General features: G+C 39.8%; 1 protein-coding gene and 1 long non-coding RNA gene across 3 annotated transcripts; one reads left to right on the forward strand and one right to left on the reverse strand.

The window, feature by feature from the left end:
- Nucleotides 1-6,837: 6,837 nt before the first annotated feature.
- LOC130853202 (uncharacterized) lies at nt 6,838-40,274 on the reverse strand. The gene is made up of 5 exons (XR_009053695.1): nt 40,063-40,274; nt 11,150-11,208; nt 10,704-10,762; nt 9,283-9,374; nt 6,838-7,057 (listed from the first exon to the last, which is right to left on the reverse strand). It is a non-coding gene; the product is annotated as an uncharacterized LOC130853202 (long non-coding RNA).
- MAL2 (mal, T cell differentiation protein 2) lies at nt 39,595-66,517 on the forward strand. Of its 2 annotated transcripts, XR_009053694.1 has the most exons (5): nt 39,595-39,862; nt 53,905-54,075; nt 61,797-61,952; nt 63,844-63,973; nt 64,238-66,517. XR_009053694.1 is itself a non-coding variant. In XM_057734675.1 (4 exons), the coding sequence occupies exons 1-4, from the start codon at nt 39,731-39,733 to the stop codon at nt 64,307-64,309; spliced, it is 531 nt and encodes a 176-aa protein (XP_057590658.1). In that variant the 5' UTR covers nt 39,598-39,730; the 3' UTR covers nt 64,310-66,517. The 2 variants fall into 2 exon arrangements, 1 of the variants encoding a protein (XP_057590658.1); XM_057734675.1 differs by lacking the exon at nt 63,844-63,973 and having other exon boundaries at nt 39,598-39,862.
- Nucleotides 66,518-144,179: the final 77,662 nt, after the last annotated feature.

Consider the following 144,179-nt stretch of genomic DNA (forward strand, 5'->3'; position numbering starts at 1 on the left):
AATATATAAGCCTCTAAAAATGTAATAAAATGTCTTTAAAATGTAATAAGATATCCAAATATTTAAATACAAATTAAATTGTTAAACATTCTTCTTCAACCTATTTATACAAAATTAACAACCAAAAGATCTACTCTACTTTAGTAACTTCAGATGGTTGTAAAATAAATATATTTTGCTAAATCAATTTAACACAGACTAATAGTAGTAGTTAATTTACCTGTTAGAAACTGGGGCATATCTGTCAGTTATCTGACAGCAGAATCGGATCCAAGAAAGTTTGGTGCCAGATAATAGAGAAACTGCCTGAATGAGTTTTGGCCTTTGAGTTCTGAACAATTTTCAACAAATTCAGTCCTGGGCCAATTATTCAGTATCATGCTTGGAAAACAGGAAACTGCCTTAAGAGGAAGTTGTTACCGTCATTTATAAGATATCTCAGACAGTTCATTCAAGAACAGATAAGGTATTTTGCTGTGAAGCAGCTGTATTGTATTGGAAAGCATAATAGTCACAAGAAACAAAACAAATGAACAAACAAAACAAAATGAAAACAGACTCAAATACAGAAAACAAACAGGAGGGATTTCAATGTTTGAGGGAAATAAGTAAAGGGTATCAAGAGGTACAAACTTTCAGTATAAAATAAGTCATGGGATGTAATATACATTAGCAAGAATGTGGTGGATAATACTGTAACAACTTTGTATGGGGACGGATAATTACCAGACTTATCATGGCATCATTTTATAATGTATTTAAATGTCAAATCACTATGAAACTAGCATAATATTGCATGTTAACTATACTTTAAAAAACAAAAAAGAAGAAAGGATGTGGATCCTGGCTCTTCCACGTACTACTTCCATGTGTAATCTTGGGCAAGTCTAGTCTCAATTCTATCATCCTTAAAGAAGCTATGGGGACTTCCCTGATGGTCCAGTGGTTAAAAATCCACCATCTAATGCAGAGAACACGTGTTCAATCTCTGACTGGAGAACTAAAGATCCCACATGCCGTGGAGCAGCTAAGCCTGCGTGCCACGACTACTGAGCTCATGTGTGGCAAACTACTGAGCCCACACACTCTGGAACCCACACACCACAACTAGAGAGAAGCCTGTGTGCTACAACAAAAGATCCTACATGCCACAACTAAGACCTGACACCGCGAAAAATAATTAACTAAATAAATGAATAAACATTTTTTAAAAAAAGGCTATGATACCCGCTTCAAAGGATTGCAATGAGGCTCATGTAAGATTATAAATGGAAAATGGTTTCTATTATGAAGGATACTCATCTAAGAATAGTGGTTATTATTTTCCATATAATAGTCCTTGCCATTGTATTAATGAATCTACAACTTTGGATGTTGCGTTCTAAAGACACATCTAAAGATGTTACAACCTTTTCCTCTTGATTGTAGGTGTGAGTGAATCTGAGAACTGCTCAAATAGTAAAGTGTATTTCTCTCATCTGCAATGAGATGAGTTTATGTCCAACCACTGACCTCTCATGTATCATCTACAGCAGGCTAGACCTTGCAAGATTAAATACATTGGACAATTTGTTGTGTTTATAGGTTTGTCTTTCTTCTTGTAAGTGATGTATCCTGAAATGTTACATACAAATCAACTCATATTTAACTATATTGGAAAAAGATTTTTATTTAGATTAAAGAAATGCTGTGGTCAATCCTTTGCAGAGTAAAGAATCCCTTCGGTATAGAAAAATGATGGTCTTGTAAATTTACATTTTTACATGCCTAATATTCTGAAAGTGGGAACTTCACTAGGATTTTTGTCTTCACTTGAGAGTCTCACTTATGATCTACAAGGACCTACAAGGACCTATATCGAGCCAAGAGACAATACAAATGAAGAATTAGGACTCTGTCATTTGAATATTGTCTTATTGAAATTATCTTAGGTGGAATAACATTCTGTCCATATCCAGATCATCCACTTAACTGCAAGCACTCTTTCCCTCACAAGTGGAGTCACAGTCACCCTTTGATTAGAGTACTGGCCTACTGGCCTCTTTGTATCAGTACCTGAATGTCAGTATAGCAGATATTGCCTCTCAATTACCCATCTCAAATCTCCATTTAATTATGTCCAGTCACAGACTCTGGCTTTTGACTCTTTTTGTTTGTTATGTATGCTTGTTATTTTTCTTGTTTACTCTGTGACTCAGCTTATAGAGTTAGAAGATCCATTTGGATGATCTCTTAGTTCTCAATTTCTCCTTTGCCCTTATCTTGAATCCCTTGCAATTTAGTTCTGCATAGAGCCAGCCAAGAGAAACACCTACTCCTCAATCAGCCCCAACCTCACAATCTCCTGTCTGGACAAATTCTCAGACCTCCTATTGGTCCTGGAGTGAAGTTTTATGTAGTCTTGACTTTTTTAAAAAGAATTTTCTAAGTGAGGTTTATTTCTGGTTGAAAGTGACACCAAGCCAACAAGAAACTAGTTGAGCCAAAAGATGGAAATTTATTGGAAGACTTGTAACCACTAAAAGAGCAAATATGGCTCAGGGGCCAATTGGGAACAGAAACTCCAACATCTCCAGAACTTACTGCATGTCATTTATTCACATGTTGGCTTCATTTTCTTAGGAAAGTTTTCCCCACCAGCAGGAAACATGGAACATGGCAGCAACTCTGCCTTCAACCTTCCATTATCATCACCAGAAAATGGTGACTCCTGCTGTTTCTTTGCCCAAATCAAAAGACCAGGGAGAAGACCTCTAGTTTGTCCAGTTTGAGTGACAGCTTCATTCCCAGACCAATCAGCTAAGGTCAGGCAGAGAGTGATGTCACTTACGATTTATTGATTCCCCTCAATCATTCTGTGTGGCTGGAAGTGGCAGTTCCCATTCAAACTAGATGGCTAAAATGAGATAAATACTATTTCCCAGGGGGGTAATAAAGAAGGAGAAACAATTTCCAGGAGGAAGGAAGAATAACTGGACAGACAAGGCAATGACTGTTCATTGGGTAGATACCCATTTGGTGTATTATCTTGAGATCTTTTGGTTTTGCTATATTCCCCATTAACCCTTGCCTTTTGTTTGTATCAAAATTTTCTTAAGGCCGAGGTTACTATAGGAAAAGGAAATTAATTTGAAAAAGTTTCATAGGAGAATTATCACTTTTTGAGTGCCAGCTAAGCTCCAAAAATGTCTTCTATAATCTTTTATTCCTCCCTCAAACAACCCTAAAGTGAGATATCTCCATTCCCAGATAAAAAAATTAATACTCAGGAATAATATAACTGCTTCAAGATGACAAAACTAGTAAGGACTAAGCTGGAATTGAAGACCCGTATATATTCAATGGGAAAAGGGAAAATGCAGAGGGGCTTGCGCAGATACAATTCATGATGATATTTGCGAGGAAGTAGCATTTGGTGTTCCAGGCTCATCTTTACACTTTCATCCCACAAAAAGATTTGTTGCTTTACAGGGATCAAGTCCAAGAACAACTCAGGCCATATTACTGGATCATTAGTACAAGAAGTATAAACAAATAATTTCTCTCCTTTCTTTTCTTTGGGATCTGTTTTAGCCATTGTCACACCATTAAGATGGAAAGTTGAGAGTAGGGTGTAGACCTAGAGAAAGGAGGCCAAGGAGACCAGCTGTCCTGCTGACCATAGCCCATGCTAAAGTCTTTCTCACGGCATTGTATGATAAGAAGACTCCATTGGGATTTGGTGGAAAGTCTTTAAAAAATAAACAATGATTTTTTTCCTAAAATATCCCTTTGGCACAATACTTTCTTGAATCTATGGGAAGTGTTGGCTAGCTCCTGGAGGATTCCTGGATCTTGGGTTCTTGTCAAATGCCATTGAATCCCAAATAATAATTGATAAGAGATGTCTATACAGAGCATGAAAGATGATAGGTTATTCACTCTGTATCCACAGAACATGGTTTAAAGTCTATTTTTTCATCTGATTACATTTAACACTCATCATGTTATATAGGTCTTGTGCTTGGCACCAGACATGCAAAGATAGAGCCCTTCCCTCAAATGCACAGTATTGTGGATGCACTTTGACATATATCTGAGCTCAAAACTTGAAATTAATTATCAAGATAATTTTGTGATGTGAATACCAAGTGTGGTTGGTACTTGGCATAGATCACAAGCTACTCAGACAACAGATTAATAAAGTAGCTAACATTACTCCCATGCTGTAGATGAAGAAAGCATCTAAAAACCTGAAAGATACATGCCATGAATAACTGATCAAGGCAGGATTTGAGTCTATCCTCCTGGCTGTGGAGCTCCAATATGTATCCCATTCCTCCATGCTCCTATGCCAAAACTGTAAGCCGAAGATGAAGTCTTATCTTTTTCTTTGCCCTCTTCTAACCCTTACACATTTGGCAGAGAACTGGGAAATAAATCTGGGAATGTGTTCCCTGATCTGAGCACCGACACCCATTAGAATTAACTTGCTCTTGACACTGCACTCCATGTTTGTTCAAGGGTGTATTTAATTTATGATAAAATTGTAAAAAGGCATGGTCTGGAAAACTAAGATGAAATTAGAAAGTTTTTCCCTACCTAATTTCCAAGCCTAGAATTCCAACCAAATCTAAAGAGTCAATTTGGTTATTAAAAGAACACTTAGATGGAAAAATATTGCTCAATTAAATAGTAATATGCAAAGAAATGGCTCTGATCTAAGAACAATTTCCTAATTTTATTCTTGAACTTGAGTACACTCTATTTTAACAAAGAACTTCTCAAATTACAATGACTAAGTTTTCATTTTACCTTCCAATGTTTTTTATTACATATTTCCCATCTCTGACAATCATTTAGTCAGACAAAATGCCATCTACAAACAATATCATTTTAGTTATAGTCTAAATCCACAGGAAGACCCTAATGAAAATAATGTTTACCTAACTAACATATAAGGAGTGTATAGACATCCAGGGAAACTCTTTGATTTTATGCTTAAATTATTAACTTAATCCTAACTAAGACCGTTTTGGTGGGTGATACTATTATCACTATTATACAAAGGAGGGAATTAAGTGGCTGAACCATCTGGTCAAGCAAGACAACCTTCTAAATGGTGGGGCAGAGATGTGAGCTGAGAAGGCTTGTCTTGGCTTTCCCAGGCTTCATTGATTTTATTGTCACTCATCCTTGGTCCATTGTAAATTTGAAGTAGTTTCTTCCTCAGCCTCTGTGCAATATTTTTAACAGTTCATTGATCTCTTGGACATTCATTTAATATTCAGTAATTATTACTTAACACCTATTTTATGAAAGGCTCTAAGCCAGGCATTGTTGGGGCCAGAGATCAACAAGACCCAAGCTCTGCCCTTGTGGAGTTTAAACTCTAGTCTGGGAACAGATACAAATATCCCAATATGCAGAATTCCAGGAAATAGATTATTTTTAAGATGCCACATGATCGGCATGTTTCAAATGCCATGGGTTTTAACAGAAAAGGAAGGTCACACCTAGGGGGTAGTGAGATGACATCTCGGAGAACTGGCGTCTGGGCAGCTTTTCAAGCCCTCAAGGATGGGGAGGACCTCAGCAGGAAGGAGTGGGAATGCCAGAAGAGGATGTTACAAGATCAAGAGCATAAAAGTGGAAAGGTACTGGAGCATTTAGGAAACTGCGAGGTGCCCAGTTCTATTTGGAATGTATAAGAAGGTTGTGAAAGGCAAAATCCAAAGACTGAATTAGAAGCCAGATGATAAGGGGCTGGAATTTCAGTCTAAAAAACCCACCATTGGGTCCATATATGTTCCATGTTAACTAAATTAATTTCATTCTTTGTGAGCATTATCGTGCACAGACAACGTTACTGAATTTAGAACAATCTATTGGATAAAAAACATAAAAATAAAAAGGAAATCAGTATAAGGAGCTGCTCCTACATCGACACTTTTTATGAAGTAATCTCAGAATTTCTTATCTAAAGATGATCTAGGTCTTTTGTTGAAATCAGACTAATCTTTAATTATTTTTCTACCCAAGAGATAAGGACAGTGTACTCTTGGAAGAAATTTCTTTTTGTATTACCAGTCTCCTCAGATATAATCACACTTTGAAATAAAACACATAGTTTTTAATATATGGTACTAAGGGGAAAAAGTGTATGTGAACAGACAGAATAAGCTCAAAAAACTCTGTGGGGGGCGGGATGAATTGGGAGATTGAGATTGACATAAACGAGGATGAGTCAAAAATTATCCACACTCTGGTTACATTAAAACTTCTGTTGGCTGCACTGTCTTATCAGGGCTTTCCATTCAAGGCTACTGTCTCCCCAGTCGCTGCTGTGTAGGTGTGAATGTGTTACATCAGTTCATTTGTGACTGCAGCGCCAGCAAAAATGGATGTCCCACTTGTGACTTGCACACAAGAAGAGCAGCTTGCAGTGATTTGTTTTTTTGTGGTCTGAGGGCATACATGTCCACACACTTCTGCCCACACTGTTGACACTCTGCAAAAACTTTGTTTTGAGGTGTTAAAGTATCCTCCCTATAGTCCTGATCTTGCTCCATCAGACTTTCACCTGCTTGGTCCCCTGAAAGCAGCCCTACGAGGACAAAGATACACTTCTGATGAAGAAGTGAAGACAGCAGTGCATTCGTGGCTCACAGCTCAGCCTAAAACATTTTTTAATGAGGGATTATAAAAGCTTGTTGACAGATGGACAAAGTGTATTGAAAAGCAAGGAGATTATGTCGAAAAATGATGATTTGTCTTTTCTAAAAGTTAATTAAAATAAATTCTTCAGCCAGAGTGCAGATAATTTTTGACTCACACTCATATATACTACTATGTATAAAACAGATAACTAGTAAGAACCTGCTGTATAACACAGGCTATACAGTAGAAACTAACACAATATTGTAAAACAACTATACCTCAATTAAAAAACAAACAAAAAAAAAAACTTGTGACTGTTTGCTTTAGATATTGGGATTTATTTAGTGTTTTAATCTTCAGTCTTTTGGTCTGAAGGATTCATCTCCTAGGCAGTCCTGTTAGTAGCTTCGATGAGATCCTTAACGGAAAAACAGAATTCAGTGAGGGCTAGATCAGAAAAAATCTGTGTCAATGGCAGAAGTTACCTACAGAATAGCCTTATTGGGAACAAATAATTTAAAAGATGAGAATATGGCCTTGATTCATTAAAATTTTTTTGATACATTGTTAATTAGCATAATTTATCTCAAATAATCCAACTGTCTAGAAAAGAACAAAAGGTCACAGAGTATGAATTACTTAAAAAAGAATAAACATAGATTCAGATTATTAGAAAAAAACTTAGAATGTGTATGGAACTCTGGCAAATCAACAAGATGATAGGCATGGAACCAAGCAGGAGGGGAAAAAAAAAAGGCAAAAATAGAAAAAAAGCAATACTCATGGAATTCCCTGGTGGCATGGTGGTTAAGAATCCACCTGTCAATGCAGGGGACATGGGTCGAGCCCTGGTCTGGCAAAATCCCACATGTCTCGGAGCAACTAACCCCTTGCGCCACAACTACTAAGCCTGCTCTCTAGAGCCCTCAAGCCACAACTACTGAGCACAGGTGCCGCAACTACTGAAGCCCGAACACCTGGAGCCCATGCTCTGCAACAAGAGAAGCCACTGCAATTAGAAGCCCGCACACTGCACTGAAGCATAGCCCCCATTCACCACAACTAGAGAAAGCCCGCATGCAGCAACCAAGACCCAATGCAGCCAAAAATAAATGAATAAATAAAATAATAAATAAATCATTTAAAAAAAAAAAGAGGAATAAGCAATATTCAGAAGAGGATCCCCAAATGGACGACAAGCATATGAAGAGATGCTTCAGTCCACTAGTAGTATGAGTAATGCAGCTTAAAGTAATAATGGGAACTACTTTATATCCTCTGGGTTGGTGAAAATGAAACAGTTGGATAATTCCAAATAAAGCTATAGACCTGGAGAAAAGAAACCGGACTCTCAGGCACTATTTGTTGGAGTGCATTATAGTACAGTTTCTTTAAAGAGAAATCTGACAACACAGTGGAATTAAATTTGCAATCTCATTTGTGGGTACCCTCCCCAGAGACAAAAGTCATCCACAGTTCCATAAGGGAACATGACAAGGCTATTAATTGTAGCAGGGAGTTGAGGGCAACCTGGGTACACATCACCAGATGCAAGGGTACGCTGCGCAACAGTTAAAAAGCAATGCCCTGGAGACATCCAGCAACACGAAAATATGTTAAAAGCATAATGTTGAGTGAAAAATAGAGAAAAAGATGGATCTCACCAAACTACACTAGGCATTTTTATAGACACAAATATATCTGAAACATAAGCCAATGTATTTGAAAAGGTGCTAAACAGGGCGAGGAGAAAACAGCAGTGGAGATCAGAAAGAATGGGAAAAGGTAAAAACAATATTTTTAAAAAGTAAGATCTTCCATAGACCAATAATGAGAGGGTACCATGAATTGTGCAAGAAATCCAAGGAGGAGGGAAGGAGGGAAGGAAGGAAGGAAGGAAGGAAGGAAGGAAGGAAGGAAGGAGGAAAAGAAGAGCAGGAGGGAGGGAAAGCTCAGGTATATTTATAAAGAAGTGATACTTTCGTTTCATTCAGCTAGTTTGTATTGAATGCTTACCAAGTATCAGGTCCTATACAGTACCACTTATCCAATAAACAGGGTAGAAACTGAACATTCAAAAGATTGTTTTTCTTTAATCACCTTGGGAAACTATGTGCTCATTTTTTCAAGCTGCATTGCTCAGAATATTTGTGAAATTGATATACTTTGAAATCTGATGATTTCTAAGCACATTTCAGTGTCGTTAAGAAAAAGGAAAAAAGTTATCTCATTGCTTTGTAATCACACCTTGTTCATGTATATATGTGTTACACATATATAGTGTATATATGTATAAGTATATACATATATACACATATAAAATGCATACAAATATATGTATTATACTGCCTACTTTGATCATTCACCTTACATATAAACGTGACCCTGTATGACATTTACCAGTTTCAGAAAAATTAAATCCTTTCCCAAAGGACTAAGATTTGGCACTCTAAGAGAATTTGTGGCTGACTCTAAAAGGGGTATACACACGGCAGTAGCATTGTTGAAATGTGTTTGCCTACTACTCACACTGACCCCAAGGTGATTACTTTAAGGGAAAACACACTTTACCTGGCTACATTCTTGTGTATTTACTTAAAAATAAAAGCATTCAGAAATACAAAGAAAGTTATTCAAACTTACTTTTGTCCGTATTCTTATTCTTTTAGTCCTGAATTTGCTCATTCATTAAATAAATGTTTATGGAGTCTTTGTGTCAGGGTCTGAGCTATGTGCTGGAAACAAAAAATAAATAATAGCTCATGCCAAAGGTGATTCAAAGCCTGACGGTTTTACTTTAATAGTTTGTGGATTTGTGTAAATATCCATGTGGATTAAAATGACTTAAGCCAAATTTCTGGCAAAAGTTTAACTCCTCTCTTTGAATTAAAATACTTTATATTCTAGTGAGCTTCAACTCTCCACTGAAGGAAAACAATAGAAAAGGAAGACAAGCAATGTTTCCCCCACACTTTTGTCTTCATATTTGCGAGAATGTCAGGGCCACAGCCCACAGAAACCCCCTGAGGGGGGTCAAAAGAAGAAATATCTAAAGGTGTAGCACCTAACTGTACCCAGCTCTTCAAAGAGCTATTGAAGGGGACATCTTGTTGCAAATTCTTTTTTCAGCCGCCATGTATGTCAAATTCCAATTACCCTTCAAGCGTGTAGCCTATTTACACACTTCATTCCCTTCCAAAATGCATTCCTTTATTTTAGAGAAAGCCACACCGTTTGGGATGGTCTTTTCTAATCCTGTAGATTTGGATGATATTTAGGACCTTCACACACTGCTTCAGCCCTGTTAGTGGCTGTATGAAGCACAGGGATGCCTCCAAACTGCAGAGGCTTTACCCAACAACAGTTTATTGGAGGTCAGCAGAGACTGTACAATCTGGGTGTCAGCGACATACGGGGGGACATTTGAGAACAGATGAAGAAAGGAAACATTTATGAGACATCGGTAGGGTAAGGGAAACCACAAAAATACTGAACGATTTATTTCGGGGCTTGAGAAAATAACCACTGCTAAACACCGACTTGACCAAGGCTCTGCTGTCTGGTATCTGCCCCTTTGTTGACTTCATTTTGTCGTCACCTCTTTGTTGCTCTTGCTGTCAATGTGCATTCTATGAAGCAGACTCTATCACTGCATATTGAATCCCCTACACTCAACAGTGCCTGGAATATGACAGGAGTTCTATAAATACACATGGCATACTCACTGAATTAATTATTTGGCACTTGTGTTTTGAGATAGGCACAGAATAGTTACACAATAAATATTTACCAAACTCATTCATTCGAGTGAATTCCTGAGCATGGACTCAGGTGCAGAGAAGCACACCTCTGACTAAGCCCCATTCCCCATCCCAGCCTCCAGGTATAAGTGCACACAGCCAGTCCTTTCTGGTTTTGATGTGCTCCAGGAGAAGAGGTTGAGTAATAGCAATGGAGCAGCAGCTCCAGCTATTTGCAGTGACTCTCAAGGCGTTTTGTAAACAGCTGGCTTTCAACAGATACCACCTTTGACAAAACTGAACCAAAAGTTCCATTTAACTCACACGGTGTTATGCATACAGTAAACGTGGGTCCTGAGTGCCCCTCACCGTCTGTTTCATTTCTGGAATGATAAAGATGGAAATTGCAAGTGTGCATTGCAATCAGAGTCTGAACATCAGTGCTTCCCTCAATAATCAAAAGGATATTACTCCGTGGTAAAGCACACTGCATGAGATGAAACTCAGCAGTTTCCCTTACATACGGCGTCATTCATTTGCCTTGTGAAGTTGGTCTCTTCGTGGTTAGGCACTCAACTAAATACGCCAGAATGAAGTATCTTAGGCATTTATATCTTCAAATGTTTACGATGAGAAATGTACCAGTGCCACATTTTTAGCCTCACGAGACTAGATCAACAGGCTTATAACAAAAGCCCTGAGTTCTCAGTTAGCACATTCAGGTTGCAAGTAAAATGATACATCTACCATTGTGGTTATTCAAAACCCACCAATCATATTTTTGCTGGACTCCGTTCGATTTTGCAAGTGATAGAGCTCAGGGAATTATCTGCAATATAAAAATATGAAAATTTACTTATCATAAGTCAAACAAAGAAAGATAAATGGTATACAGTATCACTTATTTGTGGACTCTAAAAAGTCAAAGTCGTAGAAGCAGGCTAGAATGATTGATAGTTGCTGGAAGCTGAGGGTGGAGGAAATGGAAAGATGTTTGGTAGAGGATACAAACTTCCAATTATAAGATGAACAAGCTCTCAGGATCTAATGTATAACATGGTACCTAGAGTTAATAATGCTGTACTTACTATACACTTGAAATTTGCTAAGAGACTAGATCTTAAATGTTCTCACCACAAAAATAAAAAAGGTAATTCTGTGAAGAGATGGATGTGTTACTTAATTTGATTGTGGTAATCACTTCACAATTACACATATATCAAATCATCATATTGCACACCTTAACTATGTGCAATTTTATTTGTCGATTATACCTTAATAAGTCTGGGGGAAATAAACATATCAAGGAAAATCTTCTTAAAAAAAATCATGATGTTGGCACATTAATAGTTTACATTTCTTAGTCTTACCCTAATAATATATTAGTACTCCAAGAAGCTTTGTATCCAATTATTTTATTTTCAAAGAGACCCATTCTCTTTTCCTTTTGTTTCCTGTGACCTTTCTGAACTGTTTAAACTTACAGGTCTTATAAAATGTCAGTTTTATGGCAATAAATATTAGCTCCTATGCTTGCAGAAAATGTTAACTTACTACTTTGCAGGAGAAAGAGTTACCAGCAGAACTATGTCTTTTTCACAAATAACGGGCTCACTGTGCTCAGGTGTACTAGGTAATCCTTTCTTGAACTTTAAGACTTTAACCACCCCTAGCATGCTGTGACCCAGAGTCACCCACCCAAGCGAGGACAGGCAGACACACACGTTTCTCATGTGTTACCTGGTGCTGCTAATGTCTCTACTGCAGTTGGTGCTTCTCAAAGTCAATGGAGGGTGGGGTTTGGAGTCACACTGAGCTTGAATCCCTGCACTGCCACTCGCAAGAAACACGACCCTGGGCAAGCTACTTAAAAAACTCTGTCTCAATTTCCTTATCTGTACAGTGAGAATAAAATAGCATCTACTTATAGGGTTGTTGCCAGAATTAATGAGCTAATTCCTGCAAAACACTTTATAGGATGAGATCTAGACTCCTGGTCTTTGTCTTATGGATTTGCTCACATTCAGTTATTGGTTGTAGCTTTTATATTTACAGAGCAAGGACTTACAGGAAAAGTGACTTCTAGCAGTGGGACTCCCTCACCCATGTGATCTTTCTGGCTCCCTTGATTAGGGACCTGCAAAAGGTGGCAATGGGGCTCAGGATCAGCCCCTGAAACTTAAAAAAAGTCTTCCTTAGATGTGTGTATTCAACACATCTTTATTAAGAACCTATTAGGTTGAATCACATGAAATTGTCAGTGGCCTAACATGGGTAATTTTATACAACTTGATGTAATATCATGCCCCAAGCAAAGGGTTACAGATGCCAAGATCAGTGAGACAAACGTGAGTCCTGTCCTCATGAAGCTATTGATTCTGGTAGTGAGGCAGACAAACAAGGGGCTAAGAGGAGCAGGAGAGCGAAGAGTGTAGGGTAGAAGAGAGCATCTAGTCATGAGCCAAACTCAAAGAGATTAGCGTACATCAAGAGGCCAGGAGTCTTCAAGAGAATTCTGTCCCCGTGGAGACCAAAGGAGTGGACCATAAATGGTTTGGGATGTGTTTTAGTTCCTTATGGCTACTGTCACAAATTACCACAAACTTAATGGATTAAAACCACACATATTTAGCCTCCTTACACTTTAAATATATGCAGTTTATTGTATGTCAATTATGTCTCAATAAAAGTTGACATAGTTTACAATGATGTGTTAATTTGTGCTGTATAAAAAGTGACAGACATATATATATATTTTTTTCTTTTTAATTCTTTTCCATCATGGTTTATCCCACGGCATTGAATATAGCTCCCTGTGCTATACAGTAGGACCTTGTCCATCCATTCTATATGTAATACTTTGCATCTACTAACCCCAAGTCCATCTTTCCCACAACACCCTCCGCACTGGCAACCACAAGTCTGTCCTCTATGTCTGTGAGTCTGTTTCTGCTTCATAGATAGGTTCATTTGTGTCATATTTTAGATTCCACATATAAGTGATATCATATGGCACTTGTCTTTCTGATTTATTCACTTAGTATGATAATCTCTAGGTCCATCCATGTTGCTGCAAATGGCATTATTTCATTCTTTTTTTATGGCTGAGTAGTATCCTATTGTATATATGTACCACATCTTCTTTATCCATTCATCTGTTGATGGACATTCAAGTTGTTTCCATGTCTTGGCTATTATAAATAGTGTTGCTATGGACATAAGGGTGCATGTATCTTTCTGAATTACAGTTTTGTCTGGATATACACCCAGGAGTGAGATTGCTAGATCATGTGGTATTTCTATTTTTAGTTTTCTGAGGAACCTCAATACTGCTTTCCATAATGGCTGCACCCACTTACATTCCCACCAACAGTGTAGGAGGGTTCACTTTGCTCCACACCCTCTCCAGCATTTGTTATTTGTAAACTTTTTGATGATGGCCATTCTGACTGATGTGAGGTGATACCTCATTGTAGTTTTGATTTGCATTTCTCTAATAATTAGTGATGTTGAACATCTTTTCATGTGCCTATTGGCTAATGCACAACTTTAAATTAGTTTTATTCAAGAGTCACTGATATCCCAGTATGTGCTTTACTATAACCAAAATTGTTTTGGGTTATTTTTGTTGTTGTTGGGAAATTTTTTGTTCAAGCTCAGTTAATTCTTTTATTTATGTAACAAATGTTTATTAAATATCTACTATCTTTCAGGTGCTCATGGTATGGGGTTGACCAAACAGTTCTCATCCTTTAAACAGTTTTGTGAAAGAGAAAGATTAGTATTTACGTAATTACTGCACAGTGTGATTTTTTTTTCTGCAATAGGAATAAGCACTGGGTACTATAGATACACATGGTGAAGAGACAGTGGCCTAGTCTTTGGAGGTTCTTGGGGAGGCTTCTTGGAAGAAGTGACTTCCAGACTAGGTTGTAAAGCACAAGTATGAGTTTAAAGATAAACAGAGTGGAAGGAGAAAAATACTACATGGTAGCATGAATACCATTTATAAAGATGCAGAGAGAACATGGGATACTATTGGAAGCTTAAATAGTTCAGTTTGGCTTTAGGCTAGTGGGCGAGGGGTGGAGAAGTGACCAAGGGGGCCACACAGAATGATAAGGATAGATCACAAAGGTTTATCCATCATATTAGAAGTTTGGATTTTATCCTTGGGGCACCAGTGTGGGGAGGAGGGGATATGGGATCACTGAGAGTTATAATCAAGGGAATAACATTATCAGAATTTAATTTTAGAACAACTTTTTGTAGTGGAAATTTATCTTCTTCAACCCCCACGCCCTTGAAAATCCACCGTCAATAACACATTAAGTAAAGACAGTAGACTTGCTTTGCAAACATATCTTCAATACGATTCCTCCATCTCTCCATCCCGGCCATTCCAGACTGTCATTTCCTCCTAGAAGAAACTTCACTGACAGTCAAAACAAAGTCAAGGGACCACAAACAGAAATGGACCAGGAATTTTAAATGCAAGAAGTTACTTTAGTTCAAAAATAGAAAATATCCCACAATCCTGTCCTAACAGGAATTTCCAGCTGGAAATTGCTTCTAAAAGTTACCAACAATTTAATTACACCACATGCACCGGTGAATCCCCAGCCTTGTGTCAGTATGTCTCTCCTGCTTCCCCCTTTTCTTTCAAGCTGCATGTACCACTGGCCTTTACCTATTCTTATCATCCCTTGTCACCTGCTCCTGCTGAAAGGAAATATGGAAGATCATTATTGAAAAGAAGAAAGAGGAAGTGGCATTTATGGATCACCTGTTCAAGGCATATTAGGTATTTCCTGATACCTTCACTACATTCATTTTATTCTTATAGCAGCCCTGTGAGGCAGGTAAAATCCCTACTCTGCACGTAAGAAATAGGGCCTCAAGGTGATTCATTTCTCCTTTCACTGTTGCAGGCACCAGGGCACTGGGCTAGAAGTTCAGGGTCACAGGGCATGGGTCAGGGAGGGATCTGAGGTCAGAGTCTTCCGGCTCATGCCTTTCCGACTACGTCATAAACAGGGCTTGGCCTGTGTTATCGAGGTCTTCGGTTACTGGTGCCGGTGCTCACACTGCTTTGCCAAGTTTCTGGTTCCCTGGTTTTCCTTCCCTGTGGCATTCTCAGGTCATGACTACCTGCCCACTCAGCCTTTGGAGTCATATTACTTTGCCCTTGGGTGTCTGTAGCCTCCTGACTCCAGACTGCTCTCCTAGGTATACCCTATTTCCTCTTCAGATTCTGCCCAGCTCTGGGATACAGCTGCCAAGCACCTGTAGGGCTCTCCAATCCAAGGCCTGCCAGTCCTTTTTATCATACCCTTAACATGAGACACCTTTAGAAATTGCTCTGTGTCCTCCAGCTCTTACTATCGAGCATGTAAAAAAAAACATTGCCCTATTTCTCCAAATTAAGGCGTAAAGAGCTTCATGATGTGATACTAATGCCCTCTGTTTTGATTAAGGACTTAGGATCTGATTAGACCCAGTTACTTCTTACAAACTGAATACACAAACAGTAAAATCTGGTTTATGAGTAGATATGGTGCAAAAATATAATTACAGAATCACAACGCTATGAGATTTCCGAAGGCTATTTAGTCTGCTTTTTATCTTCAGGTAGGAACACGGCTGCGGTTTACAGAGGATGGGGGGGGTGGTGAGGGAGGGAGAGAGGGAGAGAGAGAATGTGAATCACATTTTTACGAAAAAAACTTCAGGGGATCATCTATTTAGGATATCCTTCAACTCAGGCCATTCATCCTGGAGATTTAAAAAAACCAGATTTAAGAAGGAGAGTCTTAGCTACAAAGAAAACAGGGTTTGAATAACTTTTATAAAGGGAGAGTCTTTCCAGTGGTAGTTACCCAACATGTAAAATTCAGCATGTCATGGCCAAAACTACAGGGCATAGTTCTGATTTGCTATCTTTTTAAAGATGGATAATTTTTAACTAGTAATAATGAGTTTTCTGATCCAAGGTAAGATATTAATGATCAAATCTCATGCATCAGTCTACAGAATAATTACTGCAGAGAACAGAGTTCTCTTGCCTGTGTTTAAACAAGACAGAGAGAGAGAGAGAGAGCGCGCCACAATGCACTTTGTGTAAACCCATCTTCCCACCCTGGAACCCGCACTGAGCCCCTCCAATTTCCCAACAATGGTGCCCTGACTTTGAAACAGTGGTGGTATAGCTTTAGCCACAGTATACAAAGTTCCTATCTTTGCCAGTCCTTTCAAAGTCTTTATTTACCAAGATTAACCTCCTCCCTCTACTTGAAACAAAAGCATTGTTTTGCTAGTTAATATAGAGAAAGTAACACAATAGCTGTGTTAGTACATGACTTTTTTAGGTAAAGGAAGTCTGGTACAAAGGCCCTTGTTTAAAATTGGTTGTAATGAACTCACAGCAGTGCAGGTACTCTGTCAGGTGGCATTCCTTGGAACACACGTTTAACTTAGATTTGTTATATTAATCATGGTAATCCAACACATAGTAAGTTCATTTCAGTTTTTTGTTCTCCTTAATATTGCACTGAAACCAAAATACTAAAGCGAAACAACAAACACTGTAGTATCGGGATTTTAACTGGACAAACCTGGACTTAGGTAAAGGCTTTTTTAGGTAAAGGCTCTGCCAGTTATTAGCTGGATGGCATCAAACAAGTAATTTAATCTGTTTCTGTTAGAGAGATTGAAATATGAAATATAAAAAAGTAAAAATAATGATATTGACCTCCTAGTGTTAGTGTCGGGATTTAAAGAAATAGGCATATAAAAACTTTTTTCAGCAAATGACACTTTATCCTTTTTACTAGTTCTATGTATTTCTCATACTTGCACTTGGATTTAGGAATTAAAAGAAATACCTACAGTATATCCACCTAAAATACAGATTTTTGTGGGTAGTATATCCAGTAAGGCTCCTATTTGTAACCTCAATATAGAATTCCAGAATTGGTCTGCTAACTATTATGCAGTTACTTAAAAAGGAAGCATTCTAATGCCATTAAAATTGGACTCCTTTGCTGAAAATAAGGTTTCTAAGCCTTTGCTATTCTAACTGAGGTCGGAGGATCAGTAACAATAAAAGTACATGGGAACTTGTTAAAAATTTAGAATCTCAGATATTATCCAGACTACCGAATCAGAAAATGCATTGAGAAGGATTAATATAGTACAATGATTTTCAGACATTAGCATGTATCCAAGCACCTGTTAAAATGCAGATAGCTGGGCCTTAATCCTGCAGTTTCTGATTCAGAAGTTCTTGAGTGGACCTAAGATTTTGCATTACTAATAAGATGATGCCCGTGTTGCTGGTCCAAGGGACCACACTATGATAATGACTAGGGCATTCAGTAGAGACTCCAGAAGGGTCATATTTGAGTTGTAAGATTAAAGTAGAACTAAAGGTTACTCTAGACTCACTCACGATAGCAAGACTTAAGAATAAGCCTGGAAAATGTCAAATGCATCCATAAGTAACAGAACTACCTGCCACAAAAAAAAAGCCAAACACTGCTTAAAGGGAAAAATCAAAACATAGCTGATGATATAACATTTAAAATGTCCACCACACAGTCAAAAATTACTGGCCATGCTGAGAAACAGGAAAAATGTAACTCACAGGCAGGTGTCTATCAGCTGAAACAAACATAGAAATAAAAAATATGATGAAATTAGCAGATAAGAGTATTACAATGGCCATTGTAGATATGTTCAATATGCTCAAGGGTTTAAGAAAAAACATGAACATAAAAGAAGAAAATGGGAAATATATTAAAGAACTAAATGGAATTTCTAGAGATGAAAGATACAAATGAAAAATTGACTGAAACCCAAGAAAATTTTAAAAATATACATCCACACAAAAACCTGTACAAAAATGTTCATAGGAACATTATTCTTAATAGACAGAAAGTGGAAACAACTCAAATGTTTATCACCTGATGAATAAATACACAATATGTGGTATATTTCCATACAATGGAACAGTATCCAGTCATTTAAACAAAGTACTGGTAATATTTGCTACTACATGATTGAATCTTGACAATGTTATGTTTAATTAAAGAAACCCTTTTGAAAGCCCATATTGATGATTCCATTTTTATGCAATGTCCAGAATAGGTAAATATATAGAGACAAGAAAATAGATTAGTGGTTGTCTGGGGCTGGGCAGGGAGGTTTGGGAGATGTCGGGGATGAAAGCTTATGAGTATGACATTTCTTTTTGAGACAATGAAAATGGTCTAAAAGTGATTGTGGTGATGACTGAATAACTTTGAATACACTAAGAACCATTGCACTGTATACTTTAAGTAGATGAAATGTGTGATATATGATTTATATCTTTAAAAAGCTGTTATATTAAAAATATAAAAAAGTTAGTATTAGATTTCACACCTAGGAGGTAATTAGTGACCTTGGCTTGAACAACTTTAATCTGAGTTGGGAAAGAGTCAAAAAAAAGGAAAGTGGTGATGTGTAAACAATGAGTATAGATCACGCTCTTAAAAAAAATCCAGCTGTAAAGAGAATAAAACCTACAATATAACTTAGAGGCGTTTGTGCTAAAGGGAATGAGATAAGAGGAGGTGAAAGAAAGAGAAAGATACAAAAGAGCAGGTGTGGGAAAAAATTGACCAAATAAGGTATGAGAGGAGATGGAATCTAGAGAAATAAAAGGGATTATCTTTCCATGTGAGATCACCACTTTTCAACTGGTATAGGAAGGAAAAAATAAAAAAACAAATTCTCACAACCTAGGGGCAAGAGTTGGGCTGTCTGGCTGAGAAGACATTGCTCAGAGACCCCTACACCTCTACCAGCATTGCAGCACTATCCATCCTGATACATGGTGTAGTGGTGTGGTGTGTGTGTGTGTGTGTGTGTGTGTGTGTGTGTGTGTGGTGGGGAAGTGCACCCTTCTCAATGATGTTCTACTGAGGAGAAAGTGACAATTCCCACAAGGAAATCTTCAATCTGTTTTGAAGGTAGAGCTTCCATGCGGGATGCTCAAACCAAATCTAGAGATTCTAAAACAAGGGTGCAGACTCAGCTGTCTACACGACCAGGAGGTTAATAATGACACCCAATGTTTATTAAGCACCTATTATGTGCAGGCACCAGTCTAAACACGTTACAAAAAATGTGACCTCAGTGTTCCCAGATCATAAGACTTTGTTTTGAAGGGGAAGCTGAGATCTGAACTTGTAAATAAAATCTCACAATTTTTAAGAGTTGGTGATTTACTTTTAAAAGTTTATATATTGGGGGCTTCCCTGGTGGCACACTGGTTAGGGAGCCGCCTGCCAATGCAGGCGACACAGGTTTGATCCCTGGGCCGGGAGGATCCCACATGCTGCAGAGCGGTTAAGCCCATGAGCCACAACTACGGAGCCTGTGCTCTAGAGCCTGCAAGCCACAACTACTGAGCCCAAGTGCCGCAACTACTGAAGCCCGTGTGCCTAGAGCCTGTACTCCACAACAAGGGAAGCCACCTCAATGAGAAGCCTATGTACCACAACGAAGAGTAGCCCCCCTGACCTCAACTAGAGAAAGCCCACGTGCAGCAATGAAGACCCAACACAGCCAAAATAAATACATAAATAATAAAATAAATCTTAAAAAAAAGACAAAATATAAGTGTCTGGGTTAAACCAGTAATGCTCACATTGAAAAATTCCGTATATGGCTGGCAGTGAAATTTGAAATGAAAAAAAAAAAGTTTATACATTTGGCAAACATGTCTATGGGCCAGTTATGGCTCATGATGAGCTAGTATGTGACCTGTGCTTTAAAGAGACCTATAGACTTCTAAGGTATCCAATACATGTCTTCTTTAGCTTCATACAAAATATGAAGCTTGATAAGATCAGAAGCTCAGTATGTCTACAAGTGGATTTTTTAAATGTACAGTGTAAAAGAGAAACATACACACATTGAGAAATAAGCAGTCAATCAAATACGCATGAAGAAGAAAATCAAGTAATACCAGCCAAAATGCAAAGAAGAGAAGAAGACATTTTGTAATAACAAACAACAGCAACAAAAACTCTGGGCTACTGTCATTTTCAAGGACGTTGGGATGAGACATCATTCTCCAGCAAAGATAAATGTGACCTGGAAGAATAAATCTCTTGCTGTAAAAATCCTGTCCCACTTATATCAGGCATACTGTAGTCAGTGAGATATTAACAAGTAAGTGGCAAATCCATCACTACATCTCAAGGTCATTGGAAGAAGAAAAGATAAAAAGCAGATATGTGTGGGCTGGATGCACCTGATATAAATAGATGCAACCCTAAATACATCCCTTCTTGAGCTTAAATAATCACTTAAAAACTGTATCAGACTTTCTCTTAAGCAGATAAAGCCATGAAATGTAAATGTTTCTAAAAAATCTTGACCTCAAAATAATTTAAAAAATACTGTAATTTTAATCTTTGTTACTAACAAGCGTGAATATTTTTCGCCTGTTTTTTAGACCTTTTTGTCCATATTTGATGACTCATCTCTTCTTACCCTTTGCCATTCTTCTATTTAAAATACCATTTTGACTATCAAGCAATTTTTTAACATGGCATCATGTAATACTAGTTAGCATGCAGTGAAACTGGCATTCTCATCCAAGATTGGTGAGAATGTGTAATATTTTGGGAAGCAATCTGATTTATGTATCAAGACAGTTTCATATGTTTTCACTTAATAATATCACTTTTAGGAATATATGCTAAAAAATTCACCTGAAGCACATAAAGTATTTTATGAACAAAGATGTCAAAATATGAGCTATTTACAATAATGCAATACTGAAAATAGCCTTCAAAGCCACAATAGGCAAAGTGACCTCCAATGAGTTTTCTAAATGCTACGAGAAATGCTTATATTTTATAAAAGAAGAAAGAAGTTCTTTCAATGCTATTATCACCACTGTGCAAATAAGTATAGAAAAGTGACTGGAAAGAAAAAATTCAAGCATTAGTTGATAGGATTATGGGTGATGTTTTTTCCACTCTAATGTGTTTTCCATATTGCCTCCAAATGAATGTGTATCATTTTTAATCAAACACGTTTTCTATCATGAAACCTGAGATGCCATCATTAGAATTGCATTTCTTTAGATCTTGAAGTATTTGATAACCAAGGCCCATATAAAGATAGCTTAATGATGGATGGATGGATGCCGGAGTAATATCAATGGTAAGTGGAAAGTGGTAGATGGTAGGTTGGTTGTAGATGTTTTGTGTTAGAGGATGTATCAATTAAGGATCTATGCGCAACTGAGAGAAACACACTTTGACTATTTTAAACATAAAATGGTTTTCTCGAAGAATACTGAGTAGCTCACTGAATCTCCAGGAGAGCCCAAGAATAAAGGTGGGGAGCAATGCACCCAAAAACAACACTGAAAATCATTCTACATCCCTGATGAAGACATCTCTGCTACTTCCTCTGGGCTACTTCACTTCCCTTTGCTTCACAGATAATGAAAGCTATCACTGCAGCCACTGCAAGTTCGGTATTTGTGCTACAGAGATGGCCACTCTCATCGGGATAGATTCTGTGTGGTCTCAGCTTCACTTTAACACTAGTTCTGTGTCAAAGTTGGAAATGAGTGCAAGTAGTAGGTGGATCCTATGTAACGTGCTCAGCTACAATGGAGATTAGAAAGTATCTATGTACCACATCTTTATCCAATCATCTGTGGATGGACATTTAGGTTGCTTCCAAGTCTTGGCTATTGTAAGTGGTGCTGCAATGAACACTGAGGTGCATGTGTCTTTTTGAATTATGGTTTTCTCAGAGTATATGTCCAATAGTGAGATTGCTGAGTTATATGGTAGTTCTATTTTTAGTTTTTTAAGGAACCTCCATACTGTTCTCCATAGTGGTTTGTGGAAACCTGCTGTAGAGCACAGGGAACTCAGCTCGGTGCTCTGTGGTGACCTAGATGGGTGCGATGTGGGGTGGGGGGGAGGGTAGGAAGGAGGTCCGAGAGGAAGGGATGTACATATACATATAGCTGATTCACTTCGTTGTACAGCAGAAACTAACACAACATTGTAAAGCAACTATACCCCAACTTTAAAAAATAAACAAGGCTTCCCTGGTAGTGCAGTGGTTAATAATGCAGGGGACACAGGTTCAATCCCTGCTCCAGGAAGATCCCACATGCTGTGGAGCAACTAAGCCTGTGAGCCACAACTACTGAGCCAGAGCTGTACAGCCCAGGAGTCACAACTATTGAGCCCATGTGCCACAACTACTGAAGCCTGCACACCTAGAACCTGTGCTCCACAATAAGAGAAGCCACTGCAATGAAAAGCCTGCCTACCGTATGAAGAGTAGCCCCTGCTCACTGCAACTAGAGAAAGCCCACAAACAGCAATGAAGACCCAACATAGCCAATAAATAAATAAATAAATAATTACATTAATTAATTAAAAAAGAAAGAAGGAAAGTTAAGAAAGAAAGTGAAAAAGAGAAAGAGAAAGAAAGAAAGAAAGAACGAGAAAGAAAGAAAGAAAAAAAAGAATCTAGCATTTTTAGCTTATGCAATGGAAGGTGGGCTCTTTCTCAATGAAGGACGAAGTCCTGAAACTTAGGAAGGAGATGACTATACTGTTGACAAAAATAAGAACAAATGTCCATAGCAGAAGATGTATCACTTAGGACTTAGGAGGGAACAGCTCCATCATGGTGCCCTGGAGACCTAGCATGCATCCATAGAGGCAAAGACTTGAGCCACAGCTTATCTGAGTCTTGGCAGAAAAGCCTATGATTCCCCAGGTACACAAGGGGATGAAAGATCTCTAAGACACAGCTACGAGATCATGGACCACTTGCCTACCTATCTCCCTCCTTGCCTCCTGGGTTTCTAATGAAGTGTAGGACTTTTGCTCCATCCTCCTCAGAACTGAGATACAGAATAGAAAACTCATTAGCTGCCATCTAGAACTGGCTCTTCAGCAACCGTATATTTCACAACTTAGGTTTCATTCCTCTGCTCCTTTTGTTTTGATGTCATTCTTTTTACCATGTGGAACAAAGACCTGGGCAGCTGACACCTTCGGCTTACTCTTCTGATTGCTCTCTGTGTAAGTAATAAACTAATTCTAAAAGTGATTCATTGTATCTTTACGGTCAAATCAGTTAGGCACCAGCCTTGGCTTTGCCTAGTTTTATATGTGTGCCCAACGCAAACCTACTCAAAGAAGAGGAAATGAATTGACCCTTATAACTGCAAGAGCTCAAAGTAAATTGCGACACATTCTCTCTCCTCATTACAGACTGTTTACCTCTATGTTTGACACTGCTTTCATACTAGCTAGCTCCACAAGATGGTCTCAGGAACAGCCAGGTTTGCAAAATCTTTAGAGGTAATAATCCAGTGGAAACAGAATTTCTCTTTCCCATACATTCCAATAGGAGCCACGAGGTTGAATCTCACGGGACTGATTTGAATTATGAATGGAAGATGTAAATTGGCTAAGCTTCTGCCATGTTCTTATCCTTGAAGGCAAGAATGGTATTATCTCCACCCAAGCTACATGGTCTGAGATTAGGGAAGTATAGCTCTTTAAAGGAAATGTAATCACCTATTACCAGAAGGGGGAAAGGATGCTAAACAGTCAAAAGTACTGCTGTTCCAGGAATCCCTGGCAGTCCAGCAGTTAGGACTCCATGCTTCCGTTGCAGGGGGCACAGGTTCGATCCCTGGTTGGGTAACTAAGAACCTGAAAGCTACGCAGCTGAAAAAAAAAAAAAGTACTGCTGTTCACCTCAGAGGATAACTCCCAAAGTTGTTGTTGCGAGCTCACATCATGTTCAGGGGTAGTTGAAAGAGAGATTGCAGTGAACCTTACAGGCATAAGATGTGATATATAATGGGAGAAAGCACTGGAAGGAAAGAGAAGGCCAGAAAGCACTGACTTTGTGAAGACCTCAATATTCACGGAGGCCTCTCACATAATGGAGGCAAGGTACCACTCACTCCATGAGCCACATATAAGAGCCTACCCTACTGTAGTTAAATAGGTAGACACTTGAAGGCCAAAAATAAAACATATGTACCAGGCAAACATTCATGAGAGATGCATTGTTACCTATGCCTAGAGATGATCATACTAAGTGAAGTAAGTCAGAAAGAGAAAGACAAATGCCATATGGTATGTTATATGTGGAATCTAAAATACAAGACAAATCAGCATATCTATGAAACAAAAACAGACTCACAGTTATAGAGAACAGATTTGTGGTTGCCAAGGGGAATGGTGGGGAGGGGAGGGAAGGAATGGGAGTTTGGGATTAGCAGAGGCAAACTCTTATATACAGGATGGATAAACAACAAGGTCATGCTGTATAGCACAGGGAAGTATACTTAATATCCTGTGACAAACAATAATGGAAAAGAATATATATGTATATATGTATAACTAAGTCACTTTGCTGTACAGAAGAAATTAACACAACATTGTAAATCAACTATACTTGGATAAAATTTTTTAAAAAAGGATCTAGGTGGCAGAAAATTATGATGGTCTGGTCTTAGCTTCGCCAATAGTGGAAATCAAATCCTGCCTTTTGTTGTTGCTGGGTTTGGTCTCTATGCCAGGGAGCACATATCTGACTGGGCAGTCTTAGATCACATGGTCCCTTCTTGGCCAGGGAACATTAACCTTTGTATCAGTGGGAGAAAGGCAGTTCCTTAAAAGCAAAATTAGGCTGCTGGTACCAGGAAGAGACAACAAATGCTGAATGGTCCTGCAGAGATGTAGGTAGTAAGGTGCTCAGGTAGAATCTGTCTCTGCCATAGCTGCCAGGGATCCCCATACCTAGGGTGATGTAAGTAAAACATTGCTGCACAACCTCTTCACAGCCTATTTTCAAACACTTCTTTTTGCATTGAAAGGATTAAAAGGTACAAACCGAGGTTAAATTGTCCAGCAATCATTACAACGCAACCACTGCCACAGGACCAAAGGTACCACACTCTTCCCTGGCTTGGCCTTCAGGTCCCAGCCCCCATCTGGGAGAAGCTCTTTACTTCCCCGAGAAAGTGCCCTTCTATCCTCACAAGGTGAAGTTGTTTCTTGTCCTAGTAAAGAAACTTTTCGTGAGTTTAATGCTATGCTTCACGTCCTCCCTCTGACTCACAACTCTTCATCAAATCCCATGACCCTCTCAGCCCAAGGTTCCATCTGACAGAATTGCTAAGACAACAGCAACATTAAAGAATGATTCCTTGTATTCTTTGTGTGTATTATGTGTAGGTGCTGCTCTAAGACTTCACGTATCTCATTTACTGCACTACATGGGATTTTGTGCTGGTCGATTTTATTTATTTATTTATTTGTTTGTTTGTTTATTTATTTATTTACTTATTTAAGCTCTTTATTGGAATACAATTGCTTTACACTGCTGTGCCAGTTTTTTCTGTACACCAAAGTGAATCAACTGTATTTATACATATATCTCTCCCTCCCATGATTCCTTCCCACCTTCCCTATCTCAGCCCTCTAAGTCATCACCCATCACGGAGTTGATCTCCCTGTGTTATGCAGCAACTTCCCACTAGCTATCTATTTTACATTTGGTAGGAGTCAACGCTACTCTCTGACTTTGTCCCAGCTTCCCTTTTGCCCCCCCACCCATCCCGTGTCCTCAAGTTTGTTCTCTACATCTGCATCTTTATTCTTGCCCTGTCACTGGCCTCATCAGTACCATTTTTTTTTAGATTCCATATGTATGAGTTGTGCCAGTCGATTTTAGCTAAGCTGGAACTTCATTTCCTAGAGTCCCTTACTAATATAGTTCCAGGTCAAGATTGGCCACAAGGAAGATTTGAGTGAGATTTGGTGAGGTCCAAGTGAAGTGGCAGCCATGGTGCTCTGTCATCGTTGGTTAGAGGTGATGAGGGGCAGAGGCAGAGGTGCTGGTAGATTCCAGTCTATTCTTAATTTTCCCTCTTTCATGCCAGCCCCCCATCCCAACTGCTGGCCTTGTTGACCAAAAGTGGCCACAGGTTGGGGTTGCCAGATTTAGCAAGTAAAAATACAGGGACATGGAGCTAAATTTGGATTTCATATAAGAAGCAATTTTTTAAAGGTGTACGTAGGTCCCATGCAATATTTGAGACACACTTGTACCAAAAAAAAAAGGTGTTGTTTATCTGAAATTCAAATTTAACTGGGCATCCTGCATTTTGTCTGGTAACCTATGATAGGCCTACCTCCAGGGTCTTTCCTGAGAACTCACAGAGGCAACAGCCACAAAGAGCCAACAACCTCCCATAGACTTCTACCAGCTGGAGGTACCTAACTTCTGGAAAACTCCTATTCACTCACCCAGGCTGAGGAAGCTGGTTAACTTTTTTTCTGATCTTTTCTGACCTTTATTGTCCTGATTCTTCCCACGGTGTGTAAGTTTGAGTTCCTACAATGCAGTCTTTATTCCACAACTCTCACCGGTTTCTACTCCCTGATTAAATGCTGACACTCATTCTGACATTAAAAGGAACGTGCTATTATTATTCCCTTTCAACAGGAAGAGAAACTGCGACACAAAGAAGTAAAGGTACCTGCCCAAAGTCACACACCTGATAAGCAGTAGACCTGGGACTTAAACTCAGCCATTTTGATTGAATAACTGCCTTAACTACCATAATTTATTGTCATAGCAGAATATTTATATGTAGAGAGGTATTATATAATTTCCATAAAGGTATATATAAAGAGATGTTATATATATTATGTACATTTAGTATACATCATATACACATATAAAATATAGAATATATAGCCTGCATAGGTAGCATGCATTTCAAATATTATATTTCACATGTATACAAACTACGTAACTAATTAGATACGGATATAGCTATTCACCTTATATACAGAATTTAGCTCCAAAACTTCATAGAAATGGATTTTTCAACTCTTTTCACTGGTGGATATCAAAAGGCCACCTGTGTGTAATTGAAAACATACATATACATGTACTATTCTCAACTGTATACATTTGGTATTTTTACATCCATTAGTAACAACAATTGAAAAACCAGTTTCTATAAAATTGCAGACCTAAATTATCATTTAAACAAAAAGGAATGAGTGAAACTGCCTTTTGGGTAATACTGATGGCTACTGGTGACTCTAAAAAAGAAAAGAAAAAGACTGAGCTCATTAATGTTCAAATGAGGGTGCATTGGAATTGAGGTTACTAAGTACTTGGTGTGGGAGGATCCCTGAGACAGTTTAAGGCTGTGAAACAAATTCAATGTTTAGAAGAAAATGATAGATAATTCTACTTAATGAGTACACAGTAGACTAGTGTAGTGAAATATGTTTAATTAAAAAGAAGTCTGCTTGCTAATGATGATACTGACTATAAACCAGTTTGAAAAACCACAAGGACTGATAAAGACAATACACACAAAGGCTGGAAGGAAAGTTTACACAAGGAGGGTAAATATGTGTGTTTATGACTGTGGTTTAAAGTTAGCATTCTATACAGCACTCTTAGGTTCTTTTAACATAATATTCCCAGATTCTTTAAGGCAATGCTCAGTTGAACAGAGAAAAGTGTACTTGGAAATAAAAGAAAGTTGTAGAAAAATCATTTGAATGCATTTTAATATGAATTTGGAGAAAATACATTTTCATAAAAATTTGCAGAAAAATGTGAAATTCCAAGTCTCATTCAGGATATTGGCACTAAAATCCATTTATGGAATCAAAAGATCAACCAAGCCCTTACAGCTCCAATGTGCAGTGGGACTTGGGAATAAGGTATAAAGCACATTTTCATGCCTGCTTCAGGGCAAGCACCACTGATGCTCAGTGGACAGAGAGTACTTACTGAAAGCAGCTGGAGGAGCATAGAGCTGGGAGTTTCAATCCAGGGCTACGAGCACGTGACCCCTTCCGCCTCTGATATTTATAAGTCTATAATAGTGTGCATGTGAGTGTTGGAGTATAGATAGTGTTATCAGACATAGCTTCAAGAAAATTTCAGTCTGGGGGGTAATCCATCATGATTCATTTCTTGGGCATTTTCTGCCCTTTGAACCACCCACTTCTCTTGCCTCTTCCTGAATGGTAGGATAGAAGTAGTAGTGTTCTAAAAGCAGTGGTGTGCTCGGGCCAGCCCATTCCTGCTCATGAGAGCTGATCATCAAACTTTTAGGAAACTTGCAGTCTGCTTATTACACACAGCCATAATTTTAACTTATATAAACTTACAAGTAGATAAATTATACTAGGAATACAGACAACAAATATTCAATAATTCCTAATTATTTTGCTGTTTTTTACTATATGTGCTCTTATCTCCACCTACCATATCTGTACGATAGATATATGATCTACTGCTGCACACTTGTTTATAACTCCACTTTCAGTGATTTCACATTTGTAATTTGAAATTGACCACAGCGAAATATTTGCACCATGGAAATCAGCATGTGCTACAAATCAGAGCTCCCCTCTGCCTTGAATGGTTGTTAAACCCTTACCAGCACACCACTGCTAGAGGTCATTCTGGGAACTGAGTCATGCTGGAAAAAAGCCTACGTTTGGAGGGTGGCACTTGAGCTCTGGCTGCCGTGTGGAGCAGAGGAAAAGTGATAACAGGTAAGTCTGCGGAAGAAACCAGATGTGATCTAAATAGGTTGTCATACTGCAGAAGCTAGGCAGAGAGAAATCAGGATCCTGGCTAGGAGCTGTTGAGATGAGAACTTAGAAAAGCAAACAAAAGCAAGAAGGTCTAAAGAATTGGGTGAGTGGTAAAACCACAGAAAAAGGATTGAACTAAGTAGATTAGCATGTTTTAAAAGGTGGCTCCTAGGCACGGACAGGGAAGAAGCATTGAAAGGCAGGAAACTGATCTCCACATTTACCCTACATCACTTCAAACAAAACCCTGTTTTTCTGAAATTCCCTCCTCTTTATCTATTCAAAGCTCTTTTTTAAAAAAATGAATTTATTTATTTATTTATTGGCTGCATTGGGTCTTGCTTGCTGCACGCCGGCTTTCTCTAGTTGTGTAGTGAGGGCTCAGCAGTAAGGCTCATGGGCTCTAGAGCGCAGGCTCAGTAGTTGTGGTGCACGGGCTTAGTTGCTCCACAGCATGTGGGATCTTCCTGGGCCAAGGATCAAACCCATGTCCCCTGCATTGGCAGATGGATTCCAAACCACCACGCCACCAGGGAAGTCCCTGAAGCTCTTAAACCTGCAATGTTTGATCTCACATTAAAAAAGAAAGAAGCCAGATTAAAACAATTTACATGAAGGTATAATTAACATTCTTTAATACTAGAGCAGATGTTACACTCACACACTCATGCACACACACCTCTGTTCTCACACACACCCCACATACAGTTCAGCCAGAAAGCATTCACTGGGGAAAACCTATTTAGAATTAGTAGCAAATATATAGGTTCCCAGTTGTTTATTCATTGCAACAAGCCCAGCTATGATTCAAACAACCCTAAACCTTGAGCCATTAACTTGTAAGCTGCATGAATAGCACTGGCTTTTATACATTTTTAAGTTTTAAGCCCTGGTTCTTCCCTGGTAGCATTCCCCGCTGTAATGTGGCAGAAACTTAGCTTCAACTGTATCTTGCCCATTTCGTATTCATGAGGGGTAGGAAAGAGTCTCTGCCCTGGGTGCTGGGGTCCAGAGCTTACAGTTCCAGTTATATGGTACACCAAACTAGCAGCAGGAGTTTCAACATCAGGTTTCTGCCTGGAAAAGCATCAGTCCTTCAACCAAAGGCTGAAGCCCAAGCCTTGAATTTGACTAGGATTGCTCACCCTAAGAACTGAGCCATTGCCAGCTACCAGGGAGTTTGCAGAGGGCCAGCTCCTTTCCTGGGAGCTACTCTCCAGGGCTCTGTTCTTGGACTCATTTATCCTTATTTCTCATTGACATATAGCTGGAATGTAAGAGATTCTGGGAATGTAAAAGATGAGTTCATCAACACATTAATTAGTCTCTATTAGATGGAAATACAGGGATTTTTTTAAGAAGAACGGTCTTCTGCTGCCTATTTCCTAGTCATTCTAAAACATCTCATCTTCCTACCAGAATGATTATTAGCAAATTAGTACCCTTTTATAAACATCTAGAACAAGAATAAAGGATTTCTTTTTTTTCCCCAAGTGCCAACTGCTCTGAGAGAAAGAGTGCTGATTTATCACTGATGTCTGTCATGGGTACTGGGCCAAATGTTTATCATGTTATGTAACTTTTCTGTCAATTTTTTTCTTCAGAAAATGCATTTTTGTAGGCATCTGTTTGTCTCCTTAAAAACCGCAAGCTACTGATTGCTACTAAGATCTTTCAAAGGGCTATGCCTTCCTATGTGCAATAATGAGAGGAAAATCAGCTTAATAGACTATATCTATCCTCAGATAATTTTTTAGTAAGGTCAGATCTGATTATGTCTAAGGTTTAAAGAACTTTGATGGCACAGATTCCCTGGGGGAAAGATTTCTTTGCCAATTCCAGTATGATGAGGTCCTCAGTGCAAAATTGGCTATCCAAAATGGTTTTATTGGTTTTTTCCTGTAAAATATTGGCAACACTGCTCTCTCTTATCTTTGTAAACACCAACCCATTTCTCTACTTTATGGATTGTAAAGTCATTTTCTATTGGATAAATGTAAACAATTACCAAAATAAAGAACAAACACTATATATATAGGAATAATTTCTGTGATGCATGCATTGTTACTAATGATGTTTATTGTACTTATTAGGTGCTTACTATGTGTTAGGTACTACAAGAAATGCTCTACATATATCAGTCAATCTGCAGAATAATACTGCCTCCCTACAGAAGTGTCGTTAAAAATAGAGATCAGGCACTAGTGATAACAAATGACATTCTGTAAAATGTAAAATTAGAATATTTTCCCGTAAGTTTAATAAATTTGTATACCCTCCACCACACTTAGCAAAATAATTGAGCCCTCACTAAATATTTAGAATTAGAATATCATATTTGTGAGCATTCTACAATTCGAAATCATATCTTCTATTTCTTTATACCTCACCATAACCTCGAAGGTGGATAAATACAGGAAAATAACCCACATTTTATGGTTGAGGAATGAGCCTCAGGAAAGTTCATTGATTTGTTCAATACAAGCAAGTCTTTTCTCTCCGAAGTTTCTAATTTTACTGCCTCACCCCACTGCTTTCCCATTCATTGTTGGGTGGTTTCAACGTTTGAGTGTCGATTCTTCATCTAGATCCCTGAGTTACCTTTTTAAAGCTTGAGCTTATTAAGTTTAGTCCTGTGCTCTAACCTTGCACTGTCCTTATAGAGTTATTAGGATAAAGTTCATAGACTTAAGTATGACCTAGAAGGCCCTGGAAAGAAACCAAACCTTTATCTAACTCCCTGGCTTCATCTCAGAGTCCATGGATTTCACTCAGTTTCTGAACACCAAGCTCCTTCTTGAATGAGGGTCTTCACATGTACTCTTTCCTTTGTTTACAACAAGCTTTTCCTCCTCCACTCTTCTGTTGGGCCGGCTTTTATTCACCTTTCAGGTTAATGATTAAGTCACTTACTCATCAAAAGTTTCCCCAGCTTTCCACATTAGAAGACTCTCTGTTATTTACTTGCATACACTCAATATATAAAGAAGACATTTGTCAAGGTCTTTTTGGCTGTGCTGAGGATGGACCAATTCCCTATTTGGTCCATATCCCAAAATACGAGTTATAGTGAGAGAGAGAGCCCGCCTCCCATGATGGAGGGCTAAGAGTAGAGACCCATGTTCTCAGATTTCCTTTCAGCTAGAGTGCAAATGAATGGCCTAGGTTTAGCAAATTAGATACGCCTGCCTCCATGTTCAAATGAGAAGCTAGTAACTCAAAGAAGCATAAACAAAAGAGGGTTTATTCCAAAGTGGTGAGAGTGGCTGTGCTGACATCCAGTTTTGAGGGATCACAGAGGCATCAATAGCACTGGCGCTGATGGTAGAATCCTTGATCCAGTTCTGCCAAAGTAAGGAGAGTCAACTCATGGATTCCAATGATTAGTGGAGTTGCGAGTAGTGCCCGCACTAGACTAGTTCTGCAGCTTAATTTGGGGCCTGGGTTTGGCTCTGCATCCACCTTTACCCCCATCCACTGCTGAGAATGATTTCCCAAACTTCTTGCCCAATCTATAAACTATCACATGTCTCTTTGATGAATTTATTTCTAAGTCAGCCAGGTTCATTTTCTATTGCTTGCAACTTGGAAGCCTGAAAAAAACATTCTTGTTCTTTATAGCTTTATGATTTAAAGTAAATACTTATTTCAGTGATGTCTGCCTCCCCCACGGAACTACAAGTTTGAAGAACACTTGTACTCTGTCTATTGTATGTGTCACTGTATCTCTAGCGCCCAGCAAGTGTTGGTCACATAGTAAATAGAAAATAAATTTGCTGAATGAAAGAATGAATTAACATGTGCAAAGCACTGTGCCTAAATTTTAGAAAGAACAGGAGAGAACAGGGCATACAAAGGAAAAATCACAAACGTGATTTGTGAAAGATATGTTTCACAAGTATGTGAAGATATTTTTATAATTAATAAGATTATGAAAGGAAAGATATGTTTATAATTAATATGTGTGCATACACAGACATATCTCTACACATGCATGTGTACATACGTATATGTATATGAAATAATAGAATGACCGTTATATAAGATAGAACATGAAAGGTGTTGAAAAGATAGGTCAAAAGGAGAACTGGAGGCATTGTGAAAGAGGTGACTTTCAGGAAGAATCTTGAGGCATAGATTCAAAGGTTGTAGGAGGGATTATTCAAGAGACTGGACAATTGGAGGTATGAACAAAGGCACAGAGGTTGGAATATACAGAATTATAAGCAATTTGCCATTTACCTAGAATTTAACATATTCATCAATTATTGAGAGGGGGTGATGAGATAGCTGACTCTAATTGTGGATTTCTCTATTTCTCCTTGCATTCTATTATTTTTGCATCACTTATTTTTAAAACTGTTATAAAGTGCACAAATATTTAGGAGTTTTAAGTTTTCATGATAAATTGACCTTTATATCATTATGAAATAACCCTCGTTAGTTCTAACTTTTTTGTCATTGAAACCTATTTAGTCTGATATTAATACAGCCCCTCAGGATTTCTCCTGGTTACTCTTATTATGGTGTGTTATTATATTACTGAAATTCATTTTTACTGCAAACAGAATTTTAGGTTGACAGTGATTTTTCATTTTTTCTTTCCTTTTTTTTTTTTCTTTCTTGTTTTTGGCTGCACTGGATCTTCGTGGCTGCACGAGAGCTTTCTCTAGTTGCAGTGAGCTACTCTTCATTGTGTTGTACTGGCTTCTCATTGTGATGGCTTCTCTTGTTGAGGAGCTCAGGCTCTAGGCATGCAGGCTTCAGTAGCTGCAGCACACATGCTCAGTAGTTGTGTCACGTAGGTCCTGGAGCACTGAGGTTTCAGTAGTTGTGGTGCGTGAGCTCAGTAGTTTCGTGTCTTTTATGCTGGTTACTTTGAAGATTTTCTCTTTATTATTGCTTTTAAGAAATTTGATCATATTTTTCTGTAGATTTCTTTATGTTTCTAATTCCTGGTGTTCACTGTATTTATTACATCTGTGGTTATAATGCAGATAAAATTGGAAAATTTTCAGCTATGGTTTCTTCAAACTTTTTTTTCTCTCTCTCCTCCTTCTGCAACTCTAATTACAAATATATTAAAACATTTGCAAATTTCCCACTGCTCACTATGCTGTTCATTTTTTTAGCCTTTTTTTTTTCGCTCTGTGTTTCATTTTATTTTCTATTTCTATGTCATCATATTAACTGATATTTTCTTCTGTGTCTAACTTGCTGCTAATCCTCTGCAAAGTATTTTTCATCTCAGACATTGTAGCTGCCATATCTAGATGTCCTAGTTGGGTCCTTTTCACATGACATGCTCAATCTCACTCTATTTTTTAAAATATGGAATACATTTATAATAACTATCTCAATGTTCTCTCTACTAATACAATCACCTATATCATTTCTTGGTCTGTTTATAGTGGTTGATTATTATCCTCATTATGATTCATATTTCCTGCTTCTTTGCATGCCTGGTAATTTTTAATTGGATATTGTGAACCTTATCTTATTGGGTACTGTACGTTGCGTATTCCTTAATATTCTTGATTGGTCTGTGATTCCATTGAGTTAACTGGAAATGGTTTGAGCATTTTGAGGCTTTTTTTAAAGCTTCGTAAGGTAAGACCAGAGCAGCCTTCTGTCTAAGGCTGACTTTGCCCAGTACTGAGGCAATACCTTTCTGAGTACTCTCTCTAGCACTCCATTAATTAAGTGATTTTACAAGGAAGGGAGGGAATACGGGGATATGTGTATAAAAACAGTTGATTGAACCTGGTGTACCCCCCAAAAAAAAAAAAAAAGAAAAAAAAAGAAGAAGAATTAAGTGATTTTACCCTCTGGATTACGGAAACATGAACTATTCCTGTCCCTGTGTGAATTCCTGGGATTATTTCTCTGCTCCTTTGGAATGCTATTTCCCTCAACTCAGATAAGTTACTTTCATTTGCTGATAAACACTTATCTGAAGATTTAAGGGGACCCTTTGCTGACCTCCTAAGCTTTCTCTGCATGCAACTCTTTCCTCTCTAGTACTCTGTGAACTCTAGTCCCCTCTGCCCGCCTCAAATTCCCAGCTTTACCATCTCAACTCATAGAGATAGCTGCCTTTCACCAGCATCTCCCTTCCCCTTTGCTCTGGAAACTCAATAAGCTGAGAAAATTACAGGGCACCTGTCATTTCTTTCCCATCTCTGTGGGATCACACTCCTGCATGGCCTGATTGCAATATCTGAAAACCAGTGTTTCACATATTTTGTCTGGGATTTCACTGTTTCATCCAGGAAGGTAAATCCAGTCCTGCTTATTTTTTGGGGGGGGGGGGGGGGGGAGCAGAATTCAAGTGTCGCTATTTTTGATGATATGGGAAGCTTGTAAACGTTCACAGAGGGTGAAAGATCGAGCAGAAAGTGGAAGCTGAAAATTGAAGACAGTGAAGGGAAAATTAATGGATTAGTTTTCTAAAGGAAGTACAGAGGGGAAATAATGAAAAGCTGAGATGGGCCTCAACTTTGGATAGAGATAGAATATTGCTTATGAGGATTTCCCTGGTGGCGCAGTGGTTAAGAATCTGCCTGTCAGTGCAGGGGCACAGGTTCAATCCCTAGTCTGGGAAGATCCCACATGCCTCAGAGCAACTAAGCTCATGCACTGCAACTACTAAAGGCTGCATCCTAGAGCCCGTGCTCCGCAACAAGAGAAGCTACCCCACTGAGAAGCCTGTGCACCGCTGTGAAGAATAGCCCCTGCTCACTGCAACTAGAGAAAGCCCACGCAAAGCAACAAAGACCCAAAATATAAAACAAATAAAAAAGAAACACTGCTTATGAAACAGGAAGATGGGGGGAGAGCAATGGTGATGAAATAGAGAAATTTAGATGCAGAGTTCATTTGGTCAGCTGATGTTACTTAAGCTCCTGTTATGTAATGTGAATAAATCTCATCTATTTCCTGCGTTGTGGGAGAGGCAATGGAGGAGGGAGAGAGTGAAGCGTGGTTCCCAGCAGCACTCCCCCAAATCACTCTTTTTCCAAATCCTCATTCCTGAGCTTTCCATATTCTTGATAGAAGTAAGGGGTGGGTGCCTCAACACTTGGTGCCTCCACGGAACTTTTCAATTTCATATCCTGTTACACAACACTAGCTAAGGGATATGAGACAAGTGAAAATATAATATCAATTTAGTGAAGCAAGTATTCTATGTGGAGTAAGCACATCAAGTTAGGGAAACGTATTGGGTGGGAGGGGACCCTACACAATCTTCAACAGCCAGAGAAATGCTGCCATAATAGATTCCCCTTAGAACACAAAGGAATTACCCGGAAAATAGATATGGGGTGGAGGAGTGGTAAGAAGAAAGGATGTCCCATTAGACAGAAGAGAATGTGTAAAGATCTGGAGGCAAGAGAGTTATTGGAAACGTAGGTAGATTAATACGACTAGTGAAGGTCAGAGAGCTCATCAGAAGCTGCATTCCAGAAATACCTTGAATGTGTTCTGGGGTGTTGGAAATGGACCCTGAGACACTAGGGAATCCAAGAAGAGTTTTAAGTAGAGGTTGACTGCAATCAATTTTGTGTTTAGAGATCATTCTGATAGCAGTGTAGAAAATACAAGAGAGGGAAACAAGACTGTGAGAGTATTCAACGTGAGAATGAAGAGCATCCTGAGATAGAACGAAACCATGGGAATGAAGAGAAGTGACTATATCCTGGAGAATAAGATGGTAGAACTACCAGAACTTATAACTGGTTAAATATGTGACTAGCAAGAGAAACACCCAGATGTTCATCTCGGATAACTGGATTGATGGCCGTGTTTTCAATGAAATAAGTATTTCTGGTTAGATATCCTAACACTCCTTGTAAAGTAAGAGAAAGTAGAGAAGGTTGGAATGGCTTAGACATGTTTTCATACATTGTACATATTGTCTACTTGTGCCAAGCACAGAGACGGGTGCAGTGAAAGAGGCTATGGGTTAATAAGTGAGAAAAATAGTGGGAAGGGGTGGTGGAGGAAATTGATACCTCAGAATCCTTAAGTCAAGGTTCGATAACATGAATTATTAATGGAAACAAAAGTCTTGATTATGACATTCTTTCAGCACCCCTGGGCAGTGTGAGAGTAGAATCAAAGAGTAGATACAGATGATAGGTTGAACCTTTGCTGCAGAACATGGGGCAGTGTGGATAAATTTATAGTAAAGGAGAAAACAGGAGGCAATATCTGGGACTACTACAAGCATCTCCAAAATGCCTTCCCATAAGCACAGAAAGGATAGAAACCAGAAAAGCCAGAATGGAACCAATGAGAGAATCAGAAGGGAATGAAAGGCTGAAGGACAATGGATTGAGAAAGGAAGAAGAGTTCAATGGATAGAATATGTCAGCATTCAAGGGAATAGTACTGGTGAAATTCCAAGCAATAATGTGAGTTCAGATGTAATTTCAACTCACTGAAGGTAGCAAGCGGTTGTAAGGCAAATTGTTGAAAGTATCATGAATACCAACAATGACATTCCAAAAAATGGGGTCCAAAGGAATTCTGTGAGCAAGGTAAAGATCATGTTGAAGGTCAGTAAACCATGGAAACAGGATGGGGAAAGAGCAGAAAAGTGAAATCGTGAAGACCTCATGGTCAACTGTGTGGAGGAAGAGAGAGATGTGGGGTGGATACGGGATGAGTGCTATTCTTTCTTTGATTTCAGAGCTGTTGCCTTCGTTAGAAGGAAACTGGTATCATCAAGAGTAAACAGGTTTTGGTAGTGGTCATCAGAGGAGAAAATCATTCTAGAGAGGAATTCATTTTTAAACAAATAATATGTTATAATAATAGGAGAGGTCTCAATGATAATATTTTTTTTATTCCACTGGTCATTGTGGAAGCAGGTAAAAAGCAGGTATAGTCAGGGATGGTGGAGGATGAGTGTTACAGCAAGGAGAGTGCTGGAAGGGACACAGTGGAGTTTTCCCCTTGGTGGTGATTTTTTAAACAAGCACCACTGAGGTTCTTCTGTGTCACTGAGCACTTCTGGAAACTTCAAAGTCATATTATGCTTATTCATTGAAATTTGGGGGGAGGGGGGCGCATCTTCAGGATGAATAATTTGAAGAGAACTTCCTTTTGGACATACTTTAAGTGTTCATTGAGGGCTGTTTGGCAGAAAATAAAAAAAAAACACGAAAGATCATTCCCTGACAATCTAGGTCTGCTCAGAAGGGTTTACTGATGAAGCAAATAAAATTTCCTATTAAATAAATTCCACACATCAAATATCAGGAAGTGATGGCTTTAAGAGATGGGGAAGATAGGAGATTTACACAAAAGGTTTCACTCACACCCTGTTTTGTGGTTTCTACCCTGATGCTGCCACCACACCTATAAGTTTCGCTTATTAAAATAATAAAGAGGTAGAATGACTAAAATCTGATGACCAACGCATATAGCTAAACACAGCTTCTCAAAGGCTAAACCTGACAGACAAGATTAGTATTCAATTTAGAGAATGTCTGGTGAATGTCTTGCCTAATATTTTTTCCGCTGTGCTCTACATGTGTATGCTGCTGTGTGTAGTTTTGCTTATCTTCAGCTGATCTTTGAGAAAATTAATCTCATCTCCTTTATTTCACTTATAAAATATTGACATTAAGACCAAATATAAAATGGGGATAAATTGGGGCAGGGAATCCAAACCATATACAGAATCCTTTAAAAGAAAAAAAAAATCATTTTAAGTGTTTAAAAGACAACAGCAATTCACAAGTTTCAGACAGGTGAAGTCAATAAGTAAAGTTTCAATTGGAAAATATAACCTATGCAACATCATGTGTACACAACAGTGTGATACGTGCAGGTGTAAAAATTAGAAAAATTGTAGCCATCATATCAGCTACCATTTGAGGAGCGCTTGCTATGAGTTTACTCTTTTCATGTTATATCATGTAATTCGGATACCCATACGGAGTAGATAACCTCAGCCCCACTTCATAGGTGGGCACACCATTGGCGCGCACAGCAGCTGGCTACCTGCCTGGCATCCAGCGCCACTAGATGTTGGGGCGGACCCATCTGATTCCAACAGGCGACACTGCTCTAGTGATGTTTTTAAAATCCCACAAGAGTCCCATTTAAAGCTGATCTACTCCACTTTTTAGGTGTGACTGATGACCTTGATTTTACCTTCTGAATCACAGCTCCAAGACCAGTCTTGCAGTTACATTGAAGGAAATGGGGTAGGGGAGTTGGGGGTGGGGGTGGGGGGAGACAGGTGGAAGAGAACAGGTGGAAACTAAGGAGAGGGAGAAAAGGAACAAATAAAGAGCAGGGCGGTGGAGCCAGGCGTGGAGACGCTCCAGGAGCGCCGGCCGCTGGCCTGTAAAGGGGACCAAGAGAGCGGAGCAGGAAGGACCCGGCCAGGTGGCCCCTGCACCTGTGCACGTGACTCGCGCGGGCGCCGGGGCGGAGGCACGCTCACCTGGGCCCACGTGACGGGGCGGGGCCCCGCCCGGCCGAGGACAGCGCGGCCACGCCCCTCTCCCGCGCAGCGCGCCGGGACCCCGCGGACCCGAGCGGCGGCGGCGGCGGCGGCGGCTGGAGCCCGGGAGGCGGAGGCGGGCGGAGGGCGGCGGCGGCGGCGCGCAGAGACGCAGCAGCGGCAGCGGCAGCATGTCGGCCGGCGCGGCGCCAGTCCCGCCGCCCCCGAATCCCGCCGTGTCCTTCCCGGCGCCGCGGGTCACCCTGCCCGCCGGCCCCGACATCCTGCGGACCTACTCGGGCGCCTTCGTCTGCCTGGAGATTGTAAGTGGGGCAGCCGGGGCGGGGGTCTCGCTGCGAGGGGCGAGAACCGGCAGCTGCATCCCGCCCTGGGGCCGTATCCCTCTGCACGGTCCCCAGCTCCCGTCCCTCCGACGTGGCCTTCTTCTGTGCCCCTCCCGGGAGGACCAGCGCAGCCCGCACCTGGGCGGCGGCGCCACCGCCCGGGCCCTTTCGCCCGGCACCTGTTACGCTGGCACCTGCTCCTCCGCTGGCGACAGAAGTGATCCCGGGAGAGCGAGCAGGAGGCCGCGCGGGGCCGAGGATTGGGGACTTGGAGAGGAGAAGGCTGTTTGGCCCTGGGGTACCGTCGGAGACCCCCGGCTGCTTGGCCAGGGACCGCGCTGGGCTGTAGCGGGAGCCGGCGCCCTCGGCCTCGCCTGTTGCTACCTGCCATTTTGTGGGGTGGTGCAAGGTGTAGCCAACGACTGGGTGATCCGGAGGCCGGGGATGTGGAAAGCGGGGGCGGGGAGGTACCAGGAAGAGGAGGAGGAGGGCTAAAGACCTGGGCTTTTTTTTTTTTTTTTTTTTTTTTTTTTTTGCCTTTATAAGCACCCTCTGGATTGGGGAGAGGAGCGGAGCTCAGGAGGCAGAGAAGGGAAAAGGTGAAGCACGTACGGTGCCCTTGACAGTGTCCACTCAACTGCGCTGTGAATGGTAGGGGAAGGGTACAAACGTGGCTGTCAAGTTCCTCGCCGCCTTGGCGCCTTCTCCCTTCCTAGTCTACCTTTGCAACTCCAGACCTTCTCAGCGCACTTTGTTGGGCCTCGGTGACCGCGGGGTCACCTGGCCTTTGTTGCAGCCTTCTTGGGCTGCAGACTTGAACTTTTTAAAAGGCATTTTATGGCGTTAGGAGGTTTTGAAGCTCGCTGGGGACAATGTACAAATGTGAATTGGGCAACCTGGGGTTGCATCATGCCCTGAAAATGGCAAATACAGGGTGAAACGTTCGGGAGCCGGTGCTTTTCCTACAGGCTGGTTTTGTTTGCTCGGTTTGGGGTTTCCATACAGTCCCCTCACCCCCTCCTTTGAGTTTGGATAACCCGGATTTGGGTCGCTTCGGTGTCACTTTTGTGCTTGTGGGACTGGAACGCCATGTGAGCATTGGTTTTCTGCCCTATTATGCTAAGCACCCTAAGTTAAGTTTAGCTCAGATTTAAATCTGAAAAAGGAGACAAGTGAGTTACAGGCTATGACATCAGTAATCGGATCGTGACTGCGAGGCTAGAAGAGACTGGTTTGAGTCTGAGCCCAGTTCGGAAGCATCTGAATGCTTGGGATAAGGTGCGGGCGTCCATGTGGGAGAAGAGCGGAGAGAGGGGTAGCCTTGGGCGCGCTGCCCCGCTGTGCAGACAGTTATAGACGAGTGTAGGTTCTGGGCTACTTTAGTTCCGTGTTCCTCAAATTGCAGTTGTTTGCATACCTCTGTCAGAAGTTTCCGACGTATCCACCTGTTCTAGAATTTACAGATTGTGCGCTTAAATGTATTCACTTTCTGACCTTTAGTACTTTACCGTAGCCTCATCCTAAGCAATAAAAACATGAATTCTCAAATTTGATATGCTGGTTTTATTTTTCTAATATTTATTCAAATAGATCCTTATATATTTACATATGTATATATGTAAAGATTGTGACATGCATATATGTATATATATACAAAGAAGGCTTATGCATGTGCTAGCAAATCAAATGCTATCTCAAGAACCACCTGTGATCATGTGACACTTTTGGAAACTCTGCCTAATTTTGAGGGAAAAAAAGCGGCAGGTGATTTATTCTATTTCCTCCCTCCCATCTCCATATCTCTTTATTTATCTAGCCCAGTGGTTAGTTCTCAACTCCTGCTATACTTATTTGCTTGGGCAGCTTTTAAAAATAAAAATTTGGGGGGGTGGGGTGGGGGGTGAAGGGGAAGCTGAGACGAAGCGAGAGAGTAGCACAGACATATATATACTACCAACTGTAAAATAGATAGCCAGTGGGAAGTTGTTGTATAACAAAGGGAGTCCAACTCGAGGATGGAAGATGCCTTAGAGGACTGGGACGGGGAGGGTGGGGGGGGACTCAAGGGAGAGTGGGGGGGGAGTTGAGGGAGGGAGGGAATACGGGGATATGTGTATAAAAACAGATGATTGAACTTGGTGTACCCCCCCAAAAATAATAAATAAAATTAAAAAAAAATACTGTCACTACCCCAGACTAATTAAATCAGACTCTCTGGGGGAGCACCCCGAGTCCATTAGGTTTTTTAAAAAGCTCCCTGGAGGTTCTAATGTACAGTCATGGCTGGGAACCACAGGGGAGGCCTTTTCAGGGCTCTGTGGACAAGACAGCTGTGTCTTGCAAATGCGAATCCTCTTTCTCTGCTAGGACTTCTGCCACTCGCTTCCCAGGGGAAATCCCAGGCTCACAGAAGTAACCAATCCCTTCCTCTTGTCCCTTCATTTCCTCTGCCTTCTTAGACCCAGGACGCTTCTAGGAGCCTTATCTGGATAGAGCAGCATCACTTCTGAAAGCCATTTCCGTTTAATTTTCACTTTTTATGGCCAAATATCTTGATAGGTTTAAATCTTAGGCCTCCATTACCTTTTACTTAATATCAACCTATCTCCTTCCCAACCCAACCCACAAAAAATAAAAGGACCAGAATATTCCAATGAAACTGGTGACCTTAGACAAACGAGACCACATTGGAGCCAAACTATAGCTCCTTCTTGACTCTCATCCTCTGTGCCACTTACAGCTATTGGATTATATGCTTTAAGAGAGCAGAAATGGAGGCCACCTTGGTCTCCTCTCTCTACCTAGTATGTCCACAATGAGGAGATGCACAAATATGAGTAAAGTAGACACTTTTGAAGCACCTTTGGTCCCTGATTTCTTAACATTCCTCTAAGTTTCTGATCCCTTGAAATTGTTCAGTCTCCTATGGCTCCTCTTCAGAAATTCCTGTCTGTAAATTAAACGTGAGAATTCACCAGAAGCAGTTCTAAATTCGAGGTGATATCCTTTTGGGGGACCCCTTATTTTAGCCTCTGCCCGTGTTTCTGAATATGCCCAAACTTCTTAACTTTGACTTTCTATCGAATCCATGTGTCCTTGCAATTTCTTTATTTTTATCGCATTGCTATTAAAACTGAACACCTGAAAACTGCATCTGACAAAGATGGGCTGGGCTATCTGTAGTTGACTAAGCTAATGAAACCATGATCCTGGAGTTCATTTCTCACACTAACCAGTAACTTTGCTCAAATAATTTTAATTCACCTTATTGTACCACATTCACAGTCACTCAAGTGGGAGGCATTTGTTGGGGAGAATATTCAAAAGATACAGATATTGCCAACCGCTGAGCACCAGGTAAAGTAGGTTCTAACACTGGCATCATAGGCGGAGCTATTGCAACCACATGCATGGTGTGGTTGTCTTGCGATAGGTATGTGGCACTCCTAGACACCTAAGTTGTCCGCCTCTGGGTTTTTTCACTCAGCTATACTTACCAATGTGTGCTTGCTATGACGAGCTTAATACTAAGTTAGTTTTGCAAAGGGAAGCCTTTTAGTTTAAGATGGAAAATGTTGCCTTCAAAAGTTATCAGTTTCAAAATCTAATGTTTCGATTCAGTATTTCCTGAATTAATGTTTTCTAAATCATCCATCAAGCGTTTCTTGAATACCTGTTGTGTGCAAGATACTATTCTGGGAACAAAGATGTTTAGACCCCGCCTCACCTGAAGGAGCTCATAACCTAGTTGGAGGATATGCCCCCAAATAACTATTACCATTCAGGGAGTAAAGACACAGCTATAGAAAGTGAACTATAGCTAAAGAACTATGTACAGACAGATCTGTCTATAAGAAAATGATATTGGAGCGTCTATACTATTGGGCTAAACAAGCTATTTCCGGTCCGTGTCCTCAGTGAGCTTTGTCTTATGTAATGCACAAGAAGGTTGGAAGTAGCAGGATGAAACAGGGAAAAGAATAAATGTCCTTATGGAATTCAGTGTGTTTCTCAGTTTCAGTGTTTAGGAAACCTCTACATTCCCCATGATATTCCTGAACATCTCTCTTTATGGGAGATGGTCTAGGACTCAAACTGCAGTGTTTGGATGCCACAATAATTTTCATGTATTCAACAAATAATTATGAACCTGCTATGCATAAGGCCTTATTTTATGCCCCTGAAAGAGGATAATTAACATAGCTTCTGCCCTTAAAAGAAATTCCTATGCAGTAAAGTATAAAGCCAAGAAAGAATTACTGTGCTGCGTTTGAAGTGACAAAATCGGTTTATGAAAGGTACTATTGAAAAACAGGGTGGAGTACATGTGGCCACTGGCAAGGCCAGGACAGGCAGCTTTAATGGGATGGTGACATCTTGAGTTTAGCCCAAAATGATGAGCAGAGGCTCTATGGAAAAAAAAAAAAAAAAAAAAAAGTGGGAAAGAGAATTCCAGGTAGAAACAAGGGCATGTGCCAACCCCAGGGACAAAAAAGACCATGGCATGAAGGTTCTGGCAATCGTTAGTGATTTTCTGTGTGTGTTTTTTTACATGACTCATGGGAAGGCGGCTGGAGGAGGAAAAAGAGCAAGTAAGGTTCAAGGTGTGGTTTGCTGAGAAATAATAGGCCAAGCCGTAGCATCTGTTCTGTCTGTGATGGGGAGCTGCTGAACGACAGGGATAAACTTGATCAGACTTGTGTTGCAGAAATCTTGGAGTGGTGAAGTTTGGTTATAAAGCAGGGAGATTGAAGGCAGGAAGATCAGCTAAGGGGCTTAGTGCAGTAGTTTGGATGAGGGGTGATGAGAGCCAGAAGTAGGACAAAGAAAAGAAGCAGAGAAGAGACACAGATTTGATATTTAAAAGGTCAACCGTTTATGTAAAGTTTTGACAGGGCCTGAAATGATCATAGACCAAACTTAAGTATAAGATGTAATGCAGAGGAATTATGCCAGAAAAACAGAACGTTAATGAAAGGATGATGTGGAGGGAGGAACTGTGGAGCAGGCATGTGCAGTCATGCAGATGAATCTATGGAAAGGATTTCAGGTATTTTCAACCCACAGCTTTGACTGAAGATGGACTAACACATAAATATTTGGCTGTATAGAGTTTTCTTTTCTCACCCAGAAAATAGATTTCGGTTGCAAGGGGACATTGTGTGTCTGCAGTGGTGAAGGTGGGCCATTCTAGGTATGTTTCCCTGATTCAAAGGGGTTTTAATTCCATGGGTAAAAATTTTCCTTTGCCCCTGGGTTAAAAATCTCCATCCATGTGAAAAGAGTCTTTAAAACGTCGAAGGAAAACAAACAAACAAACAAAATGCCCCTGCCAAAGATTATTTTCAGCAGTGGTTTGCCCTGACTGGCAGTTCCATAAGAAACAGGAAGAACTTTAAACCAAGTTGCTGAAAACCGTGACCTTGAGCTCCAAAGGAAAAGGTTAAGGAGAGGAGATTTGTCTTGTGGAGCCGGATAGAAATGTTGTACCTGGTGGTAGGAGCCACGGATGTGGCATTTCTGCATTGATATAGCTGAGTAGGAAAGACTGTGTAATGACAGGGGACAGGAACCTGGCTGGTGTACCCAGTACCATGCACGTGCAGTACTTAAGAAACGCTGCATGGTTGCTCTGTAGGACAAACTGAACAGTGTGTGAAAATATTCTAGAGAAACTGACTGGAGGAGGAATGGCAGCTAAAGAGTATGCCCTCTTACGTTTTGCCCAACTTTTTTTTCCTTCTAGCATTTTATTTTATTTTGAAATTTTTATTGAAATATAGTTGATTTACAATGTTGTGTTAGTTTCATATGTACAGCAAAGTGATTCAATTATACATATATATTCTTTTTTTCACATCCTCTTCCATTATAGGTTATTATAAAATACTGAGTATAGTTCCCTGTGCTATGTAGTAGGTCCTTGTTGGTCCTCTATTTTATATATAGTAGTATTTTAATCCGAAACTCCTAATTTATCCCCCCTCCCTCCCGCTGGTCCTTTCCCCTTTGGTAACCATAAGTTTGTTTTCTGTGTCTGTGCATCTATTTCTGTTTTTGTAAATAAGTTCATTGGTGTCATTTTTTAGATTCCACACATAAGCAACATCATAAGATATTTGTCTTTCTTTGTCTGGCTTACCTCACTCAGTATGGTAATCTCTCAGTCCATCCATGTTGCTGCAAATGGCATTATTTCTTTCTTGTTTATGGCTGAATAATATTCCATTGTGTGTATATATCACATCTTCTTTATCCATTCATCTGTCAATGGACACAGGTTTGCTTCCATGTCTTAGCTATTGTAAATAGTGCTGGTATGAACATTGGGGGTGCATGTATCTTTTTGAATTATGTATTATGTATCTTTTCTCTGGATATATGCCCAGGAGTGGGATGGCTGGATCATATGGTAGCTTTATTTTTAGTTTTTTAAGGAACCTCCATACTATTCTCCATAGTGGTTGTCCAGCATTTATTATTGCCCAGCTTTTAAAATGTCAAAATTCTTCCCCAGGAGTGTATAGTTTGACCTGAATTTTCCATGTTCTGTTTTATATGAAAAGGGCCATGCCCTTTCCTAGTCCCCGTAGATGACGTTCCTAGCTTTTGTGTGATAGCTTTCAGAAGAAGTGAGGTAAAACAGAAGAAAAGAGCAATGACTTGTACAGTCCTTGTTGATTCTGAAGCATGAGCATGCGTGAACATTTTTAACCTAGGTGACAACGAGTTACCTATAAACATGAAAAGAGGATTTTAAAAATCAAGGGAAATTACGAATAAGAATAAAAGGGAGCCAGAACATACTTCTCCCCTGTAATATGGGCCTTCCAATTTAGGGTTAGTATCCGCTATTTAAGAAACCGAAATGGAAGTTTGGGTCAGATGGGCAAGGAGAAAGTATAGTTCTTTGTAGCAACCTCAAACATATTTTTAAAGCTTTCAAATGTAAATCTAAACAGCATAACTTCATTTGCGTAAGTATATAGGCCTTTTCTATATGTGTCATTTCTCGTTGCTTCTCAGAATTTGTCTTGTTTTCCTTTCCCTGATTAAAAACAAGAGAAAACAAACACACAAACAAACAAAACACCTTGACAATGTGTGCCTCTAGTTCAGAACTGTACCAAGGCTAGTGCAGGACTAGTTTGGATGGAAGTCAGCATGGTGAGAGGCAGATGGGGATTGATGGAGGGGAGCCAGGGGAGGTGGGGCAAGCACAAGACGAGCACTACCCTGGTCCCTACTTCCAGGGGCAGTTGCAGTAGAACAGATAAACTGAACAAAATTTTGGGCCCCAACTGAAGAATTGGAAAGAAGATTGAAAGAGGTGTCATGAGCGAGATTTCCAAAGGTGCCAGCTTCCCCATAACTTTCCACCCTAGCCTCCTAAGATCTTGTACTAGGTGGTGGGCGTTGCCAGTAATAACTTGAAAATTGAGAAGTACGTGTTCCTGCTTCCCTAGTCTTCATGCTTGTTTTTGAACACCCACCATGTACCAAGGAATGAGCCAGGCTCCAGACAGCAGTGTATTCCTAGCATCTCAGGCTGCTCTTCTGGAGCATTTTCTTCTAGAACCATTCATTATACACACTGGTGAGTTTCCATTCAAGGAGAATGCACTTGAGCATCTTCTGTACAAAGTACCTGCCTGGGTTCTGAGCATACAGAGATGTTTAAGGCAGTGTTGCCGACTCTGACCTGACAATCCAGTGGGCAAAACATGCACGTGAACCTCCGATTTCAAACCAACCTACAGAGTATACATGCACCAGCAGCCATGGAAGCACCCAAAGGTGGCATCCAACCAGAGAAGTCTTTCTGGAAGACATGGTACCAGAGTTCAGTTATCCAGTGAAAATTCTGATGGCAGCATGCTAGGCAGAAGCATGGACCAATGTAATAGACTCTTTGTGTGCAGGGGATGAGGGACAGAGGCTGCAGCGCATAGGTAGGGTGGCAGGGAGAGGAGCGTTGCAGGGGAGAGGGTGAGCTTGGAGAGACAGGCAGCAGTATTCAGCAGTGCTGTAACCGCTGGACTGCAGTCACGTCGTGAGTGACTTTACACTTTTATGGGCTGCCTTATAAATACATCTATCAGTTATTGTATCTGTTGACTGAAGTATGTTCCCACTTAAAAACATTCTTTGGAATACAAGTTGTGTATAAAATGGAGTTATAGGTAACCTATTCACTAGAAGATAAATAGTCAGAACATGTTAAACGTCCTTTAATCCTATTGTTTCATTTGCAGGTACCCAATAAGTCAGCATCTATTGAAACAGGAGGGGTTATCAAGAAGATAAGGTATTCTAAACTTTTCGAGGGCCACAAACCCCTTTGTGATTCTGATGAACATGGTAGACTGCACCCTCAGAAAAGACGTATATGCCCTTGTCTACCCAGTTTTCTACGATTCTGGAGAATCCACCCTACCCTTGCCCTCAAGCCAATCCATGGCCAAAGTATAGAAACCCTGCTCTAAAATAAACACTAAACTTTGATGGGGACGAAATAACATAACGTTAAGAGGATAAGGTCTGGAAGCCCATTGCCAGGTTCAAATCCCAGGTCTAACATTTATTAACTGTATGACTTAGAGCAAGTTATTAATGGCTCTCTACCTAGATTAACTTATCTATAAAATGGGGCAAATAATAATACTTACCTCCCAGTGTTCGTGAGGATTAAATTGGTACAAAGAAAACCTTTAGAACAGTGCTTGGAACACAAGAGCTAGGTAAATGCTAACTCATATTTCTCTTACCCTCATCAGCTCCAAGCTCTTACTCAAACGAAGTCTGTAAGCCAGGCTGGGAGACATTTTTTTCCCTCTAGGCTTGCTGGTTTGTTCATTCTCACTGCCATAAAGTGATGAAATGCCCGATATGTAAATACTATAGTAGGAGGACTGGAAAAGGAGGGTTATATATTATATACAGAAAGTTCTAAGTACTGAGATGTTTTCTCCTTAGGGGCAGTCTGACCAGTCCTTTATGCCTTCAGCTTCACTTACCTTTCCCTGATCCCATTCCAAACACTGATGGAAAATAGGTCAGAGTAGGAATTGGCCTGTTTACTTAGTAAATAATAAAAGTATATGAAGATGAATGTGTCAAAGTGGTTTGAAAATTATTAGCCGAGATATCGGAGGGCATGTTTAAAAGCATGCTATTAGGAAATAAGTGACATTTGAAAGAAAAAGGGTGTTTGCAAAAGGAATCCTTTGGGGACACAGGAAGACCATCCAAATAGGAGTCAAGTTGAGAAGTCTGTAATCCACGCAGCCAAGATCGCTGCTTGCTCAAGACCGCAGTTTCCCGTGGGGTTACGTGTTCTTGCCAATCCACGGTTTCTAGTGAAAACATGTTTTAGCTCCCACTCCGAGGGTTCAGTTCGGTGTGATGTGTGGATGAATACTTCCACAGTTTTTTACAGAAAGGCTTCAGCCAAGGCACACCCTTCTGACCTGCAGGATACCGTAAGCCACGAAGGAGACCTGGGGGTTTAGGACTGGGCAGCAACTTAATCACGGCAACTCGGGATATATTTGAGCCCTTGAGGTGTGTGCCAGGTACACCTGAATTTGAGCTCAGGAGATGAGGGGTCACAGGGGAACACTGATATCTGCTTGAAGAAATAATGTCTGCCTTCGCATTACCTGGAAGTCGGGTTGTCTTTTTGTCAGAGCTTGAGATTCAAAGTCATGAGCCCTGACTTCATTCTTGAAAGAAATTTCAAAAGGTGGTGCATGTGGGAGTTTTGTGTGTAATTATCAGGCTTTTTAGGACACCAGAGAGCGGTGGAAGGCCATGATGGACAAGAGGTCAGAAAGTGAATTCGGATCCAAGACGCGCCCACGGCAGGTGAACAGGACCCCCCCCCCCCTTCTTCAGGGTGTGCGCACTCTGCAGCTGCTCCAAAACGTTATCAGCTGTTCTCCCTCGGATTTCAACCATTTTTCTGCTCTTCTTTTCTCATCTAAAAACAAGGTTCCTCCAGAGTCACCTCTACTGAGCAGGGACACTGATGAGTAACACAGCGGGTAGATACTCTGAGCTTAGCACTGCCCAGAATTACGTGATGGGAATATACTAAGCATTGGTAATGTTATTAAAAGCTCAATTTTTTAAAGTTGGAGCCAGATTGGGAAGCTCAGGAGAAAAGGTAGCTTTTGGCACAAAGGAAAGGTAACTTATCATGAAGGAGAAAAAGCTGTGTCAAGGCCGTAGGGACGCGCTCACCAATGTGACAGCCTTGCAGCGAGGAAGGTGGATCTCCAGAGTGGGCTTATTTTTGTCCTCTGACCCATCCTCTATCTTCCAAAGCTCCAGTGGTGAGCAGGACTTAAATGTGCATTTCACAGAATCTCTGATCTAGAGATGTAGTGTGTGTGTGTGTTTGTGTGTGTGTGTGTGTGTGTATTTATGTAGAGGGTTAGGCATTCATACAACTTCCTGCTTCCCCCACCGCCTTTCCAGCCACACACACACCACAAGTGAGGAGGCAAGTCTGTTCTCTTTTCATATACACACTTCATTCCCTTTACAAGCCTTTGAGGTTTGGGCAGGGCTGTAGTTTTGAGCCTGACCGGAACAGTTCATCTCTACTGTTTCACGTTAGCATCCGCTGTCACAGCCCTCGTCTGCCTTGAAAGCCTGCTTCAAAACCTGCCTCCCCTGCCTAGCTTCTGGATTCCTCCCCTTCTGTTTCTTCTCCCCTCTCCCAGTCGCTCTCGGAGCACACAGTGTTGAGCTCTTTTTATAGCACTCACCGCAATCTGCTCCTGAATCAGATTTGATGGTGTCTATTTCTCCCTTATTTAGAGCTCCTGGAGACAGAGCCTTGCCTTTTTTTTTTTTTTTTTCCTCCTTTTTTCTTACTGTCCTTCTGCAGTGCCTGGCAGCAGATTTGAGGCTGGCCAGTTGGAGGCCCAGTACAGGTTTATTACATGTTATGTTTAATTCCAAGGGATCATATAGCCTCTTCTTCAGAGGTGTCAAATTATCATAATCTCAATATCATATAATTATGCTTATCTATCTGAGTCTTCCTGTCCCTCATAAACAGTGGCCAATTGTTCTTTATTATTCTTTATACTGGTACCTAGAGTCTCAATAAATGATTCTTGAATTAATAGATATTTAATAATGATGTTTATTTCTTAAACAGTATTTAAAGTAACATAGCTTGTTTGTGGTGGGAGGGTAAGAAAAGTCTACCAAGAATTGGCTGAGAAAAAAAAGAAAAAATGGGAGATCTTATCGCCTTCAAATATTTATTAAACAGTATGAAAGAGGAGAGAATCTTTTACCAGGAACACTGTTTTTTTCATAGCTACTAATAAAGTTGTGGTTACATTTTTTTAATATGTATTAATACTAATGACTTAGATTTGCTTCATAAAAACTTTCTGGGTTGATTGTTCATATTTGATTTGAAATTAGGACTTGGGATATACCACCACTATTATCAATTTATTAGAATTGGTGCTTAAGTTATCATTGTTTGTGATAATTTATTATGCTTTCCAAAATGCTTTTCAAAGTACTAATGAATTGTATGGGCCTTTTTAAAAGAAACTTAATACTTAAATTTTTAACTTTTAGTTACTTATGCAGTTTGGGTCTTATCTAGCAAGATACACAGTTATTGGTTTTTAATGTTTGGTGCTCCAACTGTTGTTCTCATAGGGAAACTAGGAGTTTGTTCACTAAGCAGATATCTGAGAGCCTTCCATATGCCAGACGTACCTGCTTCTATAATGTCACCTATATTGTGGGGCAGGAGGAGGGGAGGTTGATTTCCACTTGCCTGTGGGTGTCTCCCCACAGGCTTATAACATAGGTTTTTGCGTTGCCAAATGTAGCACAGTGCCTGACTGAGAGTTAGGAAAGAATTATTATGTAGGTTAATAAATGACATGGGATGCAGGAACATATAAGGCCCAGTGTGCTGCCTAGAGGTCTAATAGTATAGTTGGGCTGAGAGCCAGGGGCATTCAGTTATAATGTGTCTCATCAATGTAATAAATCCACAATAGGGAGTTTGCTCAGAGGGCAGAGGAGGACCTGAGCATGGGGTGGAACTCAGCAAAAACCTGAACTGATGTGCTCTGCAGGATCAGCTATGCATGGGAGTTTCTCAAATACACATGGGGAGGGAATGACCCTCTGGGCCAACGTATGTCAGACCACTCAGATGTGAAAGAGCTTTGTCGCTGGACTGTTAATTTCTTTTGTTATAATGTCAGATGTGAGGGGTTTAGTGGCGAGAGACAAGTATGAAAAAGACAGGTTAGCTCATAAAGGACCTGGAATGCCATGCAGAGGATGTGTAGCCTTTATCTCTTTAGTGGTAGTATGGAGGAGACTGTTACTGTCAGATTCATAAAACTGTCTTCACCCCTAACCACTTCTCCGCCTGTGTTTTCTAACTCACTCCTAGCTGTGCCAGCCGGAAATCTGGGTATTCTCCTTATCTGTTCTTTTGCTGTCATGTCCCACATCTGATCAGTCACCAACCACTATTATTTACTTCAGAATTTCTCTCTGATCCACTCACTTCTGTCTGTCCTCAACTCCTTGAGTACAGACCACGCTCTGTTATCATAACAGTCCCTCTGTGGTCCCTCAGCCTTCCCTCCTTTCCCCTCCAGTCCATTGTCACACTCCAGCCAGAGAGAAACTTCTAAATACAAATCTGATCATGCTCGTTCCTGCTCACAGTGGTCTGTGGCTTCCCATTACCCTTGGGTGAAGTTTATCTCCTTGATCTGACCTTCAGGACCCTGCAGCTCATTCTCCAGCTCACACCTCTGGCCAGTCTCCATGTGGTGCCTGCTGCTCCAGCCTCACTGAACTCTGCCCCTCAGCTCTGCCAGGCTGTTTCTCAGCTTCCCAAAATCATCTCAAGGTTTACCCCCTGCCCTGGAAGGGCCTTCTCTGCCCTCTGCTCCTCTCCCTAGCCCTGTCCTTTGGGTTGTTGCTTCTAGGGAGTGTTTCCTGACTTTTCAGATCTGCATTTAGAGCTCTCATTGTGTGGACTTGCAGTGCCCAGTATTTGCCCAATTGTGACATGTGTGAAGCAGCATTTTAGTGACTTGCTTAATTTTCTCTTTCCTGTAAGAGACTGTGAATTATGAGATATCTGAGACCATTGTTTACCATTTTACTCCTAGCACCTGGCACAGTGCCTGACAGTAGGTACTTATTGAATATTAGATCTGTGAATATCTCAAGTACCTATTCTCATGCCCAGCACATAGAAGAGTGTCAATAAATGATGGAAGGTTTTAGTGTTTACTATCATGTGCAATAGCTGCTATTCTATATATAGGCAATAATCTCACCTGTACAAATAGGCTGTGATAAGGACAGAAACATGGCCATTAGAAGTGACAAGTGGGAAAGTTATGGCTGATCTTTGCTAATAGGCTCCCTGAGAAGTGGTGACAGCAGAAACCAGTGGACAGTGGTTTAAAAAGTAACAGCACGGAGAGGAGGTGGAGAGATGAATCTGTAAAAACTGCGGACTGAAAAGGGAAATCCTTAGAGCGGGCAGTAGTTAGAGAGGCAGCAGGGTCCAAGGAAAATACTTTATTTGCTTTTTAATTCTTACTTTATATTAGGGCGTAGCTGATTAACAATGTTGTGTTAGTTTCAGGTGTAAAGTGATTCGGTTATACATATACGTGTGTCTATTCTTTTTTCAAATTCTTTTAAAGGAAAATCCTCTTAGATGGTGAAAGAATGCTGGGCCTGCTCATGGGCTGAGGACAAGAGTCCAGCAGGAAGGGAGGTGCAGAAATAGGGGTAGAGTCAGCTCAGGCCCCAGAGGAGAAGCACTGGCCTGCGCCTGAGAGAAGAAGGCATCTCCAGTGATGATGGAGACAGGTCGCTGGCGGGGCTGCAGGAGCACACGCAGGGGCACGGGGAGGACCAAAGGCAGCAGTTAGCCTGACGCAAGCACGTTCAATTCTGTGGCCCAAGCCTGTTACCGTGTTTCTTTTTCCCTTTAGGTGTTCGGGGGACTCGTGTGGATCCTGGTCGCCTCCTCCAACGTCCCTCTACCTCTGCTGCAGGGATGGGTCATGTTCGTGTCGGTGACGGCTTTCGTCTGTTCCCTCCTCTTCCTGGGCGTGTTCCTCTCTGGCGTGGTGACTCAGATTAATGCCAATTGGAACTTCCTGGTAAGGGATATTTAAGTCTCTTTCAGGAACATGTGAGAAACTTACAAATATCTCATTCTGTCCCGAGATGCCAGATCCCCTGTTCTGTCTGTTGCCTCTAGTGGAAGAGAAAAGGTCAGGGCACAGGGGCTGCTGGGCCACCATGTGGCCAGCCTCGCTGGACAGCAGGGTCCCCGTTTGTACAATTCCTGTTACTTCTTTATGAGTTAGATGACCTTTCCGCAGAGACTGTTGTACTTCATACAACAAATGAATCAATCGCACTACAGTTGTGGAACAATTGAACAGATGCCTGTGGGAGATGGGTGCTGGGCTCTGTATCTTAAAATTTTCCATTGACTCCTGCTTCAGATACTAAATACATGTATTCTTTTCAAAAAAAACAAGTAGCTCTGTAGTTTACTCTCCAAATACTTAGAAAAGGAAAGCGGATGTTTCATATTTATTTTCAATGCCTGTCCTAGATTAGTAAGAATTGATACGTTTTAAGACATGAATTTGCAATCGACACCATTTTTAAGATTATGACACCATTAAATTGGGTCAACTTACTCTCCCTTTTTCTCATACGCTATAGGGAGCCTCTTTCATGCTGGTGGTTATTCATTCTCTGGGACGACCTCAAATTGGCCCCCAGTGGAGCATGAATTCCAGTCCGCAGTGGACAGCGCTTTAATGAAGTTCCTGAAGAACCAGCATTAGGTTTCCTTCACACTTGGGTGGTTAGAAACTTAAATCAGATCATTAGCTGAGCTTTACATATGTTCCTTTCCATGTGGTAGTATTTTACTCAGTAGCAAGGAAAATATTTGCTCTTGTCTTATGTATAGACCATAACGAGAACCATCATCTTAGATGTTATCAGCAGTGCATTCTAGTGGCTGTAGCTGTCCATTCAGTCAGCCCCGGGGCAGATGGCGTAGCGTAGTGTAAGCTAAGGAGGAAGTGTAGTGCGGTGGGTATAATAACGCACGGGCTTTGGGATTAGTTTGGTTTGCTTACTAACCGTGTAGCCTTGGGCAAAATATTGAGCCTCATTTCTTCCTTTGTAAAAATGGTAATAATACCAACCTCACCAGATGCTATTAAGGAATAATGGAATTCATGTGTTATAAAGTGCTCAGCTTTGTGTCTGATTTATAGTAAGTGGTCAGTAATCATCATAATTCCTAAACACGCTGCAGCGTGTAGCTTGAAACTTTGAAAGTCCTGCAATTTCTTAGGTTGCTGATACGACGTATTTCTACCTTTTTGCCTTGATTTCTCATTAATGACGAGAAAAAATTTCTAATAATTACTCAAGTGATGAAAATCAAAAATCCCTATTTAAGTTACAAATAGATGCTTCATCCCCTTTTTCTAAGTGCCTGGCTTTCCTAAAATAATGCATGAATGAATCAATCCCTAGTGTTGGTGAGTGCCCACCAGGCTCTTTTAATAGCAGGCTTGAACGCAGTGTTTGGCCAGTATGTACCAGTAGTATAACCTAACTGGTACTTTGGTACTAATTAATGCATAGCCATTTCCCCAACCTACTACCTCTTCCTAAGTGCTGTGCTCCCCATCACTGTGGCCCTTTCTTTGAGACCTTCCTGGACCTCCTAATAACCCAACAACTGAAGAGTTAATGTCTGGAAAAGTAGTGAGTCTCCAGGACCCTGCAATGCTCAGCATTCTTTCTAGCCGGTTGATGTACACACCTTACCAATGTTTAAATATTTTTCCAGTATCACTCCTGGTTTTATGAGACAAATGTCCATACCCTCTTTTTTCCTTTTGCTTATATTGAGTCTTATCTTTGGCATGGAGTACAAGCATTAGTATTAGGTTTTCTAAATTTATTAGGTTTAACTAGGTTTTCTAAATTTGTGTTTCTTGCCACATGGTGGCATTGTATCTGATGTTCAGACAATAAGATGTAAGTTTTTTGTTTGTTTGTTTTTAATTAAACCACTTTATGAAAGGGACAGTTGAAAGTGCCAGTCTGTTCCATAGGTCACCTGCAAAGTTTATCTTACGGCTTTTGAGCTGGAGTAGTCCGCTCTTACTGAGGGAGAAATGGAGACAGCGACACACAGGACACAGTACAGTGGTTGTTAGGACACAGTCTTGTCATATGGTGGGCATACTTTCAAAGAGCTGACTCTGGCCTTCAAGGAATTCGCTTATATGCTTACGTAGTATTTAGAAAGGGCACCTTTTTCCCCCTGTTCTTTTGTGATTTTCTACATACTCAGTCACTTTTGACCACATGGTTGCTTTGGATAGGTTTTGTAATTTATCTTGTACACTCTCAGCCAGGAAAATTTTTGAGCCATGCATATCATGGAGTTGTCACCAGATGGTAACAATTTTTAATTGGTGCATTCTGGAATTGTTAGACGTTAATTGCTCCCCCCCGTGATAACAGTTTGATGTCGCCTGTATGCCATGCGTGAAGGAAGGAAGAAAGTATTTTGATTAAGAATTTACTTTCTAGAAGTATTCATTGTGAGATAGCACCTACAATATGTATAGCTTCTAGTTTTTATTGATCATGAGATTAAATTAGCATTCATGGCTGATGTCAGTATTTTTTCCCAAGCTTTCTAGTGTTGGTGTAAATGGTGAAATAAAAATATAATATGTGATAACATATATTAAGTGCTAAAAACTTGCCCCCTTCTAATTTGAGGAAAGAAGCAGATTTCAATTTTGAGATGCTTTTTCTTTATTGTTTTTGTATGGAGAGGCAATAATACCATTTCACCTGACTTTAAACAGAAGATGTCATACTTATTGTCCCCTTTTAGAGAGGAGAAGTGTTAAGGAAAGATATATGTCAGAGAAATAAAAGATACAACAAAAAAAAAGGTCCTGACAATCCCTTTCTTCCCCCAAAGTGTAGCGGGCACACAGTGATCACTTGCCTAGTGTGGAAATCACTTAATATCACAAAGTGTCTGAGCTTTGTTTTCTGTCCCCACATTCATCTACCTATTTGACCTTATGGAAAATTATTGTTGTCCTCATTTTTACAAATGAGAAAACTGAAGTTCAAAGTGACTGTTATCCCTTGTTCATGCTGCCACTGTGTAAAACAGGATCCCCCTATGTACAGGGTGGCTATTTTTTTAAATAGTGAACGTTTGACCTTGAGCTGAGAAGCAAAACGTGGGCTAGAGATAAGAATGTGGGAGAGAGTTACTTGCTGTTGAAAAGATTCAAGGTATGCTTGAGGCTGAGTTTACTCAAGGTGAAGACAAGTGAGCCGCACTCTGGGGTGTGTGAGTCTTAGGAAGATTGGCAGAAAAGCAAGAGTATGTGAAGGAGACTCGGAAAGGGGATGAGAGCCTCTGCTAATGCGGGAGTGCCAAGGGCTTCAGACGGGTGGTCCACAAAGGCAGTCCCTGCCCGCAGCACCAGCATCGCCCGGGAACTTGTTAGGAATGCAGATTCTCAGGTCCCACCCAGACATGTAGAGTCAGAAATTCTGGGGTGGGGGCCTAGCAGTCTGTGTTTTAACAAGCCTTTCAGGTGCTTCTGATACACACTAACCTTTCAGAACCTCTGGCTTAGAATGAATAATCTGCATTGTGTGAAACAGTGAGTGAAATCTGTGGAAGCCCTTTGTGCACACGTCCCACACACAGCGGGAATTGGAATAAGATGTCCGGGTTGGCCAAATGTCAACGTGGGTGTCGCTCTCCAGTGGTGGGGGATGGTCCATGAGCACCTACTATATGCTTGATCCTATATTAGGACCTAGGAAAACAATGGTGAAGAAGACAGGCCTGGTAGTGGCTCTCAAAGAGTTTGTTGGAGTAGACAATGGCAGTGAGAAATGATTACACAACTGATGGAATAATTATAATTATGTTAATGGCCAAGAAGGCACTAAGAAGAGTGTATATGTCCTCTCCGGGCTACTGGGAGGCAGACTCTAAGATGGATTCAGAAGCCCAAGAGATTTTTTTTTTTTTGAGGCGGGGGAAAGGGGAGGAAATAAAATCTTTAAAAGAGAAAGGCTGTAGGATAAAGCAGAGAAGTCTTGGAGAGTGATAAAGTCTTGGCCAAATTAGTGAGACGCTCCAGAGCACAGCCTTCCTTTTAAGACTCTCGTATTGGGCGAAAGTGGCCAGGCACCAGTGTCCGCACGGGGCCATCACTGGCTGAGGGCGGCCCAGGAAGATTGCGGCCTTAGTTCAAACACAGCAGCAGATCTAAAATCCACTGAAGCCAAAACTGTCAGCCAACTATGCCCCTCACAGCAGAATGTCAGGCTCTTTCTGAAGGGACACGCGTGCCGGTGCGCATCCCGGGTGCTCCAGACCTCTGCTTGCACCACGCAGTTCCCCGTCTCCATACGTGTTCGGGGCCTCACTGCTCCAGGGTTCAAGTGTGCCTCTCTTCCCGAAGCAGAACTTAAAGGAGAGAAGCTGGAGCGACAAACGGCAGCCCCTCCGACCGGAGTCGGTCTCGGAGCCACAGCTGGTCCTGGTCACCTCCCACCTCCACGGACTATTTTCAGTTCCTGTTGTTCAGCACTCACGTCTGCTGGTCTCCGAGGTTTACTGGGTGTGTAATCCACACCCTCCCTCGTGAGGGAGCATAAGCCCCCTGGTAACTTTATCCTTTCGGGCCAGTATTGCTGCCGTTCTCCATTTTAGTCATAGTTGGGCAAGAGAGATCTAACAAGGCCCCAAATAGCTCACCTGAGTTCCACATAGACTCCTTCCTGCCCTCCTGTATCAGCAACCCTGCCTTCTGTTGTCAAGATGGTGACTCCTCCTCTTACCTTTTGATCCCTGAGCACAAAGAATCCAGAGTTCACAGGCAGCGGCCATAGCTCATAGTTGACTGGGACGCTGGCTGCATCCTCTAGCAAGAATACATCCGCTGGGGACCAGGACCTCTGATCATGCAGAGCCCAGAGTTTTGGGCACAGCAGTCACAACGTCTTTCCTCAGGTCATTGGGAGTGATGATGGTAAGACGAGAAGCTCCTTCCACCCTTAGTTCCCACTCTTCCAACAGGGACATGACACCATACTGAAAACTCTTCTTCACTGTATCTACTGCATCCCGAAAGATGGCCACGCATCTTCACAGGGTAGTACCTCCAGGCTGTGCCTTCAGCCAACCATCCCGTCGTGCTGTCAGGCCAGTGAGTCCTAGATGGTGCGGCATGTGAGACAGCTCATGGTTGTGGGCCATTCCTATTCCTCCTTTGCCGAGAAGTTGGTCGCTTGGTCAGATGCTGTGTTGAGCGGATGCCTATGAATCAGGCATTCTGTAAGTCCCTGGAGAGTGGTGGTGGCTGAGGTTCTGCAGGGAGGAAAAGCAAATCCATACTCAGAATGAGTGTTTGTTTTGTGAGAATGAACCATTATCCCAGGAAGGTAGGAGCTGAGTTTCATCAATTTGGTATCAGGGTCTCAGAGTCAGTCTCTGTTGCTGGCAGGTTCAACATTAAGGAAAGGCGGTAGCTAGGTCAGCTTTGGCAATGGGGAGTCCATGCTGTTGGGCCTTCACATAACCTCCTCCTCCCAGCCACGGCCACTCTGTTCATGTACCCGTAGTGCCACTAACCAGGCAGCTGGTGACGAAGGCTGGTTGCGTCAGCTGGCCAGGTCATTTTCTCTATATGCTGTCCCATGGTGGATGCTTCTGGTGTGCGTGGCCATGTAACAGAAAGGTCACACTTCAGTCTTCCTACTCCATACTTCCTTGTCTCCAAATTTTTGACCTTTTGTTCTTCAGGGCCCTGACTAGCTTGCCAGACCATTCACCACTGACCATGAGTCTCTGTATGTTCTCACCTTGGGCCACTTTGCTTTCTTAACAAAGTATATGACATGCTGCGCGACTCGTGGTTCCATCCGTTAGGAAGATGTTCGCTAACCACTGTCCTTCAAAGCCAACCCTGAATGTGGCTATAATGCACGTGTAATGCGGCCGTGATCCCTTTTCACCTTGCAACTCTGTGTCGTGCCACCAGAAACAAGCTCAGGGGTTTTCTTCGTCCTTCATCTGGACCTAAGAATCACCTCCCCAATGTGACCATAGGTGTGGGCCGAGGAAGGAGGGCAGCCCCATCCTGGTGGGTGACATGGGGGCCGGGCTACCTGCTCACGAGGCCGACACAGGCCCTCTAGCCCAGCTCAGCTTGATCGCCGAAGTGCCCTTCCCATCTGAAGAAACATTGCTTTGACTTTATGAGTTGGTGGCTTTGATAGAACTCCATTCATAATGGGTAGTTCTGGATACTTAGTCACTTGGTGTCTCAAGATCAAGTGTTCCTTCTCTCCAAGGGCCCAGGAGGACACCAGGAGCTGCTTTTTCCAAGTCAGCTTATATGTCTGACTTTGGAACCCCAGGAGCCTACATAGTAATTTTCTCACCACTGTTGCCATGTGTTCCTTACTACATCTTTTCCTCCATCACTTCAGGGTGCATAGGACCCTAAGGCTAATATGGATAGCTGGATAGTGTGACCCAAGCCATACAGAATTGGGCATGTGAGAAGTTTATTGGATGGTAATACCTATGAAAGATGAAGGGGGAAGAAACAGGATTGGACAGGGAAACCCTTCACCACAACTCAATTCTGATCCTCCGGTAAAGGAGGGAGGAGGCAAAATTAGGCAGGAATAGAAAGGTGGTATTTGGAGGGGATGGTACGGAGGGCTGGGAGGCTGGTGCAAGTGATAATTCGTTGTGAGAAGACTCTTTCCTGTCAGAGACGCTACCATGTGTAAAGGGTATCTACCACGTGTAAAGAGTATCAACCTTAAGGTATAGAGTGATTCCTAGGGACCAAAATGAGACCATAGTGGGTGATGTTCAAAGAGGAAAGAGGGTGGCATCAGACAAAGCAGGTGAAGAAGGTAAGAGCCACATCATACCAAGAGTTGCAGGCCATGTCGCCAAACGTTTCCCATTCCTTTTAAGATAAAAACTTAAAATGGAAATGATGAATGGTGACTGTAAGGTGTGTAATAATAAATATGAAGTACCAGCTGTAGTAACTGTTAAAAAAATACACAGCAGTAATTCCCAGTGTAGCTTACATGCCCGACTTTAGAACCCCAGGAGCCTACGCTGATGGTTGGTGTTGATGGTATGTTAACTCAGGTAAGGCGATGTGAATTTTAAGAGTTCTGTGCCACATTAATGCAGTGAGAGATAAATAATAATTGAGTTTTGTATGAAAAGTTCCTCTACTTTTTATAGAAGTATATATTTGTTTTGTTTTTTGGAATATCGGGAAATATGGTATTGAATTCAGTGATTTCATATGCCCATAGTGTATGGAATGACAATCTAATGGATAAAAATAACAATTGCTCAATAATTATAAAATGTGTATATAATTATATAACGATATACAATAATAAAATAGGTATATAATAACTCTAACAAGATGTAATTTGAGTGCTGTTTTACTTGAATTTTAAGAACAGGAATTCTATGGTACCTTAATTTAAACTGAAATTGTATATTTTATTATAAAATTCAGTGTATCCAAAGGTTTGCCACTGTGCCAATTACAACGGGTCAGTTGATTTTCACTGGGATTCTAACAGCTTGTCATTGCTAAGGGAGCCAAGAGAAAAGACACATGTATTAAAGACTGTTTAAGTGTGCTAATTTTCCTGAACCTAAACTTCATTTGAAAGAAGAAACAAAAAAAATCTTATTCTTTTTAATTGTAGATGTCTCTTTTCCATCCTCTTTCAGGATTTTGCTTACCATTTTACAGTGTTTGTCTTCTACTTTGGAGCCTTTTTGCTGGAAGCAGCTGCCACATCGCTGCACAATCTACGTTGCAATAGAACCGTGGCTGTGCATCTGCTCTTGAACGATAACCAGTATAACATAAACGTGGCCGCCACGGTAAGTGTTTGGTGAATACAGTTTACCAGCACTTCCCCTCCCCTGTCAAGGTCTCCAAGAAACTCCTCCGACAGCAGTAGTTTTCTTTAATAATAGCCATCAGCATTAAATGTATAATAGCTGTTTATCTGTATAGTAACCTTATGAGCCAAGTGATTACCCCCAGTGCTGTGGCTGATGAAACTGAAGCACCAGGAGGCTGACAGTCATGTAAGATCATACCCGTCAGTGGCAGTGGTGGGTCTTGCCCAACAAAGTCTACTTTGTGAAAAGAATTAATTGTGCTTTCTGCTTTGTGTAGCTTCAGACATGGGTAGGGAGATTTGTCCTTCCCTTTCTTTCTCTAAGGGAAGCTGCCTTAGTAAACCTCTACATGCTTCAAGTTCTACATCAGTCCCCATTTCATCCATGCGCTCCAATAGAAGTAAGTCTTTAGTTTCTGAGTTTTAATGACACATAAATGCATGAGCCATTCATTTGTGACATTCTATTGAGTGCCTCACTTTTATTTCAATATACCCTAGAGAGAGGAAAATTCCTTTTCACTAATAATAGATACCAAAGTGGTCATTCACGCAGGGGCCAGACAGCCCAGTGTGGGTAAGTGAAATCAGCTGAGCTGACTCACAACAGGGGAATGACCTCGCTGAGCAGATCATCTGATGAACAAAATGTAAGCGGATTCCTAGTCAAAACAGAAACTGTCTCCTGTCGGGTGTATACTTGACATATAATTTAAAAATGCACCAGTCTTTTTTTTTTTTTTTGATGGGAGTCATTTGAGACAGAATTTATCAGAATTCTTGTGCTTACAAAGCACAAACTAGAGCAGTTCTATAAACACAACTGGGGAGAGACACATGTATGCAGCCCCCCAGGATTCTGACATCAGTGAGGATAACATAAATTCATGATCTGGACTTCAAAGAAGACGTGGAGGACAATTATAACTACACGTGAGCCACTCAGAGTGTAGTAAGATTTACACTTCGAGATTTATGGTTTAAGGGTGTCATTGCTCAAGAAATTTTGAAATGTCTTGAAATTTTATAAATCATATGTGAAATGTGATAGAGCGTTTCTCAAATTTGACAAACCTGCATAGTTTGCATGTCATTACAAATATGGTATAAAACTACAATAAACTTCTTTAAGTTATTGAAACAAGACAAAATAGATTTTGATCAACCATGGAAGAGGAAACACTGGATTTTCTCCTTGATTACAAAATGTCTCTAATGCTATTGTCTTATGAAGAGGACCCTGTCTTGTGAAAAGGATATCAAAGAAAGTGGGTCACCCAAAATAAGGTGTATCAGACAGGTAATAAAACAAAAGTATTGTTTTAGATTTGGGAATATTTGTGACATTTGTCAGCTTTTCAAAATTTGTGGTGGTTGTGATTTCTTTTCTTGTTCTAATTAAATATTCACATTCATACTTTAAAAAACTGGTCATTCTCATTCAACAGAAAATGCCTAGATCAGAGATGTAGCAGAGAGACAACCAGCAGAAGGGTGGGGAAAATAGCAGAATGGTAATTATGCTGTAAAAATGTTCTGTAGGTGGATCTGATATTCCTTCTCAGAGCTCTGGTTTCCTAGTAAAGTATTCCTGTACCACAGCATAATGTTTTAACATATTTAACTGCTTTGGTAGTTTTCTATGAGTCATAAACCCCCAAAAGGGTGAGGACAATACCTATTATTTGTTTATATGTACGAAATATACTGATGTACACATACTTGGTGCTAAAGAAATCCTTGTTGAATATGAAGGACAGTGATTCAAAGCTAAGGACAGACTTGAGGACTATCTCCCACGGCAACCTGATGATTCACTTCTGTGAGTTTTCTCTGTTCAGCTCTAAAGTCACTTTGCATTGTCACAGAAGTGATTTGCTACACGCTCAAATCCTGATAGCTGCAGTTTGCTTGGCTGTGAGATATCTGCGCGAATAGACATCTCATCGTGAAGTTTTGAATGTGTACCATCATAGGGGTTTCACCAGTACTTAACAAGTGAGTCTAGTATGTGAACAAAGGCTCAACCTAAGGCTGTCCACAAATGAGAACATTATTAGGGGCTAGAATGTTTAAAAGAAAGGTTAATGGCGTGAGGGGATAAGATCGTCCAAAAAAAGAGATGCACGTAAACCGTTTTCATAAGTGTTAAAGTATCTTTAAGTAGGCTGGTCTGTCTTCAGACAGTTGTTCCTTTGGACAACTGTTTTCTTAAAGTCGGGGTTATGCATCTGATGTGAACTTGTGTTTCTTTTTACTTAGATTTTTGCCTTTGTGACGACAGCTTGTTACGGTTGCAGTTTGGGTCTGGCTTTACGACGATGGCGACCCTAACACTCCTGACAGACTGCCTGTGTGTTAGTTTCATTTGTGTACTTTTTATGTGCGATCAATTTGGATACCATTTTGCCCGGATATAACAACATCCTCAAAGTAATTTGTTTAGTATATGGAGAGAATCTAAGTTTTCGTTCATTTCCTGATGTAATTTTAATTTTATTATGATGTTAAACAGAGAAATGGCCTTTAGTTTTACATCTATCTTTCTCATTTTTTTTATTATTTTAAAGAAAGTGTCCCTTTACATGCATAAAATACAGAGACATCGTTCATGAAAAAGGGGTATCTCTTGTGTTTCGTTACTGAGTCACCTGAACCTTAATTTTAATAGGTAACTAAAACTGAACAAATCACATTTCAAATCAGCTTCCCACTGAACTCTGTTTTTGTGTAAAACAGAGATCAGCACTCTTTTGCTCTAAAGGTCCAGATAGTAAATATTTTAGGCTTTGTGGGCCGTACAGCCTCTGTCACAACTACTCACCTCTGCTGTTATGACATGAAAGCAGCCATAGACTATGTAAATGAGTGAATGTAGCTGTGTTCCAGTAAATCTTTATTTACAAACACTGGCAGCAGGCTGCATTTGGCCTGTGGGCTGCAGGCTATCGTTTGCTGGCCTCTGGTGTAAAACCTTGGTTGTGGGTTCTGTATTTTATTGAACCAATCCTGAATGGTATAAAGCGAATTAGACAAGCCACATAATATTTAGTCTCATGCAATTATCACATTGTCTTTGGGTTAATGGTCAAATACCCTTGAAGGGGCTGTAGTTTCTCAAACTAATTCAAGCAGAGTCTTGGGTACAGGAAAAATTAATTTATGAACACTAGTTCCTTGATCCACTTAAGGGTTTCCTAACAACTGAGCAAAATGCTCATCTGGCATCCTTAACATTTGAGCCCCAGAGACCGCTAACCACTCCTGGAACTGGTATTTAGCTCCTGATGTCTTACTTTGGGTTTATTTATGCTTGAAATATAGCTGTTTGCCCTGTGCATGATTATACAAGTATTTATGTGTGGATATGTGAGGCTTTACCCCATAGAGCTCTCCAAAGGGTGAACTTTTTACTTCTAATTCTTTTACGTGATTCTGAGTTAAGTTTGAATAGAGTATGAAATATAACTGAAAGTTGTAGATCCTCACATGTTTAGAGAATAGTCTTAACATCTATGTTGTTTTGCACTGGTGACAAATACATAGAATCAGTTTTAAAGCAACAACAGTCACGAAAGCTATCTCTGGCTGAATAGCAAAGAGAAGTATTTTAACCCAGCTCAGAGACCCTGGTCTCGGCAAGGTGCCAAAATGGCTTGCGTGGGAGAACCAGTTAGAGTTAGGCCCCAGCTCACGTCACCTGTCTAAAGAAGATACTTACCTCTTGCCCCAAGAGGGCTACCTCTGGGAAAAGAGGGCTTTTGATGATTTTTATATTTTCAACCTTTTGCTTTTTGGCTGAATCACCCCTTACAAGTGCCATGTTCAAGTTGGGCTGTTGGATTTCATGGAACATAGAACAGTCCTGAATGAGTAGTATAATCAATGCTCAATGATCAAATGCTGTTTATGTAATAATCCCCTAGAAAGAACAGTCTTACTAGGGTTTGGTTTGTGATGTAATTCCAGAGATAAAAGGTATATTTAATATGTGGCAAGAGGAAGTCAGTCTTATGACTTTATACTGATGTCATGGCTTTTCTATAATATCCAGCTTCCTTGGTTTTTCTAGCTCCATACCCTGTATTATGAATTGTATATTGCAAAGTCATAAACGTGCCATAAGGCTATATCGTCCATTCCAACTGGAATCGTTAAAAGTTAGTCGGCTAGATTTAGTTGTGAGATTATATTTTTGTTTCCAGGGTATAACAGGTCCATGCGTGGTGGCATTAAATTAAATGATTTCATGAAACTGCTTTGGTGGCACTTTTGTAAATGGATTGCTTCTAGATCATTAAGAACCAAGCCTAAAACTCATCTAACTGTGAATACTTAGAATTGTAAATTAATCACGATCTAGATTTGTGAGTTGACTGACAAAGCACTTGAACAAAAATTATGGCATTTGAGAATTTCTTTATATACCTTAGCTGTAAAAATGAGAAAGTGTTGGTTGGTTTTAAAATCTGGTAACTCCATGATGAAAAGAAATTTATTTTATAAGTGTTACAACTCTAATAAAGTATTCATTTGATAATCTTTAAGGGTCATCTATTTTTTATACAATTCACTTTGAAATTCAGTTAAAGGTTTGATATAAACTTGACAGATATGGAGCTTCTACCCTCATAATATGTAAGAGTTCTGCTTTCAACATTTCCATATAAAAGACAGTCTCTCAGGAAATGCCGGTAAGTCTTTTTCCTTTAATGAAGGTTCAGGAGGTGAGTCTTTGGAAGTAATATCATAAAGGAAGTTTAAATTGTACTCTATTTTGTTTGAAAAGCATTTGTATAGGTGTAATATATGCCAGGCAGTGTTTTAAGCATTTTTTTCAAATATTAACTCATTTAATCATCGTTGTGACAGCTCTGTGGAGTAGATATTATCATTGCATTTTAAAGACAAGGGAATCAAAACAGAGACCTTCAGAAACACCCAGGGTCATGTACCTAGCAAATAGGAAAGCTGCGATTTAGACCTCAGCAGTCTGGCTGCAAAGTCTAGGCTCTTCATGGTTGTGTATCACTCAGTTCTCCCAGATTTTACATATTTTATATATCTAAAAATAAGACCCTTTTCCCCCAAAGGAGTTTTTGAAGAATGTTGAATACACAAAATTGTTTATGACAGATGTCATCTTTTAGACCTTTTTTTTTTTCTGTCTCAACCAAGGGCTCATAAGTTTAGCTGTACAAACTTAGGCCAAACCAGCATGAAAGGAAAAATGTTAGGCAGCTTTGGTCTGCAACGTTCTCCAGAGTGCTTGGCTACCTGAATATTTCTCTGGTCCATTAATTCTGGTTATGGACTGTGGGGCTTCAGTCTGCTCCACTGCCTTACATCAAGTCATTCCTTTCCTGAATGGACATGGCTTTCTGATCACGCCCTGGAACTGACTGCCCTGGAAGGGTTCTCTAGTCTGAGATACACCATTCGACCCTTACACATAAAGTATGAACTTGCACCTCTGCACGTGCAGGATCTGGAATTCTGGGTCATCATCACAAAGGTTCCATCTTCAACATCGTGCTTCAAGTTTGTTACTAAGTGAACCAGTGTCTCAGGTGGCAGCTTAATATATTCATGGGGGAGGGGTCCAGGGTTTTGGAGGAGGTGACCATCTTTAGAACATATGTGTGTGTGTGTGTATTTTTTTAATGTCTTGAAAGTTCAGCTTTTTAGAGTGAGCAGGTATTAGGCTGTGCACTGGGCAGGAGGTAAATGCAAGTTCCTCTCTCCAGAGCCCTGTTTTCTCAAGTCTTTCATGGCTTGCTTCCTCACCCTCTTTGGGTCTCAAGTCAGTTGTTGCCTTTGCAGGGAGACCCTCCCCGAGAACCGAGTGTAAACTTGAATCTCATACTAGCACTCCCTGTTCTTTTCTGCATTTTCACCATGACACTTATGACACATATAATGTCATATATTTTCTATATAGCATATATAGCATATAATTTATCTTGTTTGTCCTCTTCTCCACTGAGTGTGAGGCTTATAGAAGGGACTTATTTTTTTTGTTTACAGCTTAATCCTCAGTGCCCAGAATAGAGCATAGCAAATAGCAGGTACTCAGTAATTATATATTGAATTAGAGGCTGGATGAATATTAATGACAATACCTTACTCTTGTGTTCCAATCAATATATTCTATAAAAATTGATCTTGTCAGCACTTGAAAATTTCTAGTATAAAATGGCTAGGTGTTTTTCATCTAGCTTTGGATGTATTTCAAGTGAATCCTAACCTTACAGGTTCTCTACTAATTAAATATATGTATACTATAAAAATGTCATATACTATTCTATAGCAGAGAAACCATACATATAAAAATTAAACATTCCATGTAAACTCATTAGGTCTTTATTCAAACATTTTCATGACTCAAGATGTCCCTGTGCACTTAGCTGACTTAGATAATCCTGAAAGCATCATCAGAACTGAGAACGAATTGTCAAGGACTGTCATTTTTCTATAATTATGATGGGAGTGGAGGGCTATGGCTAGTAGTTTTGGCCAGAAGTTATGATAGTTACTGTTGTAAACCTAACAAGAGGTGGAGTTATCTATTACATATAATGTGGCATTTTGATTTTTCATGTTTTCCAACCCCAAGCTTTATCCTTGGATGTGTATGTATGAGAGAGATTCTAGATGAAGGATATTGTTGACTTCCCTGTGTGAAGTTTAATGTGCCAATGTGCTATTTAATCCTAAATAGGCCTGATGTCCTGAGTCAATGTACAGTTTAGCTGCAGCAATGACGTTCTGATGATACTGGGCCGTGTTACCTTTTCATGAAGTTATGTGTGTTATTGGTCATTAAATATGCCATCTTGCCGAATACACTAAAACTTCTGCGTGGAAATTTTTTGAAATGTGAGTAAACTCATATATTTATATACATAAGCATATAAAATATTTAACAGTGGTTGAGTAAAGATTTGTTACTTTTAGGCGATTTATTTTAACAGTTGTCTCAATTTTTGCACATAATACCCTATTTATGTATATGAAATGTATGAACTAGTATCAACCTATTTTAAGTATTAGTAAAGCATTTTAATTTTAACTTATAAAATATAGTTAAAATATTTTGTTTCATCATTCTGTGTAAAAAATTATCTTCAGTATTTTTTAAGGTGCATATGCTCATTTTAGAGGCCACAAGAATGGATCATTGATTTGGAGGTCAGGAAACTGGATTTATCTCCTTTCCTCGTTTGACAGAGTGTTAAATAAGATAAATGTCTCATTCAAACACATTTAGGTAAGAGAAGGTGTCTATTTTAGGGTCTGGCAGCCATAGGCATTGACTTTTATCAATACCTGTGCTTTGGTTTCCTGGTGAGATGATAGCTACTCTTTTTCTTTTGAGTGGAAAAGCTGTCTAAATCTCAAAAATTAACTCTTGGCCAAATAAACTTTTATAGAACAAATAAATTCTCAGCACATGGATATAGTATGTTCTTTCCCAGTGCGAGATGAGTAAGAGTTGCCTCAGACCATTTTTTTTTAATAGTTATGCTTTCAGTTTGGATTAGGAAAGTATAATTTGCACATCAAAGGCATAGTTTCATGGATATTATTCAGCATGAAACAAAATAAACATTCACATAGGAAAAAATATTCCATTAAAAGCTGTGTGATTTGAGGTGAGTCCATTTATCCACGCCTGTATCCTCATCTGCCAATAGTGAACATATTTACCAACCTATGGTAGTAGGTCTTTTGGAAAGAAGAACCCAGGATAGGGTTGAAAGTAATGGCCAAAATCCAAACAAACTTTTTGGCCAACCCAATACAAGCAATTTATTGGAAGTAATACCTATGAAAGATCAAGAGGAAAGGGAAAAGGGAATCCTAGTAGACAGGAAGAGATCCAGACGGTGTTCTAGCTCTGAGCAAGTCTCAGTCAACTCACCAGGGAGCTCCAGCCCCGAGATTGCCCATAGAGGAATCCCACACTAGCTAGAAGAGATGAGCCCTTGTACCTACACCATGCTCAATCACGGGCTATGGATTGCCCAGAGAGCGTATGACCTCAGCTCTCTTCCTTTAGCTAAAGGAAGACTGAAGGAACCTGCAACTGGGGGCTGTGAGATACATGCCCTGCACTCCCTGTGGCTGGTCCTTTGTTGGAGCTCTGAACAGCACCCTCGGCGGCGGCCACTTTCTGCTCCTTGTGCCACATAAATCCACTCTCCATGCATGTCGTGGGAGCCACTTCTCCAGGGTTCCCGTGGGCCTCTTAAGGGACAAATGAGAACAAGGAAGTTAGACGAACGACTCGCCCCAGCACTGCAGGTGGTCTTGTGGCCATAACTGATACTCGTAATCTCTCTGTGAGTATCCGCCCTGAATCCCCCGGAAGCTACCACCTTCCTCTCCAGTATCGTGAGCCAAACCCTCATCCCTGAGGGGTCTGCACCATCCCCTGGGGTTAAGGAATTCTTTCTGATCCAGTCTTAGGTTCTTTTCTTGATCAAGCATCCATAAAGTCTAAACCCATTGGTGCTCCCCTGGCTCCTGCTAATACATGCTAGTTAATTTTTGCAATTGCTTTGAGATGTAATCTCCTTACTCTTTTATTTTTTTATTTTACTTATCTTTTTTTTTTTTGTAGCTCTTTATTGGAGTATAATTGCTTTACACTGTTGTGCCAGTTTCTGCTATACAGCAAAGTGAATCAGCTGTATTTACACATATATCCCCATATCCCCTCCCTCTCATGACTCCTTCCCCCCCTCCTATCCCAGCCCTCTAAGTCATCACCCATCATTGAGTTGATCTCCTTGTGTTATGCAGCAGCTTCCCACTAGCTATCTATTTTACATTTGGTGGTGTATATATGTCAATGCTACTCTCTTACTTCATCCCAGCTTCCCCTTCGCCCCCCTACCTCGTGTCCTCAAGTCCGTTCTCTACATCTGCATCTTTATTCTTGCCCTGTCAAAGGGTTCATCAGTACCATCTTTTTAGATTCCATATACATGAGGTAGCATACGGTATTTGTTTTTCTCTTTCTGTATCAGACCCAACATGAATTCATCTGGGCTATCCTGAGGGAGACGTCCAGGAGAAATGTGGGGATGTGTCCTTGGCCAGAGGTCTCTGCAGGGGAAAGTATTAACTCTTACTAAGGAGAGAGGAGCCACCTCTGTAGGTCTAAGTACTTCAGGAAATTCCAGAGAGCCACAGTATTTGGTGGTATCTGTTCAAATCTCCCCATCCCATGTTTCAGTGTCCCAGGCTTTCCTCACCAGGATGCTGATTTTAACGTTCCAGATTTGCCTTAGCGGAGCCTCCTTTGAAATTCAGTAAACCTGTCAGATCTTGAGTTCACCCTTTAGCTGTGTTGTTCTCCCATTGTTTATAATTTCATGTGTTATTTCCTCTGTTTTCAAAGGCCTGAATTATCACATCGCCCAGGGTATTCCTCCCCATGGAGACATTCTTGTATGTTTAGGGAGATTACATTTACCCAATAAGGTATTTGTGATTTTTTATTTTATCAGCACCACTGACTATTCTTACAAAATTTAATATAAATGTATAATTGTGTTTGCCACTAACCCCAAAAAAGGACTATTTCACTCTAGAGTATCATTGCTAAATTTGCTAAGATTCCAGTAACTAATCATAACATGTTTTTAGTCCAGAGATTTGAGTAGATTTGGCTTCCAAACATGGAAAAGAAATCCAGATGACTTGCTAAAACAAAGTAGAGGAAAGATGTAAGGCTTCCCCAAATTAGCATCAATCGCCTTCAGACAATTCTGTCACCTGAAACCATTCAGTTTTAAAACTGCTATGGTATTTGTTCATTTTGTTTAGATAGCGAACACTCTTATCTTGATAAATTATAAAAGTCCTCCTCCTGCCTCTTCCCTCTTTTCTTTCTCCTCTTCCACTTTTGAATCTAGTGGTCATTTCAGGTAAGTCTGACAAGGGTATTTAAATTGTTTAAATATTTTATGGTAGTTAATTCAGGGGAATGCAAATAAATTGTTAGTGTATTCAGTGCATTCACTAGGTTTTTTTAAAAGCTAACCTAGTTTAGTCATTTATGTCAGTGACACTGGATTTCTTTTTTGTCATTTGTGTCAATGGAAAAAGTAGCAGACTGATTTAAGAGATTTTTCATTCATCCACTTATTCAACAAATATTTACTGAATCCCTTTACATGTCAGCTGTGGTTCTGCACACTACAGAGACAGGGAAGAAAGCAATGTCCCTGTCCTCATAAGGTTTACATTTTAATGTGAGGAGAGATGCAATAAACAAATGCAAAGCACATATGAAATGTTAGATATTCATGAGTGCTAAAGAGATAAACAAAGCAAGGTAAAGAGTGTAGGAGGGTCAGAGGAAACAGTTATCATTTTAAATAAGTTGGGTAGGGAAAGCCTAGCTTAGAGGCAATGAGCAGAATCCTGAAGCTGGAGGAGGCGGGGCGGGGAGCGGCGAGTGTGTGTCTAAGGGAAAAGCCCTTAGCGATTTGGACAATCCCTCCAAAGGACTGAGTTCAAAGCATATCTGGTGTGATCCAGAGTCAGCAAGGAGGGTAGTGGATCCAGAGAGAAGTGAACAGGAGGACTGGGGTGAGATGAGGCAGGAAGCAGTGCTGGTGTATGCAGCTAATACAGGGTCTTGAATTCAAATGAAAGGACTCTACCGTTTTCTGTGTTGGTTGGGAAGCCATTGAAGGGCATGATCTGACTTAAGTTTTAGCAAGATCATGCTGGTTGCTGGGCTGAGAACGGGCTGTAGAGGAATAAGGGTGGAAGCAGGAATACCCATTAAGAGGCTGTTGCAAAAAACCAGGTGAGAGAGAGGCTGATGGGCAGAGCAGAGTGGCAGCAGTGAGGTGGTGATAAGTGCTTGGACTCTAGGTACGCTGTAGAGGTAAAGCCAGCAGAGTGTGTGGCTGAATTTGGTTTGGAGAGTGAGCAAGAGAGGAAACAAGACTGAGATCAAGGACGGAGTTACCATTTACTGCTTTACAAGAGACTATGGGAGGAAGTGATTTGGAGGAGAATCAAATGTTGGCCCTTGTATTCGTTTTCTAAGGCTGCTGTATCAGAGCACCACAAACGGGTGGCTTAAAACAGCAGAAATGTATTCACGCACATTCTGGAGGCTAGAAGCTTGAGGTCAAGGTGATGGCAGGACCCTGCTCCCTCTGAGACTCTGATAGAGTTTTTTCCTACCTCTTCCTAGCTTCTGGTGGTGACTGGCAATCTGGAGGTTCCTTGCCTTGCAACTGCCTCACTCCACTCTCTGCCTCTCATCTCAAGGCGTTCTCTCTGCATGTTTGTCTCTTCTTCTTCCAAAGACACAGTCACATTGGATTGGGACCCACTTTCATGACCTCGCTTCACTTGATTGCATCAACAAAGACTCCATAAGGTCACATTCACAGGTTAGAACTTCACAGCATAATTTTTTAGGGGGAGGGACACAATTTAATCCATACAGACATGTCAAGTTTGTTTTTTTAAGTTTGAGAGTCTTAGGTGTCCATGTTGAAAAGTGCTTGGATATACAAGTCTGGAGTTCAGCTGCAAGCTCCAAGTTAGAAATGGTTAGGGTTGGGGCTTCCCTAGTAGCACAGTGGTTAAGAATCTGCCTGCCAATGCAGGGGACATGGGTTCAATCCCTGCGCCAGGAAGATCCCACATGCCGCGGAGCAACTAAGCCTGTGCACCACAACTACTGAGCCTGTGCTCTAGAGCCCACAAGCCACAACTGCTGTGCCCACATGACACAACTACTGAAGCCCATGCACCTAGAGCCTGTGCTCCACAGCAAGAGAAGCCACTGCACTGAGGAGCCCACACACCACAACAAAGAGTAGCCCCCGCTCACTACAACTAGTGAAAGCCTGTACACAGCAACGAAGACCCAACACAGCCAATTAAGTAATTAATTTTAAAAAAAAGAAAGAAATGGTTAGGGTTGTCAGCCCTGGGACTGACTTGTTTACTGAGTAAGCCTGGGAAAACTGTATAGCAATCATAATTTCCTCCTCTATAAGATTGGAAAATACAATCCCCACCTGTAAAGAGCTGTTATGAGGGTCTATTGGGACAATGAATGTGGAAACTTCTAAGAGGTTTCAAGCACCACTGAGCAAATGAATCAAAGCCCCTCATATTTTGCAGATAGCTGTGCATGCAGCCATCATGTAGTTGGCACAAGTATTTTCAGAGTATAACATGCTTTAGTATATCACTGGTTGCATTTAAAGCTAAAATGTCAGCTTGCTTCAAGGCAGCTGTTGTATACAAATAATGATAAATTATACATTGGTGGAGATTCTTAAAAATAAAAGAAGAATTCTAGAGTAGTTGCTGACTTCAGGGCTTTTAAAGTCTTGATATTTCCTTAAGCAATGCCCAAAGGGTGACCTCACCACTAAGGTAAAATCAATCACCAAGTGAACTTCTCAAGTAGGAATTCTGGATTATTGCTAAGGATACTAAGAGAGTCTTTTCAATTATTCAAAATATACATTGAGAACCTATTTTAGGACAGGCATTGTACAAGAAATGAAACTACAATGATGAATAAGACCCAGCAACTGCCCATAAAGAAGGGGAATCTATAAGTAAATGTGCAATAAAGATAAAAAAGCTAATTTTAGGATGCTATGGAAGCACAAGGGAAGGCTAACTAACCTGTTATACAGGGGAGAGGTGTTAAGAGTGCTTCTTGGTGGAAGTGATATTTAAGGGATCTGAAGGATGAATTAGAGCCAATCAAGGAAGTATCAAGACAATAAGGAGAAGGGCATTCCATGCAGAGGGACCTGAAGCTGAATCCAGCCTCTGTATCCTGACACAGAATTAAATCTCGGAGACAGAGTTTTGGGTAAACTAGAAAAAAATAGCTTTATTGCTTTGCCAGGCAAAGGGGGCCATCGTGGGCTAATTCCCTCAAAAAATGTGTCTCAACGTGCAGGGGGTAGTGAGAAATTTTATAGTAATTGTTCAAAGAGGGCTGATCAGCTCGAGGAATTCTTCTGATTGGTTGGTGATGAGGTAAGTGAAACTTCTAGTTCCAACCTTTCTGGGGCCTCCTTGTTTGTGGGCAGCACTCACTTAACTTCTCCCACCTGGTGGAGGTTTCAGTATCTGCAAAACAGCTCAAAGATACTGTTATGTATATCACTTGAGGGGAACCAGGACCCTGCCCCAAGGCTGCACTATTCTTTCTCTTGACTGTTCCAACCCTTGTCTTTCATCCCCTCCCTTCCCTAATTAATGTCTGTTTGAACCTGACTGCCCTTGGAACTCAGGGAAAGTCATGGAAGCTGAATGAAGCCTATTTCCTGTAATCAAGAAATAGGGGACAGAGAAAGGCTTTTGTGCCCAAGAGCCCTACAGGATCCTGCTCAGTATCAGGCCATTTGTGTAAAGCCCCAATAGAAAAAGAGATGCTGTGTTCAGGAAGCAACATAGTTTGGTGTGGAGGCAGCTTGAAATGTTAGATGGTGACGGATGTAAGGATGATGCTGGAGCTGTTAGCAGGCTCCCATTATTGAAGGTCCTTCTGTGTCATGCTAAGGAGTTTGGGCTTTGTCCCAAGAGGCTTAAGTCCACTCTAAACCAAATTGCATCTGCCCAGCTAACTTGTTATAAAATTCTCTTTCTTCACACATAGATTTTTTTTTTCTGCCCAAGCAAGTGTTGAAATTTTTCCACTTGCCCTGAAAGAGTTTGTCCAAAAGTCTTGGCTATACCACTTTAGTCTGGGGGTTTTTGTGCTTCATTTCAGGAACATACAGCAATGCATCATCTTGCAATCATAGAGAGTAGGTCCTGTTTGAGTCCATCTTCCTTTCTCTGTCTACCAGCTCACTCTCATAATTCCCTGATCGGCTGCCAGCTGTCCTGGGTCGTGGTATTCTCACATGGCAACCTCGCCTAGCCCACAACTATCCTTTTTTGGTTTCTGAAATGAAGAATGGCCAGAAATCCCTCTCCCTTGTCAAATTTTGCTGACAGATTCTAGAGCAAAGGTGCACATCTGACGTGGTATAATCATGTGCTGGGTCTTCTTTAGTTTAAACCATTGGAATGATGCTAAGATGAAAGGCAAGCAAATATGGGGCCAGCTTCCTGTCCATCTGTAGTAAGTGACGCCCCTGAGGGGTACTTATCATTGCCTGGCCATTTTTTTAACTTTTTATTTTATATTGGAGTATAGTTGATTAACAATGTTGTGATAGTTTCAGATGCCCAGCAAAGGGACTCAGCCATTTATATATATGTATCCATTCTCCCCCGAACTTCCCTCCCATCCAGGCAGCCACATAACATTGAGCAGGGTTCCCTGTGCTATATAGTAGATCCTTGTTGGTCATCCATTTTAAGTTTAGCAGTGTGTACATGTCAATTCCAAGCTCCCTAACTATCCTTTCCCCCCATCCTTCCCCTCTGGTAACCATAAGTTTGTTCCCTAAGTCTGTGAGTCTGTTTCTGTTTTGTAAATAGTTCATTTGTATTATTTCTTTTTAGATTCCACATGTAAGGGTTATCATACAATATTTCTTTGTCTGACTTACTTCACTCAGCATGACAATCTCTAGGTCCATCCATGTTGCTGCAAATGGCATTATTTCATTCTTTTTAATGGTTGAGTCATATTCCATTGTATATATGTACCACAACTTCTTTATCCATCTCTCTGTTGATGGACATTTAGGTTGCTTCCCTGTCTTGGCTATTGTAAACACTGCTACAATGAACATTGGGGTGCGTGTATCCTTTCAGACCATGTTTTTCTCCGGATATATGCCCAGGAGCGGGATTGCAGGGTCATATGGTAGCTCGATTTTTAGTTTTTTAAGAAACCTCCATATGGTTCTTGGTAGTGGCTATACCAATTTGAATGTGCATTTTTCCTTTTTTTACTCTCTGAATATTAGACATGTTAATATCAGGGAGTGATTTTACGGCTCCTTTGTGAATGAAGCTTTCAACAGACACTCCCCCTCTTTGACTATAGAATAACATTAGCAGCTAACATTTACTGAACATTTACTATGTGCTAGTCACTGATCCAAGAATATTGGATGTATCATACTTAACCCTCCAAATAATCCAAGACATACCCTTATGATCACCATTTTCCAGATGTGGAAACTGAGGTTGCTGAAATCTGGAGACTTGTGTAACGGCATCCAGGTAGAAGCACAGCCACATTCCCTACCCAAGCAATATGATCTGAGAAGCCAGGAAGTACTGATACTAAAACATTTTATAATCCTGAACCAAGTGCAAAGAGTTGAGTAAATTTATACATTTCAGGTTTTATCACGGCCGTGAATTTGGTCGATAAACACTGGAGAAATGCTAGAGCGTTTTACAATGAAACACAGAACACTTTCCATGGATCTTCAGCTACCTCTGTTTTTGCACTCCAGACTGATATCACTCTTTTCATCTGCCACTGGGGTTCAACAAACAGCACCAGGCTATGAGGTGTACAAATGAAAGAAAACAAATGCAACATTGGTGTCCCGAGGCTCCGTTGCATCTTGTCCTACAGTTTAGGGGACCTGAGACAAATCTACTCAGAACTCAGATGAGCTCTGATCACTCACAGTCAGTAGCTGTGGGACAACCCTATTGATCAAATGACCCTCAAGCAAGACTTCAGTCCTATATTGGGATGCTTTTTCATGAAATTTGTTTAATCTGGGTTTATGTTTACACTGCAAAGTCACAAGTGAGAATTCTTCTTCTGTCCCATTGTTTTTCTCTCTTGACCATTTAATAATTTCTATTGCTATTAAATTCAGATGAATCAAAGAGCATTCAATGCTGAAACCCACATTCAACACTTTTCTTTTAGCTGTTGTTCCATCCAACCAGGAGAGGGCAGTCTGAGTACACTTTAGAGATTTGATACACGGGTGGGAAACTTCAGAAAGATTTGCCATTTTAGTATGACGCAGCCTTGAGTCCCTTGCCTCAGGGTAACGTGTAAACCCACAGTTTAAGGCCATATGTAACATGCTGTTCTGAGTAAGGGCTGAGAATTACGGCTCCTTTTAAGTCACTCAGCCAAAACTTAATCATTAAAAACACAGATAGAAATAATTGTAATAGTAATGCCTGTTTCCACTTGTAGGGGTGGGGAGTGGAGTGAGACACTAAAAGTATCGGCGCCTTTCATGTCCTTGAGACACTCACTATATTACAATTAAAAGTCATCTTTTCAATATCTTTCGCTGTTAATCAAAATACAATTTGGGGACATAGTCACTGGGCTCCCCATTTGCAAATCTTGGTCATTCCTTCCACTAAGGATGGGCACTGCTCTGTCAGCCTTCACCTACAGCCTTAGCAGTGATTGAATTATTCATAACAACGCATTTAAGGCCATCACACATGTTATGTAATAAAGTAAAAAGAAAAAGTGCTGCATCTTATAGCAACCTTCTGTTTTTGCCTTTACCCTCTTGATTGAAGTCACAGTTATTTTCACAGCCAGCTTGGTGGGGTGGTACCATGAAAGGCACACAGAGTTGGGAGCCAGGTAGGACTTGTTTCATATTTTGACTCAGTCGTGAGATTTGGGGTCAGTCTCTTAATTTCCGGGTCAGTTTTCCCTCCATCCTGGAAGATGAGCAATGCTCTGATTTTACTGAGCGGTAAGAACTGAAGCCGGAGCAGTTTTTGCCACTGCTGCTGTTTTTGCCACTGTTATTTGACCAAACTAGCCCAGTAAAAATATGCGAAGTCCCTCCAAGGGCTAGTGGAAACTTTGCATTGTTCTGATAACACAGACATTAGCCCAAATAAATCTGGTTTTTATCAAACAACTCAGTTTTCAATATAAAGGAGAAAAATTCGTTTGGTTTTCACTCACCCCGAAATAGTCATATTTCTCAAATTTCCTCTTCTCTATAAAATTCCTTTCTTCCATGTGCCTTCTTTCCCTTCAGGAATACCAACAGCAAAAGTAATAAGACATAATAACCTTCTCAATACTTACTTGCAGTTGACTCTGAGTGTAATGGTTATTTATGTCTTAGAAAAGAACCTAATTTGGTCTTAAAGAAACAATGTTTTCAGCAAATACCACAAATATAAAGAAAATCTTTCCTACATGCTTTGCGTATTGCACTATGTTTTATACGTGCAAATTGCAGACAGAAATCAAACTATCAATTTAAACAAGACATTCTCACAAGTGTAATTTGTTATTTACAACAGTCTTCTAAGAAGACATATTCACAATCTACCAAGAAATAAACGGATGCTAATGGATCACACCATTAGTTCTAAATAGGTCACAGAAGACAGATTTTCAGATTCCTAGTTCAATACTCTTGCTTCGGTACAGCATTGTTTTTATAGCCTGATTTCAGGCAATTTAAGTAAAGGTACATTTATAAACAATCAACAAGCATCCCAACCCCTGTTCTCAGCAAGTGTACCAGTGGCCGATGTGACATCCTTGACCACCTTAATACTACACAGCATAATCCAATCCCACTCCTGGGCATATATCTGGAAAAGACAAAAACTCTAATTTGAGAAGTTACATGCACCCCAATGTTCATAGCAGCACTGTTTACAATAGCCAAAACATGGAAGCAACCTAAATGTGCATTGACAGGTGAAAGGATAAAAAAGGTGTGGTATAACTTCCCTGGCAGTCCAACGGTTAAGACTCCAAGCTTTCACTGCAGGGGGCACAGTTTCAATCCCTGGTCAGGGAACTAAGGTCCACATGCTGCAAGGCAAGGAAAAAAAATTATGATATCGCTTACATGTAGAATCTAAAAACAGGGTACAAATGAACTTATCTACAGAACAGAAATAGAGTTACAGATGTAGAAAACAAACGGTTACCGGGGGTAAGGGGGGCGGGGATAAATTGGGAGATGGGATTGACATATACACACCTCTATATATAAAATAGATAACTAATAAGGACCTAGTGTAAACCATGGGGAACTCTACTCAACACTCTGCAATGGCCTATAAGGAAAAAGAATCTAGAAAAGAGTGGATATATGTATGTGTATACGTATAACTGATTCACTTTGCTGTACACCTGAAAGTAACACAATATTGTAAATCAACTATACTCCAGTAAAAATTTTTTAAAATGTGCAGCTGCAGGCATGAAATAAATGTTAGCCAAAAAAAAAAAAAAAATGTGATTTTACACACACACACACACCCAAGAATATTACTCAGCCATAAAAAAGAATGAAATAATGCCACTTGCAGCAACATGGGTGGACCTAGAGATGATCATACTAAGTGAAGTAAGTCAGACAGAGACAAATATTATATATCACTTATATGTGGAGTCTAAAAAAATGATACAAATGAACTAATTTACAAAACAGAAATAGACCTACGGACATAGGAAACAAACTTATGGTTACCAAAGGGGGAAGAGGGGTAGGGATAAATTAAGAATTTTGTATTAACAGAAAAATACCACTATGTATAAAATAGATGAACAACAAGGTCCTACGGTATAGCACAGGGAAATATAGTCAACATCTTGTAATAACCTATAATGGATAAGAATCTAAAAATGAACATGTATGTATATATATGTATGTATTTATAACTGAATCACTTTGCTGTACACCTGAAACATTGTAAATCAACTATACTTCAATTAAAAAAAATACTACAGAGCATGGTGGATTTATAACACTCTATCCCTGGCACCTAAAAAACCCAAATTCTTTGATCTCCAAAATAATAATAACTTTGAGTGGCTGCTTAACTGTTGGCAGTCACAGTGAAACTCTACAAGACTGAGGACAATAGCGTGCATGCCGTTATTTGAAAGATGAGAAATGGAATTATTCACCACAAAAAAAGTAAGTTAGAACTATTTATCTAGTTTTTCAATATGAATGATGGGCATGTATGTACTGGTTGGAACGTTCTTTATGCTCAGGGTATCCTAATGAGTAAGGGATGCCACTGGCACAGTACACAGGCACTGATATGTAAAAAGGGGTTGCTAATGAACATGTCATAAAAGTGTCATATGTATTTTTAACCACGTGCCACAATAATACCAATACCCCAGCCGTATGTCAGGGCAGTGTGCTAGGGGCTTTTCATATAGTGTTTCAGTCAATCTAAGAGAAAAGGACTGTCATTATTAAGCCAGGACAGATAAGACACAGAAGACCCAAGGAGGACCCCTTTGCATGAGCCAAAGGCTTTCACAGGGAGATAATGAGAAAATGAGGTCACAGCGGAAGTCAGGGACAAATGATAAAAGGCCTTGGATACTAAGCTATAGCTTTAATATTTTATTCTGTAAACTCTGGAGAAACACTGCATGCAAAAGAGTGTTTTAACAGGATTATGCTAGCTGTAATGTGTAGAGATGGATTGAAGGAGGAGACACAGGATAGCCAGCAAGCTAGTGCTGTAATCCAGACACGCAGAGGTGATGGTTAGGGTGATAGGATCAGGGAGAGCAAGGAAGGAAGGACTCCTTAGACGATGGGGTATGTGGTGGTCCAGAAAGGGATAGGTTGGGAGTTTGGGACTGACATGGACACACTGCTATATATAAAATAAATAACCAACAAGGACCTATTGTATAGCACAGGGAACTCTGCTCAATAATCTGTAATAACTTAAATGAGAAAAGAATTTGGAAAAGAATAGATACATGTATATGTATAACCAAATCACTTTGCTGTACACCTGAAACTAACACAACATTGTTAATCAACTGTACTCCAATATAAAATAAAAAATTAAAAAAAAACAAAAACAAAACAAAAAGATGTAAAGACTGAGAGAATCAGGGCTTCAGATGCTGATGTAGAAGAAATTGAATAAAATAAATTTATATTGATCTAGAAGATGCCTTTTTTTAAATTAACATGTGATATTAAACTGTGTGCTTATACTCATAAATCTAAAGTTCTAAGTGTAGAAAAACAAACTAAATGTCATCATATCTAAATTTCTGCTGGTGCTCACGTACTCCAGATATTTCATGATTTGGGCATATGGTGGGCTTGCACTGCTTAGGGCCCAGGTGGCCTCCAAGATTCCAGATTGTTTTTTACTGCAGAATAACCCTCCTACCCTGAACGATATACTAGTCATTTGAGTCATGAAAAAAAAATTTTCCTAGATTTCATGGCCCCATATTTTACATTTTAGGAAAGTCAAAGGATATATTGAATGTTTCATGGGAGCCTTAATATGTGGGGGGTGTGTGTGTGTGTGTGTATTCATTCATTCCTTCATTCAATGAAAATTTATTGATGGATATTATGGGTCAGGCATTTTTCTAGGTAATAGGATATGAATTTCTTGGCCTCTGCTCACAAAAAGCTAACAATCCCGCGAAAGAATATAGACATTATAAAGTATGTTGTGATAAGATCATAAACAGAGAGCTATAGGTGTGCAGAGGAGGACCCTGATCCCAGCTGGGCATGATCCAAACGGCTTCCTGGAGGAACAGGTGTCTGAGCTGAGTCTGAATCACAAGTGTAAGTTAATTAGGCATTTGAGGGGAGGAGCGGCTTTAGAAAGTGAGACTATCATGGCCAAAGGAACAAGGCAAGATGGCTTGAGCATGTTGGAAGAACTATAAATATTTCCTAGGATTGGGGCACAATGTAGAAAACAGAAGTGAGTCTAGAAATTAGAGGCTAGGTCACCTAAAGTATTTTCTTTATACTTTATATACTTCTTTATATAAGAAGTGTGGACTTGATCTTGAGAGTGAGGAAAGCCACAAGATTTGAAACAGAGTCTTGGCTTGATCAGATTTTTGCCTGAGAAGGATTTCTCTGATACTGATGGAAGTGGTAACTGGAAATGGGGAAGTGAGTTAAGAGACCCCCGAGTCATCCAGGCAAGACATGATGAAGTTCAGAATTAAGACAGTGGCAGAGTAAATGATGGAGAAAAACAAATATATAGGGAAGATTATGAACTAGGTATATTTGATAGAACTTGATAGCTCTCAGGATTCTGTCTCAAGTACCTGAATGGGTGGTGGTAACTTTCACTAAAGCAAGTTGCGTGTGTGGAGGATAAGGGAAGGCAGAGTTCCTGTTGAAACTCATTAGCACATTTGAATTTGAAAATGCCTTCTCATCTATAGGTTCTGATCTCAGTAGAACCACAAGAGCTAGAGACACAGCTTTAGAGATGTGAGCATCCAAGTGGCAGGCAATGCCTTAGGTACATGATCCATTAGCTCACCATTGAGAATGTGAAGAAGAAAAAGGAAGAGAAACACCAACACGTAAGGATGGGTGGAAGAAAAATAGCCCAAGAAAGAAATCAAGGAGGATGAACTAGAGATTTAGACACAGTGTGACTTGACACAAGTCAGTGAAAGATAGACCCAGGGAAAGTGATCTGCCTATCAAATGCTGTAAGAGAATGAACTTGACATGGGCCACTCAGTGGAGAGGATGGGGCAATGGTGAGAACACAGCCAGTGAATGGAAAGTATTCATTTCACGAAGAGTTACTAAACACCTCCTGGAAACTAGGCACAGATGAAAAAGACAAGCATGTAAATTTTATGCCCTGATTAATAAATAAAAGCAATTCAATTTATTCACTAATATTCCAGATTCCATCTCTTTTCTTTATTTTTTCCAAAATGATCTCAATCAGCTCTGGTACTTACAAGTCTGTGGTTCTTTATCCATACCTCCGAAATCCAAAAAACTCTGTAAACAGTACATGTTCTGTATTTGTTTTGTCTGTTTTGTTTTTGTTTTTGTTTTAGAATTTTATTGAGATACAGTTAACATACAATAAACTGCATATATTTATTTTTTTTTTTTTTTACAATAAACTGCATATATTTAGAGTGTACAATTTGGTATCCCAATCTCCCAATTCATTCCCCCTCAACCCTCCCCGCTTTCCCCACTTGGTGTCCATATGTTTGTTCTCTACATCTGGGTCTCTATTTCTGCCTTGCAAACTGGTTGATTTTTACCATTTTTCTATATTCCGCATATATGTGTTAATATACGATATTTGTTTTTCTCTTTCTGACTCACTTCACTCTGTATGACAGTCTCTAGGTCCACCCATGTCTCTACAAATGTCCCAGTTTCATTGCTTTTCACAGCTGAGTAATATTCCATTGTATATAGGTACCACATCTTTTTTATCCATTCATCTGTTCATGGTTATTTAGGTTTCTTCCATGTCCTGGTTATTGTAAATAGTGCTGCAATGAACACTGGAGTGCATGTGTCTTTTTGAATTATGGTGTTCTCTGGGTAATGTATGGTACATGTTCTGTATTTGTTTTTTAAAAATAAAAAAAAATGGATTCCAAAACACATGTAACTTCAAGGATTTTATATGAGAAATGATGAACATGTAGAATCATAGCACTTTATTAAAACACCTCCAAAAATATACATTTTTTTCCTTTCCGGATTAGACACTTCTGATGGGAGCCATATATAATATTTATTTTGAGTGTGAAACTTTCTGGCAGAAGCCAAGTTATTGCACCAAACAACAGTCTATTTATCCTTCTCTATGGCAACTATCACTGCTGCTCCAGTGCACTCCCTCCCAGAGTACTCAGCAGAGACTGGAGGGTGCTCCTCAGCTTGCAGAGAGATGTCCTGTCCTGGACTTGACCCCTTTCCCCTGGGCATTGTCTTTGCTTCCTTCGCTCTATGGCCCAGGGTCTGCTGGCTTTTTTCTGCCCTGCACCTGGGCCTGCTTCCGTTTTCTTTTCCATGAAATCTTAGGCCAGAAGAATCTTCCCATTCTCATTTGGCAAGCTTGGGATCATTACCATTTCAGAGCTGGAAGAAAACTTGGAGAGAGCATCAAGTTCAATCCCTTCGTTTTAGAAACAAGGATACTGAGGTGCAGAGAAGCGAAGGGACTTGGCCCCATCAACCAGGTAATTTACGGCAAAGCTAAAACTTTGATCCAGGCTGCTACTCCACCAATTCAAGGAATTCAAACATCAGATGTATGGGTGCAGAAGGTTCTAGGGTGGACATTTTTGTTTGGCTTTGCTTGTTGGATTATTTGTTTTACTATCCAATATTCCTCTGCAATATCACCTCCCCATCTCTACACCTATGGTTCAAGCAAAATTCACTCAAATCCCTAGTTCCACCCATAACACATAATTCTGGAGCCAGGCCAATAAGAGACGCGAACCCTTCAAGCACAGTGATTGGCTCAGAAATGAACTCCTGACCCAATCAGAGATCTGGGGAGTCTTGAAACAGTTACTGAGAAAGGAGCATGTATGTGTTTCTCTAATCCCCCATTGGACTTCAGTGGAACGTAGGAACATGTGGCCTCAAGCTACATAAAACCACCTTGCTATCACATGAAGCCAAGAGAGGAAGCCAAAACTTAGAGGTGGAAGGACACAGAGTTCTGATGACATTGTTTGAGTCTCTAAATTCTCCCCTTACCTCTGACTTTTTCAGTCACATAAGCTAATTAATTTCTTCTTTTGTTTAAGCCCAGTCTGGGTGGATTATCTGTCACTTGCAACCCGGAATGCCTTAACCAATAAAATGACCTTTTAAAAAGTCTCTTCAAACACTCTCAGTTTATGATTTGATAATTTTTTTCTAAAGGTCTGGTATTTCTGGAATCTCTGAAATTCAATAACTCACTGAACTGAGGTGAAGTAAGAAAATATGCAGAGTGAAACTCTTGCATCTCAATAACATGCTATAGTTTTCTACTCTACGTAAAAGACACCATTGCTCATTTACCAAAGTCTGATTTTCTCATTAAATCACAAATGCGTGAGTTTATTTGCCTAATTGGAAACTGATGCAAGCACCATCACCTTTTATGTTGCAAACTGAACTCTAGCATCAGGCTTTTCTGTTTATTTGTGTTTACAAAAATTATAATTTCCTGTTCTTAAGAACAAAAAGAGCTAAAGAGGCTTTTAAGAGTTAAATAGATGCTTTTTAAAATAAATAGGTCTCAAGAGGTTTCTTAAACTTCAAACCACTATAAATGAATGCTATGATAAATGTAAATGAATCAGAACATTCCAGATTAAATTTGCCTTCAAATCCATGTGAGTTTATACACCAAAGGAAAACGTTTTGATTTCCAAGAAACCCCATGGGAGGATGGATAATATTTAGCTTGTTTGTCTACACTACATTAGACCATTTTTATTGAGTAATTATCTTATTTGCATTTGAAAAGTGTCTCCCTATGGCCTCCCAAACATGAGTTTTCCTGAGTGAAATCAACCAAGGAAGGTCTGAATTAGAGAAGACATCTCATACACCGCTGCTCAGATGAGGTGAGCCAAAGGTTATAAGGCAGTTTCAGGTCTAGGAGAAAAGGACATTGGTTACTTAAAGACATCAACAGTAACTGAAGAAAAGGGACTTCACCCCCTTCATTCAGTTGCCTGCTTATTTCTATTCTCACTCCTGGTTTTGGCCACTTGCTTCTCCAAATTTACTCCAGGCCTCTCTCCACTTTTTTACTCCTATTTAGCTATATATTATCTCCCTTTCTGTATCTTGAACTTGTCAAGTTCTTTCATATCTCAGGGCCTTTGCATTAGCCATTCCTGCTGCTCAAAACACTCTTTTCTATGGATCTTGGCAAATTAGTCCATATGCTCTTCTCAGAATGACCTCGCTCATCCCATCTCACACAGCCCATACCCTATTAGTCTCTCTTCTATCACCCTGTGAACATCCTACGTAGCTGTTATAGTGATTGTTCGTATCTTATTTATCTGTTTTACTGTCTCTACTTTTAGAGAATAAACACATAAAATGCAGAGATAATTTTCTTTTTGTTCACTTCTGTATCTCCAAAGCCTTGAATAGTGCCTGCCACATAAGGTACAAACAGTACATATTTGGGGAGTGAATAACAGGTAAAGGAATGAAGGATGCAATTGAACAAATATGCCTCTTTTCTATCTTTCTCCAACAACATTTCCCCTTCACCTAAACAATTTTTTGTAGAGGGGGAAGGTTAATGTGCTTAAATACTAGCTAACATATATTACGGTAGAAGGAAGAAGACTTTTCTTTACTTGTTTAGCTTCCACTAAGTTCCATTAGGAAACACAGCATGTACCATAATCTCATGTTTCACAGCCTAATCTAAAAAGATTAATACATCATAGTGAATTGTTCCACCAATGACCATGTATAGTTCAATTACCTCTACAAATTAGGAAAATATCAAATATCTAGAGTTCTAGGCTACTAGAACGAGTTCTATGATTTTCCCCCTGGACTTTCACGTAAGGATGAACCAGTGGTACGGTTACCCCAGGTTTAAGGACAAATAACAGTTGCCCAGAGGAAAAGTGACTCAGTAGTGATGGAAAACAGGAAAGGTATCAGGCTGGATGGTGTCCATGATGAGGTCAATTATTTTAAAAACATATTAACTGACTTTTCCATCTATGTGCACTCACAAAATAAAGTCGACATAAACCACAATACATTGTTTCCTTTGACTTTGTGACAACTTGAAGGACAAGTGTATTAGTATTTCATATCCTCATTTTCTATGGGAGAAACTAACCTCTCCCAGGGTCCCAAACCAGGAATTCCTACTGAGAGAGCATAACACTAATGGTATCTGGAAGCCAAGTGAAAAGAAAAACCTAAAAGAAAGAGATAATAAGGGTCTAGTCTATTTTTCATATAGTCAGAACTCTATAACTTATTGTGTGTAGTTTACACCCACAAAAACTTCCTGATCAGGAGCTGTCAGCCTAATTGGTAAGTAAGATCAGGCATGCACGCATAAAAAAGTTTTATAACAGTACAGAGCATAATTGTGTACTGCAGAAGGAGAGTCAGATCATTGGTGTTAAAGGAATTGGGAGGAGGTGGGAAAGGCGGGTACCAACTCCAGGCTAGAGCAGAAAATGAAAGCATTTCATGCAGAAGATGGATATCCAGCTCAGCAGAGTGAACTCAGACACAAAGGTCTACCAGGTAAAGTCTCAGCTTAAACAAACACAGTGACAAGGGGAAATTGTGCCATCCTTCAGGAGAGGAACTGACTTGGACAAAAGTCCACCTTGATGGTGATGAACTGGGTTACAAAGGACATTAAAGCCAAACTACAGAGGTCAAGTTCCCGGGGAGCGAGCTTAGAGGCAAACGCGTATACAGCAGAGGAAAGGGAAAGTGAGAAAAAGGAAATGACATTGACAATAAATGAAGGAAGGAAAGAAGAAGGGGTGGAGAAAAGGAGAAGAGCAAAGGAAGAGATGTTTATGATGAAGGGTGAAGCTGATTTTAAAAACCACTATCTTTCTTCAAAGACACCATGTTTTCTAAACCAAAAACACTGGGACAGGTGACTGAACTGTTTTAGGAAATCCTGAGTACACAGCTATCGTGTTCATAGGTCACACTTCTTAAGTATGTAGCCTTCAAGACATATGATTTTAGGTTAGAGTCTGGTGGAGTTTTTGTTGTTGTCGTTGTTTTAATGTATACCTGCATTCTTCAAGCAACTATAAGTCTTAAGCTTATCTTCCAGTAAATCAGACTGTTCTTAAGAGACATTTGCTTGGAACCTGGGAATTAAGGGAATGTGAAGTGGGGGTAGAGGCATCAGGAAATTGGGAATAGGATTAGGACCACCTAATTTGGGAACATGGAGAGCTGACCATGGTGGGTGGACCTGGGTAGTGTGTCCCGGAGATGAGGGACGTAGTTGACAGGGAAAGGGAAATCAGTCATCGAGGGCCTCATAGGGTAAGTGCTGGCTGAACTTGTTCAAGATCACATGCAAAGTGGTAAGTCCAGTCTGAGTCTTAGTATTTAAGGAATCCATTTCCTCCTGCTAACTCTGACAGCCATCACCTTGTTCAACCCACTTTCAGCTTTTGCCAGGATTTCTACAACTTTCTACCAAACAGTATTCCTGACTCCAGTCCTGTCCCTCTTCAATCTAGTCTCTCTTTGGCAGACAGAGTGAAATTGTCAAACCAGAAATCAGATCACTTCACTGTCCTTCTGAAACCCTTTAAGGACAACTTGTCTTTCTCTGACCAAAAGGGCAGACTTCTTGGCATTAGCTACAAGTGGGCCGATCATACAATGTATTCCCCAACCATAAAATGTATCACATTTTGAGAGTGAAAGAAGAATCTATTAAAATCATCTGGGACAACAGGTGTGAGCCCGGACTTCCCCAGGTAAATTGTCACATGCAGTCACTCTACTATAGAGCCTTTCATGACCTATTCTTAATTCTCCAGTCTCACCCTTCACCAATTTCCTCATGGCCTTCTTGTACGCCTGCTGTATTAAGCTACTGGAAATCTCTCCATTGTGTTCTTATTGCTTCTGGGGTCTTGGCACACACCTTTTCATCATCTCATCCCTCTTTACCAATTTTTCCTCACCAGTTTAATTGCTGCAGTCTGTTAAAACCCAGGTCAGAATTTACCTCCTCTGAGCAATTTTCCCCAACTCCTCAAGTGCTGTTTTTTTATGTGTTCCATTTCACTGTGGGCATGCCTCTAACAATACATCTAATACACTACACCAAAATTGCCTATTTTCTTGTACATCTTCTCTAATTGGATGCCTTTTTAGACCGTGATTATAGATTACTATAATTATATACTTGGCACATAGTTCAATTCCTAACATACTGTAGTGTTTATATAGGGAGATTTAATAAACATACATTGAATGGACAGATGGGTGGATGGATAAATAAAAGGATAAATAAATAAGAGATATTTTCCAAACTTATAAACCTCTGGTATAATTCAGTCTTCACATTCTTCAAGGCAATGCTTTCCTAGCCTGGCTATGCATCATTGAATTAAGGTATCAAATACTGGGCTAAAGGATCTGTATTTTTAGCAAGATTGTTAGGTGATTCTTATGCAATCTTAGTCCAGTTGGTCTGGATTTAAGAAACTACATCTCTGTAATAAGTATCTCATAGCTTTTATTCATTCCTAAACACTTTGTTTTGATGGAAGGAAATTTTAACCTTTTTTTGAAAATTAGAAGGAATTTACATTAAAGTTATGAGGTTGCAACATCTATAGTCTCAGAATCCTTGGTACACTGATGTAGTTTTGGTAGAAGAGTTCAGTATACTCAATTGATACAAAATGAACAAAGGTGCATCTATTCAGATATGTATCCCAGGGTTCCCACTCTGAATATCCATCTCTTCTGTCTGGAGCTGGGTTCGATTGGCTCACTCCTAAGGTCAACATTTTTAAGATAAGCAAGAGTCCTTAGAATAAGTCAGCAGCTAAGAGTGTGAAGGAGGCAAGGGTTCTCCTTGGGGAATACATTTGCTGAATTTTTTTTAAATCGCCACATTTCCTATCTTCAGCATTTGACAAATATTGACTGTACTAAAAAGTTTCAAATTTATGGCAGGTTACTTGGGATTTTTCAGTGTAGCCTGATCCAACTATTCCCTTTGAAGTAGTGCCTATAATATAGTGCACTTCACCAAAGAAGAGAAAAGAAAAATAGCCTGTCTCCTTGAGAACAAGAACAAACAGCTTCAAACATGAATTGAAAGCCTGCTTTCCGAGTAGAGGTACTGAGCTGTACAGAGCAAGTGACCAGCAAATCTATAACCTACCTCCGTCTCTCATTCAGCCGCAGCCGGCAGACAAGGTGGGGCCACAACCTCTCCGCTGACTGCTCAGAATCATTAGTCTCTGGCCTATCAACCTGCAGATAAGAAATCTCAAAAAAGGGAGAGTGGTTGAAACTCTTAATGAAGGCAGGAAAATGAAGGTCAGAGGACAGACTACACCACCTATCTGGCTGCCAGTTTGTTGTAAGTGTTGGATGAAACACTCAAGTTCTGGGCTCAGTATTTTATCCCTTCATAAAAACAAGCCTTACAATACTTGCCCAACATGCCAGGCCTAATTACCAGAATTCAATGCCATAAAATGCTTTGCATTCCTTGGTGAAAGCTGCTATATCAAAGGTTAGGATACCAGCCTGGGCTTGTTTTGTTCTTGGGATTCAAATTTTGAGATTAAAAATTTGACATGATTATTTTTACAAAAACCTCTCATACAAGGCTAAAGATAGAGAAATAACCATGTATGGCTTTGGTGATTTCACCCATAGGCATTTGGGTGTATCATGAGTAAGGGTAGTTAGAGGCTTTGTATCTCCATGCAGCAGGAAATTGGTTGCATATAAATCAGGAGGGTCTCTTTCTAGAGTATGAAGTAGAGGGCAAATGAAACATAAGAAGCTGTACATTAGAGGAAGAAGCATGGGTGGAAATTAGAAAAAGCAGTTGAGTGCATTTAGGTGGAAAATCTAGGCTAGAAAAGGGGAAAACTCTGATGTAGAGAATCTGAAAGAGATTACAGGTATTTAAAGATGTCAAGCAAAAAGATCTTACTCATCAGTCCAATTAAAAAGATTTAGTAAGCATGCATTTTTTTCTTTTTATTTCGAAATAATTTTAGATTTACAGAATAGTTTCAAAAATAGTAGAGCAAATTCTCATATACCTGTCACTCAGCTTCTTTTAATGCTAACATCTTATATAACAATAGTATAATTATTGAAATCAGGAAATTAATGTTGATACCATATTATTAACTAACCTACAGACTTTATTTAAATGTCCCTGGTTTTCTCACTGTGTCCTTTTTCTGCTGCAGGATCAAATTTAGGATCTTATATTGAATTTCATTGTCAAGTCTCCTTCTCTAATCTATGACGATTCTGGAGTCTTTCTTTCCTTTCATTACCTTGTCACTTTCAAAGAGTACTGGTCATTTATTTTGTCGAATACCCTTCAATTTGAGTTTGTCTGATATTTCCTCACGTTATACATGAGAGACAGACAGTATTCATTTTGGGCAGAGATATCACAGAAGGGATGCTGTGTCCTCAGTGCATCAAATGGGGTACATTATATTGATAAGTCTGTTTATTGGTGATATATAGACTTAGCTAAATTGGTTACCATGGTGTCTTTCAGGTCTGTAAAGTTACTCTTTTCCCCATTGTAATTAATGAATAGATTATGAAGAAAGCCTGTGAGATAATGCAAATATCCTTTTCTTTAAAAAAAAAAAAAAAAAACTTTGTTTTTAGAGCTGCTTTAGGCTCACAGCAAATTTGCAGAGAAGATACAGAGATTTCCCATATACCCCCCACCCCTACACACACATAGTCTCCCTGATTGTCAACGTTCCCTACCAGAGTGGTACATTTGTTATAGTCAATGAGCCTACATTGACACACCTTAATCACCCAAATTCCATTAGGGGTCACACTTGGTGTTGTACATTCTGTGGGTTTGGTAAATATATAATGATGTGTGTCTAACATTATAGTATTATACAGACTATTTTCACTGCCCTAAAAATCCCCCGTGCTCCATCTATTCATCCCTTCTCCACCCAATCCCTGAAAACCACTGATCTTTTTACTATCTCCATAGTTTTGCCTTTTGGAGAATGTAGTTGAAATCATACAGTATGTAACTTTCACAGAATGGCTTCTTTCACTTGTTAATATGCATTTAATGTTCTTCCATGTCTTTTCATGGCTTGATGGCTTATTTTTCCTTAGTACTGAATTATATTACATTGTCTTAATGTACCACAGATTATTCATTCACCTACTGAAGGACATCTTGGCTGCTTCCAAGTTTTGGCAATTGTGAATAAAGCTGCTATAAACACCAGCATGTAGGGTTTTGTGTGGACATGAGTTTTTAACTTCCTTGGGTAAATACCAAGGAGGGCGATCACTGGATCATACAGTAAAAGTGTGTTTAGTTTTATAAGAAACCGCAGGACTGTCGTCCAAAGTGGCTCTACCATTTTGTGTTCATATCAGCAATGAATGAGAGTTCCTGTTGCTCCACATCCTCACCAGCATTCAGTGATGTCAGTGTTCCAGATTCGGGGCATTTTAATAGATATGTAGTGATATATTGTTTTAATTTTTGTTTTCCTGATGACATGTTGTAAAGCATATTTTCATACAAATATCTTATATTGTATATTAAATACTTTTGCCCACTAATTTTAGCATGTGTCAAGGGTTCTCATCTATAAAATTATTGTTATTATTTTGTCTAATGATAATTTTTCTATTTCCCTCATTTCTTCTACATTTAATAATTGGTATCATACTCTGAAAAAGAGAGTAATATTATTTCAGGGAAACTTAATGAAATGACTTTCTAAGACAAGGAGCCTGTACTTTACAGCAAGAGCCTTATTCTGCCCCACAGTAAGAAGCTTCACATTCTTATTTGAGTTCTTTTCACCAAAAATGGAATTTTCAAACTCTCCTAATACTTGGTATAAATAGGATTCATTCTGCCCATTGAGAAGTTAAATGGAATTTTCATTTAAATGGGCACATGGCACACTGTCTGAAATAGCAACGTGATGATATAATTTAAATTCTCATAATTTTAGGCCCTTATTTATTTAAAAATTCAGCAGTTAATCTTGAATTCCATAGTCAGTGGTAGGTACTATACAAATACTGAAGATATAATAAAGACTAATACAGACATGCTCTAAAACTTCATGTAGTTTTCAGTCTAGCAGAAAAAGCAAATAATATAATAAGTTGAAATTGCAATGAGTTCATAAATAGAGAAGAAAAGAACACTCTGTAGATAATAAAAGTATTTAACTTAGTCTGGATTGGGTAAATGGTCTGATCTACAAGGGTGTCTTAGGCAAAAAAAAGCTAAAAGAGCTGAAAGGATGCTAGTGTATAAAGATAAATCAGGATGTCAGGAACTGAGAAATCATTAAGGGGAAAATCTTGCAGGCCACTTGAGAAATACTAGAACTGTCCAGAGAAGCAATGGAAAGTCACTTCAGGGCTTTTAACAGGGTGTAACACATTCATATTTGTAATTTCTAGCGACTGCAATGGCAAGCTGTATTCAGACTGGATTACAGTAGCCTATTTGGGAAATTATTGAGACAGGACAGGCAAAAGATGAAAGTATTTTAGATTCGGATAATTATAGTAAAAATGGAAAGAAGAGAAGAGATTTGGGAGATACTACAAGGTAGAATCAACCTGGACTTGGTAACTGATTGAAAGATGGGAGAGACAGATGTGTAAAAAATCCATCTGAGGCTTTGGCTTGGACACATGAGTACACAATGGAGCATTCACTGAGACAGAGCAAGTAGAGAAGGATGTTCGTGGCTTTAAATTTATTCATAAACAATTTGGGAAAAAGCAAATGTAGGTGTTAAGTGGGGAGTTGGATATACTGTCTGCAGATCAGGAAGAAGTTGATGCTGAAGCTGTGAATTATGATAAACATATAGGTTCTGTTTCAAAGCCGGGAAGAGGTGGGGTTGCCTATCATGAGAGTGTAGGTCGAGAAGAAGAGGCAGTGATCTGTGCCCAGGGGAGTGTCTCCTGGCAATGTTAGGGGAAGATGAGAGCAAAGGAGAATGAGACAAAGTGATAGAGAAGTAGGAGCAAAAACAAAAGAAGGTGATTCATGAGGAAGAGAGTGTTTCATTCTTCTTTCCCACCAGTGTATTGTTCCCGCTGTTCTTTCCCCACCTGTCTGCTTCTGTTTCTCCATTTCTTTATGTTATCTGGTGAAGCTGAATGAGCACTTCTGGTAAGTCTTCATCTAAAATGGGTTTTCAGCAGTCTTCTATAAAGTTAGCATCTCCCTCATTTCCAGTTATTGATTGCTTTGTAACAAAAGACCCCAAAACATACTGACATAAATCAACAACTTACTGTCTCTCGTGGTTATGGATTGACTGGACTTAGCTAAATGTTTCTTGCTTACAGTCTTTTATGCAGACACTATCAGATGTATGCTTGGGCTGAAATCTTCTGAAGGCTTCATTGGGTTTAACCAAACAATGGATCATTTCCATGGTTGGCAGTATATGCTGTCTGTTAGCCGGAGTTCAGCTGGGGCTATCGACTGGGGCGTCTACCCATGACCTCTTGTGCCAGGTATCAATTTGTTGTCACTCAGCTCCAAATCTACTCTTCTCTGCCTGGCTTTGGGATACTACAACTGGAACCTATAAACAATTCTCCATTGCCAGCTGGTGAAATGTTGGCCTTTTCATACATGGCATTGGGGTGACATTGGTCCCACTGGGGTGAGAGCAGCAGGAAGACATTTCCCTTCAGGGTTGTGATCTTTCATTGTTAACATTCAGTGTGGGATGTCCACCCAGTGGTCCTTGTGGACAAGCTCCAGCTGCACCCCTAGACCACACTCTGCCCACTGATGACCTTTTTTTTTTTTAATTACCATTCAATATTTTATTTTACCACTTGAAAGTACAAATAGTGGCTTCATTTTACTGGTTTTTCTTCTTATACTTTAATGCTGTCATGATAGTTCTATTCCACAGAGACCAGGGAAAGGACAGATCAATTTCCCTAAATTGCTGAAGTACCTATAAGAAACTTGAAATTTCCCCTTTTTTTTAAATAAATTTATTAATTTTACTTATTTATTGGCTGCGTTGTGTCTTTGTTGCTGCACGCGAGCTTTCTCTAGTTGCTGCAGGCGGGGGCTACTCTTCATTGTGGTGCGCAGGCTCCTCATTGTTGTGGCTTCTCTTGTTGTTGAGCACAGGCCCTAGGCATGTGGGCTTCAGTAATTGCGGCACATGGGCTCAGTAGTTGTGGCTCATGGGCTCTAGAGCACAGGCTCAGTAGTTGTGGCACACGGGCTTAGTTGCTCCGTGGCATGTGGAATCTTCCCAGGGCAGGGCTCCAACCCATGTCCCCTGCATTGTCAGGCGGATTCTTTACCACTGTGCCACCTAGGAAGTCTCCCATTGATGACCTTTTGAATACTTGCCACAGGCAGCATCTGCGGTAGCTCTGACTGCACCCCCAGGCCACACACTCCCTACCAAGGCCTCTTCTGAGCAGTTCCAGCTCCCTTCCACCCCTCGTCCATCACCTGTTTGCTACTTGCAGGCTTCATTGTTCTGTAGTAGCTTCAACCTCTTCAAAAAGGTCTAAATCTCAGCACAGCGGGGAGGGACCCTCTCCTAGCCCTAAGTTCCTTTTCTTAGCCTACAGGTGGTAGTCTGCACTTGCTATTTCTGGGACTCTTAAAATTCTCTTTCCTCCCTTTTAGTGGTTAACCACCTCTACTAGATAACAATTATTTATAGTACCTTTTCCTTGTTCAAATAACTGGTGTGGTTTCTGCCTCCTGATTAGACTAATTGATTTACCTCTGCACGTGGTGTGGCCCAGACTTCTCATCAGATGGGATCCTAGAGAGAAAGACTCAAGACTCGTTCCTAGCTTATTTTGTCTTCCCTGTAAACGTCTATACTTCAGTTATCTCATCTAGGACCATGGTTTAAAATGCCATCCAGGGACTTCCCTTGTGGCACAGTGGTTACGAATCCACCTGCCAATGCAGGGGACACGGGTTCGAGCCCTGGTCCAGGAAGATCCCACTTGCTGCAGAGCAACTAAGCCCATGCACCACAACTACTGAGCCCTTGTGCTGCAACTCCTGAAGCCCATGCGCCTAGAGCCTGTGCTCCCCAACAAGAGAAGCCACGGCAATTAGAAGCCAGTGTACCGCAACAAAGAGTAACTCCCACTCACAGCAACTAGAGAAAGCCCAAGCACAGCAATGAAGACCCAATGCAGCCAAAAAAGAAAGAAAGAAAGAAAGAAATTAGAATAAAATAAAATAAAATGCCATCTAGGGAATTCCCTGGTGATCCAGTGGTTAAGACTCCACAGTTTCACTGTTGAGGGCCTGAGTTCAATATCTGGTTGGGGAACTAAGATCCTGCAAGCCACGTGGTGCAGCCAAAAAAAAAAAAAAAAAAAACGCCATCCATATGCTCAAAGTTCCCAGATTGCACTCATGCCCTGCTGAGCTTCAACTCATACACCCAGCTATACACTTATCGCCATCTAAGAGATTTTTCAAGCAAAGCTCTTCACTTCCCACATTCCAAAACAAACAAATTATTTAAAGAAGGCACCACTAGTTTTTGAAGTTGAAGGAAGAGAACTCATTCTGCATTGTTCTCTTTTCCTTCATTTGCCCTCCCCTAATTCCAACTCGTAAACAAATTGGTTCCATTTTCCCTCTAAAGTGCATTGCAAAGCCATCCCCTTTTTTCCATTTCAACTGCCACCACCCTAATCTGGTCATCACATTTCTTCTGACCCCCCAGTACTCTTGACCACCTCTAATGTTTTCTTTATATACCAGTCAGAATAAACATTTAAAAACCTAAATTAGATCATGGAACATCCTACTTAAAACCCCTCAGGGATATGCTATTGCAACTATTAATAGAATAATTCCAAATCCCTTACTCCAGGCTTCAAGAACAAAAACCATCCGATTCCTAGCTACTCCTTTAAACTTATGCTTCTTCTCACTTACGCTGCTCCAAGCACACCACCCCTCGTTTAAATTCCTATAACACCTAAAGTCCTTTCTTTCCTCTGGATTTCCAGAGGTTGTTCCCTGCCTATGATGCTCTTTCTCTGCCATTGCACATGGTTCAGGTCTCCTTCAGATATCACTCCCTCCAATCTCCTCAAATATGCTTTCACTTTACTGTGTGTTTCCTCCTTAGCAGGATTAATCACAGTTTTCAATTAATTCATTTTTGAAATTCTACTTCCTCATTTATGGGATGTAAGCACCACTTATCAATTCCACAAATATTTTTGTAAGTTCTTACTATGTTTCTGATATTTTTCTGGACACTAGAATACAATGATCAATGCCCTGACCTCCTGGAAACTGCATTTGATGTAGATAGTCAGTTAACCAATATCAGAGTGTAATAAGGAAAATCCTATATTTTTTAATTCCAAGTAAAAACAAATAGTAGGTCCTAAATATGGAGGGAAGTGCCCGTCTTGCTTATATATTGCTAAGATTCTTTGATAAGTTTCAAGAATGTGAACTTTGAGCAATAATTGAAGGGGCTCTGTTAGGCAGAGGATCACCCATATGAAGAGACTCAACTTTTGTCGGCACATTTACATCGTCTATTCTGCTTTTAACATGTATGGTGCCAGTGACATTTACTTGTTTTCTTTAGTCATTCTTCCTGTAGATTCATGTAGGTGTCTCCATCTGGAGCTTTAGTTCAAATCTGCTTTGAATGGCAGCCAGCATTTGTAGAATGCTGTGAATCTCTTGTAACAGGCTCACAGAGAATGGTAGCTGGGATGGGGAGGAATGGCTACCCAGGCTGCCATACATGCTGAGCCTTAACCCACCAAAGTCTCCAGTGGATGCATGAGAAATTCAGTAAGAGTGGACACACCACGAACAGAACACAACCTGGAGCCACGTATAAAATAATACCCACATCTTTTATAAATAGATGGAAGGACACAACTTTCTAATTTTTTAAGCCATTCACCACAAATACCTGTTTACAGAGTTGACCTATATAAAAAATTCTACCTAAAAAGATCAGAAAGTTACACTGTGTCACACTGAACCTTAGAATCTTAGAATCATTGCACCATAGGGCATCATGGGTGATAGATACCCAAAATCAAAACCGTGAATTCCCTACTTAACATCCCTGCCAAAGCTGTCTTCTAGATCATGTTCTATACCTGTAGTGCCAAAACACTCCTTGCTTTTTCATCTAAAAACACTTCAGGCTGTTAAAAAGCACTTGTGCAATTCAAGTGTCTCTCAGTTTCTAATATAAACACTTTCTGGATATCAATTTTCACTAATTGAAAAGAAAAATGACTCAAGCCTCCATCTTATATACTTGCAAAGTTTAGTTTTCCTCCAACACTCCAGGGGATACTTTGCGGATCCAGGAGTCTCCTAGACCCCTCTCATTCTGGGTTCCTGATCACATAGAATGGACCATCCAGGTTCTTTTATCTTATTTTCAGAGGTAGTGTCTACTCATCAGCTATGATTGTGCCTGGGTACTGGTGATCTCACCCATATTTCATTCCTCAAGGTACCAACTACTGAAAGCTGTTTATGAAAATTTTTATTGCAAATTGGTGGAGTCATAGAAGGAGAGCAATTGTTAGATATCACAATTATGAAGATACTTGGTCATCTTGAACACAGGGATTTAATTTCACACTGGTCATTCTTCTCCTTGGTCTCTGGTCTACCACCAACTTTCTCACCCATTCTATTAGACCCTTTTTCCTCTCTCTCTCTCTCTCTCTGTCTCTCTCTCTCCCTCTCTTCCTCCTTCTTCTAACCTATAATTCCCAGGGCTGCCATCTAGAAACACTCAATTCCATCTTTATTTTGGGGAGCAATTCACTATTTAGATTCTGCTACGCAGACTAGTTTATGGTAAAAGATTACATTTGCCTAATAAGATTGTATTTAGGCTTTTTGTATGCAAAAAAAAATTTTTTTTTCTCACTTAGATTAGCAGTCTTTTCTTGGTTCCTAAGGTAATCCTCCTACACTGTTGGTGGGAAGGTGAATTGGTACAACAACTATGGAGAACACCATGGAGTTTCCTTAAAAAACTAAGAATAGGACTACCACATGACCCAGCAATCCCACTCCTGGGCATATATCCAGAGAAAACCATAATTCAGGAAGATACAGGCACCCCTCCCCCCCCCAAAAAAGGATACATGCACTCAGTGTTCACTGCAGCACTATTTACAATAGTCAAGACATGGAAGCAACCTAAATGTCCATTGATAGAGGAGTGGATAAAGATATGGTACATATATGCAATGGAATATCACTCAGCCATAAAAAAGGATAAAATAATGCCATTTGTAGCAACATGGATGGACCTAGAGATTATTATATTAAGTCAAGCAAGTCAGACTGAGAAAGACAAATATCATATGATATCACACATGAAATCTAAAAAAAATGATGTAAATGAACTTGTTTACAAAACAGTAACAGACTCACAGACTTTGAAAACAAACTTATGGCTACCAAAGGGGAAATGAGGGGGGGGGAGGGATAAATTAGGAGTTTAGGATTAACAAATACACACTACTATATATAAGATATTGGATTGGCCAAAAAGTTTGCTCAGAACTTTTTTTAAGATGATATGGAAAAACCCCGAGTGAACTTTTTGGCCAACCCAATAGACTACCAACAGAAACCTACTGTATAGCACAGGGAACTCTACTCAATATTCTGTAATAACCTACGTGGGAAAAGAATCTGAAAAATAATGGCTATGTGTATATGAGTAACTGAATCACTTTGCTTTACACCTGAAACTAACACAACATTGTATATCAACTATACGCCTATATAAAATAAAAATTAAATTAAAACAAAAACAAAACAAAACAAAACACAAAAATGTGACTTAGAGCATAAAATAATCTCCTCATGTGCTTTATATGTTGCAATTCTGTCCAGAAGGAAAGCTCAGTGACTTGGGGATTATTTTACTATCTAAAGCACTTACAATGGCAAAGCTCAAAAGAGAATAGCTTCCTCCTTCCTTGACCTGAATTGAAAGTGAGACTCTATTTAGTGTTTCGAAGGTTGAATATATTGACCTCAGATGCGAGGTCTAAGAAACTGTGGTCAGGTACAATAATGTCACACTTCTAAAATTTGACTCCTGGAATTTTTTTTAATTAATTAATTTATTTATTTATTTATCGGCTGCATTAGGTCTTTGTTGCTGCTCACGGGCTTTCTCTAGTTGTGGTGAGCAGGGGCTACTCTTCATTGTGGTGTGCAGGCTTCTCATTGTGGTGGTTTCTCTCGTTGCCAAGCACGGGCTCTAGCTACGTGGGCTTCAGTAGTTGTGGCTCACAAGCTCTATAGCGTAGGCTCAATAGTTGTGGCTCATGGACTTAGTTGCTCCTCAGCATGTGGGATCTTCCTGGAGCAGGGATTGAACCCATATCCCCTGCGTTGGCAGGCAGATTTTTAACCATTGCGCCATCTAAGAAGTCTAACTACTGGCATTTTTAATGATAAAGTTAAAATATGGAAATTTTAATATTTATTCTTAAGTCCTGGAAATTCATTCCATGAGGTGATATTAGTCTTAAGCTTTAGTTTTGGCCAAGTATTGATTTTAATCCCTGATCACTGAGCATTCAGCCAAAATGTGTATTTGGGGATCTATCCCATGTGTTTCATGGGCGTATCCAGCAGGGTCTGCCATGTAACATGATTTGCACTGTGGTGAATAATCAGGAAACAGCAAGATTCTTGACAAGAAAGTTCATGTGTTTAATTAGCATAATAATTAATAATTAACATAATAATCTCTAATTTCTGAAATATGTCTAGGAAAACCATCTGGGGAAGAAAAAAGCCCAGAGACAGCCCCTGTGTCAAGCTGAAGTGCTAGTCGATTCTACTGAGAGAAGCACTTTTGTAACACCCACTGACAAGAAAAATATCCCTGTGAATTCATGGCATGGCTCATGCCAAAGGAAGAAAGAATATTGGAATATGAAAACGCAATGTGGTGTGGCTATAGGTTCAGGAAAGAGAGTGAGTACAACTCAGGAAGATAGATTTGGGGGGGGTGGGGGGGCTGACCAATAGAGGGCCCTAGAGGGAGGGATTGGCCTTGAGTTAGAAGAGAGGTCACGTCCCTCCAGTTACTGACAGGACAGAGAGATGAAATAGCTCTGTCTTTTATCTTATTTTGTTTGGTTTCCATTTTGAGAATGACTACATTTGAAGCTGTGTTTCTGTCTTTCAAGGACTGGTCTGTTTCCAGTTGACCCTCACATCTAGGGTGTGGCCTTGTAAGGCTCCAAATTCCAATCAGCCAAAATCTCTGCTCAGCTCCTCAACCTCTCTGCTGCTTTCAAATTTACAAATGCCTTGGGGAGAAAAAAGGGGGTGCCCAATGTGGTGCTTTCTGCCCTTCCTTCCTCCCTTGGACCTTGGACCCACAAATCTTGGCTGTCTTCGAAGCACTAAGATGCCTTCAAATATTGTTTTTCTTTTCCTTATTTAACTATTCTCAGAAAAGTTTTGACCTGATACAGCTAGTCAGTTAGTTTGCAGTAGTCTAGCTAATGTTTCCCCAATACTGCATACAATTCTCTCCATGTGCACGTATGCAAAGATTCTGATCCAGGACCACATATAATTGTGTAACAACCATGGGAGATTCTGAATGGGACTACTCCCCATCTTCATCCTCCTCCATTGATGCTCTTGGGTTCAGAGACTCTTTCCAAGAAGCAGTCTGGGACTCAGACTTGGGCAAAGGCTTAACCAATAGCCTTTCTAGCAGCTAAACTTCCCCCAATCACCATCACCTTCTCTTTAGACCCTAAAAGTCGGCAGATCACACTTGCCACCTGAGAGTAATTATTTCCAGGTAAAACCAGGTTTTAAAAGAGCTTCTAAAATACAGGAGAATTTTTTCTTACATGAAATAATTTACTTTTTTGTTCTGTTTCCCAAAAATCTCCAAGAGAAATTTCACATTTCGCTGTGTAGTTTCTACATTAACTCATTTACCCCAGAGGGTTTTTTTTTTTTTGCTAGAGGGCAAAATAGATATTCTTGAATTTGCAAAAACACATGCCTTCAGCATCACCAAGTCGGAAAACACCCTGTCCTATGGCACCCGACAGGTGACTTGGAATACCTGTATCAATTGTTCTGATACATTCAGAAACGAAGGACACAGCCTCAGGAAGAGTTCAAATAGCCACTTACCAAATAGGAAAATAAACCTTTCATCTGAAAGATATAGATTACAATTTCTAGCTTCCTAGAATTTTTCTGAGTCACCACAAAATAAGATTTATTGGAAAATATGTTTTTTTAAACATACTTTGAGAAAATTCCCTGAAACCTTATCAAAGATATATACCTGTACTATCCTCAACTCTACACCTGGAGATTTCCTGTCAATGCAAGCAGCTAAGGACAAGGCAAAGCAAAGCAACCATTCAATGCTCCAAAGAGCTGTGCTGCTTGCAGGGGGTGGGGGGGAATGGGGGGGGGTGGTTGGAGGTTTCCATTCAGCTCACATTTTATGCTATTATGTCAAATACCACCCCCTGGAATAAAACGTCAGATGAAAGGTGATCACCATAAGCCCTGTCTTTGAGGCTTAAATTAGCCAATTACTGAATCCAAGGACTTAAGCTTGCTTTTCTAAGACAAAAAGAAAGAAAAAAAAATTGTCATATTGATTTAAATTTCATAGCGTGACACAGAAAGAAGCCTTTTCAATTGGAAGTCTGAAATACACAGCATCCATGAAAATTATCTGTAAAATTGTCTTTTAAAATAATCCAATTTTTTATCATGAAACTGCACATTTCAAAGAAAATCTAGATGAGGAATGATTGTAACTAAGACCATCTATTGCTGAAAAATATCCTTACTCTTATAATATACATAGAAAGCTTCTATTTCCCAATTTTCTACAATAACATTATTTTACATTTACAACAAGAGAAGTTATATTAAAAGGCCTTTTAAAGCTTTGAGCTGTCCCTCTTGGCTCTGAGCTATCAGGGCCTATTGGGTCAGAGTGAGCTTGGCAAGCTTGACTGAGAGAAGCATTCATCATCGAGTTATCATTGGAAGCTGCTCCACCATGTCCTGCTCAGCATTGACAGGACATCCACTGTGAGTTAATTGCTTGTCCAAAGCTTAGAAATATGTGATAACCTCACCCATCAGCAGGGCTACTCTTCCTGATCTCTTGAAGTAGAAAAGAGCTTGGACTCTAGCCTATTGGATTCTGAACAAGAGAAAGTCCAAGAACTCAGCCTCTGCTTTGTCATCATCGTAGAAAAGAGCTCGATCCAAAATGATCCACATGCATAATGTGGATCAACCTGGATCCAGTCTACACGTAGGAGCCAACTGGATGATGTAACCCCAAGGGTACCAGGCGAAAACGTCTTTCCAAGAGGTTATCATTCATATTAGTCATTCCTTTGTATTATCCTAAGGTGGCTCTAGCTAACACTCAACCACATTTGCGCAGATAAGTAGGGCTTTATTTACATGCACCATCTCACTTCTCTTCACAAAACCCCTGTGAAATTAGGCACTTATTATTACTGTTAAGTCCCCTGCATATGAACGAGTTCTGGTCTGAGAGCACGTTTGTAAGTCCAATTTGTTCATAAGTCCAACATAGTCAGCCTAGGTACCCAACTAACACAATTGGCTGTACTATAATAGGTGTATGACTATTACTATTGCTTTTCACACAAATAATACATAAAAAACACAAAAAATAAAGAAAACTTTTTTAATCTTACAGTACAGTACCTTAAAAAGTACAATAGTGTAGAACAACAGCTGGCATGTAGGGTGAGGCATCTAGAAAAAGGGCAAGAAGAGTTACTAACTGGAGGAGGGAGAAGAGGTGGGAGATGGTGGAGCTGAAGGATCGTCAGCAGTAGGAGATGGAGGGCGAGCTGCAATTTCACTCACCCCTGACATTGATGGCATGGGTTCTGGTTCCTTGCTGGAACCAGATGTATCTTTGAAAGTTCGCAACTTGAAGGTTCACATGTAGGGGACTTACTGTATTGCCATTTTTAATGAGGATATTGAGAATTAGAAAGATTAAGTAACTGCCCAAGGCTACAGGGTTAGTGAATGGAAAACTGAAACTCAAACTAAGGTCTGGCCTGAGTCCCACACTCCACATTCATAGCCATCTAGTTTTACTGCCTCTTCCCATGGCCCCTAGGAGATCTCAGGTGAGGCAGTAAAAATACGTAAGTGTGTAAGCTACTGAGTGACCTTGGCAAGTTACTTAACCTTTCTGAGTCTGAGTTTCCTTAGTAGCGAAATTGGCATCGTAACAATACTTATTTCAAAGGGCTGTGTGACTATTAAAATGTGATGACATACACAAAGTGTTTCCGACACAGCCTAGCACTCAGAATGCCCTAAAAGTTAAATATTATTTTTTTGCTGTGAAGATTAGCTCATTCACCCGTTCTTACTACCTGCAATATAAAAACTCCAACAAAACACAATGTAATTATTAGAGATGTCATTGCTGTTTGATAGTAATATATTCTGGGCCAAACTACAACTAGTACTATGCAAAATCTTGAGTAACGCTAACTGGACTTCCATTTAGTCCACCTTTCTCCACCAGGTCTTTAAGGAACACGGGAAGCTTCATTACAGTCTTTGTCAAAATCTAGACGTACTCTGTCAAGGCCATGAAAAGCCTAACCAGTCTAGAAAACTATTGAAAAATAAGGAGGAAGGAAAAGAAAGACGTAAGGATAGCTTTCTCTGTATAGGGTGGAAATACACTTCAGGCTTTTCTAAATTAATATATCCAAAGCTTAATCCCTTATCCTTGCTTAGAAATCAGTTGTTCTTCTTTCCTTCTGTCACATTGAATGATATCATCAGCATCCAGGCACTCAGACTAAGAACAGGGAAGTCATAAAGTTTACTTTTTGTTCTTTATCTTAAATTAGACAATGAAAAATTTCACATTTATAATGAGAGAATAATTAAGAAATACTATGGGAATTCTCTGGTGGCACAGTGGTTAAGAATCCCCCTGCCAGTACAGGGGACACAGGTTTGATCCCTGGTCTGGGAAGATCCCACATGCTGCGGAGCAACTAAGCCCGTGCACCACAACTACTGAGCCTGTGTTCTAGAGCCCACGAGCCACAACTACTGAAGCCCGTGTGCCTAGAGCCTGTGCTCCTCAATGAAAGAAGCCACCGCACTGAGAAGCCTGTGCACCACAATGAAGAGTAGCCCCCGCTTGCCACAACTAGAGAAAGCCCACACGCAGCAACGAAGACCCAACGCAGCCAAATAAATAATTTAAAGTATATATATATAAAGAAACACTGTGTACCAACCACCTCCCAAATTTACCAATATTAATATTTTGCAATATTCACTTCAGATATTTTTTCTAATTTTTTCCCAAAAATACGTTATAGATACAATAAAGTTTTCTGCATAAAATACCTGATTTCATTCTTTTGTGGTCTTTCCCTGAAATAATTACTATCCTGAAATATTGTTTATCACTGTCTTTTATAAATTTTGCTACATATGTGGATATCTATAAATAGTACACATTATTCTTTTGCATGCTATACAAAAGGCATCACAGCATCCATATCTTTCAATTTTTTTTATACCTTATATTACATTTTCCCTATTTTTAAATTTTGGAAAATCTTTTACATATGTATGTATACTTGATTGGTCTTTTACCAATTTTCAGAATGAATTTTTCTTGCAGCCTCCAAAGGTGACTCATGATTTTTTAAAAATACCTTTATAAACTCATGAATTATAACATAACTGATGCTTTCATCAATTGCAGATTTTATTCTCTCTTATACTCAGGTTGGTGTCATACTCTTGGGCACAATGATGAAAGAAAAAACAAAATAATGGGCTCAAGTCAGCCAGTTAATAACTTAAGGCATGGTGTGAAAGTCTGAAGACCCCTTTAACAACATTTAAGAGAAGCAAAACTTCAAAGAAACCTGAATTAGCAGCCCCCAAAATCTCCTAACCAAAGTCAGAGGCCTGATCAGAAAAGAGTCAGACCCTAAGACAGGATAGTGCAACAGGGTGGATGCACTTGAGAATATTCCCTGGAACCCTCTGTGTCTGTGTAAGTGGTATTTTCTTTTGCTAAGAGATAGCACTCAACTCCCCTAATCCCCTGCCATCCCCCTGCCTGAAGGTTGTGCAAAGACCTCAGCTAATGCACATCCCTTTCAAGATCTGCCTCCACCTCTCCTACTGGCCACCAGGGAAATAACTAAGTTCGGGTGTCAGCACGGCGTAACTGCGGGTAGTGCTATCTTGCTAAGGTACAGAAGAGATTATTCACCAAAAGAGACATAGAACTCAGCTAATATGAACCAGCACGAAATGAGAAAGCATGCCTGGGAGGGAACCTTGAGGATACTGGACAGCAGTGACAAGGGAGAAGGTATGTAGAATAATATGACAGTGGGTAAGGTATTCTGTAAATCCATGGACGACAGTTTTGGCAGAAGCATTGCATGCAGGAAAGACAAATCCAAATCCAGAATGACTTTTTCAGCAAAAATAAAGAACAACCTCTTCTATGATGGCAGTGGCCTAGTGTAATCAACCCGCTGGGTGATCACTCCAGGGAATGATGTCCCTAGTGACTCTCTCCTTCTTGATTTGGGTTTTTACTCAATGCAGATCTTTGCCCTGGAAGGGGGTATATCCTGCTTAATTTCAGGATCTCATAAGGCCCAGGCTGCCCCAACATCATCTGACCTCTCTGTGGTCCTCACTCTCCCATGAATTGGAGCCTATGTGGCCTCCCCCCTGTTTCAGCCACTTTTTTCTAACAAGGACTCCCCAAAAGTCCCTGTCTTTAGGAATGAGTACTCATTAGAGTTTTCTAGGCACTTCAGGTCAAGGAGCTTCAGGTGTTCTCTGTTTTTCCTTTGTTTTATTCCCCCATTTTTTATATTACATGGGTCTTTTGGGGTTTTGCTAGTTTGAACCCACTTATATTTTGAAATTCATGAGAGTATTTTGTTATCTAATTTGGTTGAAGATATTTTCTGTGATTTTGTGGTGGTTGATTTGTTTTATCTTGATTTAACCCGAGGAGATTTAAAAACTTCTCCCCTGACACTACTACCTTTCTTCTTTTATACTTTACGATATTTATTCATGTTAATACAGGAAGTTTTGGTTTGTTACTTTCTGTTCTTATGAGATATTTTATTTGTTTATATATTTATTTGTATATTCTCCAACCGAGTGATAATTAGATTCCAAATAGTCACATTGTAAACAATATTGCAATAAAAATTCTTGAATATATATACATTCTTTGCACAAATGAAAGAGAGTTTCCCTAGGGTTTTAAACTAAACATGTTTAAATTAAATGTTTAAACATTTAAACCAAACTGGAATTTAGGATAGGTATACTTTCAACCTTGTAAATATCCCAAATTGCCTACAAAGATGTTCTCTATCAGATCTGTATCCTAAACAGTATCAGTCAGGATTCAACAAGAGACATCAACTGGGAGGAGACATATATTAAGGGATTTATTGAAAGGAATTGGCTTCTGCTATTATGAGGGCCTTGCTAGATAAATCCAAAATCCATAGAGTCTCAAGAAAGAAGAACTGAACTCTTGGACACGAGCTAAAGCACAGTAGACAGGCAGAAGTTCTTTTTCCAGGGAAAACTCAGTTCCCTTAAGGACTGTCGATTGATAGAATCAGGCACACTCAGATTATCTACAATTATCTCCTTTACTTAAAGTGAAATGATTATGAATGTTAATCATACCTACAAAGTATCTTCCTAACAACACCTAGGTTAGTATTTGAATGAATAACTAGGGACTATAGCCTAGCTGAGCTGACCACATGAAACTGGCCATGAGAGCAATGTATGAAGTTTCTACGAGCCCACATTTGCATCAACACTGGAGGTTATCAGACCAAGGGAACATGTATAGGAATGGATCTTAAAGATGCTGAACCAAAGTGAAAGAAGTACATGGACATCATTCATTGATATGAATGTACTAAGTAGAATCTGGATTCAGTGCACTGTTTCAAAGGTCTTGGATTGGCTTTATCACTTCACTGGGTTGGTTGACTCAATCTCAACCCCAAGGTAGTATAACACCAAGTAAGATTTAAATGCCAGAATTTTCTTGTGCACTGTAGAATAAGGCATCCCAAGATTTAGAATGGCTTTGGAATGCTAGAGTGGATTTTTCAAGTAAAACCTGCTCACCCAACTCCTAACCACCTTTCTCCAGTGACTTCAAAGTACACTCCCTTGAAGAGCTATCTAATAGCTCTTCTCTGCAGCATAGGTTCAATAATGGGTACCACCAAACAGTGCTCCCCGAATTCAGTCAACTTAACCCTACCTGATATGCTTCTAATTTATTTTTATTATATTTTCTGTAATATCAGTCTGTATGGGATTGGAAATTTTTTAAATAAGTGGGCCTTTCTCCCCAGCTGGGCTTAGAAACACTATTGTAAATATTTGTCCAGTAATCCTTCAAGGATTCCTATGTCATACAAAGCATACAAAACACCAATTATCTAATTATCTAACATTTAATGGGCACAGTGGATATATTTATCTGCAGTACACAATGAAACTACACGAATTTTTACAAATTATGTTTTCCTTTTATACTTTAATGAATATAACTATAATGTAAATAAGCAATGAAATATGGTAATATGTTTAGGGTACACAAAGAAAGCAAATAATATTTTTAAAAGTTTAGGAAAAAAACTGTTTAGTACTGATTAAAGGGTTGCTTGAGTGAGGTTTGGTGTTAAGAAGTGGGGGATGGGGTCACTGGAGCCTTTGGCGGTGACCAAGATTAGCTAGAATGAGCTGGTGAAAAAAAAAGTGAAAAAGTAAATGTCTGAGGTTTACAGACTTCACTTATTGGCACCCAATACTTCAAAAATAGATGACTATCTAAAAGCAGACAAAGCATTGGGATGGACGTCTCATTAGCAACCATTTTGAAGTCCAATTTGCAATCAAATTGCAATTATACAGCTCCTTTTAGTATGAGATGGTGCATGTCATCACTTTTTAAAATTTGATGTTCCTATTCAGGTCAGGTTCGCAGTCACAAACAACAGCAATAGTTTTGTCTACATCACCTAAAACTTCTTTTAAAGATCCGTCATGTGCTATTCATGGCTCTTCCTCTGTTTCATCAATGGTTCCTTCTATTTCACTGAGAAAGATTGATTCGCCCTCACTATTAGTGGAAACTGCTTCCACCATAATCAACAGTGTCTATATATTTCAACAAAGCTACCCTGGGCTGACCTCTGGCTCTCCTTGTTCCAGACCCCTCCTCACAGAGCAGGTCATCCTAAAGATCAAGAGGATGTAACCGCTAATGTCTCTGCCCCTCCTTTAGACCCAAATCAGGGTACCTAAGACCCCGGAATTCCCTGCCCACATGGACACAAGCTCACTTCCAGGGCCTGCACGGGCCTTTCACTAGACCCATGCTATGAAAGTTGGATGCCACATGAAAAGTGGATATGCATAGTTCTTTGCTGAGCCTGGGCTTGGGAGAGAGTCCATGGATGGAGCTTTGAAGTATGGGCTGGAGTGTCCATACTCAGGTGGGTGAGACCCCTCAAGGATGTGTTGGAGCTGGTCAGGGGAAGTTTGGGTGGGCTGTGGGCCAGATCTTCTTTTACTCCAGGCTCTGCAAGTGTTTGAAATGTACCTGCCAATAATCCTCCAATTATAGAATCTTACAGCTTCTCAGATTTCTCAAACCATTCCTGACTTACTTCAAAACTCAGCTCCCCCACCTAATCACTCCCTCGTTCCATTGCCTTCTTTAGATCTTTAGAGATGTCTAGTGCCTTCTGCTATCTCAACATGCTAAATGACATCCCATGCTGAGTGTAGCTCTCAAGCCCATTACATAAGGTATTTCTCTGGTTATTAAAAAATATTATGCTGTTCTCAAGTAACACAATGGAGCTTTCCAGCAACAACAGCACTTTCACAATATTTTCTTATCACATGCACAATAGCTACAGACATGTGTATGGCCAAACTTTATATATTTAATGCATTCACTTTGCTCAATACACTTTATCACCTCTAGTGGTTTTTTTTTTTTAAGTGTATGAGCTTTTTAAGTGTATGGTAACTCCTTTCTTTATAGTTTTTTTAATATAATTCTCTTTAAAAACGTTTTTACTTAATAATGTCAGGCAGGTGATAGCAAGGATACAGAAAATGGTGGATTTTTTTAAACGTTCTCAACATTGTACTTAAATTATCAGAAAAATGGGGTATTTAAATGAGACTTTTTTTTACATCTTTATTGGATTATAATTTCTTTATAATGTTGGGTTAGTTTTATGCTGTACATCAAAGTGAATCAGATATATATACACATATATCCCTTCCTCTTGAGCCTCCCTCCCACGCACCCCATCCCACCCCTCTAGGTCATCACAAAGCACCAAGCTGATCTCCCTGTGCTGTTCAGCAGCTTCCCACTAGCTATCTGTTTTACATATGGTAGTGTATATCTGTCAGTGCTACTCTCTCAATTCATCCCAGCCTACCCTTCTCCCCTCCTGTGTCTACAAGTCTGTTCTCTACATCTGTGTCTCTATTCCTGCACTGCCCCTAGGTTCATAAGTACCATTTTTCTAGATTCTATGTATATGTGTTAATATACAGTATTTGTTTTTCTCTTTCTGATTACTTCACTCTGTATGACAGTCTCTAGGTCCATCCATGTCTCTACAATGACTCAATTTTGTTCCTTTTTATGGCTGAGTAATAAATGGTTTTAAAAGAGCAGCATAAGACAGCATCCTGTCAGAACAGAGAAGAGGTGAAAGCAGTTCACTCTGAATCTTGTTGTCCGGATTTCAACTTAAACAGTTTTTGCTATCCCACATGTGTAGCTTCATTAGCATGAATTTCAACTAAAGTAGTAAGTTTGGGGTAAATATTTTACAAATAATTATAGTGAATATTTGAATAGCAAGCATTCCTGTAGTGAGGGATACCTGTACTTCTCACGCCAGTTTACTTTCTATGCTGCTGAGAGACTTCTGTTTGCAACATAAACCCTATTGTAATTAATGTTTCCACCTTTAAAATCACTAACAGTTCCCCACAATTTATGAAAAGAATTCTAAATCATTCACATGCCATTCAAGGCCACTCCTAACCTGATCTTAACCTACCTTTCCAGTCTCATCCTAACCTCCTCAAGTTATACTCTAAACCACACAAAGCTACTTGTTCAAACATACACATGTACTGTTTCCTTTGGAATGTCCTTCTCCACTTTGTACCACACCTACTTTCTCTTTTCTCAAACCTCTCATGCTTCCTCTCCTGTCCTCACACTCAGCAGATAACTTTGCTTTCTGCTTCACTAAAAAAACTGAAGCCATCAGAAGAGAATGTACAGAAACTCTCACCACCACAACTATGTATCCTTTAACAACTATACCTATAAACCTTGCCTTCCTTGGTGTTACTATAGATAAACTGTCCATGCTTCTATGCAAGGCCAGCTCCTATATGTTTGTAGTAGATCCTTGCAGTCTTATTGACCCAAGGTCATTACTCCATTGAGATCTCCCTTCAAGAAAAAACTTGCCATTCAGCTGCAAAGAGGGAAGTTAGTTAATAGCCTTCAACTTCAGAGCCTTTGGATTGATCTTAAATTTCAAGGTAAGATTCTGGCTTCCTACATAGCCCTCAGCTAATGATGAATCATTAAGAAGCTATGAAGATCTGTCCATTTCTCCTCAATATTGGAAAACTTTGTTCCAGAGCTTTCTCCTGCTTTGCATGAAGCTCTCCCCACTCAATCCTGCTTCTCTTCCCTTTCATTTCACAGACGTCAGATCTGAATCATGGTCTGAAAGCTTCCCTTACCTAATCTTGTTTCTTCCCCTTTCATCTTTCAGACATTTCTTACAGGAAAACTCTTGCACCCCTAACTTTATCTCAACATCTGCTTCCTGAAGGACCAAAACTATCAGAGTTGGCATGTACTCAGATTGGTTTGAGAACTGGATTTGAGGACTGAATCCCCTATCACCCAGCTGCCAACAAGGACCCCAGTGGTCAAAGCTTTGCCAGACATCTTCCGTGAAATTAAAGACAAGTTGTTGCAATGTGCTTCTCCTACAACAAAGAAGGAACCTCTTTGGGTTCTAGGAAAAAAGTCCATTCTCTACTTGGGAATAATTCTCTCACCTATATACTGGTTGACATGAAAAGGAGCTAGCTTTTAGTGGGATCTAGAACATGAAATGGCTGTGAAGCAAGTCTAGGCTATGGTATAAACAGCTCTACCACTTGGGCCATTCATTCTAGCAGAGCCTATGTCATTGGAGATGTCTGCAGTAGGAAAAGATGCAGGGTGGAGTTTATGGCAAGGACCATTGGGAGTACTCCAAGGTCCTGAGGTTTAACAGGAAGGCCATGCCCTGTTCAGGGGAGAGTTATTTGCCTTTTAAGGACAGCTCCTAGGGAATGCCTGGGCCCTGGCAGAGATGGAATACTTGACCATGGGACACCAAGTACCCATGACAGAACTTCTAATAAAGCTGAGTTATACTGGAACCAGCAAGTCATAAAATCACATAGGCCTAGCAGCAACCCATGCTAAGATAAAAATAGTAGGTACATCAAGGATTAAGCACTGACAAAACCAGACGGCACAAGTAAACTGCAGGACCAAGTATCCTAGACCCCCATTTGCCATGATGGTTGTATGTCCCTCCATCAGCTCACACTAATGGACCTATGGGAAAGTGATGTCTATGAAACCATCAGAATCAGGAAGAAACTTCATGAACTTCGTTTATTAATAGTTCAGTATTTAAATGCAAGCCAAATTAAACGGTGGCTGCATTACAGCCGCACTCAGAAATGACCTTGAAAGACAGTGGAGAAAAAAAATCTTCCTAATGGGCAGAATCATAAACAATACAACCGGTTTATCCACTTTTAATGGAAAGATAAGTGGCCTAAGGTGAGAAGGTATATGGAATTGATGGCAGGGGCATATGGCCTGGCAGGCTGATCAGGAGCCTGAAGAAAAAGAATGGAAGATTAGAGAAAAAAATTTTGGTGTAGATGTGCAAGAATATACATATATAGAAGTGAGCATCATGTCTAAAGATATTTGTATCACATGTTAGCCCCTTCCAGAAAGCATTCAGCACTGAAAAGGCACTGAACAACCAAGCAGAGAAATTGGTCCAACCAGTTGACATTGGCCAATGTGTTTCATCAGGCACCCTTGCACTGGCATGTTGAGTCCATGAATAAAGTGGCTGCAGAAGCAGAGATGAAGATAGTACATGGACTCCCCTTTAGCAATATCGTCTGAAAGTGCATCCCCAGTATGGCCCTATTCTTTGGAGAGACTGACTGATTACTTGAAGGCAAGATGACTCTATTGGACCACTGTGGATCTCATGTTTGCTATGCATCCGGCTGCATCTGCCTTATGAGAATAATGGCCTCTATTTCCTCTTTCTCTTTCCAAATCTCCTATGAATGCCTTCCATTGAAAAACTCTAACCAGGAACCAACTGAGGAAGGAGACGTAGGAACTGCAGTTCCCACCTTCTCTTCTGTGATATAAAGAACACCTCATAAGGAGGTTGCAATGAGGCCAAGTTAACAACAGACACTTGAGCGTGGTTTGTCCCTTGTCTACCTGGCATTTATACGTACCCCTGTTGCCCATAATTAAGCTTCTAAGTTGAGACAACAACAATACGTACCGACGAGAATGCTCATGGCTGGCTTTCTGACAATTTCAAGTATGGCGTGAGTATCAATGAGGAAAAAAAGAATAATTTGACCAAGGCAAAGTAAACAATTTATCTGTTGTTGAGTTGTAGGCATCCTCTTTTTGTCATGTTTAAATAAACTGGACATCTTTAGGAGACTTAGGAGGGCATAGTAGTTAAAAGCATGGACTCAGAAGCCATACTGTTTGAGATTAATCTTGTCTCACTTCCTTACTAGTTTGTGACATTGGGCAAGTTACTTAGTCTTCTCTATAAAATGTTAAAACATCTAGACTAATGCCTGTCATACAGTGAACACTCTAAGTTTGGTTGCGATTATTCCCATCTTTAAGACAGTTTGTGGGGACTTCCCTGGTGGCACAATGGTTAAGAATCCACCTGCCAACGCAGGGGACACAGGTTCGAGCCCTGGTCCAGGAAGATCCCACATGCCGTGGAGCAACTAAGCCCGTGTGCCACAACTACTGAGTGCATGAGCCACAACTACTGAAGCCTGCGCACCTGGAGCCTGTGCTCAGCAACAAGAGAAGCCACCGCACCGAGAAGCCCGAACACCACAACCAAGAGTAGCCTCCACTTGCTGCAACTAGAGAAAGCCTGCACGCAGCAACAAAGATCCAACACAGCCAATAAACTAATTAATTAATTAATTAAAAGATAAATAAATAAAGCAGTACCTTGTTCTTTTGGAAAAAAAAGAAAAAGACAGCTGCGATTGTGCTCACAGGCAAAAGAATGACCAAATGACCTTTCATAATCTCTTCATGCAGAGTTTCTGCTCTGCTCTGCTGCTGAACTAGCCCAGTCCTAGAAGTTTCCCCACCTCTCCCACCTCACCCTCATGTTCACTATCCTCTCCATGGACAGAATGCTCTTAGAAGCGTATGGGCAGCATCACTGACTCGTGCTGTTCTCTGCCGTCATCACTCTAACATCCTCGGCCATCAATGAGTCCATCTGGTCAAGTCACCTTCTACTCAACCTACCATAGTCTCTTCTCTTCCTTCCAAGTCAAAAAAAAAAAAAAAATTTTTTTCCAAGCCTCTTCTGGTTTTTGAGGTTCCTTCTTAAGCCTTCTTTCTAGACAGTACCTCTAGTTTGGCCCAGGGAAGAATAACGTCAAGCATACTCCTGGGATGGAAATTTCAAAGGCTCACATGTCATGCCAGCATTCCAGTTTGGAACCCAGGAGGTCAGGAGTTCCACAGTTAGTGCACACTCAGCACTTCGCTCCCTTGCGTTATTGGTGCGCATCAGATTATAAACTCTTTTAAGGACACAGCTTGTGTTTTATTCATTTTTGTATCTTTCCTAGGATCTGGCACAATGTTTTGCTCAATAAAGGATTGGTAAATGGAAATAAATAGAATAAAATGGAACTTAATGTTCTTGGAAACTCTCGAGTAGTTAAATTGCCTAGCCACAGGGTTATTTTCTTTTTCTTAAAATAACATTTATTATTGTTAATATAGAAAAATTGTAAATATGGTAAAATTATAAAACCACAATCTAGAGGTAGCAACTGTTGTTACTTTTTTTTCTCTTCATCCTAGTTATTTCTGATATATTTTTTCTCAGATACTAATGTCTTTTTTGTATGCTGCAGTGGCTTTTTTAACTGAATTTATTTTCTATTATTTACTTTAAGAAATAATATTGGATACATCAGATCTAACTTTAATTTGGTAAAGTTTAACTGTCAAAAATCTACTGCTAAGCTCCTATTGTATAATTGGACACATGTCCGGTGAATTCTATTTTTTATCTAGAGCAAACAAGAACATAAACAGCATTCATTCACTTATTCACTCATTGGTTCACTTTTCAACATATAATTATAGGGCCTAGTCTATATGTCAGACACAGTTATATGCAAAATAGACAAAGATGTTTACCTTTATTGACATTATATTCTAGTAGGAGGAGAGAAAAATTAAAAAATAACAAATTGATGTATGTCACAGACTGTGTTAAGTAGTTATGAATGCTGCAGAAAAAAAATAAAGCAAAAAAGATGGATTAGAAAGTGCTCGCATGGGTACATGCTGTCCATTTTAAACGTCCTGAGGAGGGAATATCTAAAGGGTTGAAAGAAGTGAAGGGGTAATGTAGATATTGAGATAAGAGCTTTCCAGGCAGACATAAAATTAAATGTAAAGCAGAACTTGGACTAGAGTGCAGCACGTGAGGTGCCTAGGTTGCAAAGTTTAAGGAAGCACCCACTCTCAGCTTCATGCAAATACAGTTGATCCTGGAAAGGCCCTCAGGTAAACTGTAGCTGGCAAGTTTCGGGAATAGTAAGATGCTTAAGGTGCCTGGTGAAAGGGGACCAAGGTGGAGAGCAGCTCACTGAGGTCAGAGGTGTATAGTGGTATAGGAAGACCTCCTAGGTAGAATGTTGGCTTTGATCTGAGTAAGATGGGCAGCCATTGTAGGGTTTTGAGCTGAGAAGTGCTTTCATATATCTTTAAAAAGAAAAAAGAGGAATAAAGATGTAAAAGAATGAGCTGAAACTGCCATTATTTGCAAATAATATAATTAACTTAGAAAACCTAAAAAAATCAACAGGAAAAAATGTTGGAAAAATCAGAAATGAGCAAACTTGCTAGATTTGAGATAAACTTATGAAACCAGTTGTATTCCTCTATAATGAAATGATTTACAAAAGCACATTTTTTAAAAAACCTGTACATTATCTAGGCACTAATTGAACAAAAATGTCCATAGTTTTTATGGAAAAAAAAATTTAACTTTATTAATGGCATAAAGAAAGATTGGAATAAACTGTTAGGCTCAGAATTTAATATTTAGAGATATCAACTGTATCCAAAGAAAACAAATTTAATACCAAAAAAATCGTGTTTCCTCTACCAGTAACAACCAATTAAAAAATATAATAGAAATTAAAATACTCTATAAATAGCAACAAATCCTATCAACAACTTTATAAAAATTGATCGACTTCATCAAGTAATATTTTAAACTCTATTAAAATATGTAAAAGAAAATTTACAAAGTGTAGCAAAAATCACTCTCACGAATGAGAATAATTAGCATAATAAACATGTTACTTTTCCCAAATTGATTTATAAATCTAACGCTATTCCAACCAAAACTTCATACGAACTCCTTCTAAAACTTGGATGAAAATATAAAGATAAATGAATAGTTTTTCATTTTTAAAGTGAACAGGAAAGAGAGAAGCTTACTTGGCCAGACCTGAAAACTTACAATAAAGCCATAGAAATAGTTACAGTGTAGTACATAAGAACAAATAAATAAACCAATAAAACATAATAGAGAGCCCAAAGCAGATCTATGTAAATATGGGAAACATTTATCAGTGCGGTGGCACTCACTAGCTGATGGGAAAAGTTGAATTGTTGAATAGATAGGGTTGGATAAAATGGCTCATTATACTATGTAAGACAATGGGATTGGATTTCTACCTCACACCATATATTAAAACACAAAGAGATTTAGCCCAATCCTGAAAGGGAAAACCATAAAGCTAACAGAAGAAATTGTATGCAAACATTCTGATGAGTTTGAAATGAGAAGAACTTCTTAAGTAAAGTCCCCAAAACATAAGCCATAAGGTGAAAAATTTATTTGTGAATTAAAGATGCTTTAATATAAAAGACATCATTGACAAAATTAACCTATGCAGCCTTATTGGGATAGATACCAAAAATGTGAAAAACTAACATAAGTTTAATATCTAGACTATTCAAAGAATTCCTATAAATGTACATTAAAATCTGGTGAACTAAGTTGAAAAATGGGCAAAGGTTATAAATAGGCAATTCACAGACAATGAAAACTGAAAAGCTAACAAACATAAAATGAGACACTTAATATACAAGTAATCAGAGAAATACAACCCAGAATAACATTAAATTAATTTATACCCATTAATCTGGTAAAAAATTAGAGAGAGGAGTATAAGTGTAAGTACCTGACAATTAGCCTTTTGGATCATAGTCTAAACAACTGATATTAAGCTTTTGGTTCCTGAGGCATCCTTTTCAAAGATATCCATCTCAAATAAACATACCTTGATAAAGAGCCACATCTCCCCACCCAGGGAGTTTTCCTTTTAGAAAGCCCCTTTTAGACAGTTGAAGTGGCCCTGTTTCCCTTCCTGCTCCTTAATTCTTTGCTCTTATGTTTTCAATTCACCAATAAAGAGTGAACTCTCGAAATCCTAAGCACCACACCCTCGGCTCCAATAAAGGCAGAGGCCCAGGTCCACACACACACTTCTCCCCCCAGCAACCCCTCAACCTCGCCGTTGTCTCTGGGTGTGTGGTGACCCAGAGACAACAGGCCTTGTGACTAATAAACCTTGTTTTTTTCCAGGAGTTTCCCCAGAAAACTAAAAATAGAATTACCATATGATCCAGCAAGGCCATTCCTGGGCATATATCCAGACAAAACTATAATTCAAAAAGATGCACACACCCCTATGTTCATAGCAACATTATTCACGATAGCCAAGACATGGATACAACCTAAATGTCCATACACAACAGATGAATGGGTAAAGAAAATGTGATACACACACACACACATACACACACACACAGTGGAATATTACTCAGCCATAAAAAAAGAATCAAATAATGCCATTTGCAGCAACATGGATGCAACTAGAGATCATCATCCTAAGTGAAGCAAGTCAGAAAGAGAAAGACAAACATCATACGATATCACTCATATGTGGAATCTAAAATATGATGCAAATGAACCTATCTATGAAACAGAAACAGGATCATGGACATAGAGAACAGACTGGTGGTTGCCAAGAGGGAGGGGGTTAGGGAGGGATGGAGTGGGAGGTTGGGGTTAGCAGATGTAAGCTTTTATATATAGAATGGATAAACAACAAGGTCCTACCGTATAGTACAGAGAGCTATATTCAATATCCTATGATAAACCATAATGGGAAAGAATATATATATGTGTGTGTGTGTGCGCGTGTACCAATCACATTGCTATACAGCAGAAATTAACACAGTATTGTAAATCAACTATACTTTAATAAAAAAAAAAAGTCTCGTTTTTTTCAAAGTTCCCTGATGGTTGTGACTGAGGTACATCTTGCAAACGTAATAAGAACTGCAAGAGCTGGTCCAGCCACAACATTGGCTCTTCCAGGTAAATGTCTGCAGGCTCTTGCCACGAATAGTATGGGCTCCGGTGATCGCCTCCAGGCATTCCTAGCCTATAGCATCACTACAGGCGGGCTAAGACCCACACAAAACAAGAGTAACAACACATTTGACACAGATATGGGTGAAAGGAAATATACCTGCAGGTGGAATCGTAGGCTAATTCAGTTATCTGGAGAGCAATTTGAAGTATTAAATGAAATTTATTATTAGGGGAAAAAGAAAAGAAATTAAACATTAATAAACCCTAGTAATCCCCTTCTTAATAAACATCCCAGAGAGGATCATCCTGAGGTCCATGACGAGGCATATCTAAGAATGATCATCTCAGTATTGTGTATGGACATGAGGAATTGATGGCAACCCAAGTGTGCACCTATGCTTGGAAAGCTAAGTAGAGAGTGGTGATGTGTTCAATGTTCACCAAGCAGCTGTCAGAAACAACCCAGAAGACAAACACAAAACAAATGCTGATAGAAAAAGAACTAAGAAGTGTAAGATATAATGTACCTGTATTTATACAAACTTGAAACACACACACACATATACATAAAACAACATTCATTTTTCAAAGAACCATACATCTTTAAGGGCACTAGACTGAGTGCCCATACTGGGAAGAAGAGCATGAAAAGAAGGGTGATAAAGGAGAAAAGACTAAAAAGAAATAAAAGACGAGCAAGGCATTGCAACTAATGATAACATTGAACTACTTGGGAAATACGATTAACTCAGTGCTTTATCCTTGAGGTCTAGAAGGAAGAAAATAATTTAAATTAAAAAGTAGATAAAATAGGAGGGAAACTAGATGATCTATAAAGTCACTTCTCACTCTAACGCTCTGGGTTTCTATAATACATGAGATCCTTCTGCACTGAGTAAGCCTTGAGAGACCATTTGTATCATTTTCCATTAATGGGATGAGGCCAAACACCTGCAAATCGAGTAAATTCAGACAAACTAGGCTCTGGGGAGCTAGTTTCACATCATCTGTCAACAAGGACATCAAAGAGAAGGTGGGAAATCAAAATCATCTGTCTCCGGGCTACAAGCCCTGGCTATGACTCCCCAGGCACCAATCACAGCAATTCTCAGTGTTCCTACAACCCTCAGCATCTGTTAATTGTTTGGGACTCCATATTCTCCCCTGGAGGCCTATTGGTGTTTCCAGTTGAGTTAGGGAGAGAACTAAAAGGATAGACAGGTAAGTAAAAATTATGGAATCCCTGAGCAAACATTCTGTCCCAAGAATCCACAGTGTGGTGTGCAGACAGTGGCAAAAAACTGAGCTTTATAGATGATTTTAATCCAATAAATTTTAATTAGGACCACAGAGAGGTGCTCCTGGGAAGATGGAATCCTGCTCAGCATGATAAAAACAAAGTATCCTTAACAACTGGAACAGGACAACAGTGAAATTGGCAACCACAGGATTTAGTTAGGTTCCTATTCTTGTGCACCATTCGGGTAGAATCAATTATTATAAAGGCTTCGAAATGCTATGAAGGGAATGTATCACTGGGGGAGGCTTTCTGGATAACAAGTCTCTTTAGAGTCCCTTCTAAAGGTTCCATGATCCCCTGATGTGTGCCTTTTGTGTTTGAATGTGTGCACATGCACTCAGAGACCATAGACTCTTGGTGATAGGTGACTAAGCAGTAAGACACTGCTTCGGAGGATATTGAATAAAGTTACAAACACAGCTCATCTTTAGAGAGCTCTTTCCATCTCTACAAATCTCTGGAGGTTTTTTTGGTTTGTTTCCATAATCTTTATAGAAAAATATATTCACCATAAAACACTTTCCAGCAAAAAGGCAATATACTGAGTGTACACTGCTGCTACAGAAACAAACAGAAAAATACTGGAAAAGGATGAAAGGTACATGTGATTTGCTGATTCTGTTTCAGTGCACTCAAACCTAGACATGCAGCTGCCATTAGCTCCAGAATAAAAGGCGATGGGACTGGGACTGTAATAAAACTGTATACAATGAATATTAACATCAGTGAAATTCACTTGCAAGTTCACCCAACAAAAAAATCACCTCCTCCCAGTGGTGTGGGATCCACCACAGAAGCCTCGGGTTATGAAAGCTAAAGAACACAGACAGGAATGGAAAATATTCCCTCGGTAGATTTATAAACCTCAGAACTTGCCTTCAAGATTATTGGTTATTTCTAGAGGTGACCATCTATGGGTCCCTGTGTGCCATAACTTCTATATGAAGAGGAATGTGAGATGGAATTTATTACTTACTATGTCCTTTATAGTTTGTTATGTATACGTGTGTAAACAGCATAATGCTCTCCTCATTGAGAATGGGGTTAAGTATGTCAACAAATATATATGTTGTCTTTATAAAATCCTTAGCTAGAAAAAATTTGGGGTTTCTAGGCATTCTATGGATACAATCCTAAACTTCCCTGATATGTAGACTCAGTGCTCTGGTATCCAAAGAGAGACAAGCAACACCCGTTAGGTTCAAGATCCTGTTTGGAAAAGACATACACCTCTCTGGTAGAGGAGGTGCTATGCCTCTACTAGTACTCCATAGTCCTTGAGACCAGAAGGCAGATACTAGCTGGCATTCTGCCCTTGGATTCTTGCCTTTCTTCTATGAGTTTCCTTAGCACTTCTCTGAATCAACAAAGCATAGTCAATCTGCAGAGCCCTGATATGAAAATAACTGATTTTAAAATTGTTGTTATACAGTCAGACAATTGATATCTTAGTTTGTAATTTCTACGTATTCAAAACTCACCAAACACAACATCTCTTTGAGAGCTGGATGCTGAGCATTCGGTATAATTGTTGCAGCTACACCCTCTACCAGAGTAGCTATCTTTGGTGACAGAGAAATCCTCCTCCTACCCTCCAAAAACTCCTGCAAAAGTTAAACGCGGCCCCTCCGGCCCATATGCTCATAAGGGTGAAAGAAAGAAGAAAGGAGACTCCAGCTGCTTCGTTAAAAGTTAAAAGAGCATGGTAGCCCCTGAGACTGTGTCCTATTCTATGATACCTGTGTCCTGACAGTTTTGTATAGTCATAAGGATTGGAACCCTATAGGCATTAATTTTCTGCATGTCTCCATTAGTGGAGAGAAAGCACAATCTCCCCTTCATAAATGAGACCCCTTGCAAATCCAGTCTAAATAAAATGAGATAAAAGTCTTCATAATTTCATCACCAATAGTCAACATAAAAATATGAAGGCTGGGGTGCTATTGTAAGAAGGAAGTAGAAATGTCACCCATTACGGTGACCTCTGAGGACAGCATGGAAATTATAGTGAGGTTGGAGTCTTGGGGATAGAAAATAGCTCACCATAGATTAAAATCTATGCTCCAGTATCAAAACCACGTGTTTACTTACTACCACCAAAACTCATTCGGCCAGGAAATTAGATCTAGAAGAAAGCAGTGATGTTGCTTTCAAAGAGATAGATTAGGTGAATCTCTTCACCTCCTTGAGCTACAATGGTAGTTTAGGGATAATAACCATATCAATATTGGACTGACAATTGAAGCAAATGAAATTGTAAAAGACAGATTTGAAAACTGCAAGGAAATCTACAAATTAAATAAAACAGGAGAGTAATGATTAGGATATTTTTTATCGTATCTATTCCAACACAGTTCTATACTTAAACTCATTGTTCCATATTTAAATGCTAACTTAGTACTTTGAAGGAAAAAAACCTTATCGGAAAAATAAATAAATAAAAATGAAAACATATATTAAAAAGAGGAATCAACCTATGCTATCAAATAGTTGAAATGCACATGGTGGGATTGGTTGACTTTGATCTCCACCTTCTGTGGGTCAATCCTTATACTGACAGTGTAAGACAGTGCCTGTGAACCAATGCCATGAAATTCAACTTTGTTTCAGTTCCATTTCAAATGTAATTCAAGTGCCTTTCAACAAAGTTTTATTCTGAAGCTGGCTCTTTCACATCCCATTAAGCTAGAGTATTTTATTTGCATGAAAATCCAAATTGAGTTGATGTTGATGTCCAGCCATTCTATGAGTAGGAAACAGAAAAGATCTGTTAAAGATAAAAATTGCCAAAGGGGAAATGGACATAATTTTTGAGATTTAGCTGTAAACAGCACTCTTTTTCCATTATCAGATTGTCATTAGAATTTCCAAAGATCTTCTGAAATACTGGCCTGTATCCAGTGTAGATTCCAAACTTTCACCCTGCTTGACATTCTCTGAGTATATGCTCTGTGTTGCCCAAAAAGAAAAAAATTCCATCAGCTGCCACCAATGAAGGAAACATATTAATAACAGTATGTGGAATATTCCATACAATCACATCATTTAAAAGCTTTGGGATCCTCCCAGCATCAATTCTCTGTCAGTGGTTATCCTCCTTTCTGATTTGTTGGAATCTAGTTCCTCAACTCCATTATTTGGGTGTATAATAACATAGGAGTTTGGTTTTACAATATGAAAAGAAAAGGCTAGAATTTGTGTGTAAACTATATTTGTCTTTTAATCTGTCTGCTTGTTCAATAGCACAAATATTCCAGCTATAGATCAGAACATGGTTGTACAATATTGAGAAAAGGCTACAAAGAACAGAAATGTAGTTCCCAGATAATAGAATAAACACTTATTGAGAGATTAGCATATGGCAAGTACTTAATCAGATGATTTGTCTGCTCAGATAATTCTTATAATTATGCTCTAAGGTGGAAGTCATTCCCATTTTATTAGAACAAAAGGGGCTCAGAGAGGCTGTGTCTACCGTCCAAGGTCACACAGCCATTAAACGGCAAAGTTGGTATTTGAAACATTTTTTTTCCTTCAAATCTCACTTTCCTTCCACCGAACTCTACCCTCAACAATCAATAGTCCAGATTCAATGACATAGCAATCAGAGGTCCCACCAGAGGACCAAAAAAGAGAAATTGGCAGAAAAAAAATTTTCTATAAATTGGCACTTTGAATACCTGGGAAAAGAGTTTTCTTTGTTAGAAAGGTACTACAACCGGCAGCTTCAGCTAGGGAAAGTGAGAATGCGATGGTTTGAGTAAGGGTAGAGAAGCTTAACAGCTCTGCTTAAGGAGGACACAGACACTTGGATCTGGTATAATAGTGGCAATGGAAGGAGAGGAACACAGAAGAGAGCGGGAGCTGGACAACGTTGCGATGTCTGCAGCCTGTCAAGAAATGTCGTCCGTGAGAAATCGCCAGTGACAAATTGTCCAGAATATTTTTCATAACAAGGGTCTGCCTAAATTCAGTGTTCAAGTTATTTGCTATGTATGTATCTCTATGAAAGCATTCTTTATCTTCTGCTAAAATTGACTCTATATTCTACTCACAACACTTGTATGAGAAGTAGGCTAAAAGAAAAAGAGATGCTGTTCCACAACTGCATCAGAAAAGGCTGGTGAGAGAGGAGTAAGACAAAGGGTTCAGAAAGCACAGGAAATTAGAAGCAGAGATGTCCATGTGACTGTAAGGAGGCTGCTGTACCTTCCATGGATGTGGAAGACGGAATGAGTTAGTTTATATAGAAGTCAAGGACATTACACACCTGAATTATATTTAAGCAGCTAAATCCTATTTCTCCTGATATCAGTTTTCTCAGCCCACCAGAGATGTGTTAGGAAAGGAAATGCCTAGAAAGTTATTGACATCATAGCTTTCAATACCCTTTCAATAGCTGACACATGGTTGGGATTGGAAAATGGTAGCGAAATTCCTTTCCCACACACCTACTATTCCTGTTTATGTAACCATCTGCTCTCTCCTTTTACTTCCAAAGAAATTAAAAGAATCTTTTTAGATAAGAAGCTGGGGCTCCGTGGTGTAGGAAATCTGGACTTTAGTTGTGCTATCAACCATCAACGGTACTTTCACTGCACAAGTTACAGCCCCTTTGCAAAGGGTCATCCTGGTCACTCCCCTGCCAGATAGCCTTAGAGCATAGTATTCCTCTACCTACAGGCCTCTGAACTCCATAAGGATTTCTGGCCACCGCGCTTACTTATAGAACCCCTGTTATTACAATAATAATAGATTAGAAGTGAAAAGAAATGTCTAGTTTGCTCTGCTAACAATTGCAAGCATTCTTTCTCTGACAGCCCCAATGGGATTAGTACTCATCCTCTTGAACATATCCAATGCCAAGAGCATTTCAGAAGGAGATTCTTTCTACCTTTGAATAATATGAGCTCTTAGAAAATATCTCCTAATATCGAGACTAAATTATACTTCTGGTCCTAGGCTGGTTCTGGCATCTAGAACAGCATAGGCGGTGTTCTTCTTCCATCTATCTGTCCTTCAATTATTTGATGACAACTCTCATGTCACTACCTAAGTCATACTAAATGCCTTCCGTTCTTTCAATCATTTCCAGGTGGTGTGTCATACCGGGAACTACTTCTGGGTCCATTCCGTTGGCCTGTGTTCCTTGTGTGTGGTGTGCAGAAGGGAAACCTGTGCTCCAGATGCAAAATTCACTGGTACCTTTCTGCAAATGGGTCCTTTAACAAAACCAACCAGGGACTTCCCTGATGGTCCAGTGGTTAAGAATATGCCTTCTAATGCAATGGGTGTGGGTTCGATCCCTGGTCGGGGAACTAAGATCCCACATGCCAAGGGGCAACTAAGCCTGCGAGCTGCAACTACTGAGCCGGCACGCTCTAGAGCCCATGTGCCACAACTAGAGAGAAGCCCACACGCCCAAACGAAGAGCCAGTGTGCTGCAACGAAAGATCCCACATGCTACAACAAAGATCCCGCGTGCTGCACCTAAGACCCGAAGCAGCCAAATAAATAAATTTTTCTAAAAAATTTTTTAAAATAAAGCAAACTAAGATGACTTTAGCCTTTCATGACATTATATCAAACTCAATTATACTGACGTTGTCATTGCCTTGTTATTCAAACTGACTTTTTCTGGTGTCTTTAACCCTATGTTGCCTTATATATATTTTTCACCCATTTGAAAAGTTTAACATAACTCGTTCAATAACATGTCCCATTTGATAATATTATGGTATCAGGACCTATGCCATAACACTTGTAAGCCTGGGGTAATGTAAAAGGGTCAGAGATTATATAACTAATAGAATTTTGCAAGTCGTATACAATATTATTTTTTGACTCATGGTTTCAACCATGTCATAACAATCACAGGGCTCGAGCACAACCCAGAGAAATGTTTACAAAGATTTTATATGTCTTGTTAGTATTATATATTGCTGATTCTATGCTCAATTTTTCCTTCTTGTTTGCCATGATTATTCACTTAACAAAAGGGCAGACAAGCAGGAACATAGCACTATCTTATCCAGGAATTTTATCTCTTCTTTAGAGACTCTTGTTTAATTCCATAAGTCTAGTAGTAAGTTTGGAAGATCCCAAGTTAACTGAATTTTCTGTGTTCTGTATTCTGAAGAGTTGTTCCTTATCAAAGGGATATTAGGGAAAAGGCCACAGTATTATAAAGAAAATAACTAGGAAAAATAGAAAAGACCATTATTCAAAAACATTATAATACATGGACTAGAAAACACTGTTAGGTAGTGAGAGAAGAGAGAGAGAAAGATGAGCTTCTGTGAGTTTGCATCTAGTACTGCTTTAATATTCAACCTCTGTATAAACACGAATACCAGACCTCTGAGTCACTAGTCCTCTTTTCACAACACTATGCTTCTTTTTATTTCATCTCAAAACAAACCCCACCTCTGTCATAAATGTTAGAATAACTTCCACAGTACCACTTCCAAGTAATCATCTAGATTCTGCTCAAAAGACCTCATGGTAGGAAACTCACAGATGTTAAGTCAGCCCAGCCCATCCCTGAAAAGCTCATACCTCATACTCTTGGAAAGCTATTGGTTTATTGTCAAACTCTAAAGGTAGAATATAGAATTGTGCCTGGTCCTTATAACCACCACAGAGATTACATGTCCATCTGACCAAAGACTAAAAGAGAACAGGCACCGATGAAAGGAGCAGTGGAACCACATATGAAATGATTTTAAAGAATTCTATTTAGAATCAATAATGTTGATTATGGAAGAGGAAGAGCGGTATTCTCTTTATTAAACCAAAAGTCTATCTCACTGCATTTCCAGTGCTTAAAACTCCACCACATAGCAGGTAATACATACCTTGTGGAGTGAATGAATGTAAGAGCGTCCTGCTAATAGTACATCAAACTACTGAGACTTTACACAACAGGCATATGTCCCCTTCCACAAAACAGGTACCATGTTCTGTGAGGACATCCCTTGCTAGGATGAGCTTTTCTGATTCCTCCAAAAGTTGCTAAAATCATATATATTATTAAGCCCTTTTATTGATTGCCCCTTCACCCAGAGTGTGTCACTCAGAAAGCAATATTTCAGGTGGGGTCTGGACAAGGTAGGGGTCGGGAAGGGGAGGGTAAGGGTCGTTGCCATGAAGAGAAACCAAATTTTTTCCACCCTTTGCCTGACTTGCTTTTTCAGAACCTTCTGATGGTGTTTTATAGTATCATCATTCCAGATGAATCCTCCACATTGTTTTTCCACCCCCAGAGCAGTCACATGAAGACATTTTACCCCCTCCCTCTTCCCCTGCCATAGAGAAGGATGTTCTTTCCATATTCTCACAGGGTCCCAGGCACCCTCACTCCCTCCATTCTTTATCCTGATCACCTCAAATGCTCTAGGATGCAAAAGCACATGAGAAAATGGGAGCTTCCATTTCAAGCACAGATTTTAATTGTTTGCTCTTTCATTTGTAACATCTTTTTGACCTTTGGAGAAGAGTATAATACAGGGCCTCTTATGTATCTCCAAGATGAATTTAGCAAATTAATCCTTGGGAGACCCACCCTTTTTCTCCCTACTAGAATGAAATACAGCTTAACGCTTGAGTTATGTATCAAAGAATGTGGTTTAGCAAGGCAAAAATGAAAAGAAAAACACTCTCAGCTTAATTTTAAACTACAAAAGCACGGTACCCTCAGTATCTGTGGGTAAACTCTAGAACGACAGTTTTAATTAATTGGGAATATCACCAAGACATAAATTTACTCCTACCTATTTTTAAAGACAAGAATATTGATTTTGGATCAGCCATGAATTCCTGTAATATCTGTCCTCAGTAAAAAGCCAAGACAATTCTAGTCCATTTCTTTTCCTCTTGGAAACATTATGCCAAAACCATCATTTTGTTGGCTGCATACATTCTGATTTATATTCAATGAGAGTTGTAAAAGGCCTTTATAGGGGAGACAGCCGAGTGACATTTTCCTATAAATCACAACCATTTTTACTGCCACAAAGTTCTAGGGTTGAACTTCATATGTAACCGTGCTGTAAACTCTGTGGATGGAACCGCATTCTTGCTGAATGAGAAACACGTTTCCCCTTCCACTGTGAGTGACTGCACATTCCGATCAGTCTCTGGCAGGTTTTGCGAGCGTCACAGAAGCCCAGGGAACCGTGCTCGGCTCTCATGTAGCAGCCCATGAAATGCAGGTCACCCAGGCCACCTCTGGATACAGCTATGCTTTCAGCTTCGTGAATCACTCAGATTGGTACAGAGACTGGGTTGTTGAACTGAAATACACAAGGCATTAAAGGTACCAAGAGGGAAAGGAAGCTAATTTTGGCAAACATCAGTACTGTAGATCAGAAATACAACCCTAGAGAAAGGAATCACATTTCATTCAATATGAATCCTCATGAGAATTTCTTCTGGCTGTGGAAATGCCATCTCTGTGTGTAACTCTCCTAAACCCTGTAGTGATCACACCTGTTCAAGTCTATTCCATCCCACCAACTTGCCACTTCTCCTGTGTCACGTGCATTTGTGAATTGCACCACCACCATCAGCCAGAAACGTAGGTGTCACCCTTGAGACCTCCCCCTTTCTCAGTCGGTGTTAAATCAACTACAAGACCTGCTAACTTTACAATCTTACATTAGCTTACATCTGTTCACTCCTCTTCTACCCCTCCAGGTCAGTCCACCATCATTCATTTCCTGGGTTGCTACTATAGCTTCTTGATTGATCTTCCTACTCCCAATGACCTTCTGGGCTTGTTCCCATTCGAACCACGTTATAGCCAAAATGCTCTCCCTAGACTGTAAATAGTTGCAGGGTGCCTGCCCACTGTAACCTCTCTGTAATGCTTTTTACCTGATTTTTATATAACTCCTCTACTTTCTTTTGGTCACCTTTTCTCCTGCTACATCCTTTTCCATTGTTACTTTTTAGCGCAAGCTATGATACTGTAGCAAGTATTAAATAGACAAAATATAACAGTTCAACACAATAAAATTTCTTCCTCCAGCATCCCCAACAGTCCTGAGTAGGTGTCAGTTCTCTGAGGATGGTTCTGCTCCTAGCTGTTATTCAGAGACCCCAGCTGCTTCCAACTGTGGTTTTTGCCATCTCCTAGGGTCCACTCCAAATCTGAAGCCAGACAGATCAAGGTAAAAGGGCATGGTGGGCAGTATAGAGGAATTAATGGACCAAGCCTGGAAATGGAAGCTATTGTTTCCACTCATGTTAAACTTGGCCACACCCAACTGCAAAGGAGGCTAAGTGTCCGAAAGGGGGGCATGGACTTCTGTGGATGGCCATTACCTTTGAGTTAACAGACAAAGAAAAGGATTCTTCACCACTCTTGCAGTTTGTTTGAAAAGGTTACTTAAGAGCAATAAACTCAGCTGTCTGAGTGGCAACAGGTAATAGTATAATTAAGAACATGGTCTTTGGAGACAGACTTAAGGTTAAATCCTGGCTCTGGTGCTTATTATTTTGAGTGATTTGGAATAAACTACTTAACATCCATGAGCTTCAGTTCATCTATGAAATGGAAGTTATAGTAAGATATGAACTTTTTGTAAGGAGTAAAGGAATTAGCCCAGTAATTTTCGAAAGCAGTCTTTTTTCCCCCTGAGAAATTCCTGGAGATACTTATATAGTTCATGAATTCTTTGGGGGAAAAGCAGTCTTACCAAATGAAAGTTATTACCATTAGTTATTGACTGGGTGAAATGGAAACTAGAAAGAGAAATTAGAAAGAAAGGCTTTGGAATCAAGTAGATTCTGCTCTGTGACATTTGGCAAATTATTTAATATTATTTAAATTATTATCCAGACCTTTGTTTTCTCATCTATAAAATGATCATAATTCCTTTTAGCTCATAGAATAATGTGGGGATTGAATGAAATGTGCACATAAAGTCTTTTAGATCATGTTCCACACATAATAATAATTATGATGGCCATTATGATTAAAGAAGGAAACAGTATATCCAGAAGAAGTCATTTACATGGGAAAAATATTTTTCCCTTTCTAGAGAGAATAACTGACAATTTAAAACTCTTCCCTCTCTCTTTCAACTCCTGTTAATATTTTTAAAATTTGCAAACCACAAAACTCAAGTATGCAAAAAATGTAAGTATTTTTCCTAGTTTCTGTCCAAAACTCCTATGGTACCTAGAGCAGATTGGATTTTGCAGTTTCAAGGGAAATTCAGTCACTTAAGAGTTTTCTCTATCAGTCCTAAGTAAAGTCAATCAACATATGGTTCTACCGCTGCCCCACTTTGTGGTGGCCTCCAAGAATCAGAACTAGCTTAGCATCCAGAGTAAGACACCTCGGTCTCGGTCACCAGCCACACCTGCTGACTCCCACTGAGGTTTACAAAGCCTTATTTGATCCAGCGTTTTCCTTAGACTTCCTGGGATGTCCGTGGCCCCCTTTGCTATCACTCATGTCTGGTCCCTGTCTTCCAGCCACCCCTTCCATGTGCTCCCATGCTTCCATCCACTGCTGCTGTGGCTGCATGGCCCCAGGCCACAGCTGGATTTCCCACCACAATATTTTGTAGCTACAGACAACTCAGCAGGACTATCTCATCTCTCTCCACCCTGCTCCCCATGTGGGCACATCTCTTCATCTGTTTCTATGTCATAATCACTTGGGAAAATATCTGTAAGGCTGCTGGTTCCCAGGGTTCAAAGGGCAAAATCCAGGCATTGCTCCCTTTATTTGAAGATGCCCCATTACACGGAGGGTGGAGAGCTACCTCCTCCCTCCTGGGGGATTATGACTAATCCAAGGAGAAGGGAAGGAGCAGAGCCCTTCTGATAATCATCGGCATCAAACTAATGTGTTTTCTCTCAAGGTCTTTCTTTCCTTCTCCAGCTCAGAGGATTGTTCCAAGTTTAAAGATATTCCACTGTACTTCACTTTTGAAACTTGCAAGTCATGAATTTTATACCTGGATCTTTGTTTCACTGTGACATTCCCTTCTTGAGGAAAAGAAGGCTTACATCAAACTTCCAGGGTAACTCCATGCCTGTGTCAGGTCACCTCCTTGTCACTGAGAAAACAAAGGCATCAAAGGATGATCTTGTCCCACCGTCACCAAACTCAGGACACTCTGCATCCACACTCCTGTGTAACTTCCGGCTCTACTGATAAAGTGCCCTGACCCTGGGGGAGACCAGCCCCTCTCACCCTCTGGGACCCAGCCACAATCCTTTTACAAGGTCTTCTCATCAAGTACGTTCATTTTTCTTCTACACCAGGAATCCACAAACTTTTTTCCTAAAGGCCCAGATAGTAAACACTTTAGATTTGGGGGCCATACGTTCTCAGCTGTGATCTCAGAACCCTGCCCTCCCATCACAAAAGCAGCTACAGGTAATACATTAACTAGTAGACGTAGCTGTGTTCCAATAAAAGTTTATTCGTGGACACTTTTTAGTGTCAATTTTTTTTTGAATTTTGTATCATTTCCAAGTGTCACTAAATATTTTTTTCTAATTTTTTTTTTTAACTACTCACAAATGTAAAAACTATTTCTAGTTCATCGGGCCATCAAGGTGTCTACCAGAATAGGCAACAGACCACATCTGGCCCAAGGGCCATAGTTTGCCAATCCCTACTCTACATGATTTATCTCTCATTGTTTATCAGGCTATTGATAACCAGTTATTTTTTATGTTCTACTGTTTTGCATCTTTTTAAAAAAATTATCTTCTCTTGATTTTTCAAGTCTTTCTGGCCACTATATTATTTCTCTGCAGGTCTTCACAGCAAAACTTCTTTAAAATTTTCTATACACTTATGCCACATATTCATCTTACAATTATTTTTTATATCATTCTAATGTAATTTTCATTTCACCACTATTTCAAAAATCTTCTCTTGTAAAAGTCGCTGGTTATCTCTGTTTCCAAACCTAATGACATTTTTCAATCTACATTTTATTCAATTTCTCAGTAGTTTTCAACAGAGCTGACTCTTCCCTCTTTGAAACATTGTCTTCTTGCTTATGAGACTTTTAGTTCAGGTACCTCACTGGTCATTCCTTCTCAGCCTCTGCAGCAGACTCCTCCGCTTTATGTCACAATCCCAGGCATTCTTTCCTATTTTCATCCCCTCTCTAGGTATCCTCACAGCCTGGGCTATTAACTATAAACTATATTCTGACATTCCAAAAATGTGTTCCTCTTCTGCCTAGACCATTCCTCTGATAACCAGACTCATGTAACCAATTATCTGCTGAACATGTCCCTGTCCATGTCTAAGAGTCAACTCAAAGTTGACCAGGCCAAACAGAACTACTGATTTTTGTCTCCACCTGAATCCGTTTTTTTTTTTTTCAGCCTTCCCAGGTAAATGGCACCACCATCTACTTAGATACTCAAATCTTCTTTGACCTTGACTTCTCTTTTCGTCTCATCTACATGCTAATAATAAGTCCCATCAACACAGCCTCTAAAAATATGTCTTACATCTACTCCCTCCCTTTCATTTCCACTGTGTAGCTCTCATCCAAGCCACCACCCTGCTTAACTAAAGTACTGCAATTACCTCCCTTCTGTACCCCTACCCCTCTACCTTCTCTCTACACAGAATTGAAAGTCATCTTCCTGATGTGTGAATTAAATCACGTTCCTCATCTGCTTTAAAGCCTCCTATGGCTTCCCATTGCCCTTGGGGTAAAATGCAAACTGCCTCCCACAGTCTCCAACATCTTGCAAGACCTGCTCTGTTCTCATTTCATGCATTCTTTCCCCTTTGATCACCATCTCGCAGCCACAGCCACTTTCTGTCAGGTCCTCAATTATAGCAAGTTCTTTCTGACCTCAGGGCCTTTACATATGTAGCCTTCTCTGCTAGGGACATTCTTTCCAAGGCAATTGAATGTTTGTCTTGAACTTGAGGTCTTCCCTGGAGCAGACCCAAAAGAGCCTTCCACTGCTGACATTCACTTTCTAACCCAGCTTAGCTCCAATTACTAGTCATATTATCTACTTAATATAGATAAAGCTTCATAAGGTATCTAGTTAGTGTTTCTCGTTTATTTCTTGTCTTTCTACGTTCCCTGAGGTCATGATCATACCTGTCTTGTTCAGCTTTGTATGCACAATACCTGATGGATAGTGGATGGTTAATGAATGAATGTCTACTCGTTTCTTTTTTTAAAGAAAGGTAAGTCTCAGAATGTTAAATTTGAGAAAGACTATTAGAGATACTACATCTCATACCATTCCCTCATTTTGCAGATAAATAAACTGAACCCCAGAGGAATATTGTCGGTGAAGTGAATACAGTCATTGCTTAAATAGGACTAGAATCCAATTCTTTCATTTCCAGCCCAGGGCTGTTGGATCTACATCACATAGGGCAAGGCCAAGAGATCATGGGAGTAATCCTTGTTCTATATTTCATTACATTTTCTTTATTACAGTTAATGTTTTTAACCCTTAAATATGTTCCCTGAGGATGGGGACAGTCCTGTTAATTTGCCTAATGAAGCAAAAAGGAAGATAGCTGCATAAACTTTTCCAGACATTTTGTTTATAGCCCTTAAGTTAGTGTCCAATAGAATTTCAATTGAATTTAACCTATTTTTAATATTTCAAACCATAGTTGGTTCATGTTTTCCATATAAAATTGCAGTTCCATCTTCGTATTTTTCATTTCCATCGTCTTTTTCCACCATCAAGTGGTCTGGCTCTCCCATGAGTGTGGCAGCCAGATGACAAAGGCTCTTCCAAACAACCCCAGGAGTGCTTTCTCCTTCTGCACCCGGGTCAGACAGGCAGCTCAGAGAGTGGAAAGAGCAGGGGTTAGAAACCAGGCGCCCCACTTTGCAATCCTGGCTCTGCCACTAATTCCCCTGTGTCACTCTGGACAATTTGCTTAAGCACCCTGGCCCCGGCTCCCTGATTTGTAGAATGGAGAATTCAGAATCAAATCTTCCCAAAGTTTCCAGCCAGCTCTAACCTTCTATGTGTAATTTTCTCTGTGTATTTCTACACATAAAATAAAACTGCACTATAAGATTAATTCATCTCATCTGTCCCTGTCTCTCCGATTTATATCTCATTCATTTTCTTCCTTTATAAGGTGACCTCCTTAAGGAATCTTAGGATTCCTAAAAATCTCAGGAATCCTTAGAATCTCAGGGTTCTAAGATTCTAATGGTAAGGAATCTTCTCAAACTCCAAAGCACTCCTAGGAATGTGCGATTGCTTTGCACTGTTTTGTTTCAACCTCCTTAAGTTGATGCCCTGAGCAAGGAAATGCCTCAAGCATCACGGGAATTCATCACCCAATAGGCAGCCTCTGCACATGCTCCTGACACCATTGAGGTCAGACTTTCTGCTCAGGAATCGCAATTTCTGAATAGTTCTGGAAAATGCCTAAAAATTTTTCCAAACCCCTGTAATCTGTTCTTCCATTGCTGAGGGCAGTCAGACATATACTCAAACATCCAAGAAGAATGAACAATTTTCCCTAAAGTATTCAATTCCCTGCTTAAATTGATACTAAAATTACATAATCATCTCCCTTATCTATGCCAGGGCCACTCTATAGACAGACTGCCATAAAATTAAGTCATTCATTCTTTCATTTATTTACATATTTATCTTCTTCTTCTTCTTTTTTTATTTTTTATTTATTTATTTATTTATTTATTTATTTATTTATTTATTTGGTAATTACTATGTGCCAGGCATTGTGTTAAGTACTGGGGACCCAGAAATGGATAAAGCACTAATCAGTGCCCTCAGAAAACTTGGTCTCCTGTCAGTGCCGGATAAGTAAATATGCAAGTTCAAGGTAATAACTGCTACAATTGCCTTTACAGACTTAATGGCTATTTTGAATGATGTATTGCGGGTCAGCGGGTCCGGATGGCATCATGGTATTTTCAGTACCTGAAACCTGTAAAAGACTTAATCCAGCCATGTGTTTTGTGCAAATTATAAGAAGGGTATAAGATGGGAAGGTGAGGGTGTGATGATTTCTTCCTTATGGTACTAGGGATTCTTTGAAGAAGCTAACCGTATTTGGACAGAGTGCAAGTCCCCTACAGTCTTATTTTAAAGTGTCAGGCCAATGGCAAAAATTCTATCCAGCAGAGCTTTGCTGAAAAGCTACTGTCTGCTCTTCTCATCCCAACTCTTGAAGTCCTGCTAGAGTAAATTCGTGCTTTGCCGTAGCGGAAGTTCTCATCAAATCCAGAGGAGTTCCGTAGCTTGGTGATTCAGCTCCCAAGAGGAGCCAGAGAGGTGGGGTACCACACCCAGTCACCCTTCCCACCAACTGGCACGATGTTTCATGGCACCACTGAGAGTTTGTGTGAAATTATCATCTCTGCAGGTAATTTGGGAAAGGAGGTTGTTTTTGCCCTGTTATAGTAGCGTTTCTATTTCAGGCTACAATGCTTGCCAGTAGCCTTCATTCTTTAACTATAGTACAGAGCCAAAGATACCCTAAACTTTGGGATAATAATAATAGTAACATAATTAACATTTGTTGAGCATTTGCTAGGTGCAAAACATGGTTTTTAGTTCTTCAAGTGCCTCTTCTCCTTTAACCCTCCCAACACCCCTATGAGATAGGTACTAACATAATCACCCTTACTTTACAGATAAGGAAACTGAGGCATAAAGAGAGGTTAAATACTTTGCTTTATGTCCACAGCTAGAAAGTGGTATAATGCTGAAATTTTAACCGGAAGTTCATCTGGTCATAGCCTGCATGTTTACCTACTAAGCTAAATTGCATCAAATTTTTTTAAAATGTATATTCCTAAGGTATCCACTACTGTAGATGCTAAATAATTTGATACATTATGATTATGTGAAAAAGTGGGATTTTTAAAAATGAACAAAAGAAAAATTTTAGATGCAATCTAATGATGAAATAAATTTCAAATATGTTGTTTCTTACTGTTAGCTTTTGAATTTTTCCTATCCCAACCCACTGAAGCCCACTCCTATGGGTATAAATTTGCTCTCCCTTGCTCTTTAAAAAAAAAAAAAAGCTTCGATGAGACAGCGTAAATGGATCAAATCTAAGTGCCTCATCCAGTTTTTCCATCTCAAGCTTCCTGTCTTTCTCTGTCCCAATTTGGGGACTGCCTCCCCAAATAACCAGGTCTGTCGAAGTTAGTTCTAGGACTCCCATCCCACTTTTCCAACTGCCTGGAACGCCCACCATAGAGTATACGGCTATGTGAATGTGCATCGTGACTGGGAAGTTCCATTTCTGACAGCAACATTTGCTCTGAACCAACATGTGAGTGTTGCTTAATTTGAAGATTAATAGAATTGGGCAGTTAGATGGGTGGGGGTATCAAAGTCAACACATACACGAATCCTATCTAGAGCAACACAGGAGTTTATCTAGACTGCATGCAGCCTCTTTCCAGAAGGGAATGAATAGTGACAATCATAGGGTAACCAATCACAGAAATTGAATTCCCTGTGATAAAAGATAAGAACCCTAAGCTCTCGTGATCAATGGCACTAGCTCCCACCTCTGTGGTCCAAGCTCTCCTCACACCCTCCTAATACTTAAAGGTTTAACCTCCGGATGAAAACTCTGGACCTCAAAGCAAATATATCTCTTGTTCTGGGTTCTGTCCAGACTATCAATCTACCTACCCACTGGAGAGAGAAACAGAGTACATTTACAGCTACAGGACTATTAAAGAACCATCACAGTCCTCCATCTGGAGCTTTAGGCACGGAGGCATTTTACTCTTACCCGTATATACGTGTGTGGTATGTATATTGTTAGAAATTTTTGGCTTAAATAAACTGAATTAATTTTATATTGAATGTGGTTGTCCATTTGAGTGTTAAAATATTGTAAATGATCTGAAAGGGCTACCTGTGTTTGTTTTTTTTTTTTGCTTATTCTATCAAAGACAGGAGAGTCGATACAAAATGACTCACTGAAGGTCTTAGGTTCCCTGTAGCTTTTCCAATGTCCCATCTTCTATCTGCCAATTCATTTATGCTGCTTTTTCCAAGCCCATTCTTCAACGTTTATGCTTACAGTTTATTCCACATTCAAGGTTTTACGCACTTGTCTAAATTTTGTAATTATGTTGTACGGGAATTTCTAGTCTGCCCTTTCAGAGCACAAGGCAGACATTTTATTGAATATTTATTGAAGGAATAGATACTTGCCAGATGTTCAGTGAGTTGAGTGAGAGATTGACCGAATGCTTAGAATGAAGAGAACACAACTGCAAAACTTTGACGTGTGTCCATAAAATTGAACTTAACCTTCAGCACATGTGAAACAACTACATGAAGGTAACCTAATGCTATAAAGGTCCATTAGCCTGTACATGTCAAATTTTAAAATTACATATTAAGATAAGGAGAGATAGGGCTCTTCCAAACTTGTAAATGGGAAACACGAGGCAGAATGTAGTGATTGACTGAGGTTTTTCCACTTAATTTCATTGCCTTTTAAAAATGACGGAAACATTTGTGGAACAACTTTGTGCTGATTCACTCAAAAACGCGACCTCAAGCCATTGCGATTTCTCATTTGGATCAGGTATTTTTGTGTCTGCAAGTGAAGTGTAAAATCGATTAAGAAGGATGCAGACTACTGCAAGTCTGGATCAGAGGGAATTTTTTCACCCTGACTTGCAAGGTAAACTCATTACTCCTTGATGAGGTGCTTTCCTTTGTTTCAGCCTTCAAATTTAATACTTACAAAAAAAAAAAAAGGAAGAAAATGGTTTTGGGTATAAAATCATATTTCGCACACTGTTAAAGTGGAGGGATGAGAAAGGAGACAAAAAATTACTATTTATGGTTACTTAATAGAGGTTTTTAAAAGTTCAGAATCAACATTTTGAAAGATGGACTTCTTTTTAAGTTACAGAAAATAAACGCAAAAGGCTGGGGTGTATATGTGTCGATACTACTATTCTCTTGCTTCATCCCAGCTTCCCCTTCGCCACCCCCCCTCCCCCACCCCACCGTGTCCTCACGACCGTCCTCTGCATCTGCGTCTTTACTCTTGCCCTGCCACTGGGTTCATCAGTACCATTTTTTTAGATTCCATATATACCACCAAATGTAAAATAGATAGCTAGTGAGAAGCTGCTGCATAACACAGGGAGGTCAACTGGATAATTGGTGAACTTAGAGGGGTGGGATAGGGAGGGTGGGAAGGAGTCGTGGGAGGGAGGGGATATGGGGATATATGTATAAATACAGCTGATCCACTTTGGTGTACAGCAGAAACTGGCACAACAGCGTAAAGCAATTATACTCCAATAAAGAGTTTAAAAATAAATAAATAAATATCAAAAGAAAAAAAGGAAAGAAAAGGCTGGGGTGGTGTTGCAAGGCCCAGGCTACTCAAATGCTAGGCAAACTGACCCTGCAGGTTGCTGTCTAGTATGGATTTTGACTGCTCTGGGTACTGGTGTTCTCATCCAGAGCAGAGAGGTATGAGAATTCTACATAAAAGTAAATAGTTTTTAACCTACTGTGGTAGACGCAATAATGACCCTAAAGATGTCTATATTGTAATCCCTAGAATCTGAGAACATGATATTTTGCCTAACAAAAGGGACTTTGCAGATTATTTCTGAATTGAAGTATAGTTGACTTACAATGTTGTGTTCGTTTCAGGTGTACCGCAAAGTGATTCATATATATATGTATATATGTTTGAATATATATTTTTTTCCATATTCTTTTCCATTATGGATTATTAGAAAATATTGAATATAGCTCCCTGTGCTATACAGTAGGTCCTTGTTGTTTATCTATATTTCTTTGTTTCAACCGACAAGTTTTAAACTGCTAAGAGGGTCTATTTTTTTCATGTTCTTATTGGCAATTTCTCTTTCTTCTTTTTTGAAATGGCTGTTCATGATCTTTGCACATTCTTCTATTGATTTGTTTATATTTTTCATACTAATTTATTGGAATCTCTCACAGGTTAACAATAGTAACACTTCGTCATATATTTTGCAAATATCAGTACAATTTGTTCTTTTCCTCCTTAGTTCATTAAGATTTTTAAATAGAAAATTTTCTTCTTATTTGTATAAGATTAAAATTTTATTAAGTCCTTCTTTGGTGACATGCTTAGAAAATGTTGTTCCAGGGTCACATATTCAACCCTATCCATTTTCCTCCAAAATTTAATGGCTTTACTTTTTCCATTTAAATGTTTTATCCACCTGGAATTCCTTTTATCATATGATGTTAGCTAGAGATATAACTCAATTTTTTCTAAATTGTTAGCCAGTTGTATCAACACCATTTACAGAGTAAATCAAGAACATCTTGAGATCTCACATCATGGAATTCACGCAAACAGTGTGATTGGTATTTGAGTATATTCTCCCAATGGTGGTGCCCCCTTCATTCTCATGTGCTCAGTATTCTCATAAATTCTCTCTCCTCCTACTAGAAATTGCTCCCAAGAGTCTTATAAATACATTTTCAATACAATCTCCAAGTATTGAACACCCTTTATAGGTCAGGCTCTGAGCTAGGCTTTTCAGGATATAGGACGGAGCGACCGCAGACCTTATCTTCAAGAAGCCTATAGTTTGACAGTGAGACACACAAATAGAAGCAGCAAGAGTTTTAAGGTGCAATCGTAATATTAATATTTACAGCTGTTTCTTGAGCGCTTACTGTACACCTCTCACTAAACTAAGTACTTCATGATCATCTCATTTCACTCTCAGGACAACGTAGGGACCACATTGTTTCTCATCTTCACTACCTGCTCTCCTTTTACAAGCAGTTAAAGGAGCAAATATTTCAGATGCTGAGCTTGATGGGCATGGTACCATTTTTAGTCTAAGCCGATAGTCAGTCCTGAGAAAATATAAAACTGAGGAATTTGTTGATGAAACAACGTGAGGAAGATATCTGTAGGTTGTCTCTGCTGCTGAGCCCCAGATTTGGATGACCCACAGAGGTTAACTGCATACCCTAGAAAACTACACAGCATTCCTTTTGGAGTCTGTAGCCGCCACGAGCCACTGCAGATCCCACGGGTTGTGTCTGACTCTTGCTCACCTTGCTGGCCTGGAGGAGCCACCAGGCTTGTGGCTCCTCCAGGCCAGCAGCTTCTTTTTCAGCTACTCCAAGTCCAATGCCAGGTATGTGTGCAACTTCATGGCAAAGGGCACCAGCTCCTTCTATTTCACCAGCATGGCCAAGGCTGGAGGCAGCGAGGGACTGATTTATGTTCCAATTTGTCCTTCTGCTCCACTTGATGTCTAGCTCGTGTTCCTGACTGCCAGTCCTACTAATTTACAATGACTTGCAGACCAGATGCAGAGGCACTTCTACTTCTTCAAGAGCGCCTACAACTATGTAAAATCAAATCCCCACCGTAAATCCTTTATTCCAGGTCACCCAGAATGGTTCTCTGCTGAAACACTAACTGATACGATATGTTTGAATGTTAACTAACAAATACAGGTTAGTGGTAGCCTCTGAGGAGGGAGGGAGGAGAATGAATTGGCTGTAGTTCACCAAGGTCTTCAATGTTATTTATGTAATAAAATAAAAATGTGTATATAATGTATTTGTTATAGCAAATTATATTACATATTATAAAATTGTGTATATTATACTCAATTATAATATTGTATGTGTTAAACTCAATTTTTAAATTATAAACTTATCAGGCTGGTGGGTGAGTACACAAGGATTGAATGAACAAATGTGTGACATTGGGCAAACTACTCAACCTCTCCTCTTTTCAATTTCTTCATCTGTAAAATAATAGGATTAAATTATACTTATGTGCTTTCTAGGTCTAAATATTCTTGAGCTCCATCAGTATAATCTGTTATTTATAATATATCAAGAAATACCTGTTCTCAAATATTTGAAGACAGTGATCTGATTTAATCTGTTATTTTTGAGAGGAATGGGTTGTATTCAATACGAGAAATAATTTGCCACCAATTAAAATTGCCCACCAAAAGAAGATGACTTTGGGAGTAATGTGTTCTCTCTTCCTGCAAAAATCCAGGCAAAAGACAGATTATTTATCATGGGAGCTACTGAAGAATCACCATCATGGGAGAATGATCAAGCAGGATGGCCTCTAACATCTCCCTGAATTTGAACTGGCTGTGTTTTTGGCATAGGTATTTTCCATTTAAACTATTAGCTTAGATGGTTAGCAAAGAATAGTCAGTTCCAATTTTTTTCAATTATAACAGATATAGCACTACAGTTTGTAATAGTTGATCAGGGCATATGCAATTTCTTGCTTGTTAATTTGAACATGTAGCCAGGAATAAATAGCACACAGTATGTGTAATGCAATCTTAAAAAGTGTTTTATTGGAACAATCCTTAGACCTCATACAAGGAAATGAAAAAATAAGAAATGTAAATGAATGTGATGTCAGACTGATGAGGCGAGTCTCCAGGGATCCTTGCAAGTTAGAATGGATTTTAAAATTCATTATGATTGAATTATAAAATAAATGAAAACCAGCAGGGTTAAATATGAGGTTGATGAGAGCAGGAAGAGAAAGTTCTTTACATACCCATAGCAGGGAACAAGTTCACGTTTACCTCTAGGGCAAGGAGAAATTTTCTTCCACGTTCTTCCTTTCAGTGTTTACTCTGCACCAGGCACTGTGCTGGTCACTTGAAATACAAAGACCAAGAAAACACAGTATCAACCATCAAGAAGATCATGCTTTCAAGGGAGGGGCAGACAAATACAACCGAACACTTGTAGTAGTAGTAGTAATAATAATAATAATAATAATACTGTAATAGCTAAAACCACTTGAGCACTAACCATGTGCCAGATACTTTTCTAAGCACTTTACTTAGATTAATTCATTTGATTCTCACACCAGCCCTATGAGGTAGATACTGTTATGATACCTGTTTTATACATACTGAAAGTGAGGCACAGATGGAATAAGTGCTCGTAGTTTTCTCAGGTCACACAGCTTCTTAGTGCCAGAGCCAAAAGTCAGATCCAAGTAGTTCTAGATCAGAGCCTGTGCTCCTGGCAATACACCTTATTGCCTCTTTCAATGTGATGGTATTTCAGGGGTAAGAAGTCTAGAGATTGCTACTTTAAAGATCTTTACGGTGATTCTCACTGTTGTTTTAATAATCTGTTGTTTAGTAGCTTTGAAAATAGAGATTTTCCGTACATAGTAGAAAGAAGATAGGGACATTCCATGCAATCTAGCACAGATTAAGGCATAGACATGTGTATATCTGATAGTTCAGGTTCCAAGAAACTTATTAATGGCAAAGTTCATAACCCATTTCAATTTCATACCTATTGAATAGCAAAACTATACCAAGCATTGCTTGGGGAAGAGTGGAAGGATGAAAATAAGAGAACTTTCTTGACTTTAGGAAGCTAAAACTCTAATAGGTAAGATGAGCCAATACACAAATAGTATAGAGCAGACTGTGATAGTCCCATGAAAAGGGTTCAGCATGTCAGAGAAGTTAAGAGGAAAGAAATTTTCATTCAGTGGAAGGATTAGGAAAGTCTTCTGGGAGGAGGTGACATCTTAAGTCACTTGTGTGCCAGGTAGGATCTTGGTAGGTGAGAATGAATAGAGAGTTAAAAAAAATCTGACAAAGGAAACAGTGGAGTAAAAACTAGAGAAGAAACCCAAGATGTATTCTTAGTAATGGATTAATCATGCTGATTGGTTGGAAATAGTTGAAGATATGGATGAAAATGTGGGTTGGGCCACTGTGGAATTTTTAGCACACAATCGACAAATAGTTTCAAAATTAATTTAATAATTGAGCGGCATGACTGTTCATTAGAGCAGACGATCCCTCAGGAGTTCTTTTCCTTTGACCTAATCCATATTCATTAAGCACTCACTGTTGATGTGCATCATGGCTTCAGGCAGTGTGGGAAGAAATGGCCTCATGCCAGAAACACAGAAAGGTACAGCCACAGGGGCTGAGGATGAACCTGGGGGGCTCTAGGTTTCATCTTACTGCAAAATTTCTCAATCAAATGCACAAGTTACCACAACCTATTCTCACTTTACAGTAAAGGTTCTACTTCTCTAGGTTTCTTTTTCTCTGAGAATCCAACGTTCTTCAGTTCCCTTTATGGTCTTTTCTTGCCCTACAATGCAGGGGTTGTTGTAATAGAATAAGTAAAAGACAAACAAAACAAAACAAACAACAAAGCAAAACTAAGTAAGGCTGTAGATGTAAAGAAAAGGATATTGTTAAGTAATTTAAAAGGCAGATTCAACTGGTCTTGGGCACCAATGGGAAATATTGGAAAATGTGCAGGAAACAATCCAGTGTGCTTTCAAGGTTTCTAACTTAGATGAGCACGTTGATGGTAGAATCATCCCTCTAAATAAGAATTAATGTGGAAGCTGCTTTGGAATGGGAAG

This window comes from Hippopotamus amphibius, chromosome 5 (assembly GCF_030028045.1).
Source record: "Hippopotamus amphibius kiboko isolate mHipAmp2 chromosome 5, mHipAmp2.hap2, whole genome shotgun sequence".
Lineage (NCBI taxonomy): Eukaryota > Metazoa > Chordata > Mammalia > Artiodactyla > Hippopotamidae > Hippopotamus > Hippopotamus amphibius.

Coding starts and splice junctions, on each gene's coding strand:
- MAL2 (XM_057734675.1), top strand. CDS start 39,731: ATGTCGGCCGGCGCGGCGCCAGTCCCGCCGCCCCCGAATCCCGCCGTG. Junction 54,076..61,796: donor ATGCCAATTGGAACTTCCTG/GTAAGGGATATT, acceptor ATCCTCTTTCAG/GATTTTGCTTACCATTTTAC. Junction 61,953..64,237: donor ACATAAACGTGGCCGCCACG/GTAAGTGTTTGG, acceptor CTTTTTACTTAG/ATTTTTGCCTTTGTGACGAC.